Below are 106,743 nucleotides of genomic sequence, written 5' to 3' on the forward strand. Positions count from 1 at the left end.
AGATAAAACGTATCAGTTCTCATTGGCTATTGGACATAAACATTACACAACAAGTTGGAAATTGCACATTCAACAATGAGTGGTTTGGAGGGAATCAGTGGCTAACTGCAAGCATTGCAAAGCAATGACTAGCCTGCTATTCAGTGGAGTGGGTGTGTGGTCCAAGTCTGGGTTTAAGGGTCTCTTTTCCAAGCTTAAAGGATAAACATTCAACATTGGCATAATTGTCAATCATAGAAAACCATTGGTTGATTCTAAACTTGTCATCAGATAACATATAATGCATGAAGAAGTACTAAGAACTTTTACAATGATGTTTTAAAAGTGATCATTGCACTATTGTGTTTCATGTTGAACAATGTAAAAAATTGTGAACTTTGTTCTGAAGACATACTGATACAAGTTAGCTTTTGAAATCACAGGGCTGGGTGTTATAGCGATCTGGTGCCTGATGGCACAGTCAATGACATGGCACCCAACCATTGGTTGATGCATGCAATGTCTGAGCAGGGGAACAGGACCAAAGTTAACCCGGTACCTCGGTTGAACCGGGAACACAGACAAATAAGGTCATCCAATTACAGAGCTGCCTATCAGAACAGCGGACAAATTTCATTCAAAATCAAGCGGGAAGCCAAAGACACGTGTAGACAATTCAAACTCTCAAATCCAATGTAGGTTGGCTAGGGTACAGGACTTACCTTGGTCGTGTTCCTCTGCCCAGACATTGCTGATCCAGGTCAGATCTTACAACGCCTGGATAGGTATTTTACATATCAGCTAACATCATTATGTTATAGCAATGTTGTGCCTGTATGCACAGTCGATGACGTGGCACACAACCATTGGTTGCGCAACCTTTATCTGTTGAAAGGTTCTTCAGTGTGTGTCCATCGGCGATCAACCTTTTTGCCTTGTCTTGCAGTCAGCAAAAAGAAGGCGTAATAAAATAAATATTGAAACTATGTTTCCAAAACATGAGTCACGAATATTCGAGAAGGGTGCAATTGCAGCCTGCATTCCGGGGCATTCCTGCATCTGCAGGAACCCCTCTTTATACTTCTATTGGTCTAGGACTCCCGTTCACAGGTGGGAGGCAGGGGCGCTCCAGTACAGTAGGTGGCGGTAATGCACCTTATCGTTGGATGCCAACTGGCGATAAACCCCACAGAAGAAGAGGCGGAGGTTGACACGGTAGCTAGCTAGCTAGGACAACGGTATACAAAGGAATCTCAATTGCATACTATTCGCATCCTCTCTCCTCTGTCCTCGCCTCCTCAAAATCCATTGGAGGAGAAGGTCAGAGGGGAGGGACCTCTGGCTTTCTCATCCAATGGGAAAGGAGTATGTAATGGAGAGTCTCCCAGTGTCCTTCACCCCCACCTGTCAGGAACAGTTTTTCTGAAGTTCTGGTAACTACAGCGAAGGTTCGGCAGGCGTAATAGCGAAGGGAGCTGGCCTACTGACAGTGAGTCATGTGGCCGTATAAAGCAGGCATCGAGGCATTTAGTTACTGTTCAATTGAACGTTAGAATGTGCAAAACGAGTGACCTTAGCGACTTTGAGCACGTTATAATCGTTGGTGCCAGGCACGCCGGATCCAGTATCTCAGAAACGTCCGCCATCCTGAGCTTTTCACGCGTGACAGTGACTAGGGTTTACTGAGAATGGCGCGACAACCAAAAAACATCCAGTAGGCAGCAGTCCTGTTTGCGAAAACAGCTTGTTGATGAGAGGTCGCAGGAGAATGGCAAGAATCGTGCAAGCTAATAGGCGGGCCACAAACTGCAAAGTACGTCATCTCGGATCTCAGAACTTGTCAATCTTTGTCACATATGGGCTATTGCAGCAGACGACCACACCGGGTTCCACTCCAATCAGCTAAAAACAAGAAGAAGCGGCTCCAGCGGGCACACGATCACCAAAACAGGACAATTGAAGAGTGGAAAAATATTGCTTGGAACAATACGTTCGTTGAATACTGATAGGTTTCCACTAGATGGCACAGCCACAATCAAAATTTTCTGTCTTAAAAATTATGTTAAGCAAATGTGCTTTTGGTCTTAATTTAAGTTTAGGCATAAAGTTAGCAGTGCGGTTAGGTTTAAAATCAAATTTTAAGAAATTGTGGTGTTGCGATGTGTTAGATACGTGACTTATTATAAGTTAGAAATCTGTTTCCTACTATAGGCAGTTGGCTGCCTAGTGATTGCAACATTAAACTCGCCGATGTGAATAGTTGCCAATGATGTTTCGTTTCCAGGTCTTACTGAATTAGCAAGTTCAGCTAAAATGCACCAGCTGTGCATGATACACATCCTTATTCTAGTCTATTCACCCATTTGAAATCTTTATCTGCCATACTATAGATGACACAGATGGCATGTGTTGATCTTGCCTAGAATGGCATAACTGGGCACACTCATAAAACTGTTTTATAAAAATGTTGACTGTCATGGTTTGTCCTTGTACAGTGCCTTCAGAAGCAATTTGTAAGTCGCTCTGGATAAGAGCGTCTGCTAAATGACTTAAATGTAATGTAAATGTAATACAGCAAGTTTAGTTTACTTGCGTGGCCTGCACAGTCCCCAGACCTCAACCCAATAGAGGATCTTAGGGATGAGATGGAACGGGCTGTTCGCAGCATGAATGTACCTCCGTCCAATCGGCAGTAACTGCATGATGCCATCGCGTCGGCATGGACCAACATCCCTGTGGAACATTTCCAACACCTTGTAGAATCCCCCTAAGAATTTAGACTGTTCTGAAGGCAAAGGGGGGTCCGATCCGGTACTATACTGAACAAAAATATAAACGCAACATGCAACAATTTCAAAGATTTTGCTGAGTTACAATCCGTCGCCCCCACCTGTCAGGCACAGTTTTCCTGAAGTTCTGTTACCGGTGGCGAGAGCAGGTGTTCGGCAGGCGTAATAGGGAAGGAAGCTGGCCTACAGACAGTGAGTCTCGTGGCCGTATAAAGCAGGCATCGAGGCATTTAGTTACTGTTCGATTGAACATTAGAATGTGCAAAACGAGTGACCTAAGTAACTCGCCCTCCTGAGCTTTTCATTCATGACAGTGTCTAGTGTTTATTAAAATGGTGTGACAACCAAAAAACATCCAGGCTGTTCTGGAGGCAAAGGAGGGTCCGATCCGGGTACTATATAAACGCAGCATGCAACAATTTCAAAGATTTTGCTGAGTTACAGTTCATATAAGGGAATCAGTCAATTTAAATAAATAAATTCTGCCCTAATCTATGGATTTCCCATGACTGGCCATGGGCGCAGCCATCGGTGGGCCTAGGAGGGCATAGGTCCACCCATTTCGGAGCCAGGCCGACCCAATGGGGAGCCAGACCCAGCCAATCAGAATGGGTTTTTCCCCACAAAAGGGCTTTACTACAGACAGAAATACTCATTACAGACATAGTCCATCGTCCCATTGTGACATAGGTACCAGCTCTTAGACCACCATCTTTGGGGGACGCACAGCCCGAACACCCACCTCCCCCCAATTAGCCTACCAACCAACAAATCTACCGGTACACATCTATTCATTTGAATGTGTTGACAGTTGGAGAAATTAAATGAGCTGCGCTGACAATTTGGAAGTGTGAATGCCAACGGTCCAATATTCTAGAAGACTGCTGTGCGTACACACCTTTGTTACTCTGATAGACCCTTAAAGCTGATCCACACTGCCAAAAGCAACACGTACGTCACTGTGGGGGCTTGAGTCTGGCTACTGAATGTCTTTCTGTATATGTTTCTCATGATTTCCATGTGATTGTGACCTTGGTCAATTGTGACCATTGTCAATTGCCTCTGTAGTAGTTTGGCTTCAAAATCCAGACAAGATGGCAGGTATTCATTTGTGTTTTTACTATGCAAAAAGTAGGATTAAAGAATAGACACACTAAATCAGGACTTTTCAAAAAGCAACAATAACTTGGCATATGTGGCTGTTCCCATGTGCAATGACTAAAAGGGCCACAAGGAGACTCAAGGGAGTAGAAACATGTAAGCTTAGAGGAAAAACGTATAAACAACTATATCATTACATTTTTGCCTTTGACTCATTCGCTATGACGCAATGCTGAATTGCAGCTCATAATAATCATCCTCGCAGTGGCAGACCACGTGTGACAACACCTGCACAGGATCGGTACATCCGAACATCACATCTGCGGGACAGGTACAGGATGGCAACAACAACTGCCCGAGTTACACCAAGAACGCACAATCCCTCCATCAGTGCTCAGACTGTCCGCAATAGGCTGAGAGGGGCTGGACTGAGGGCTTGTAGGCCTGTTGTAAGGCAGGTCCTCACCAGACAACACCGGCAACATGGTGGCCTATGGGCACAAACCCACCGTGCTCTTCACTGACGAGTCACGGTTTTGTCTCACCAGGGTTGATGGTCGGATTCGTGTTTATCGTTGAAGGAATGAGCGTTACACCGAGGCCTGTACTCTGGAGCTGAATCGATTTGGAGGTGGAGGGTCCGACATGGTCTGGGGCAGTGTGTCACAGCATCATCAGACTGAGCTTGTTGTCATTGCAGGCAATCTCAACTCTGTGCGTTACAGGGAAGACATCCTCCTCCCTCATGTGGTACCCTTCCTGCAGGCTCATCCTTACATGACCCTCCAGTATGACAATGCCACCAGTCATACTGCTCGTTCTGTGCTTGATTTCCTGCGAGACAGGAATGTCAGTGTTCTGCCATGGCCAGCGAAGAGCCCGGATCTCAATCCCATCTGGGACCTGTTGGATTGGAGGGTGAGGGCCATTCCCCCCAGAAATGTTGGGAACTTGCAGTTGCCTTGGTGGAAGAGTGGGGTAACATCTCACTGCAAGAACTGGCAAATCTGGTGCAGTCCATGAGGAGGAGATGCACTGCAGTACTTGATGCAGCTGGTGGCCACACCAGATACTGACTGTTACTTTTGACCCCCCCCCCCCCCCTTTTGTTCAGGGACACATTATTCCATTTCTATTAGTCACATGTCTGTGGAACTTGTTCAGTTTATGTCTCAGTTGTTGAATCTTGTTTTAATCATACAAACATTTACACATGTTAAGTCTGCTGAAAATAAACGCAGTTGACAGTGAGAGGACATTTCTTTTTTTGCTGAGTTTATAAGAAGGAAAAGAGAGCCAGAATCTTCATGTCTGCATACCATATAGCTTCAGGCATAGATTGTTTCCCAGCTCAATCCTTGGCCTGCAAACTTGGCCACAGGTACTAAACACCTGGCAGTTCTTATGGGTGTGCTTGCTTGGCTTTAGCTGATAACAGATACTGCCTGGGGTTCATTTTCTATCTATTTATCCTGTATTTCGTTTGGAAGAAAGTTCCACAAGGCCTACTGTTTAGATATATAAATACAATCAAGACCTAATAATGTTCTTGATGAAAGGAAATCTGATGACAGACACTTGATGACAAAACATACACAATAAAATCCATCCCCTTGTAGTTTTATAAAGTTTTATAAATTTACAATTACATTACATTTAAGTCATTTAGCAGACGCTCTTATCCAGAGCGACTTACAAATTGTCGCCCTCACACAGGGCGACAATTTGTAAGTCGCTCTGGATAAGAGTTATAAATAGTTATAAATAGTTGTATAAATGATTCTCTAATGTGACAAAAATTCTGTGCAAGAAAACATTTCCACAGTTGTGAATTATTATCATAGTTATTCAAGAGCCAGGAAGGATAGGTCAACATCTGGAATTGGGAGTGGGCAATATGTAGCTGTAGAGTAGTTGCATGATTGGGCCAGGGGAATACAATATGGCAGTGATTAAGGAACTGTAATGACCCTGATGAGAGTGCTGAATGAAAATAAAGACGAAGAACAAAGTTCCTCTCGAAATAGATCCCAGGGATTAACCTCTATGGGATCAGTCTAAAACTTTGCACATACACTACTTCCATCTAGTTGCCAAAATCTAAATTGTGCCTATGCTGGAATAATACATTATGGCCTTTCTCTTGCATTTCAAAGATGAAGGTACAATTATTTATTTTTTTAAACCTGTTGGGGATACGGATTGGTTGGACAACAACCAGTGAGATAACACAGCGCGAAATTAAAAAAGAAATATCTCAAAATTAATATTCAAGTATTAAACGGCATTTTAAAGATACTCTACTCGTTAATCCAATCACATTGTCCGATTTCAAAAAGGCTTTATGTTGAAAGCAAAACATTAGATTATTTTAGCATAGCACCTCAGCAAAAAAAAAAAAAAGAAGCACGATAGCCATCACAAAATCAGATATACAGCTAAAATTAAGGACTAACCTTTGACAGTCTTCATCAGATGACACTCCTAGGGCATCATGTTAGACAATACATGCATTTTTTGATCAATCAAGTTTATATTTATATCCAAAAACCCAATTTTTACATTGGCGCGTTACGTTCAGAAAATGTTCTCCCCGATAACCTCCGGTGAATAGGCACATTTAATTTACAGAAGAACTCATAACGTTTAAAAAAAATTACAACAATTATTTAAAGAATTAGAGATAATCTACGCCTTTATGCAGCCACTTTGTCAGATTTCAAAATAACTGTATGGAAAAAGCACATTGTTCAATATTCTGAGTACAGAACTTAGCCTTCAATGCTAAGCTATACAGTTAGCCTACAACCCCGACGTCAACAAATCTCTAAAAATATGTTCGAAATATTTACTTACCTTTGCTGATCTTCGGCGGAATGCACTCGGATGGGCACCCACTTCCACAAGAAATTTTCATTTGTTCTGCAAAGCCCATCATTTATTTCCAAATACATCCATTTTGTTGACCCATCCAGAACACTTTACAATGCCATGTGGCGTGGACGCAAATCCGTAGACGAAATGGCCAAAAGTTCCATTACCGTTTGTAGAAACACGTCAAACGATGTTTACAATCAATCCTTTAGCGTAATTTTTTACGTAAAATTGCGATAATTTTACAACCGGGCAATAGGTATTCGTCATACAAGAAAAATAAAACAACAGCTAAGTCACGTGGATGCGCGTCATAAGACACCTGTTCTCAGACTGGCCAGGGATTGAACAAGCCAGAATTTTCTGCCCGGTTACAGATGACGGATGAAAGGAGTTCCTAAGGGATTGTTGACAGCCAATGGAAGAGTTAGGAGGTGCAACGTAAATCCTATGTCATTGTAGTTTTTCAAGGGATTCAAAAGAAAACTACATTTCGAATTTTTCCCACTTCCTGACTCAATATTTCTCAGGTTTTTTGCCTGCAATATGAGTTCTGTTATACTCACAGACACCATTCAAACAGTTTTAGAAACTTCAGAGTGTTTTCTATCCAAATCTACTAATAATATGCATATTCTATTTTCTGGGCCAGAGTAGTAACCTGTTTAAATTGGGTACGTTTTTCATCCGGCCGTGAAAATACTGCCCCCTAGCCCCAACAGTGTTTTTTTCTTTGTATTATCTTTTACCCAATGTAATGTGTTATATTCTGCTACATTCATTTCACATTTCCACAAACTTCAAAGTGTTTACTTTCAAATGGTATTAAGAATATGCATATCCTTGCTTCAGGTCCTGAGCAACAGGCGGTGAAATTTGGGTATGTCATTTTCGGGGAACATTGAAAAAAAGGGTCCGATCGTTAAGAGGTTTTAAACAGGAACAGTCAAGCTACCAGGACTGATGTTTTGATTGTTTGCAGGGGCGGACTTAGTGATTTGGAGGCTCCAGTCAGAGGCCAGTCTGATCCCCCCCCCCACCCCCCACCCCATCCCTCCTATTGCTGCTCATACAATATATGGGTTCCCAAACAATATATGGGTTTTATAGTGAAGACATGTACAATGTATTACCTTTTAATGTGTCATGAACACAACCAGTCATTATGTTTTCATCTGACTGTCAAACAAATCCCTTCAAGAAGTAGGTTACCTTAGCAAGTTCATCCAAATAATTCCAGCATCCGAACAGTGCACTGTGCACCCGACAACTTTCCTTCAATTCACAAGTGGCTGAAACTGTCGTACTGGAGAAAGCATACGAGCGAGCGAAACAGCGTCTTTCTGTCTTACTAGGACTATATGTAACCCATGTATATTTACATTTTAGTCATTTAACAGACACTCTTATCTAGAGCAACTTACAGTTAGTGATATGCCATACTCTCTTTGGCAAGACAGCATCCAATACATGGGTGACACATACATGTCTCTTACCTTAACGACGATGGCAGTATTATCAGCAGCAACGGTCTTTTTACTAGAGAAATGCGTATCGCATCCCCTTAGAGTCTAAGGGCCCGGGGCTGGGTTTCTACTAAGCTAACATACAGTGAGGGAAAAAAGTATTTGATCCCCTGCTGATTTTGTACGTTTGCCCACTGACAAAGAAATTATCAGTCTATAATTTTAATGGTAGGTTTATTTGAACAGTGAGAGACAGAATAACAACAAAAAAATCCAGAAAAACGCATGTCAAAAATGTTATAAAATTATTAGCATTTTAATGAGGGAAATAAGTATTTGACCCCTCTGCAAAACATGACTTAGTACTTGGTGGCAAAACCCTTGTTGGCAATCACAGAGGTCAGATGTTTCTTGTAGTTGGCCACCAGGTTTGCACACATCTCAGGAGGGATTTTGTCCCACTCCTCTTTGAAGATCTTCTCCAAGTCATTAAGGTTTCGAGGCTGACGTTTGGCAGCAAGAACCTTCAGCTCCCTCCACAGATTTTCTATGGGATTAAGGTCTGGAGACTGGCTAGGCCACTCCAGGACCTTAATGTGCTTCTTCTTGAGCCACTCCTTTGTTGCCTTGGCCATGTGTTTTGGGTCATTGTCATGCTGGAATACCCATCCACGACCCATTTTCAATGCCCTGGCTGAGGGAAGGAGGTTCTCACCCAAGATTTGACGGTACATGGCCCCGTCCATCGTCCCTTTGATGCGGTGAAGTTGTCCTGTCACCTTAGCAGAAAAACAAAGCATAATGTTTCCACCTCCATGTTTGACGGTGGGGATGGTGTTCTTGGGGTCATAGGCAGCATTCCTCCTCCTCCAAACACGGCGAGTTGAGTTGATGCCTAAGAGCTCCATTTTGGTCTCATCTGACCACAACACTTTCACCCAGTTGTCCTCTGAATCATTCAGATGTTCATTGGCAAACTTCAGATGGGCATGTATGTGTGCTTTCTTGAGCAGGGGGACCTTGCAGGCGCTGCAGGATTTCAACCCTTCACGGCGTAGTGTGTTACCAATTGTTTTCTTGGTGACTATGGTCCTAGCTGACTTGAGATCATTGACAAGATCCTCCCGTGTAGTTCTGGGCTGATTCCTCACCGTTCTCATGATCATTGCAACTCCACGAGGTGAGATCTTGCATGGAGCCCCAGGCCGAGGGAGATTGACAGTTCTTTTGTGTTTCTTCCATTTGCGAATAATCGCACCAACTGTTGTCACCTTCTCACCAAGCTGCTTGGCGATGGTCTTGAAGCCCATTCCAGCCTTGTGTAGGTCTACAATCTTGTCCCTGACATCCTTGGAGAGCTCTTTGGTGTTGGCCATGGTGGAGTGTTTGGAATCTGATTGATTGATTGCTTCTGTGGACAGGTGTCTTTTATACAGGTAACAAGCTGAGATGAGGAGCACTCCCTTTAAGAGTGTGCTCCTAATCTCAGCTCGTTACCTGTATAAAAGACACCTGGGAGCCAGAAATCTTTCTGATTGAGAGGGGGTCAAATACTTATTTCCCTCATTAAAATGCAAATCAATTTATAACATTTTTGACATGCGTTTTTCTGGATTTTTTTGTTGTTAGTCTGTCTCTCACTGTTCAAATAAACCTACCATTAAAATGATAGACTGATCATTTCTTTGTCAGTGTGCAAACGTACAAAATCAGCAGGGGATCAAATACTTTTTTCCCTCATTGTATGGAATAGTTTTAAGATGGTCATTTGAAGAATCATTTAGCTATTTCATTTTGAACTCCTGTAGGTATATAAATAAATATATATATTAAAAAAACGATTTGATAAAACATTGATTTTGGCCTTACTGATATTAGCCCATAGAAACGCATTGAATAACAGATTAATACATGGAAAAACAGAAATTTGTCAGAAATCAAATCAAAAGGAACTATGTTTTGAAGTGTCTGTCCTATATCTGAGAGATAAGAAAAATCTGGAAAATAAAATAAACAATTCAGTGGAATTACCTGTATACCTTTTACGTGGGAATGCCCGGTACCGGATACCTTCAGACTAGAGGTAACCCGGTATATGTACACACAGCACAAATATACACACAGTGCAAATCTTTTTAAAGGTGACCAGGGTTACGCAATAAAGTCAGGGACTTATTTCCATTGTGGTCCCTCAAACGGAGAACACCATCGTGTTCCTGAGAGTTTCACCTTTCCATAGAGTAGAGAAGACCAATTTTCGGAATGTCACTCTGTCTGACAAGCCGGTTGTCACTAGTTACCACAGCCACAAAATATATTGACTTTGGCCATATTGTAAAAATGTATTCTCAAGCAGAGAATATACATATATATATTTTTTTTTTTCTTCCCCCAGCTCAGGAGGCTCCTTGATGATGTGAGGCCTGAGGCAGGCACTTTTGCCTAATGGTAAATCCGCCAGTGGTTGTTTGACTGGGAAGTTTACCAATGTCTTCCATCCTGAAGAATAAATATTTTCTTAATAAAGAAAAATAAATTAAATACAAGAAATATGGTTGAATACAAAATAACTTTCTTGCTTGCATTTTATTTTGGTCAAATCCAACCAAAACACATTTGATAAGGAGCAAGGTGACCAGTCAAAGTAATTTTTTCTAACATAAACAAATGAAAGTGGTGATTGAACAGTGAAAGAGGCTGGACTGGGTTCAAACCCAAAACCATGCAGAACAGCAGTAAAATAACAGGTAGCCTATTAAGTTGTTGTGTGAGAGTAAGTAGTCCAAATATGAGAAAGAATGAATCGCCCTTTGATTCTTTATGCAATGAGGTTTTCTGTATAGCACAAACAGTGTCTTTGTGTCCCATTCAGACCTGGGCAGCTTCAATGGAGCCTGTGTGGGTACACCCTAACCAGACTCTAACATCCACATGGAAACTGTTGTCCACTCAGCAATATGTATTATAGTAGTACTAGATGTCAGCAATTCTCCCAAGAACCTCTTGCAAAGTAATTTTAAAAAGCATACAATGTCCATTAAAAAGAGGGTAACCAATAAGGGATATAGACTGAACATGACCCTAAAAGGAAACACATCACAAACCCATCCATACATGACAAATGTATCTGATAAGAAGAGCTATTCCAGTGTTAGCTTTGGTAGAACTTTCATTATTCTCGTACATGTCATAATGTTCACTGTAATAGAATATGGGCGTATCTTAAACTCATGACGTCATATGGAATTTCCTGTGGAGGCGGAGCTTAGCTTCAGAGGAGAATACTGCGGACTAATTTTGAAAATAAAAATAAATTCACGCGGCCTGGGGAATATGCTAAATATATATATATATATATATATATATATTACATACGCCAACACTTTTTTACAACTAAATAGTAGACTGCATTTTTCCCTTTCGCAATGAAGTAACTAAGTAAGGAGTGACCCGCGGGGGAGTGAATTGACCGTGACTTTTCGCAGAGGAGAAAGCTGTTACCAACAAAGCAATTGCTGCTGTGTCTACGGTGTGTAGCGGATCACGACGGGGATTTTTAAGAGCATACATTTACGTATGTTGCCTCGGAAATAAGTCACGCCGATAAGGTAAATATTTATATTTTGATAATTGTATGAATCCTGTTTTTCATCCGGTCTTGATTACTCTCCAATAAGTCTATGATTTTTCCACATGAGTGAAGGACTTTTATGATGGATATTCTTAATAAGGACAGTTCGACATTTACTGGGGGGGTGGTGGTGTCGAAAAAAACACCCCTATCTAGAGGTCTTCATGGATCCACCTGTACCCGGATACCCGGGACATGAGCGGGTCCGGATCCAGAATTATAAATATTGTCACAGGTCTGGATCGGATCTGATATGATTGTCATGGGTCTTGGGTATATATAATTTTAACTGACTTGTCTGAAAACACATTGGAATGTGACTGCCACAGAAGAGAGTGGGTAGTGATCGGTGGCTCTTTTTGAAAGGATCTTTTTGGTGAACGTCTTCACCGAATTGCATTCCCTTTGGCTCTCAGACTTGCATACTCCTACTACTGCTTTTTAGGCTCAAAAGTTTTTTTCTGCAGATAAATTACAAAATAATGTGATATTTACAGTGCGTAAAATTAATTTGCATGCCATCTAATCATTTGGCCAGGTAAAAATGTACATTGGAGATTTACATTTTTTTCATGGTTCTATGTAGATTTTTAAGCATTTGAACAAAGAGGTGTTTGGGATCCAAATGAGCCAGGTCTTCTACGCGAACGAAGCCAAATGTTTCGGATCACCGAAAAGACTCAGAACACCCATTGCTAAGAGAGAGAGAGAAAGAAATTGTACATTTAGGCTACTGCTCTTGCTTTTCAGGAAGTGGCGCATGTACAGTTGAAGTCGGAAGTTTACATACACCTTAGCCAAATACATTTACACTCAGTTTTTCACAATTCCTGACATTTAATCTGAGTAAAAATTCCCTGTTTTAGGTCAGTTAGGATCACCACTTATATTTTCAGAATGCGAAATGTCAGAATAATAGCAGAGAGAATGATTTATTTCAGCTTTTATTTCTTTCATCACATTCCCAGTGGGTCAGAAGTTTACATACACTCAATTAGTATTTGGTAGCATTGCCTTTAAATTATTTAACTTGGGTCAAACATTTCGGTAGCCTTCCACAAGCCTCCCACAATCAGTTGGGTGAATTTTGGCCCATCCCTCCTGACAGAGCTGGTGTAACTGAGTCAGGTTTGTAGGCCTCCTTGCTCGCACACACTTTTCCATTTCTGCCGACAAATTCTCTATAGGATTGAGGTCAGGGCTTTGTGATGGCCACTCCAATACCTTGATTTTGTTGTCCTTAAGCCATTTTGCCACAACTTTGGAAGTATGCTTGGGGTCATTGTCCATTTGGAAGACCCATTTGTGACCAAGCTTTAACTTCCTGACTGATGTCTTGAGATGTTGCTTCAATGTATCTACATCATTTTCCTCCTCATGATGCCATCTATTTTGTGAAGTGCACCAGTCCTTCCTGCAGCAAAGCACCCCCACAACATGTTGCTACCACCCCTGTTCTTCACGGTTGGGATGGTGTTCTTCGGCTTGGAAGCCTCCCCTTTTTTCCTCCAAACATAACGATGGTCATTATGGCCAAACAGTTCTATTTTTGTTTCATCAGACCAGAGGATATTTCGCCAAAAAGTACGATCTTTGTCCCCATGTGCTGTTGCAAACCATAGTCTGGCTTTTTTATGGCAGTTTTGGAGCACTGGCTTCTTTCCTTCTGAGTGGCTTTTCAGGTTATGTCAATATAGGACTTTTTTTACTGTGGATATAGATACTTTTGTACCTGTTTCCTCCAGCATCTTCACAAGGTCCTTTACTGTTGTTCTGGGATTGATTTGCACTTTTCGCACCAAAGTACGTTCATCTCTAGGAGACACAACGCTTCTCCTTCCTGAGGGGTATGACGGCTGCATTGTCCCATGGTGCTTATACTTGCGTACTTGTCACGTTCCTCGTATTCTCCCTCATCGGAAGATATGTCGAAATCACTCGATGACCAATACGCAGCAGGTTGACTGTTCCACATCATATTTATTTTAGATGGAAACGACAAAACAAAATAAACACGCAGAGGAGAAAGGTGACAGTTTCACAGGTGAAACGAAACACAGTGCAAAATTACAATTACCCACAAAAATCAAACACAAACACACCCCACTATATGGGACTCTCAATCAAAGGCAGATAGACAACACCTGCCTTCAACTGAGAGTCCCAACCCCAATTAACCCAACAGACATACACTCACCAAACTCCACATAGAAATACCTAACCTAGAACCTACCCCAACACTCACAACCCCACTATACCATAACCAAACATAACTGCCACGTCCTGACCAAATATAATACAAAAAAAACCTAAGTATATGGTCAGGACGTGACATTACCCCCCCCTAAAGGTGCATACACTGAATGCACAAAACCAACAGAAAAAAACAAAACAAAAAAAAACAACACACAATTAACCTCCTAACTAAAGGGAGGGAAGGGAGGGTGGCTGCCGTCAACGACGGCACAGTGCTACACCCCCCCTCCCCAACCCACCTATATTGGAGGTGGCTCCGGTTCTGGCCTACTGTCCAACAGACCGTAGACAGACCTGTTGGGCTTAGGACAGTAGGCAGACTTCTTTGGTTCTGGTTCGTGGGCCGACTCCGTCGGTCCCAGGCTGTAAGCAGACTCCTTCGGTTCTGGGTTGTAGGCAGAATCATCACAGTCATAGTTAATCAACTTTATTTTAGAATTGTGACCAGACTCACCCGGTTCTGGGTCACAGGCAGCTCCCCTCAGTCCCGGGTCGCAAGAGGTTGTCGGATACTCTGGTCCGCACCCCGGTGTCGGATCCTCTGGGCCGCACCCCGGTGTCGGATCCTCCGACGGCCCTGACCCAGGATTCACCAGGCTGGGGAGACATGATGGATGCCTGGCCCTGGGCACAGGCACAGGACTCACCAGGCTGGGGAGACCCACTGAAGGCCTGGTCCTGGGAGGTGGCACAGGATGAACCAGGATGGGGAGACCCACTGGAGGCCTGGTCCGAGGAGGTGGCACAGGACGGACCAGGATGGGGAGACCCACTGGAGGCCTGGTCCTGGGAGGTGGCACAGGATGAACCAGGATGGGGAGACCCACTGAAGGCCTGGTCCTGGGAGGTGGCACAGGACTCACCAGGCTGGGGAGACCCACTGAAGGCCTGGTCCTGGGAGGTGGCACAGGACGGACCAGGATGGGGAGACCCACTGGAGGCCTGGTCCTGGGAGGTGGCACAGGATGAACCAGGATGGGGAGACCCACTGAAGGCCTGGTCCTGGGAGGAGGCACAGGATAAACCGGGCTGTGGGGGAGCACTGGAGTTCTGGTACGGACACTCTTTACCCACACTCCAGGCTGAATGCCCACTTTGGCCCGGCACGGGCGGAGAGCAGGCATTGGGCGAACTGGACCCTCCCAGCGCTCTGGAGACACAGTGCGCAACGCCGGCGCAGGATAACCTGGACCGAGGAGGCGCACTGGAGACCAGACGCGCTGAGCTGGCACCATCCGCCCTGGCTCGATGCCTGCACTCGCATGGCACTTGCGGGGGGCTGGTATGTAGCGCACCGGGCTTTGAACGCGCACTGGGGACACCGTGCGCTCCACAGCATAACACGGTGTCTTACCAGTACCACGCTGCTTCCGGTAAGCACGGGGAGTTGGCTTAGGTCTACCACCTGACTCCGCCAATCTCCCCGTGTGCCCCCCCAAAAAAATTGTGGGGCTGCCTCCCGTGTCCGTTGCGCTCCCTCTCCTCATACCAGCGCCTCTCAGCTCTCGCCGCCTCGATCTCCCACTGTGGGCGGCGATAATCGCCAGCTTGAGTCCATGGTCCTTTCCCGTCCAGGATTTCCTCCCAAGTCCATGACTCCAGATAGCTTTTCTCCTGGTGCCTCTCCTTGTGCTGCTCCTTCCTCTGCTGCTTGGTCCGTTGTTGGTGGGTAATTCTGTCACGTTCCTCGTATTCTCCCTCATCGGAAGATATGTCGAAATCACTCGATGACCAATACGCAGCAGGTTGACTGTTCCACATCATATTTATTTTAGATGGAAACGACAAAACAAAATAAACACGCAGAGGAGAAAGGTGACAGTTTCACAGGTGAAACGAAACACAGTGCAAAATTACAATTACCCACAAAAATCAAACACAAACACACCCCACTATATGGGACTCTCAATCAAAGGCAGATAGACAACACCTGCCTTCAACTGAGAGTCCCAACCCCAATTAACCCAACAGACATACACTCACCAAACTCCACATAGAAATACCTAACCTAGAACCTACCCCAACACTCACAACCCCACTATACCATAACCAAACATAACTGCCACGTCCTGACCAAATATAATACAAAAAAAACCTAAGTATATGGTCAGGACGTGACAGTACTATTGTTTGTACAGATGAACGTGGTACTTTCAGGCATTTGGAAATTGCTCCCAAGGATGAACCAGACTTGTGGAGGTCAACAATTTTTTTTCTGAGGTCTTGACTGATTTCTTTTAATTTTCCCATGATGTCAAGCAAAGAGGCACTGAGTTTGAAGGTAGGCCTTGAAATACATCACAGGTACACCTCCAATTGACTCAAATTATGTAAATTAGCCTATCAGAAGCTTCTAAAGCCATGACATCATTTTCTGGAATTTTCCAAGCTGTTTAAAGGCACAGTCAACTTAGTGTATGTAAACTTCTGACCCACTGGAATTGTGATACAGTGAATTATAAGTGAAATAATCTGTCTGTAAACAATTGTTGAAAATTGCTTGTGTCATGCACAAAGTAGATGTCCTAACCGACTTTCCAAAACTATAGTTTGTTAATAAGAAATGTGTGGAGTGGTTAATTATGCAACGAGTTTTAATGATTCCAACCTAAGTGTATGTAAACCTCCGACTTCAACTGTAGCTTGTTGTTGGCCAGTCATAAGTCATCAGAGTGGCAGTAGGCTACATCTGTGTGTGGCAAAAGATAGGAGATATCTAATCAATGGAAGATGGAATTAAAATGATATTATTAAAAGTTAAAGGAGCAGCATAGGTTACAACGAACAAGAGCCAACCGGTAGGCTTCTACTTAATATTCTGAATGGAGTTGTTGTTTGTAAATGTGTACCACGAGAAAGCGCATGAGGCCTCAATTAGCCTAGCAAGCTAGCTTAACTAGCTTCTCTCAGTTTGATGCAGTCAAGACAGGTACTACGTAATCATATTGGATGATAAATAACCTAGCTATGGCAGCTATTATTCTACTATAGTGCGAGTCGGCTTGGTTGTTTGCTGTCTCTCCCTCCCTTCTCCATGTCACTTATTCACAGTAGTAGCTGAAAACACAATATTTTTGGTTATGGGAAATATAATTCACAGCGGTTTAGATGGTACAATGATTCTCTACACCAGTGGTTCCCAAACTTTTTATAGTCCCATATCCCTTCAAACATTCAACCTCCAGCTGCGTATCCCCTATAGCACCAGGGTCAGCGCATTCTCAAATGTTGTTTTTTGCCATCATTGTAAGCCTGCCACACACACACTATACGATACATTTATTAAACATAAGAATGAGTGTGAGTTTTTGTCACAACCCGGCTCGTGGGAAGTAATAAAGAGCTCTTACAGGACCAGGGCACAAATAATAATATAATAATAATCAATATGTTTGCTCTTTATTTAACCATCTTACATATAAAACCTTATTTGTTCATCGAAAATGGTGAATATCTCACCACACGTTAATGAGAAGGGTGTGCTTGAAAGGATGCTCATAACTCTGCAATGTTGGGTTGTATTGGAGAGTCTCAGTCTTAAATCATTTTCCACACACAGTCTGTACCTGTATTTAGTTTTCATGCTAGTGGGGGCCGAGAATCCACTCTCACATTGGTAAGTGGTTGCAAAGGGCATCCGTGTCTTAACAGCATGATTTGCCAAGGCAGGATACTCCGAGCGCAGCCCAATCCAGAAATCTGGCAGTGGCTTCTGATTAAATTCTATTTTCTCAGAACCGCTTGTTGCAACTTCGATGAGGCTCTCTTGTTCAGATATCGGTAAGTGGACTGGAGGCAGGGCATGAAAGGGATAACGAATCCAGTTGTTTGTGTCATCCGTTTTAGGAAGGTACCTGCGTAATTGCTTCGCTATATCACATTTGACATTGTCCGTAAGCTTGAGTTCATTTGCACACAAAAAAATCAAACCCATGTGTTGTCCTTGTTAATGCAGACAGAGAAGAGCTCCAACTTCTTAATCATAGCCTCAATTTTGTCCCGCACATTGAATATAGTTGTGGAGAGTCCCTGTAATCCTAGATTCAGATTCAGGCGAGAAAAAACATCACCCAGATAGGCCAGTCGTGTGAGAAACTCGTCATCATGCAAGCAGTCAGACAAGTGAAAAACTTTAAGCTCGTCTCAATTTTAAAAAAAATGTGTCAATACTTTGCCCCTTGATAACCAGCTCAGTTCTGTATGTTGTAAAAGCTTTACATGGTCGCTGCCCATATCATTGCATAGTGCAGAAAATACACGAGTTCAGGGGCCTTGCTTTAACAAAGTTAACAATTTTCACTGTTGTGTCCAAAATGTCTTTCAAGTTGTTGGCAGCAAGAGCCTCTCGGTGGATGCTGCAGTGTACCGAAGTGGAGTCGGGAGCAACTGCTTGCATGCGCGTTACCACTCCACTATGCCTCCCTGTCATGGCTTTGTACCATCAGTACAGATACCAACACATCTTGACCACCAAAGTCCATTTGACGTCACAAAGCTGACCAGTACTTTAAAAATATCCTCTCATGTTGTCCTGGTTTCCAGTGGTTTGCACAAGAGGATGTCTTCCTTAATTGACCCCCTATAAACATAACTGACATATACCAGGAGCTGTGCCAGGCCCGCCACATCTGTTGACTCATCCAGCTGTAACGCATAGAATTCACTGGCCTGTATGCAAGCAGTAATTGTTTCAAAACATCTCCTGCTATGTCACTGATGCGTCATGAAACAGTGTTGTTTGATGAAGTCATTGTCTGTATAGTTTTTTTCAATCAGTAAAAACAAATACATATTCACACAGCACAAAGATTTTTTAAAGTGACTGGGATTACACAATAAAGCCGGGGACTTATTTCCATTGTGGTCCCTATTTTTCTTTTCTTTTTCTTTACATAAATACACAAAACAATAACACAGATACAGACACATTATGGAGATACAGACAAAAAAAGGTTCTTCTGTTCACACATTAGCCAGCTTTTGACATTCTTTTTAAAAGTAGTTATGGTTGGTTTGGCTTTGAGTTGCTGTGGTAGTTTGTTCCACTCAACAGCGCCGGGATATAAAAATGTGTTCTTACCAGATAGATTCTTATATTTAAAACAGACAATATTAGAAGCTCTGGCTCTGGTGTTATGCTGGTGGATATCTTTAACAAATGAAAACTAGTTGGATAGGTACCTCGGGGCTGAGTCCGGGATAATTCTGTGGACCAAACCAAGTTGAATTAATGCTATCCTTTTTTTCCACAGATAGCCAGCCTAGCTGATTAAAACGCTCAACCTCCAGATGAGTATGAGGGGGAAGTTTAAGTACAATTGTTACAAGCTTGTTTTGGCTGGTCTGTAGCTTATTCTTTAGACATTTGGGGCTGCTGGTGAACCGTGATGTGCAGGCATAATCAAAGTGACACTGGACTAGCACACTTGCCAGAGTCTTTAGGGTGTCTTTAGCTATTGGAGACAGATTTTCATGCGAATATTCCAAAGATATGCCAAAAGAAAAAAATATATATATATATATATATATATATATATATATATATATATATATATATATATATATATATATAGTTGTGTTTCCATCTTAAGTCTGTGCATAAATACATAGTAGACATATATTTTTGAAATAAGTTCAATGGGTTTCCATCGCATTTTCAAGTCTAGGCCTACTAGTTGTTTTGTCACTAAAAAATGTTGCGTCGGTATAGCGAATGTGCTCACTCTGGTATTGGCACGTGCCCTCTAGCCAACAGCTCACAGATACATCATCATGTCACCAGAATAAGACCCTCGATATTTATTGAAAGGAACGTCATCACCATGTACTTTCACCACCCTGTGAAGTTCATCATAACACAACATATCATCGTGTGACTCCAAGTTTACTTCCATATGATGGTTATTATAGCAATATTTGAGCATAAAAGCGCTTCCACCACTATTTCTCGCATAATTAATTTTACAGACACAAAAATAGCCCACCTTGTTCAGCGTATTTAGTTTTGTCTACATTGGGGGGGGGGGTCAGATTTGTACTTTACTCTCATATAAAGGTTGGATGAAAATCTGGTTAATGTCAAGCCATTTTGAGGATGCTGGAATGATATTTTGGACAAATGTGCGCATGCCTACAGGATATTTCTGATGTACCTTAATCAGATTAAAACATTGACTGGTTGTGTTTATACACATATAGAAGGTAATACATTTTAAAAGTTAAATGACAAATATTTAGGCAATATTAAAGATGCGCAAGGAATAGCCTCTCGGATTGGAGAGGACTCAGAACGCGCGTTAAGCTTTCCTGAATAACTGGGCCTGCTGGGAGCATATATGGCCACATTATTATAGGACAACTTGGGAGAATGATGATCCACAACAGACAGCGTATCTCAGTATCTGAAGTTAAAATACAGCCAGACTGGGCCTGCTACTCTGCCTTTCTAGAACTAATAAACTGTCGAGAGTAGACACACAACTGATCCAAATGGAATGATACTTTCAAATCACAGGGCTTTTGCATCATCATTCAAATGACATTTTCACTGCAGCCTAGAGTAGAAATCTGTACTCACTTGAAAACAATAATGCAATTATTCATTGCATTGTGGTGTTGTAGGCTAGTCTAGGTAGGATTATTCTATTGTCCCTAAACGAGAGCAATAGTGGGAGCTTTTTGAGCTGCGTGTCTCATATGTTTACTGTTCTTTCATGCGCAGTGACGCACCAGCCTCTCTGCTGCCTATGAGCTATTCCTATTTGTTATTGTGGATTCATATAGAAAATGTATGCAGCTTTGAATGCTTTTATGTGTGGTATCATTTGTTACCCTGTTGCGGATCTGGACAAATGATCCACCTACCACTATTGTGGTAGGATGGCAGGTAGCCTAGCGGTTAGAGCGTTAGGTGAAAAAATCTGTCTGTGCCCTTGAGCAAGGCACCTAACCCTAATTGCCCGTCTACGTCACTCTGAGTAAGAGTGTCTGCTAAATGACAATACATATAAATGTAAATATAAATGTATTGTCACTATGACTAGTGGATAGAGGGCAAGATAGAGAGTTAGACTGGTAGATTGCGGTATAGTAAAAGTTAGCACACGGAAAAGCGTAGTGCATAAGGGACCTTGATATAGGGGGAGACACATTCAAGCAGATGAGGAAATTTGGTTAAGATGGAATACATTTTTATAGTAAAACCTGCAAAAAGGGCAAATGTAAACCAGGGAAAAAACACACTGCCCAATGAAAAAAAAACACACAACCCTCCTCAAATTTAAAAAAAAAAGTTTGACAAATTAAATGTATTTATAAAGCCCTTTTTACATCAGCCGATGTCACAAAGTGCTATACAGAAACCCAGCCTAAAACCCCAAACAGCAAGCAATGCAGATGTAGAAGACAACCCTCCCTTATTTTAGACACGCCCACCCCGGTAAATTTCTAACTGTACCTTATACAGATTTCTAGTTTTTCACAGACAGAGACAGTAGGATCTTGGCAGTCTTCGAACTTGGACCAGAATAAATATTTTGAGTGGAGAGGAGAGGGAATAATTGTTCCAGATGGATCTCAATCTGTCTTCTTTTTGAGCGATGATGGAAAGGTTGAATTTTCATAATCGCTAGTACAGATAAATATGTTTTGGGGCAAGATATTATTTTTTAAATAGTGTTCCAAACTTCATTTTATCTGACGATTTTGCTTTATTTTTCCTATTCAACAACAAACATGTAATTGTCATGTTTCCTGTAATGTTGATGTTGGACGTTTTTGTAGATGCGTTGCCTAGGTTACCTTGCTTGAGACCCTACAGTGGGCTCAACTCTAGGACCACAGGCCTATAATAGATAATATACACTATAGTTGGTCATGGTTGAGGGATGAAGAAATCAGCTCCTTGGAATCTTATACAAGTTGGTCTGTGTCAAATTGACAATAAGGATGCTATGGACTAAAGACATGCAGCTGCACCTCTCTGATTCAGAGGTTGGGTTAAATGCGGAAGACACATTTCAGTTTAAGTCATTCAGTTGTACAACTGACTAGGTATCCCCCCCTTTCCCTTTCTGTTTATGGTCATCATCACTTTAATGTTTGGTGGTGTTGATCCTTGAAAGAGAGGTTTGTGTGTGCTGAATAGATGTGTGGTTTGTGTGTGAGATTCTATTCTCCAGGGAGAATAGAGATGTACACAGCAGAAGTCGTCGCCCAGAAGAAGTCATTCATTTATTCTCTGGGATGTCTCAGGGAAGATACAATGTGTGTGTGGTTTCAATAACCTTGTAAATACGGGCGTCCGAGTCGAGCTGACTTCTCAGTGTTGCTAGAGTTTAATTAAGGGGATAGAGTTGTGGGAGGGATGGAGGGAGAGTGGAAGGAGGGATGAGGAGAAGGGGGGGTAGGGCTAATTGAGGGAGAAGAGGAGACGGGTGTGTGTGTGTGATGAGGTAGGAGACGGTAGGTCGGATACGCTATGTTGGGGAGTTACCAGCTGAATGGATGTGACCTCCAACCCCAGATAACAGCTGTTGAAGAGCTGGCTTCTCATCTGATTCACAGGAGACCCCACCCTGCCGTTCTGGGGGACCTGTCTGTCTGTCTGTCTGTCTGTCTGTCTGTCTGTCTGTCTGTCTGTCTGTCTGTCTGTCTGTCTGTCTGTCTGTCTGTCTGTCTGTCTGTCTGTCTGTCTGTCTGTCTGTCTGTCTGTCTGTCTGTCTGTCTGTCTGTCTGTCTGTCTGTCTGTCACAGACTATATGTGTTCTCCTGTCCCTCTGTGGCGGAAGTGATGAATCAGCTGTTACTCAAACACATTGTTTGTACTGAACGGGGCGATTTGTGTAGACAAAAAAGTAGTACAATGACTGCCTGTTACAACCATTATGTTACCCTGACACACAACAAGGAGTAGTATGAGCCCGTAACAAAGAGAGGCCACAGATGATCACAGTGTGTTCATCAGGTTTTGTTTGTCTGTAAATCACTGTCTGCTCTAACTAACACATCATGGAATTCCCTAAGGACTTTCCTCAACTGTGTGAGAGTGGAAAAATAAGAGCTCATAATTAGACCTCATCCTGATTATCACAAGATTATTCCAGTCTAATGGAAATCATTTTGTGCTGATGTTAGGAATAAAATGTGCAGTATTGCAATGTACAGTACCAGTCAAAAGTTTGGATACACTTACTCATTCCAGGTTTTTCTTTATTTTGACAATTTTCTACGTGGTAGAATAATAGTGAAGACAACAAACCCTGTGGTGGTCCTCATGAGAGCCAGTTTCACTATTTCATAGTGTTGATGTCTTCACTATTATTCCACAGTGAGTGGGTGTGTCCAAACGTTTGACTGGTACTGCATATGAATGAGATAAAGCAATGTAAACATTATAGTCATTGATTACTGTGTTAAGCACATAGGATTACATGTAGTCTTGAATTATAGGATCTCTATGGTCAAGCCTATATCAGATTCAGTTTCAGTCTTTCAAAAGTCTCTGTTGTCGGGGATGGAATTGTCATTCTTTAAGTTCAAATTGCTTTGGGTTTTGGTTAGACCTGCTCAGTAGTTTATATAGAGGTTTGCCCTCCCACTCCCCTCTCCCCTCAGACTCAGAGGCACTTTGTTATTTCATGGCAACTCCACGTCCAGGACTAAAAACAGCATCAAAACCACACACAGGAATGGGGTGGTTTAGGCTGTTCAAATTGTGCCCTATTCCCTATGTAGTGCACTGCTTTTGACCGGAGCTGATAGGAGTGCCATTTGGGATGCAACCTTAGTTTAGGTGACCTCTGCAATGCTACAAGATGTTGGTGTTGAAAACGGGACAAACTCCTTATATTGTTGGTAAATAGTAGATTGGGATCATCTGAGGAGGCTGACAATGAAGAGCGTTTTTTGGGCCCAGAGTGAGGCTTTTATTAGCAACTGTGAAGACAGCCGGCAAACTGTGTTTACAAAAGAAAGTAACGAATTGGTCGTTGCAACAAACGGACATACACTACCGGTCAAAAGTCTGGACACACCTACTCATTCAAGGGTTTTTCTTTATTTTTACTATGTTCTACATTGTAGAATAATAGTGAAGACATCAAAACTATGAAATAACACATATGGAATCATGTAGTAACCCCAAAAGTGTTAAACAAATTCAAATATACTTTATATTTGAGATTCTTCAAAGTAGCCACCCTTTGCCTTGGTGACAGCTTTGCACACTCTTGACATTTTCTCAACCAGCTTCATAAGCTAGTCACCTGGAATGCATTTCAATTAACATGTGTGCCTTGTTAAACGTTATTGTGAACCCAACTGTGGTTTGTAACTACTATGATTTCCTATTGTAGCCAATTCAATTGCAGACATTTTGTTACCACATTTCAAGTTTGAATCACTTAATAATTCATAAAAAAAATTGATATCAGTAAAACACTAACTATTTGATAGGTCTACCTTTACTTGTTACTTATGTGAACTTTCATTATCCTCCCTCATGAAAATAGAAAATATCTAAAAGATACTTTGTTGGTTTTTGGTAATGGAATTTCAAGGCACAAGGCAATGTTTGTTAAACTTACAGAAGGCAGAAAAAATTATCCTAAACTAAATATAAGTGTTGATGTTAGTTGGCAGAGGTATTTATTTCAATATTATTGTGTTTTTGATGTATTTCTAATTCACTTTTAAGACTTTTTCTGGTAGATGTTGTTTAAGACCCCTTTTCCATCTGTTTAACCAGGAACCAAAGTCTTTGCTTATTCCACATTTTTGCGATGGAAAATGGTTGAACAATTTATATATGCCTTAATTTCTCAAAGAATATAGACTCTTAGCTTCATTTGACACCCAATTTGACATGCTCCTATAAACTTCACATTGGTGCTCATGGGTCCTTTTACATGGAAATGACCTTATTTCCCCAACGATCCCTGGAGAAAGTAGTGTAGTAATGACTGCTTACTGTTTTCTGCCTGCAGAGATTTCACCCTGCTGTTGGAGGCAGAAATGGAGGCCCTCTTGTTCAAGTGTTGAGCCTGCAACCTAATGCCAATTTTACAGCGTTAACCGGCCTAAAGGTGTCCACAGCTGACCCTAACAAGCTGATGACTGTAGTATTACAAGTCTGATTAGAACACTACTTTGACTTGGCTGTCAGGAGAAAGCCAAGCAGTAAGTCCTCAACCTAGAGTGAGTTGAGTTTTCACATGGGCTGTGTTCTGTAGGCCTAACACTTGTGGCATGTTAGCTTCTGTTGAACAGCTTGACTGTTTTGTACTCTGTTCATTTGTTTGTGCACTCAATGTAGACGTCACAATGCCCTTGCCCTTAGTGAAAGTATCTTTGCCCTCAAAGGCTCACGTATCACAGAACTTCTGTTATTACTGGTAATAGACAGCTTTAGTAAATGAGTCCGTAGCTCAACTGGGAGCACGGTAGTGGGCAGTTAGCAGACTTTCCTACAGCAGGCTGAGGGACCTCATTAAAGCCCTGAGCGTCTGTGTTGATCCTACTCTAACACCAAGGCTCTGAGAGCCTGATCAATCACTTCTCACTGTAAATATTGACTTGTTTTAATGGTTGTCTTTTTTGCTGTGATGTTTCTACTAGCTATCCAAGTTATTATCTACTAGCTATCCAAGTTATTATCTACTAGCTATCCAAGTTATCTACTAGCTATCCAAATGATGTACTCTTACTGGAGAGCCTTCTCTTACATGAAGTTTTGCCTCTATTACCCAATAAGGATAATGTCACGCTCGTCGTAAAGATGGGACCAAGGTGCAGCGGGAATGTGAATACTCATCTTCTTTATTAACATGAAAAACCAAAACAAACACTTAAACAAAACAACGACGAGAAAACAGTCCTGTGAGACATACAGCTACACATGGAACAACTACCCACAAAAACCCATGAAAAAACACCCCTACTAAATAGGACCTTCAATTAGAGGCAACGAGGAACAGCTGCCTCCAATTGAAGGTCAACCCAATAAACTACACATAGAAATAGAAAGACTAGAACGAACATAGAAAAGACTAACATAGAACATTGCCCAACAAACCTCGAAACACAGTAAACAAACACCCCCTGCCACATCCTGACCAAACTACAATAACAAATAACCTCTTTTACTGGTCAAGACGTAACAGATAAGCAATGTTTGGTTGTGGTATCTCTGAATCTGCTTGTTGCGGTGTTGCTGTGTTTTCCCAGACCTTAAATGATTGGGGATGGATAGATTTAAAGGAGCAGGTCAGACACAGACAATCCACATAGACAATCATGTGGCTTTACTGGCTCCCCTGGCCTCCCTTCCTCCGAAGGCTCTCTCTCCTGTAACCCTAATACATAGCTGTTAACTCTTATGGTGTTGATTACCATAGGAGTTACCATGAATCAGTCATCTCCCCTCCAGTCTCCATGCAGCTTCCACAGAGGCTGTTGGCTGTGTCTGCTACTCAGCCACTACTGAGGCTTTCTCCTCTCCACCCTAAAGCTTCTTGTGTGTACGTGTGCGTGTGCGTGTGCGCGGGAGTGCGTATATATACTAGCTTCCCTGAACTGCTACTCTCCTCTCCAGCGTCCACAGAGGCTGGCCTCCCTGCAGTTGTATCTCCACGTTATGCGCCGGCCTTAAAGGGGGATTTGGCCCATTGCCAGGCAGCACGACGGCCGGCTTCCTGTGTGATTGAGATGAGCTTCCTGTGTTCCAACAAAGGAAGGGCCAACTCAGCAAACCAACGCTTAGGGATACGACTTACTGTACTCCTGCCAGACCTGGGTTCAAATACTATATGAAATCATTTTTAATATGCTTGACTGAGCTTGCCTGGCTTAATTAACCAATAGAATAGTATTTAATTCATTTCAAGTAGTATTTGAACCCAGGTCTGACTACCACTGCTGCTGCTGCCTGTCTGAACTCCAGCTCAGAGAGCAAGCCCCCAGGCTTATAGTATTCATCTCCTCTATTTTATCTCTCAGTGCAGCTGAACTCATTAATATCATAGCTCAGCTGTTCATCGGGGGAATCTGGGGTCATGTGCAAAAGGAAATATTTTGTCTGGAAGTGATTGGTGGCCGTTAGCTAAGATTCATATTAAATGTCCCTCTCTTCCCCCTTGCCTGAATAATGCTCATAGGCCTAGTCTGTGAGACTGTTGATTATTATCTGAGTGTTAACCATGTGGGTGAGTCAGAAATAGTTAACACTGCCCTGCTATTTTCAACACAGTGACAGCTGTGTTTCACACACACACCCTATTTGAGTTTATATGATATATGATATCATGGTTGTGGTTTAAACCTGGCTCATGGGGGGGGGGGGGCTTTGACTATGTACAGAGCATAGCCTTGCTATTGAGAAAGGCCGCCATAGGCAGACTTGGCTCTCAAGAGAAGACCGGCTATGTGCACACGGCCCACAAAATGAGATGGAAATTGAGCTGCACTTCCTAACCTCCTACCAAATGTATGACCATATTAGAGACACATATTTCCCTCAGATTACACAGATCCACAAAGAATTAGAAAACAAACCCAATTTTGATAAACTCTCATATCTACTGGGTGAAATATCAAAGTGTGCCATCACAGCAGCAATATTTGTGACCTGTTACCACAAGAAAATGGCAACCGGGGAAGAACAAACACCATTGTAAATACAACCTATATTTGTTTATTTATTTTCCCTTTTGTACTTTAACTATTTGCACATCATTACAACACTGTACATATACATAATGACATTTGAAATGTCTTTATTCTTTTGGTACTTTTGTAAGTGTAATGTTTACAGTAGAGATGTTATTGTTTATTATCTATTTCACTTCCTTTGACAATGTAAACATATGTTTCCCATGCCAATAATGCCCTTAAATTGAATTGAAATTGAATTGAAATTGAATTGAGAGAGTGAGTCATAAAGAGAGCAAGAAAGGGGAGGGAGAGAGATAAAGAGAGCAAGAACGGGGAGGGAGAGAGGGTGAGAGATGACTTATCTTGCAACTGATTAATATTTCAGCATCATTTCAGTTGAGATGTATTTCCTGTTTGTCAGGGGTCTGCGACTGTAGTAAACCAGTGTTTTTCCTTTTCCATTCTCTATTTTCACAACAGGAGAATGAAGAAAGCACAACGCAAATCTCTAGAAGCTTCCTAAATTGCACTCTATTCCCTATATAGTGCACTACTTTTGACCAGAGCGCTGGTCAAAAGTAGTGCACTATATAGGGAATAGGGTGCCATTTGGGACATAATCTCTCTGTCTCTCTGGAGCACTGTCATAGTGGAGTACTGCCAAGGTCTCTCTCTGTTTTACCCAGAAAAGCAGCGAGCTTAGCGTTTGTGATTGAAATATCACTGTTGTTGTTGCTGCTAGGATGTATTCGCTGACATGTAGATATTTCTAAAGGAAGGAAGCCTCTAAATAAATAAAGCCACTCACTCATTTGTGACGAAGACCTGCGAGTGCAATTCAATCTGAATCCGATGCTCAGCCGTTTTAACAATCTACACTAGACAGGAAGAGATTTGTTTAACCCATCTGACTTTATACACAGGTGGTCTGCATTTTTATTTATTTAACCTTTATGTATTCAGTAAGTCCTATTGAGGTCAGAAGACCTCTTTTATAATGGAGATCGGGCCAAGAGGGCAGCTCAATAAAAAAAAAACAGGGAGAGTGGTCAGAGTGGGCTGTGTATTTTTAGAAGGAAATGGGTGGTTATCATGGGAAATTATAAGGTATGGGGTAAGGCTGGGTATTGACAGGGACCTCACGATACGAGATTATCACGATACTCAGGTGCCGATATGACAGGGGTACTCAAGAACTATTTGAGAAGGTCCGGTCACACAAATTGTTCACACCCCTCTTGTTGACAGAGATTAAATGTTGCAGTTTCGGAGCAATTTTCCTGCAATTCTATGCATTCTTTCATGTCTTGTGTGTTTATATGATATTTTGTATTTTTGGCGGGGGGGGGGACTGCGGTCCGCGGTCCGTCAGTTGAGTATGGAGGCGATATGATATGTATGTATTACGATTCAATACTGTGATTTTATTGCTCTTCGATGTTCCAAACAAGTTGCTCACAATATGTCTGCTGCAGAGAAACAAGAGAGCATGACAAGCAAAACGAGTTTTGGTCAGTCTTGGAGTTTTGATGCTTGTAAAGCCAACTAGCTCAAAAACAATATTGTGATGTTGGCAAAACAATATGATATATCGTCAAAAATAATATCCCGAAATGTAACTGTATCGATTTTTTTTTCTTCTCTCCCATCACTAGTGGGGTGGGGAGGGAGGTTGTGGTAGGAGAGAGGGGGTATGAAAGCTGGTGTCTGTCCAAATATGGCAGCTCTACTCAGCTCAGGAACATGGCTGTAAAATAAAATAGACAAACTACGATCACGTATATCCTACCAACGGGACATTAAAAACTGTATTATCTTATGTTTCACCGGGTCGTTGCTTAATGACTACATGAATAGCATACAGCTGGCGGGTTAAACCTTTTCGGCAGGATAGAACAGCAGCCTCTGGTAAGACAAGGAGTGGCGGTCTATGTATATTTGTAAACAACAGCTGGTGAACAAAATCTAAGGAAGTCTTGAGGTTTTGCTCGCCTGAGGTAAAGTATCTCATGATAAGCTGTAGACAACACTATTTACATAAGCAAACAAGAAAACGCTCATCCAGAGGTGGCACTCCTAGTCCCCGGGGACATTAATGCAGGGAAACTCAAATCCGTTTGACCTCATTTCTACCAACATGTTAAATGTGCAACCAGAGGGACAAAAAGTCTGGACCACCTTTACTCCACACACAGAGACACGTACAAAGCTCTCCCTCGCCCTCCATTTCTCAAATCATTACAAGCAAAAACTAAAGCAGGAAGCACCAGCGACTTGGTCAATAAGAAAGTGGTCAGATGAAGCAGATGCTAAGCTACAGGACTGTTTTGCTAGCACAGACTGGAATATGTTCCAGGATTCTTCCGATGGCATTGAGAAGTGCACCACATCTGTCACTGGCTTCATCAATAAGTGCATCGATGACATCATCCCCACAGTGACTGTACGTACATACCCGAAGCCATGGATTACAGGCAACATCCGCACTGAGCTAAAGGCTAGAGCTGCCGATTTCATGGAGCGGGATGCCCTCCGACGAACCATCAAACAGGCAAAGCGTCAATACAGGATTAAGATTGAATCGTACTACACAAGGTCCGGCGCTCGTCGGATGTGGAAGGGCTTGTAAAACTATTATAGCCACGAACTGCCCAGTGACATGAGCCTACCAGACAAATTAGTTATATGCTAGCTTCGAGGCAAGTAACACTGAAGCATGCATGAGAGCATCAGCTGTTCCGAATGACTGTTTGATCATGCGCTCCGTAGCCGATGTGAGTAAGACCTTTAAACAGGCCACAGGGCCAGATGGATTACCAGGACGTGTACTCCGAGCATGCGCTCACCAACTGGCAAGGGTCTTCACTGACATTTTCAACCTGTCCCTGACTGAGTCTCCAATACCAGCATGTTTCAAGCAGACCACCATAGTCCCTGTGCCCAAGAACACTAAGGTAACCTGCCTAAATGACTACCGACCCGAAGCACTCACGTCTGTAGCCATGAAGTGCTTTGAAAGGCTGGTCATGGCTCACATCAACACCATTATCCCAGAAACCCTAGACCCACTCCAATTTGCCTACTGCCCCAACAGATCCACAGATAATGCATTCTCTATTGCACTGAACACTGCCCTTTTCCAGCTGGACAAAAGGAACACCTATGTGAGAATGTTATTCATTGGCTACAGCTCAGCATTCAACACCATAGTGCCCTCAAAGCTCATCACTAAGCTAAGGACCCTGGGACTAAGCACCTCCCTCTGCAACTGGATCCTGGACTTCCTGACGGGCCGCCCCCAGGTGGTAAGGGTAGGTAACAACACATTCGCCATGCTGATCCTCAACACGGGGACCCCTCAGGGGAGCGTGCTTAGTCCCCTCCTGTACTCCCTGTTCACTCATAACTGTATGGCCAGGCACGACTCCAACACCATCATTAAGTTTGCCGATGACACAACAGTGGTAGGCCTGATCACCGACAACAACGAGACAGCCTATAGGGAGAAGGTAAGAGACCTGGCAGTGTGTTGCCAGGACAACAACCTCTCCCTCAATGTGATCAAGACAAAGGAGATGATTGTGGACTACAGGAAAAAGAGGACCGAACACACCCCCATTCTCATCGACGGGGCTGCAGTGGAGCAGGTTGAGAGCTTCAAGTTCCTTGGTGTCCACATCACCAACAAACTATCATGGTCCAAACACACTAAAACAGTTGTGAAGAGGGCACGACAAAGCCTATTCCCCCTCAGGAGACTGAAAAGATTTGGTATGGGTCCTCAGATCCTCAAAAGTTTCTACAGCTGCACCATCGAGAGCATCCTGACTGGTTGCATCACTGCCTGGTATGGCAACTGATGGCAACGTGGGGGGTTCAGAGTGTGTGGGGGGGGGGTTCAGGGTGCGTGTGTGGGTTCAGGGTGTGTGTGTGGGGCGGGGGGGTTCAGGGTGTGTGTGTGTGTGTGGGGGAGGGGGTTCAGGGTGTGTGGGGAGTTTCAGGGTGTGTGTCTGTGTGTGAGGGGGTTCAGGGTGTGTGTGTGTGGGGGGAGGGGGAGGGGGTTCAGGGTGTGTGGGGGGTTTCAGGGTGTGTGTCTGTGTGTGAGGGGGAGGGGGTTCAGGGTGTGTGTGGGGGGGAGGGGGTTCAGGGTGTGTGTTTGGGGGAGAGGGAGGGGTTCAGGGTGTGTGGGGGGTTCAGGGTGTGTGTGTATGGGGGGAGGGATTTCAGGGTGTGGGGGGGTTCAGGGTGGGTGTGTGTGGTTGTGGGGGAGGGGGTTCAGGTTGTGGGGGTTCATGGTGTGTGTGTGTGTGTGTGTGGGGGGGTTCATGGTTTGTGTGGTTGACAGTATATCCTATCACCTGGATGGATTTAAGGAATCTGCACTGTGCTGTCTACAGACCAGTGAACTATGTCTAATTTTGGATATGGTGTAGGTTTACTGAAGATCTCAGATTTGTGTTGCCCTCCCAAAGGGGAAATACTTGAGCAATTTGGTTGTTTAGTCAAGTTACCATATTAGTCTCAGTCCCTCCCTCCAGCCCATTGGCCCCTGTGTTGAAAATGTGCCCAGTGAAAGATCTGGCCAGAAGATACTAATTCTTAAGTTATGTGTACGGTTCTCATCTTCAATAAGGGGTAGGACAGTACCAGTGTGTTGGTCTACATATCGTTCTGTCCACTAGTCCCTTTCCCTCTGACAGTGGAGGACTTGAAGAGCATTCCTGTCACCAGCTGCTAAACTTCATAGAATAGAAGCAGCCCTTTTGTTTTTCTAACTTGACCCCTCGCTGGCATTCTAAAGGCATAGTTTCACACATAATGGTTCCCTGGAACTCTGTGCTGGACCAACAGAGGCTGTGGTTTTGGTTCTGTCCAGAGATCACAGATGTTTATTCTATCTGGTACAAAGGGTTTTCAGGGCCGTTTGTACACATTGTTGTTGTGTGGAGTTCAACTACTTTGCAGAAGCTTTTAGCTAAAGCAAAAGGCTGCCTTAATCTCTTTCTCTAAGACATTTGTTTCGTCAACAACTCATCAATAACTGAATTATAGTCAGCCAGTCAGTCAGTCAGAGGCCCTAGTCCATCTGATCTAATCTGGGGGTTGAAGACAGGCTGTCTGTCCTGCTAGGCTCTATATAGAACATGATGGGACACACACACACACACACACAAGGTGCCAAGGAATGCTTCACTCAACACCATACAGTACTGACTGCCAGAACTTATTTCTCACCACGTACAGTGCTGAGAATGCAGCAGCAATCTTTTGCAAGATTTAATTACATGTATTGTTTTACAAAACATACACATACAAACGACAACATACAGACGCGCACAGCACCCTCAGTGCAGTAACTGTGTAGTGTTAGCTGTCATTGACAGGCCAGGGGTATATATTTTGGTCATTTGACAGCTTCCCACCACTGTAAAATGGGGGAGAATTCCTCTTGAGCTTCCTCATCACTAGCCCTCCTATCCTTAATGTAAACCATGTGCATTGATGTTAGGACAGCATGCTGGTGATTAGCAGTTCTGTGTTGGATGGATGGCCTCAGTAGAGAGACAATGCAGAGGATTGTCCTGTAGCCTACCAGCTGAAGTCTGCATCCCAAAGGAATAGGATGCATGCCTACTAAACTCGCTAGGGTTGGTCTGTTGTACTGAGACAGGAAGTTTCTGGTAAATTCTCCACATTGGTGCACTCTCAACCCCCTTCTCCACCTTAGGGGATTGTGTCATGGATGTATCTTCTCCATCAGCATAATAGCATTGTCCACTCACCCATTTCAATCAATCAATCAATAAAATGTATTTATAAAGCCCAATGTCACAAAGTGCTATACAGAAACCCAGCCTAAAACCCCAAACAGCAAGCAATGCAGATGTAGAAGCACGGTGGCTAGGAAAAACTCCCTAGAAAGGCAGAAACCTAGAGAGGAACCAGGCTCTGAGAGGTGGCTGTGCCGGGTTGAGATTATAACAGAACATAGCCAAGATGTTAAAATGTTCATAGATGACCTGCAAAGTCAAATAATAATCACAGTGGTTGTAGAGGGTGCAACAGGTCAGCACCTCAGGAGTAAATGTCAGTTGGCTTTTCATAGCAGAGCATTCAGAGTTAGAGACAGCAGGTGCGGTAGAGAGAGAGTCGAAAACAGCAGGTCCGGGACAAGGTAGCACGTCCGGTGAACAGGTCAGGGTTCCATAGCCGCAGGCAGAACAGTTGAAACTGGAGCAGCAGCACGACCAGGTGGACTGGGGACAGCAAGGAGTCATCAGGCCAGGTAGTCTTGAAGCATGGTCCCAGGGCTCAGGTCTTCCGGGAGGGGAGAGGGAGAGAATTAAAGGGAGCATACTTAAATTCACACAGGACAAGACAGGAGAAATACTCCAGATTTAACAGACTGACCCTAGCCCCCTGACACAAACTATTGCAGCATAAATACTGGAGACTGAGACAGGAGGGGTTGGGAGACACTGTGGCCCTGTCCGACGATGCCCCGAGACGGGGCCAACCAGGCAGGCCATAACCCCACCCACTTTGCCAAAGCACAGCCCCCACACCATTAGAGGGATATCTTCAAACCACCAACTTACTACCCTGAGATAACAGCTTCTGTTAAAGCTGTACTACTAAATAGAGTTGAAACATTGAGGCTGATTTCTCTCGGCTATCTGTAAAAGGCCTGGTTATAATGGGAGGTAATAAACTATCTGATGGCAGGGAGGCAGAGGTCTGCTATTCTCAGTGTGTCACAGGATAACAGTCAGGAGTTAATTCAATAAAACAACCTCCTCTCACATGGCATTCTTCTTCCTTCACTAGCCTGCAGTCTCCCCTCCCTCTCCATCGCCCTCCTTCCCGCCATCTATCCTTCCCTCCCGTAAATAGCCCAGCTAGGCTCCATAGGGTCAAAAGTCTTCCTGCAATGTATATCGATCCCAATCCGGTACACACACGTGCGCACACACACACACACACACACTTTGACGACTCAGGTCAATGAATCATTCTCCATAAATACACTCTGGCTTCCCTGGCTAAACGGACCATTAGAGAACCACAGCTTACATGGGACCATAAGGAGAGTAATGGCCCACGTCATGAGTTAATACAGTTACTGATTATATCTATAATATATAGGCCTCCAGACCATGTGACCACCTGACCAGGAAGAACTCTTGGCCCAAAGGCTATATCTGTGACGTGGTAAGGTTGGACCCAGGTGCAGAGAAGAGACCAGACGGTTAAGGATAAACATAATACTTTACTGAGATACGGTAGCCGTATGATCACAGTATTCTTGAAAAAACAACTAACACTAAGTCTGGAAAACTCACTCAGGAAATGAACACTCACGGTAAGCAATTCAAGCTTCTGCAAAGGACCACAAAAAACACACCTCTTTTAACAGGGACACAGTCATGAAATAATAAGACACACCTGAGTCCATTATAAGTCTCTAGGGTGGCCAGGATAAACCATGACAGTCCCCCCCAGGAGCAGCTCCAACCCCAAGGTCCCAAGGTTTTAATATGACCAATCATATCGAGTGGTTCCAATGACGAATTTTGACACGAGCCACCCTTGCCTTGCAGAGTTCAACAAAGATGGCTGACAAAACATTACGGTGGAACCAGATGTAAGTTATGTCATAAAGAGTCAAGCAAAAAATGTACAATTGAGAAATATGTTAGTTAATATAGAGACAAACGTTAATCCATATTTTTTTGTCATAAAGTTAATTTACGAAAATCGCTATTTAGCAAGTTCTGACTAGCTAACATTAGCCAGCTTGCTTGTGTTAGAATGCATTTGTAATTCGTGTTTGTTTTAGGGACTCCTGAGAAACCAGGCTGTCGTCTTGTGAAACAGTGGATGTAAAGAATCTTGCTAGCTAAAGCATTTACTGCAAATTTAATGTACAATTGTGTAAGCTTGCCTTGCAATACAGTTGAAGTAACACCGCTAGCTAACTAGTTACTTGCTTATTGTGTAGTGGAGGATAAAACTGTATGCCTATCGATGTGTAACTATCTACAGTATGTAGCCGATTTGTGTATGGACCCTAAAACATTTGGTATGAATATTAGTACAGAACCTATCAATTAGCCTCAATTATCATAGTTGTATCAACGTCAAGTCTGAATGATATTAATGAAGCCTATGGATAGAGTAGAATATAACTTTGTGCCAAGGATGCAAGTCCTATATGTACTGTAGTTATTACCACGCATGAGATTCCCACATTGTAGCCTATACAGTCGTGGCCAAAAGTTTTGAGTGACAAAAATGTTAATTTCCACAAAGTTTGCTGCTTCAGTGTCTTTAGATATTTTTGTCAGATGTTACTATGGAATACTGAGGTATAATTACAAGCATTTCATAAGTGTCAAAGGCTTTTATTGACAATTACATGAAGTTGATGCAAAGAGTCAATATTTGCAGTGTTGACCCTTCTTTTTCAAGACCTCTACAATCCGCCCTGTCATGCTGTCAATTAAGTTCTGGGCCACATCCTGACTGATGGCAGCCCAGTCTTGCATAATCAATGCTTGGAGTTTGTCAGAATTGGTGGGTTTTTGTTTGTCCACCCGCCTCTTGAGGTTTGACCACAAGTTCTCGATGGGATTAAGGTCTGGGGAGTTTCCTGGCCATGGACCCAAAATATTGATGTTTTGTTCCCCGAGCCACTTAGTTATCACTTTTGCCTTATGGCAAGGTGCTCCATCATGCTGGAAAAGGCATTGTTCGTCACCAAACTGGTTGGGAGAAGTTGCTCTCGGAGGATGTGTTGGGACCATTCTTTATTCATGGCTGTGTTCTTAGGCAAAATTGTGAGTGAGCCCACTCCCTTGGCTGAGAAGCAACCCTACACATGAATGGTCTCAGGATGCTTTACTGTTGGCATGACACAGGACTGATGGTAGCGCTCACCTTGTCTTCTCCGGACAAGCTTTTTTCCGGATGCCCCAAACAATTGGAAAGGGGATTCATCAGAGAAAATGACTTTACCCCAGTCTTCAGCAGTCCATTCCCTGTACCTTTTACAGAATATCAGTCTGTCCCTGATGTTTTTCCTGGAGAGAAGTGGCTTCTTTGCTGCCCTTCTTGACACCAGGCCATCCTCCAAAAGTCTTCGCCTCACTGTGCATGCAGATGCACTCACACCTGCCTGCTGCCATTCCTGAGCAAGCTCTGTACTGGTGGTGCCCCGATCCCGCAGCTGAATCAACTTTAGGAGACGGTCCTGGCGCTTGCTGGACTTTCTTGGGCGCCCTGAAGCCGTCTTCACAACAATTGAACCGCTCTCCTTGAAGTTCTTGATGATCCGATAAATGGTTGATTTAGATGCAATCTTACTGGCAGCAATACAATATCCTTGCCTGTGAACCCCTTTTTGTGCAAAGAAATGATGACGGCACGTGTTTCCTTGCAGGTAACCATGTTTGACAGAGGAAGAACAATGATTCCAAGCACCACCCTCCTTTTGAAGCTTCCAGTCTGTTATTTGAACTCAGTCAGCATGACAGAGTGATCTCCAGCCTTGTCCTCGTCAACACTCACACCTGTGTTAACGAGAGAATCACTAACATGATGTCAGCTGGTCCTTTTGTGGCAGGGCTGAAATGCAGTAGAAATGTTTTTGGGGATTCAGTTCATTTGCATGGCAAAGAGGGACTTTGCAATTAATTGCAATTCATCTGATCACTCTTCATAACATTCTGGCGTATATGCAAATTACCATCATTCAAACTGAGGCAGCAGACTTTGGGAAAATTAATATTTGTGTCATTCTCAAAACTTTTGGCCACGACTGTACATTGAATATATTCACTGATCATGTACTCTTCCTTGGCAAATAAAGGTGCGGTTCAGGTATGAATCTCTGAGACATTCTTTTTCAGTCATCAAACTCCATTATTTGAATGACGCTATGTCTACATGTATGCATTACAATTATACAGTGTTTATCGCTCCTGGGACGTCAATGATTACACATTGTAACTATGCAATAGACTAGAAACATGATTGATTTGTAATTCATATATACAGAAAAAAACTATGCATATCTAACTCCATCTGTATTAATCTGAGGACACAGGATAGTATTACAATGAGATACTTAATTTCAACCAGTGGCGAATGTGAAACGCTTTATTGAAAAAGTTCATTATCCAGGTGTTATAAATACAGAAATGCATTATAATTATGATAATTGTAATATTATAAATACAAGTTCAATCTGTACTTCAATGCACATATGTTGTGCATTATAAAACGAGGAAGAAAGACGAGGTGGGGAGAGAGGTGTAGAAGACAGAAAGGGAAAGAGGTAAGAACAGCGGCAGACAGCTTATGATTCATGAATTACAGTGCTACCCTAATATTCTCTCAGTTCATCACAATTGTGGTGTCTCCTAACCAGCCTTGGGCCCCCAGTTGGCCCGAAGGTTATCTTAAGAGCGGGTGACGTGGCGATGACGGGACTGGCTTCCTCTCTCACATCAAAACATACCTGCAGACGAGTGACAGAGAGAGCATGATTAAGCCTTGTTTCTTTTATTCTAATTTATTTTTATTTCAATGTAAAGCATCTTTAATAATACCTCCTGTTGACCCGACCAAGTGACATCTCACCTATGATCATGATGTGCCCTCTGTCAGCCTGTTCAGATGCGGGAGGGGTTCACCAAAACAGCTGATATAACCTAGAGGATTTAGGGAGAAGGGGGAGAGGGATGAAGTGAAGAAGAGAGGCTGTTATTGTGTGTGTGTGGTCTCGCCTGGTGTCCACAATAAGTGGCTACAGAGTACCATATGCTGAAAAACAGACACATGAGGACAAACAATAGAAGATACTGTATGTGACGCAGACACCTATCGGAGTGTACCTGAAACATTTAAATATAGAGGGCTTGTGTCTCACCACTTGGTTATTGCAAGGCTAACCCCCAGGGAAATCATGACTTGGCAGCAACAGAGTCCAGTGAAAATGGCTGTGTTCATGGTGTAAATCTGAAAATTAGCAGCTGACATCTTAAGGGTTTTTTAATGAATGCATGTGAGACAGGTTCCATGTACAACAATATAGGCATAGATGGAGAAAATAACACAGAACAGTTTAATTACCTCTGGTTATGGACACTTTTGCCAGCAATAAAGCTTCCACGGCCTGTTCCTCGGACAGTGAACATCTGGCAATATCTACATTTTCCACCCCTTGGTCAGCTCACTCTCTGAAAGTAAAGGAAACAGCTTATTTTTTATAGCTATGAAAACAATAACTGAGATATGACCGTTCAATCTAAAGCAGCAGATGTCATTTTTAGGATATGTCAATACAGCCCAGTGCTGCTTACCTGAGATGCCATCTTCGTCGGTGTCTGCTTTGACTTCCTTTGTCGGAAAAAAATTGCTTTCAGAACAATTTGTTTTTAATTGAAAATAGAAAAAGGTTTTGCTCTCGACAAAAAGACACAAATGTACCTCCATAGCATATAACAATTTACCTGTGAATAACCACACCTTCATACAAACGTGCTACTGTATGCAGAATTCTTGACGCACAACCGAAGATGCTGCCATATCCTGCCAGCACGCCCACAAGCGAGCCACTCAGGAGCAGAATGATGAGGGCTAATAGCTGAACAATAGACTATTCAACCTTTACTAAAGAATAGTCTAATAGCCGAGCTAGGTGTGAAAACCCCCCCTCCTATCACAGACCAGATTTGCCCTATGACCAATGGGTAGCTTGCTACTCAATGTAATAAAGTAATGACTTTTCAAATAAGTTACCTTACACGTTATGTTGGCTGACAATTTGTTAGCTACGCTGTCCTTACCAACCACATAGCATATCATTACACCAGTATGTACCGGTATGTTAGCTATCTACCTAACGTTAGTAGTTATACATCAAACTTGCCAGTATATTAACTATAGGCTAACTACCCAACATTTATTGACTTGATTATTCTCGTCATTCTTAGCTTAGCTAAATGGTATAGTCATTTTGCTTTCTCAATAGACATTCAAGTGCTTTCGTAAATTCGCTCTGGCTATCTATACGCTGGACAATAGAACGAGTCAAAATTCACCCAAGGCTGAAAAACGGCTTAAGAACGTTGGCTAAACTGGAACACTAGCGCGAGCCCATAGCAAATGAATGGAATCGAAGGTTCGCAGAGCCTGTTTTGACTGGAGTGATGCTTCGAATTCCATAAAAAAATGTATCCCTTTTTATTTTACCACTACAATCTGTTCGTCGGACGAAACTGGAAACAAACTTGTGTAGAAAGTAAACATCCGCACCTCGATGGTGTCAACTGTGCTTATGTCTGCGTAATTAAAAAGTATGGGGAAAAAATCAAAACTTTGGACTATTTCTGGTCTAGCGATCGATGACAAACGAGCTCGCTGCCCAGACATACATAATTACAAAGAGGAGATTCTCCTGATTGAAATGGTGCCAGTGTAAGAGTTTTGCTTCCGTCCCTCTCCTTGCCCCTACCTGGGCTCGAACCAGCCACCCTCAAGGCATCGTTACCCATCGCTCCACAAAAGCCGCGGCCCTTGCAGAGCAAGGGGAACAACTACTTGAAGGTCTCAGAGCGCGTGACGTCACCGATTGAAACACTATTAGCGCGCACCCCGCTAACAAGCTAGCCATTTCACCCCGGTTACACCCAACTTGAAAAAAAATCTAAATATACACATTGCGAGATATTTGGCGAAATAGACACACATGCCTATATTTCCCCCATAGGAAACAATGGGAAGACCGCAGAATTCCAATATTATTTTTGTTGTTTACATTTTAACTATAAAACAACGTGGGCAGGTCTCATTGCCAACAATAGCAAAGCAGGATTTGTGACGTTGAACAAAAAACTGGGAATAGAACGTTCGGAAGGGGAGTTGGTGCCACGGTGCTCAATAGAACTAAGAGGAGCTGGCAGGGTAAAAAATGCACTAAAATAAGGCCTGTTTTTTCACGATTACTTCAAAACCACAGCAAGCAGCTCTTTTTTTATCAGAAATTTCATGTGTCCAGCCTACTATCTACATGGATTTGAGAGCACTCTCGTCTGAGTGTACCAGAGCGCAGAATAATTACTTTACGAGCGCTCAACACCTGTTGAATATGGCCGGTGTCAGTAAACGTCAGGAAAAAAGCCTAATTAAATTGTTTCCAGCAGCACATTTACAGTCACCAACGCTCTGGTTAACACGAAAACTGCCTTACCAGCACTGCAAGGGCGAGTAAAATGGTCAGAGTGGTCTCATTTGTGTCTGGAAGTAGTTTGCTTGGGTGCTTGACTGCCGTTGTAAGGCCAGAACGCTCAAATCAACTCTACTGCACTCCAAGAGCGAAACGGTCTGAATTTACAAACTGACAATTTTATAATATTGTCAGTTTGTAATATTAATCAAATGAATTAAGCCAAATTTCTTTCAAATCAATCCCATATACTATGTTATTGCAAAAAAAGGTTTTCCATTCTATGGTAATGCCAATACGGAATAATATCAAATGCTTCTCAAAGATACCCTCTGGTGGTCAAACTAGCAATAATGTCACGACTTCCACTGAAGTCGGCTCCTCTCCTCGTTCGTTCGGCGATCAACGTCACCGGCTTTCTAGCCATCGCCGCTCCATTTCTCATATATCCATTTGTTTTGTCTTGTTCCATTACACACCTGGTTTTCATTCCATAATCACTGCATATATTTATTCCTCTGTTCCCCTCCATGTAGGATAATGGGGTTCTCGGGAGCAGTGATCAACAGAAAACTTAGAGTCTCAGAGTGGTTCACCCCAACCTGCAGTAGAATGGACTTGGTCGGATATTCCACCTGACCAGAGACAATGGGGCGTCCATCGAGGGCTTGAATCTGCAGAGGGATGGGACATTTCACACAGGGAATCTGAAACTCTGGCGAAGTCTTGATCAATGAATTTATCCGCGGCCCCGGAGTCCACAAAGGCTTGAATCTCATGCTGATGGTTGTCCTAGTGGAGGGTTGCGGACGGTAGTAACAGACGGTGACTGGGTATCTGGGGGGTAACAGCACAGCTCGTCAGGGTCTCCCCCTGCCCTGGTGTTTCCCGTCAGCTCTGGGCAGGTAGCACGAAGATGGCAGAGACCTCTGCCGTAGAGGCAGCGGCCTTCGCTCATTTGACTGGGACGCTCCTGTGGGCTCACGTGTGCGACCCAGCTGCATGGGATCCTCCATGCTGGGCTGGGTGGGCTTTGGGAGCTCAGGAAACCGGAATGCTGGAGTGGTGTCAAAAGGGCGCTGTCTCACCCGTTCCCGGATGCGGTTGTCAAACCTGATTACCAGCGTTATCAGGAACTCCAGGTTCTCTCCCAGTTCCCGAGTGGCCAGTTCATCTTTGATGGAGTTAGATTGGTGGAAAGCAGTAACCAGTGCCTCCGTATTCCACCCACTCTCGCCGGCGAGGGTGCGGAACTCAATGACGAAGTCAGCCACTGGTCTGGTCCATTAGCGGAGTTTGAACAGTCAGCTGGCCGCTTCTTGTCTGCCGACTTGGTGGTCGAAGACTCGTCACAGCTTGGCAGTGAAGGCTCCTAATGGATCTGCAAGATGGTGGCTGCTGTTCCCACGCTGCCGTTGCCCACGCCAAGGCCTTGCCCGAGAATAGAGAGATGATGTAGGCGATCATGGCCCGATTGGTTTGGAACGAGGAGGCCTGTAGCTCGAACACCAGAGTACACTGAGTGATGAACCCCTTGCATCCTTCCGGGTGGCCGTCATATTGCTCGGGGTCTGGGATCTTGGGTTCCCGGTGCAGGTTCCCTGGAGTAACCACGGCAACATCTGTAGCACTGGGCGATGAGACCTGGGCATTGGCCCCTCCTGGGTTGGGGGTGTGCCGTGGTTGGAGGGACTCGGCAAGTGCCCGACGTGTCCCGGAGATTTGGGAGAGCTGTTCTTGCTGCCGTCCTGACAGTGCTCCTTGGTGGGCTACCACATTCCAGATCTGGGTGATCTCTGCTAGGTCCATGTTGTGGCAGAAGCTTGCTGTGACATGGTAAGGTTGGACCTAGGTGCAGAGAAGAGACCAGATGAAGAATCAGTGGTTAAGGTTTAACATAATATTTTACTGAGATACGGTAGCCACAGGATCACAGTACACTTGAAAAACAACAAACGCTAAGTCTCAAACTCACTCAGAAAACGAACACACACGGCAAACAATTCAAGTTTCTACACAGGACCGGAGAAAACACACCTCTCTTAAAGTTTCACAATAATGAAATTATAAGACACTGAGTCCAATAAAAGTCTCAAGGGCGGCCTCTGCTGCACTCTGTTGCCAGGAGGAACCATGACAATATCAGTTAACTGGTCCTTTTTGTCAAGGGAAGGAAGAATGTATGCATTAGGTCACCAAGCCTAATGCCTTCTATGGTACTGAAATGTAAACAAAAACACAGTATTCACCTCCACCTTTACTGTATCCTCACACATTTAATTTTTTTCAGATGGACCTGAAACTACTTCTGATTTCAACGTTGTTAGGATTCATTTGTTACAGCAGTGCTCAGCAAGGTAAGATTATTTTCCATCCTATCTCAAGTTTCTGCTTTACTTACTGTAACTTCCACCTTGTTAGACAAAACAACAGTAACACCAGTATTCTGTTTGTGTACACTGACTACACAGTACATCATCTAATCATAATATATTTCTACTAAACCGCATCATAAATATACAGTACAGAATAGTGATTAACTGCCTGATGTCCCGTAAGGGTGAGCCGACCCCAACTGAGAATGTTGCTGTATTGTAATGATGTCATTTGCCAAAAGAAGAAGCAGCTCCACCTACACTGTAAACCCCAAGACATTTTTTACTCAAATACTTCAAGTAAGTTGATCTCAAAGTCAATGAAAAGTCATTATTTCTTAAAATGTTTAAGTTGTCCTGACTCAACTAAACAAGGCAACAGTAAATGTGTCATCCCCCATGAATGATACAGCACCCCACTTTGAGCAAATTGAGATTGTGTGTGACTAACACATTTCTGTTAATTACTATAGCTCCCGCCTTGAGCCAATCGGTGTAATTTTGTAAATGCCATATTTCTATGGCAAGACACATCATTCACCCAAGTTTCGTCTCCAGTGCTGTCTGAGATATCGCATATGACGTACGAACGAACAGACGCAGACAGATCCACAGTTCCCTCCCCGATTTCATCGTGGGGGACAATGGGAAGTCACATCAACTAAATTTGTTAAAGTTATGATAACAAATGTACTTTTTTCCCGGCATGCTCTACTGCAGGTAGATACAAAAAAAGATGTAATATCTGTGTTTTTGCATGTACATTGAGGGATTGATTGATTAATGTTATGCTGCACAAAGATAAATAATAGAGAGATATAGAGTGCCTTTCGAAAGTATTCAGACCCCTTGACTTTTTCCACATTTTGTAGGTTACAGCCTTATTCTCAAATTGATTAAATAGTTTTTTCCCTCATTTATCTACACACAATACCCCATAATGACAAAGCAAAAACAGGTTTTTATACATTTTTGCTAATTTATTCAAAGTTAAAAAAAGACATATTTACATAAGTATTTATTTACATATTGCTCTGACATGCACTCTCAACTGTGGGACCTTTATATAGACAAGTGTGTTCCTTTCCAAATCATGTCCAATCAATTGAATTTACCACAGATGGACTCCAATCAAGTTGTAGAAACATCACAAGGATGTTCAATGGAAACAGGATGCACCTGAGCTCAATTTCGAGTCTCATAGCAAAGGGTCTGAATACTTATGTAAATAAGGTATCTGTTTTTTATTTGTAATACATTTGCTAACATTTCTACAAACCTGTTTTCACTTTGTCATTATAGGGTATTGTGTGTAGACTGCTGATTTTCTTTTTTTAATCCATTTTAGAATAAGGCTGTAACGTAACAATGTTGAAGAAGTCAAGGGGTCTGAATACTTTCCAAAGGCACTGTATGTAATCGTATACAAATGTAAGCAAGGTTTGAAAGTATTATGTTTTAGTAAAATATTATATCAGTTTTGGCTTCTTGAAGTCAATTTGCAGTCTAAAATTTTTTTAAAAATATGTTCCAGCCCTCTGATCATCCTCTCAAAAATAAAATCGGTCCAATGCTAAATTATTTGATGAACCCTGCCTTCAAATCAAATGTTATTTGTCATATTCACCGAATACAACAGATGTAGACCTTGCTGTGAAATGCTTACTTACAAGCCCTTAACAAACAATGCAGTTCAAGAAAGCGTTCAGAAGATATTTACCAAATAAACTAAAGTAAAAAATAATAAAATGTAACACAATAAAATATCAATAACGAGGCTATATACAAGGGATACCGGTACCGAGTCAATGTGGGGAGGTACAGGTTAGTCGAGGTCATTTGTAAGGGTAAGGGTAAGGTAAGGGTAAAGTGACTATGCATAGATAATACTTAGCGAGTAGTAACAGTGTAAAAACTAATGGGGGGGTGTCAATGTAAATAGTCCGGGTGGCCATTTGATTAATTGTTCAGCGGTCTTATGGCTTGGGGGTAGAAGCTGTTAAGGAGCCTTTTGGTCCTAGACTTGGCGCTCCGGTACCGCTTGCTGTGCGGTAGCAGAGAGAACACTTTATGACTTAGATGACTGGAATCTTTGACAATTTTTTGGGCTTTCCACTGACACCACGTAGCATATTCAGTGGGAAGAAATAGTATGTGAACCCTTTAGAATTACCTGGATTTCTGCATAAATTGGTCATAAAATTGTACCTGATCTTCATTTAAGTCACAACTATAGACAAACACAGTCTGCTTAAACTAATAACACACAAACAATTCACATTTTTCATCTTTATTGAACACACCGTGTTAACATTCACATTGCAGGTTGGAAAAAGTATGTGAACCCTTGGATTTAATAACAGGTTGACCCTCCTTTGGCAGCAATAACCTCAACCAAACATTTTCTATAGTTGCGGATCAGACCTCCACAACGGTTAGGAGGAATTTTGGACGATTCCTCTTTATAAAACTGTTTCAGTTCCACAATATTCTTGGGATGTCTGGTGTGAACCACTCTCTTGATGTCATGCCACAGCATCTCAATCGGGTTGAGGTCAGAAATGACTGGGCCACTACAGAAGGCATATTTTCTTCTGTTCAAGCCATTCTGTTGTTGATTTACTTCTGTCTTTTGGGTTGTTGTCCTGTTGCATCACCTAACTTCTGTTGAGCTTCAATGCAAAATGTATTGATAAACTTGGGAATTCATTTTTCTGTCCAGGTCCTGAGGCAGCAAAGCCACTCCAAACCATGATGCTCCCTCTACCATAGTTTACAGTTGGGATGTGGTTTTGATGTTGGTGTGCTGTGCCTTTTTTTCCCCACACATAGTGTTGTGGGTTCCTTCCAAACAACACAACTTTAGTTTAATCTTGCCAGTAGCTCTGTGGAACATCCAGGTGCTCTTTTGCGAACTTCAGACGTGCAGCAATTTATTTGGACAACAGTGGCTTCTTCCATGGTGTCCTCCCATGAACACCATTCTTGTTTAGTGTTTTACATATTGTAGACTCGTCAACAGAGATGTTAGCATCTTCCAGAGATTTCTGTAAGTCTTTATCTGACACTCTAGGATTCTTCTTAACCTCATTGAGCATTCTGCACTGTACTCTTGCAGTCATCTTTACAGGACGGCCACTCCTAGGGAGAGTAGCAACAGTGCTGAAATTTCTCCATCTATAGACAATTTGTCTTACCGTAGACTGACTTTTAAAGATACCTTTCCAACTTTATGCAAGGCAACAATTTTTAATCTTAATCTTAGGCCTTCTGCGATCTCTTTTGTTCGATGCATGGTTCACATCAGGCAATGCTTCTTGTGTATAGCAAACTCAAATTTTGTGAGTGTTTTTTATGGGCCAGCGCAGCTCTAACCAAAATCTCCAATCTCGTGTCATTCGAGAGCCAGAACAGCTGGTGCTCTCATTTATGCTTTAGTGTTGCTTGCCCCGAAGCAAGCATAACAGGCATTTAGCTCGTCTGGTAGGCTCACGTCTGTAATAGTTTTCAAGCCCCGCCACATCCGATGAGTGTTAGAGCCGGTGTAGTAGGATTGAATCTTGATCCTGTATTGATGCTTTGCCTGTTTGATGGTTCGTCTGAGGGCATAGCGGGATTTCTTATAAGCGTACGGATTAATGTCCCGCTCCTTGAAAGCGGCAGCTCTAGCCTTTAGCTCGATGCGAATGTTGCCTGTAATCCATGGCTTCTGGTTGGGATATGTACGTACGGTCACTGTGGGGCCGACGTCGTCGATGCACTTATTGATGAAGCCGATGACTGAGGTGGTATACTCCTCAATGCCATTGGATGAATCCCGGAACATATTCCAGTCTGTGCTATCAAAACAGTCCAGTAGCGTAGCATCCACGTCATCTGACTACCTCCGTATTGAGAAAGTCACTGGTACTTCCTGCTTTAGTTTTTGCTTGTAAGCAGGAATAAGAAGGATATAATTATGGTCAGATTTGACAAATGGAGGGCGAGGGAGAGCGTTATATGCTTCTCTGTGTGTGGAGTAAATGTGGTCTAGAGTTATTTTTCCTCTGGTTGCACATGTGAGATGCTGGTAGACATGAGGTAAAACGGATTTAAGTTTGCCTGCATTAAAGTCCGCTGCCACTAGGAGCGCTGCTTCTGGGTGAGCATTTTCTTGTTTGCTTATGGCCTTTTACAGCTGGTTGAGTGCGGTCTTAGTGCCAGCATCGGTTTATGGTGGTAAATAGATGGCTACGAATAATATAGATGAGAACTCTCTTGGTAGATAGTGTGGTCTACAGCTTGTCATAAAGTATTTTACCTAAGGCGAGCAATACCTCGAGACTTCTTTAATATTAGACATCGCGCACCAGCTGTTATTGACAAATAGACACGCACCCCCGCTCCTCGTCTTCCCAGACATAGCTTCTCTGTCCTGCTGATGCATGGAAAAATCTGCCAGCTCTATATTATCCGTGTCGTCGTTCAGCCACGACTCGGTGAAACATAAGATAATACAGTTTTTCATGTCCCGTTGGTAGGACAGTCTTGATCGTATATCATTCATTTTGTTTTCCAAAATGATGTTGGCCAATAGAACGGATGGTAGTGGAGGTTTACTCACTCGCCTACGAATTCTCAGAAGGCAGGCTGACCGACGCACTTTTTCTCCGTCTTTTCTTCACGTTCCGGAGAAAGCAGTATATCCTTCGCGTCAGACTTGTTAAAGGAAAAACTCTTTGTCCAGTTCGAGGTGAGTAATCGCTGTTCTGATGCCCAGAAGTTATTTTCAGTCATAAGAGACGGTAGCAGCAACATTATGTACAAAATAGGTTAAAAAAAAAGTTACAAACAACGCAGAAAAACTAACAAAATAGCACAGTTGGTTAGAAGCACGTAAAACGGCAGCCATCCCCTCCGGCGCCATTCTATAAAATCTGAGATATGTATTGTCATAAAGAGTTTAATTATAATGATAACATTCACCTAGGAATTCACTTGGTGAAGGCCACAGGACTCACTCGAAAAGGCAAGACACACTGGGAAATTATATTGGAGGCGTGGCTTAGTGGGGGCATTGCAATTTTTTTTTAAAGCTGATACAACTCAAATCTGAACCCCCTACAGGGTAACAGTTACTCTATTGGTTTGAGTAATGACTACAAATCACTTTAAGTAACTGTACTCAGATATATTAAGTGCAACAAGTTTCCTCAAAAGATGAGTAATGACATCACACTGGGGTTTACAGTGTATGTTTCTTTGAGCATTTCTTTGAGCATAGCAGTGAAGACATCATGGAACAGCGGAATATTCCATTCTGTCTCTGGCTCCATTTACTGTTATCTCTGAGCCACACAGTTTTCCAAATTACACAATGTGTACACTTATTTCCTGGTCAGGTTTTAGGAGTCTATGATGAGTTTGCTTCTTTTCAACCTTTGTTTTTCCATTCCATTCCAGATGGGAACGAGTGCATCAAGGCTAATGCCAAATCCTGTGGGGAGTGTATTCAAGTGGGAGCAAAATGTGGCTGGTGCATGGACCCAGTACGTGGATATGAATTTGCCAATAACATTGTTACTGCGTTGATGCTACACAACCTTAATATCAACTGACTCAGCGTTACAACTTGAAGAATCTAAACTGTTCCTTGGAATTAAACACTAGTATGTCGGGCAATATTGTTTGTAACCTTTATAACCTGCTTGGGAGTGTAGGAAATACATTTTCAGAAAATAAGGACCTTACATTTTGGGTGGATTTCCTCTGAGTGCCATAATGCAATGTGTCATGATACTTACACCTCCTCTCTCCCAGGAGTTCCTGAAGCAGGGTGAGGCCACATCGACCCGCTGTGACGAGCTGGAGTCCCTGAGGAAGAGAGGTTGCAGCTCCGCCAAGGTAGAGAACCCCCGAGGCAGCCAGCGGGTCCTGAAGGACAAGGTTGTGACCAACCGCAACAAGGGAGAAGGGAATCTCCGACCAGAGGACATCACACAGATCCAGCCACAGAAACTCACCCTCAGCCTCAGATCTGGTAAAAACTTACATGGAACTGTTACGTTTGATTGGGTAGCGTCCCAAATGGAACCCTTTTCCCTATTTAGTGCACTACTTTTAGCTCTAGTCAAAAGTAGTGCCTTATGTTAGGAATCGGGTGCCATTAGGGATGCAGTCTTAGTTAACTTTGCTTCAGCCAAAACATATTGCTTGACAACCATTGTTGACGCAGCTTTGCTGAAGGTCTTTTTTATTTCTCCTGCTGTTCCTCCGCGGTCTTTCACTGTTATGTTGATTAGTTACAGTAGCCTCCATTTTCTTTGAGTGTTTTAGCTATTATGATTTGGAAGGAGTGTTCCTTATACTCTTTCATGTGAAGGCCAGCACCTTATTTGACAGGGAAGGTGCACACGAATCAAGATTTCAGTGTTCACATCAATGTAAATATGCCAGAGTTAGCAAGTCAGTAGTCCCCGGCTTAACCTTGCCCATTTGTCTGTGTACTGCAGGTGAACCCCAGTCTTTTAACCTGAAGTTCAAACGGGCCGAGGATTACCCCATTGACCTCTACTACCTGATGGACCTGTCCTACTCCATGAAGGACGATCTGGAAAACGTCAAGAACCTGGGAACACATCTGATGCTAGAGATGTCAAAGATCACGACTGATTTTAAAATCGGTGAGATTGAGAATCAGCCTGGTTGTATGAGGCTTGGGGATGTTTATATTTCTTTGAACCTCTTCTCCATTTTAAATTGATCTCTTCTGCTTTCAGTTCAGGTTGGGTGCATATTGCATAGTTACACTGTACTACAATACCCATAATGACATGTGTAAGATAACCGGTTTGATCTTAGTATAGATGTTTTGAAGCTAAGAAATTGGTATCCCGTCTCCCTAACAATACAGTTTATATATTGGATGGATCTCTTCTTCTTCTAGGTTTTGGTTCCTTTGTAGAGAAGACGGTGATGCCTTACATTAGCACCACCCCAGCCAAGCTGCTGAACCCCTGTACTGGGGACCAGAACTGCACCAGTCCCTTCAGCTACAAGAACGTCCTGAAGCTGACCAGCAATGGACAGGAGTTCAACACCCTGGTGGGACAACAGCAGATCTCTGGAAACCTGGACTCACCAGAGGGAGGCTTCGATGCCATCATGCAAGTGGCTGTGTGTGGTGTAAGTAATATGTTTTTATTATCATATTTAGGAACAGTTTCCCGGACATAGATCAAGCCTAGTCCTGGACTGAAAAGCTTTCTCCATTGAGCTTACTTTTTACTCCAGGACAAGGCTTGATATCTGTCCAGGAAACCAGCCCATAAAGTTCCAATAATACTTTTATCAGGGCTTTATATTGACTGTCTCATGGTACCAGACCTTAACACCCTATTCTCATTTGAGAATGGCTGGAGTCAAGGCTTATTGTGTATATGTTTTATAAAATGTTTGAGAGTTCATTCACTCTAGGGTGCTTAAAACCTGTTAGGGCTAGGGGGCAGTATTGACACGGCTGGATAAAAAACATACCCGATTTAATCTGGTTACCACTCCTACCCAGTAACTAGAATATGCATATACTTATTACATATGGATAGAAAACACCCTAAATTTTCTAAAACTGTTTGAATGGTGTCTGTGAGTATAACAGAACTCAAATGGCAGGTCAAAACCTGAGAGATTCCTTTACAGGAAGTGGCCTGTCTGACCATTTCTTGAACTTCTTTTCCATCTCTATCATTTACTAAGGATCTCTGCTCTAACGTGACACTTCCCACGTCGTCCATAGGCGCTCAGAGCCCGGGAAAAAAACAGAATGTCGTCATTCCAGCCCCAGGCTGAAACACATTATCGCCTTTCTCAAGTGGCCGATCAAGGGACACTGGCCTTATGCGCGTGACCCCGACCGCCCCCGCCTTTGGGATTTTTTCCTCTGTTTGCCGAAAAGGAGATTCCCTGTCGGAATATTATCGCTTTTCTACGAGAAAAGTGTCGTAAAAATTGATTTTAAACAGCGGTTGACATGCTTCGAAGTACGGTAATGGAATATTTCGAATTTTATTGTCACGAATTGCGCCATGCGCGCGACACTTCTTTACTATTTCGGATAGTGTCTGGAACGCATCGAACAAAACGCCGCTATTCGGATATAACGATGGATTATTTTGGACCAAACCAACATTTGTTATTGAAGTAGAAGTCCTGGGTGTGCATTCTGACGAAGACAACAAAAGGTAATCGACATTTTTATAATAGTAAATATGATTATGGTGAGTGCTAAACTTGCCGGGTGTCTAAATAGCGAGCCCGTGATGCCTGGGCTATGTACTTAGAATATTGCAAAATGTGCTTTCACCAAAAAGCTATTTTAAAATCGGACATATCGAGTGCATAGAGGAGGTCTGTATCTATAATTCTTAAAATAATTGTTATGCTTTTTGTGAACGTTTATCGTGAGTAATTTAGTAAAATGTTAGCGAATTCCCCGGAAGTTTGCGGGGGTATGCTAGTTCTGAACGTCACATGCTAATGTAAAAAGCTGGTTTTTGATATAAATATGAACTTGATTGAACAAAACATGCATGTATTGTATAACATAATGTCCTAGGGTTGTCATCTGATGAAGATCATCAAAGGTGAGTGCTGCATTTAGCTGTCTTCTGGGTTTTGGTGACATTATATGCTGGCTTGAAAAATGGGTGTCTGATTATTTCTGGCTTGGTACTCTGCTGACATAATCTAATGTTTTGCTTTCGTTGTAAAGCCTTTTTGAAATCGGACAGTGTGGTTAGATTAACGAGAGTCTTGTCTTTAAATGGCTGTAAAATAGTCATATGTTTGAGAAATTGAAGTAATAGGATTTTTAAGGTTTTGAAAATCGCGCCACAGGCTGGCAGTGGCTGTTACGTAGGTGGGACGCAAGCGAGGTTTTAACTGCTATTTTAAGAGGGTAAACTCTCACATAGTTGTTCATAGTTTTTGATATATACTTCCTGAATTTTTTATAAGTCTTGTAATTTTGTTCTCTGGTATTTCTGTAGGCTGTGTCCTTTTTCTGTATGTGGTTAATTTTTTAATAGGCCTCCTCCCTCTCCCTCCCTCCCTCCCTCCCTCCCTCCCTCCCTTCCCCAGGAGCACATTGGCTGGAGGAATGTCACCCGTCTGCTGGTGTTCTCCACTGATGCTGGCTTCCACTTTGCTGGAGACGGGAAACTGGGAGGGATAGTTCTGCCCAACGATGGGAAATGTCACCTGGAGAACGACATGTACACAATGAGCCACTACTATGTATGTATGGTAATACACTATGTAGTATAATAATGCACTATGTAGTATAATAATGTACTATGTAGTATAATAATGCACTATGTAGTATAGTAATGCACTATGCATTATAGTAATGCCCTATGTAGTATAATAATGCACTATGTATTATAGTAATGTACTATGTAGTATAATAATGCACTATGCATTATAGTAATGCACTATGTAGTATAATAATGCACTATGCATTATAGTAATGCACTATGTAGTAAAATAATGCACTATGTAGTATAATAATGCACTATGTATTATGGTAATGCACTATGCATTTTAGTAATGCACTATGTAGTATAATAATGCACTATGTAGTATAATAATGCATTATAGTAATGCACTATGTAGTATAATAATGCACTATGCATTATAGTGCATTATTATGTATTGTGACTTTATGTATTGTGACTTTTCTTTCTAGCCTTCTGTGTGGTCTGTATTTTCAATATGACAATATTTAAAGGGAATGGGCTACTTGCCCTTAGTGATGTCATCGAAGGGCTTACCTGGTACCTGTACTTCCTCATTGTCTCCCTGTAACAGGACTACCCCTCCATCGCTCACCTGGTTCAGAAACTGAGCGACAACAACATCCAGACGATCTTTGCCATCACAGAGGAGTTCCAGCCTGTTTACATGGTCAGTCAGTTGTTCCATTACACTGTGTGTGGGTGTGTGTCTGTGCGTGTTTGTACTTGGGTGTGTGTGTGGATGTGTGTGTGGAATTCTTTTCAATTTTCTGTGCTTGTCTGTTAGAAGAAGCCCAACTCTTTGAAAGCAGCATCTGCTCCTTGTTACCAGTAGCATCTCTTTAGAGCTCTGCTTGTTCCCCAAATGGCACCATGTTCCCTAAAAAGTGAACTACTTTTGACGAGAGCCCTATGGGCCCAGGTCAATAGTACTGCACTTTGTGGGGAATAGGTTTCCATTTGGGCAGCATCCTTTCAATGTTCCCTGCTGCCCTCTAGTGCTTTTCAAGCCAATTAGAAGTCTGTCTGGAGTTCCGTAATGACCTTTTATCATATCCCCATCAGTCCAATGTTTGGACAATATTTGCAATCTGTCAACCTCGGTAGAATGGCGTTCTCATTTAGTTGATTCCACGATGCATCCCAAATGGCACCCTATTCCCGATATTAGTAGTGGACTATGTAGGGATTGAGTGCCATTTAGGACGCATCCTTGGATCTCTGAATTTAGAACCTCACAACACTGCAAAAAGTTGTAACTTTAGATTGACCTTACCACTATGTGATGCAGACCACAATCAAACTACTCCGCAATCTAAATGGGTCAGGCAAAACATGACAAAACTGTTTTGCTCTAGACTTTTCTGGTGAGTATTTAGAGATTGACATTCTAGTACATGATCATTTAGTGTATTGTGTTTTCTCTCTCAGGAGTTAAAGAATCTCATTCCTAAATCTGCGGTGGGGACACTCTCTGCCAACTCCAGCAATGTTATCAACCTCATTATTGATGCCTACAATGTAAGTATAGATTGGATTGGTTTAGTTACTGGAGAAGATGCACTTCTGCACACTAACTAACTTTCATCCTCAAAATAGTTGGCAAAACCATGCTGCTGCTACTGTTAAGTCATCACATCTCTCTTTCTGAACTTATCTTTCTATGGGAATAGTCAAAAATATGCACTTCTGCTTTTGTAAAACTGAAGTCTACTGAAAATGTTGTATATGTTGTATATCCTGTACAAAGGGCTAATTATTGTTCTTTATGTGCTAGTCTCTTTCCTCAGAGGTGATTCTGGAGAACAGCAAGCTACCAGAGGGAGTGACCATAATGTACCAGTCACGCTGCAAGAACGGAGTGACTGGTGAGGGAGAGATGGGAAGAAAATGCTCCAATATCTCCATCGGTGACGAGGTGAGAAACCAAAACAACACGCCATTGAATGTTTTCTATTCTAAATATGTTTTTTTTTCTTAAGCTTTTTGGTACAATTATTTTAGCTTTCTGATCAGGTAAATATAATGTTTTCCATATCTGTAGGTGTCTGAGTTGTCAAGGTCATTGTTTTTATTACAAAATGTCATCCCTGATCTGTAGGTGTTTTTCATCATAAGCATCACAGCTAAGCAGTGTCCTAAAATGGGCAAACCAGAGACCATCAAGATCAAACCCCTAGGGTTCAATGAGGAGGTGGAGATCACTCTGAACTTCATCTGCGAGTGTGACTGTCACAAACATGGCATTGAGAACAGTGAGATCTGCCACAACGGCAACGGGACATATGAATGTGGAGCCTGCAGGTAAGGCACTTATGTTTCACTAGCAGAAGATTTAAACCCTTATTCTCCTTCCATATTGTAATCATTTCCATGGCATAGAGATACATTATGATATTAGATACTGTATATATAATGTGTTGTAAATCTATTTCTATGGGCCATTAGCATGTGACTGTTTGCATGTGAATATTTTTACATAGGCAGTCTTTTATGCAGTCCTCCCTTGTTGTTGTTAATAACATTACATTTCCTTTACTATCTGTCAGGTGCAATGAGGGCCGTATTGGTAGACAGTGTGAGTGCAGCACCAACGAGGTGACCAGCGAAGACCTGGATAAGAGCTGCCGTAAAGACAACGGTACAGACATCTGCAGCAACAACGGAGACTGTGTGTGTGGAACCTGTGAGTGTAAGAAGAGAGAGAACCCAGAGGAACGCTACAGTGGGAAGTTCTGCGAGTGTGACAACTTCAACTGTGACCGCTCCAACAACAAACTCTGTGGAGGTACGTGAGTTCAGTTCATTGGATGATCAATAAAGATTGTGTTTGCTGTGAAATGATGGTCAAGACCTGTGTTACATCTGAAGACAAGTGTAACATCTTCCTCAGAGCACAAACTACCTCTGTGTTTGTGGTGTAATGGGTCATTTCCCAATGAAATTAGAGATCAGTTGATCAAATCAGACATCGCCTTTTTACGAAGTGAGATTTACCGTGTTCAATTTAGCTTCATTTCATCTCTAATCTAGAATATTATCTATAATATCAAATGATGTTTGAACTTTAGAGGATCATCTCTGACCCTGTGTGTTGTGTTGTGGCAGGACATGGTCACTGTGAGTGTAGGGTGTGTATATGTGATGCCAACTGGACAGGCAGTGCCTGTGACTGTTCTCTGGACACCACGACCTGCCTGGCTTCCAACAAGCAGATCTGTAACGGACGAGGCACCTGTGAGTGTGGCACCTGCAAGTGTACTGACCCAAAGTTCCAGGGCCCCAGCTGTGAGATCTGTCCTACCTGTCCAGGGGTCTGCACAGAACACAAGTGAGTTGAATAAAGGAATGAATGAATGAATTGTATTTGTTTATTTTATTCTGTTTTAACTATGCAGAAAACAATAATATACAACGAGTTTATTTCCAAAACGCTATATTGAAAAAAATTCACTTTTCTGTTTTTACATCAGAAATGATTCCTTATGGGTACCTTCGTGTGTGTGTAAAATATTACTGTTCTCAGATGTTTTTATTCATAGATTTTAGATGAAATATGTTATTTTTTGTGAACCACAATGCAAAATGTATGCTTTAGTCTCAGGTCCTGTCTGTCCATTGTTTAGCTGGAATGGAATGTTCGTATCCTATATATTTGACTGTGATATGTGGTTGTCTCAACTAGCGATCTTAAGATGAATGCACTTACTCTCATCCAAAGTGACTAACAGTATCTGCTAAATGACTAAAATATCAAATGTAAATTTTTTACAGACATCTCATATTACGTATAGATTTTTTTATGTCACAAATGTATCATTTGTACAGTTTAAAAAAAACATGATTATTTGTTTCTCTGAAATGAAACCATCAAGTGATAGATTTTAAACAAATGTCTGTCATTGATCAACCCTGTGCCATGATTAGATAGTGAAAAAACACACCAATCTCTTTCAGAATATCTTTAAACAATAAAAGCTAACGTTTCTGAAAATGTATACCGGTATGTAGAATTTTTAATTGAACCGCTTTATATGCTGTATTTCCCTCTGGGAAAGTTGTGTGTGGATTACATAAAGGTTTGTTGTGATGGTTGAAATGAATTCTGCTTTTTTTTTTAAATGTATTATTATTTGAGGGACTGGTTCCTTCTCTCTTTCCTCAGCCTGAGTTTAATGCCTCTTAAAAGGTTAAGTAGGCATAAAGAGATGTCTTCCTTTATCCGTCTTAACCTCAATTATTATTGTGACCTTTGTTTACTTTCTTCTGATAATTCCAAGAAAGGGGACCAATGAACAGTCTAGACACAACTGTGATATCTAAAACCAGTAGTGGTGGCAAGGGTACAGCATTGTCCACTACAAACACCTGCATGTGGAGTGGAACCTCAATATCCAGCTTTCTTGCATTCCAGTAGACTAGTGAATATGTCACAAGTTTATCAAGCATCACAATGCGAGACTACCTGCGTGTGTTACTCCATCTGTACAGAGTTACATGTCAATGTCCTGTCTTCCACAGGGAGTGTGTTCAGTGCAGGGCCTTTGGGACGGGGGAGAAGAAGGACACGTGTGAGAGAGACTGTAGCTACTTCAACCTGATCAAGGTGAAGGACAGGGGCAAGCTGCCTCAGCCAGGACAGGCTTTCCCCCTGATGCACTGTAAGGAGAGGGATGCCAACGACTGCTGGTTCTACTACACCTACGCTGTCAACAACAAGACAGAGAAGGAGGTCCATGTGGTGGAAACACTAGGTGAGAGCATATTACATACAGCCTACTATATCATTGTGATGAAGGATATTACAGTGAAAAAGGAGGTTATTTGTTTGTCTATGGAGTCATTTTGTGATTAGAGCCAGGCATTTTTGACCTGACTAGGAAAAATTCTTGGCTCTAATGGTACTAGGACCTAGTACTCAGGCCTGAAGTTCTTCCTGGTCAGCATACAGGGTCAGGTAGAGTTCCTGGGCCTAGATATAATGCAAATCAGGAAGGACTTTATTGTAAATCAGCATTTGCTCTTACAGTAACTGACTTGCCTGGTTAAATAAATAAATACATGTTGGTATAACTGAATGTTCCTGACTGTGTGTTTCCTGCCTGTGTTCCAGACTGCCCTGCGGGCCCTGACATCATCCCCATCGTAGCTGGCGTGGTGGCGGGCATTGTGCTGATAGGCCTGGCTTTGCTTCTCATCTGGAAGCTGCTGATGATCATCCACGACAGGAGAGAGTTCGCCAAGTTTGAGAAGGAGAAGATGAATGCTAAATGGGACACGGTAAGAGAGTGGAGATGGTAGATACAGGATGCAGGAAGCCATCTTGGAGAAATGTTTGCTCTGGCCCATAATGGGGATGATGATGATGATGCTGATGTACTTTTGCAGGTCCTAGTTTGTATTCTCCCTGACTGTAATTTCAGTAGGTTGATTGACATGTGGAAAACTGGTGTTATAGATATGGCCACTGTGTGAATTTCTTACACAGAAAACAAACTTCTAAAGGAACACAGAATTTGAAATATTTTACTCCCTCTCAACCTTTGATGACTATGACAGACCTGTTGCTTTTGATGATGACTTCATAAGATGTCACACATTTTTCCACAGTCCTACCCAACAGTTTGTTTAAAATGTTCTTAAAACCCTGTAGTTTTAAGTAATCTCTGTGCAAAATGCGGCTATGAAAAAAGGAAGCCTTTTTGGAATGCAAAGGTCTGGACACACATCTGTCTTTTCATGGGAGTGGCTACAGCAGCTTAGTTTGTTCTGTGTTATACTTCAACCTAGTGGCATGTCATCTACACTGCAGGAGAGGTTAAATTCCAGACAGCAGGCAGGGTTTGAAATCCTTAATGATTCAGCTCATCCTGATTACTCCCAGTCAGACCAGCCACATGTGATAGCCTCTCTGGTCTGGTGACATGGGCAGGGCACTGAGGCTTCTGGACCCTCTCATTATGGTACATGGAGAAGACACCAGACCTAAATGACTGTATGAGAAAGCAGACTTGACTTGATACAGTACCAGTCAAAAGTGTGGACACACCTACTCATTCAAGGGTTTTTCTTTATTTTTACGATTTTCAAAGTTGTAGAATAATAGTGAAGACATCAAAACTATAAAATAGCACATATGGAATCATGTAGTTACCAAAAAAGTGTTTAACAAATCAAAATATATTTGAGATTCTTCAAAGTAGCCACCCTTTGCCTTGATGACAGCTTTGCACACTCTTGGCATTCTCTCAACCAGTTTCATTAGGTAGTCACCTGGAATACCTTTCAATTAACAGGTGTGCATTGTTAAGTTAATTTGTTGAATTGATTTCCTTCTTAATGCATTTGAGCCAAGGAAGACCCAGTTACCTCTGCTGCAGAGGACAAGTTCATTAGTTACCAGTCTCAGAAATTGCAGCCCAAATAAATGCTTCAGAGTTCAAGTAAGACACATCTCAACATCAACTGTTCAGAGGAGACTGTGTGAATCAGGCCTTCATGGTCTAATTGCTGCAAAGAAACCACTACTAAAGGAGACAAATAAGAAGAAGAGACTTGTTTGGGCCAAGAAACATGAGTAATGGACATTAAACCGGTGGAAATCTGTCCTTTGGTTTAAAGAGTCCAAATTTGAGGTTTTTGGTTCCAATTGCTGTGTCTTTGTGAGATGCAGAGTAGGTGAACGGATGATCTCCACATGTTTGGTTCCCTCTGTGAAGCATGGAGAAGGTGGTGTGATGATGCTTCGCTGGTGACACTGTGGGTGATTTATTTAGAATGCAAGGCACACTTAACCAGCATGGCTACCACAGCACTCTGCAGCGATACGCCATCCCATCTGGTTTGCGCTTAGTGGGACTATCATTTGTTTTTCAACAGGACAATGACCCAACACACCTCCAGGCTGTGTAAGGGCTATTTGACCAAGGAGAGTGATGGAGTGCTACATCAGTTAACCTGGCCTCCACAATCACCTAACCTCAACCCAATTGAGATGGTTTGGGATGAGTTGGACCGCAGAGTGAAGGAAAAGCAGCCAACAAGTGCTCAGCATATGTGGGAACTCCTTCAAGACTGTTGGAAAAGCATTCCAGGTGAAGCTGGTTGAGAGAATGCGTAAAGCTGTCATTAAGGCAAAGGGTGGCTACTTTGAAGAATCTCAAATATTTTTTGATTTGTTTATCACATTTTTTGTTACTACATGATTCCATATGTGTTATTTCATAGTTTTGATGTCTTCACTATTATTCTACAATGTAGAAAATCAGAAAAAATAAAGAAAAAACGTTGAATGAGTAGGTGTGTCCAAACTTTTGACTGGTACTGTATAAAAGGGGCATATACCCAGCACTGTAAGATGATTTTCAAAGGGAGATGATCAACCTGGGGCGGCAGGTAGCCTAGTGGTTAGGGCATTGGACTAGTAACCGGAAGGTTGCAAGATTAAATCCCTGAGCTGACAAGGTAAACATCTATCTTTCTGCCCCTGAAAAGGCAGTTAACCCACTGTTCCTAGGCTGTAATTGAAAATAAGAATTTGTTCTTAAATGACTCGCCTAGATAAATAAAGGTTTAAAAAAATAAAAAAAATAAATGAGTCTTGGATCCTGATGTAGAAATACCCCTTTTTCAGGGGATTCATTTTTTCACTTCTTTGTCGTTTCATTCCTTCTCATTTGTCTTCACCCATGCTTTTCATTTCATTCTCTGTTTCCTGTTCTTAATTTTCTGTCCCACTCTCTCAACCCATAGCAAGAGAATCCCATTTACAAGAGCCCTATTAATAAGTTCCAGAATCCGAACTATGGACATAAAGCTGTGGTTCTATAAGTTTGTATTTACTTTCCCTCTCCTCTGTTTTCCTGCATGGGTTTCCTGTTTGTTTGTTTGTTTATATGTTTGTGTCTGTCGACATACTGTAAACTGTCACTTTTTCATCCATCTCAATATTTCTGGCATTCATTTGGTCTCTTTGGGCCAAATAAGACAGTTGATGAAACTGTGCAGAAAGATCCATATGAGGGGATATTAAAACCCACAACAATATCTATTGTTTTGTTGGTCAACACAAGCTGTCCCATCTGTTAGTAGTTTAAATGGAGGTAAGTATTAACAGGTGGTTACATGTAGGCCAGTACACTTCAGTTTAAGTCTAATATTTATATTGTATTTAATGCTACAGTATGATGGAAATGGCATGTTTTGACTGTGACGTTTGTTGATATTTCTTCTAAAAGTGTTGGAAAGATCTGTCCAAAGAATGCTTCATAATCGTTTGATATTCTAAATGGATGGCTCGGATTTTGCTGTGGTGTTCTTTTCCTAATAAATTTGTTGCAGCTGTTGTCGCACGACTGACATGTTATGTGACAGATATAATATGACTGACTGTACATTACAATTCTAATGTTTTCTCCTTGTTTCTCTTGTGCCTTCCAGGGCGAAAACCCTATCTACAAGAGTGCTGTTACGACAGTGGTCAACCCCAAATATGAAGGCAAATGATGGAGCTTGAAAAACACTGTATGCAAATATACTTATAGCGGATCGAGGGTGAGAGGGATAGCGGCATGGGGGGATTCATTGTATGTATTTTGTCATTTCTTCTTTTTGTTGCTTCAGTATCATAACATTACATTTAGCCAATACATTTGGTATGGTTACTAACATTTTATTTTCTATGCATTTTCTTAAAAAAAAAAATGTACAGTTATGTGTATATACTTTTAAGATTATTTCATTTCTTGAATCACTGTTTGAAATTAAGGTTTTTGCCACAGGACTGGTATGGGCAAAGGGTTTTACCTTTCAAAGACAATATTTGTACTCCAAATGGCACCCTATTCCCTTTATAGTGCACTACTTTTGACAAGGGCCGATGGGACTCTGGTAAAAGTAACACTATAAATATAATAGGATGCCATTAGGGAAGCAGAAATAGACAATACCCATATGGACACAGAGAGCTCTCATTCTCTACACGGACTTGATGTTATTGTGTTATTGACTGTGTCTAAATGACACCCTATTCCCTTTTTATAGTGCACTACTTTTGACGATGGCCAATGGGCTCTGATCAAAAGTAGTTAACTACTGTATATTGGGAATGGAGTGCCATTTGGAATGAAGAAATCAAGTATTTGATACACTGCTGATTTTGCAGGTTTTCCTACTTACAAAGCATGTAGAGGTCTGTCATTTTTATCATAGGTACACTTCAACTGTGAGAGACGGAATCTAAAACAAAAATCCAGAAAATCACATTGTATGATCTTTAAGTAATTAATTTGCATTTTATTGCATGACATAAGTATTTGATAGATCAGAAAAGCAGAACTTAATATCTGGTGCATAAACCTTTGTTTGCAATTACAGAGATCATACATTTCCTGTAGTTCTTGACCAGGTTTGCACACACTGCAGCAGCGATTTTGGCCCACTCCTCCATACAGACCTTCTCCAGATCCTTCAGATTTCGGGGCTGTCGCTGGGCAATACGGACTTTCAGCTCTCTCCAAAGATTTTCTATTGGGTTCAGGTCTGGAGACTGGCTAGGCCACTCCAGGACCTTGAGATGCTTCTTACGGAGCCACTCCTTAGTTGCCCTGGCTGTGTGTTTCGGGTCGTTGTCATGCTGGAAGACCCAGCCACGACCCATCTTCAATGCTCTTACTGAGGGAAGGAGGTTGTTGGCCAAGATCTCGCGATACATGGCCCCATCCATCCTCCCCTCAATACGGTGCAGTCGTCCTGTCCCCTTTGCAGAAAAGCATCCCCAAAGAATGATGTTTCCACCTCCATGCTTCACGGTTGGGATGGTGTTCTTGGGGTTGTACTCATCCTTCTTCTTCCTCCAAACACGGCGAGTGGAGTTTAGACCAAAAAGCTCTATTTTTGTCTCATCAGACCACATGACCTTCTCCCATTCCTCCTCTAGAGCATCCAGATGGTCATTGGCAAACTTCAGACGGGCCTGGACATGCGCTGGCTTGAGCAGGGGGACCTTGTGTGCGCTGCAGGATTTTAATCCATGATGGCGTAGTGTTACTGATGGTTTTCTTTGAGACTGTGGTCCCAGCTCTCTTCAGGTCATTGACCAGGTCATGCCGTGTAGTTCTGGGCTGATCCCTCACCTTCCTCATGATCATTAATGCCCCACGAGGTGAGACGAGGTTTTAGATTTCGTCTCTCACAGTTGGAGTGTACCTATGATAAAAATGACAGTCCTCTACATGCTTTGTAAGTAGGAAAACCTGTAAAATCGGCAGTGTATCAAATACTTGTTCTCCCCACTGTATGTAGTATACACATTGATTTGTGTATAAAAGTAATCCATTAAGCAGGATTACAATGATCTGGATTTATCATTGAGAGCAGTTTTTAAAGATGAATTTATCACATCAATCACATAATTGTCAATCATAGAAAACCATTGGTTGACTCTAACCTTGTCATCAGATATAATTTAATGCGTGAAGAAGTGCTATTACATTGATGTTTTAAAAGTGATCATTGCACTATTGATGAGTACAAATTTGCATTGCGAAAGGATTGAATAGACTAAGAATAGATAATGTCATAAGACTGTCATCAACAGTCTATATTAAAGGGATTGAAAACCACTTGTATTAATGGGATAAAAATGATCCAAATCAATGAATTACACAATCAATTGACATGTCTTTGGGACAAAATTTAAAGTTTAATTTATTTTTAGTATAATATATAGTTATATTCTATAAGATTTCAGTATTCAACGGTCCTTTTCTGTGCTCATTCCAAGCAAAGCCAAATATGCCTTCATTGCAAAGCCTTCCCGTTGGGCACAGACGTCAATTCAACATCTATTCCACATTGGTTCTATGTAATTTTGATGAAACGACGTGAAAACAACGTTGATTCAACCAATGTGTTTCATGTTGATCAATGTTAAAAATTGTGACCTTTGTTCTGAAATCACAGGGCCTTTCATCTGTAACAGTGTTTGTGTGAAATCAGTATTAAAGTAAAAGGCCTCTTGGAATGTGTTTTTAAAATACTAAAATCTCTCAAAATACCACATCTTGTTTTTAAAGTGCCTTTTTAAACTGGAAGTGTGCGAAAGTCTCCAGTGTTATTCCAGAATTGTAAAAGGTTTGTACACACATGTCAAGTGTGTGCAGGATGAAGAAAAATGTTGAAGAGTCGGAGGGTATACAATGCTGCAATTGTGGTGGGAATCACATTCCTGAGTCCCCCAGATTGCCCTGTCAGGGTGAAGGAGGTCGAGGTAGCTGTCAAGCGGGTCTCCTATGCGGAGGCATTGGAAATTGTTGGAGGAAATGGAGATGAGGATGACATGGTAGTGGATGCCCCGCAGCTTGCTGAGAAAGTCGTTCATCAGTTAAAGGATCCTGAAACACTGATTGTTAAGTAGTGGATTTTGTTGCGTTTATTGCGCTGGTGATTCATTGTACTGGCCAAACAACCAAGAAACTGGACATTGTGAAACCTAAAAGGTTTTTGGATCTCCAGGACTTCACAGCCAAGACATTGCAGGGAATATTATCTGAAGATGTTCCCCCCTCTCAGGCCCCAGAGGCTGTGTAGAGATCTGAGTAGGAAGACAGACTATTTTGTTTTATTTTTGGTTTTGTTGACGCTTTTTCCTCTTTTTCGGAGTTAAAGCCTCCCAGTTTTCACCCCACTCAGTAGGTGGCGGCAATACACCATAATAGGATGTAGTCCGCCGTAAAACCCTACAGAAGAAGTAGTATTATTCTCCAGCCCCGTGTAGGATCAGATAGGGCCAAGTAGCGGAATAGTGGTGAGGTTTTTAATGGGTGGAGGGTTAGTTGGTAGGGCAAATTTCTTCAGTTTTCTGTCCCCTTTTTGTGTTACAAAGTCTAATGAATTCACACTCCATAATAGTAGGCGGAAACACAGGTCTAGATAAAACAACATTTACTAATAGAGCCCCACAGTGGCCCTCTCATAATACCCCAAAAACCTAGCGGTCAGACAGGGAAATAGTTCTAATAATATTTTCCACCATTTATTCTTCCTATAGGGACTTCCTATAGAAACGCTTAAAATAAGGACGGTGTTGCGTGTAGGCTTACCCTGGTGTGACGTTTTGATAACTGTGTAAATCTGTTTCGGACAAGGTGACTTATCAATATATTCGGCAATATTTAATTGATGCTAATTATTATCAAGTAGACTACAAATCCCTGCAAGCGCCAGCACACAAACTCTAGCTTTCACCTTTGCGAACAGGTATTGTTTAAATTTCAAACTTGCCCAAAACAGTTAACAGAATTGTCAATTTAAAGAAATGTAGCCAATTTATTCATTACTACATTTAGCTAACATTAGATAGTTAATCCAGAGATTCTTACCTTTTGCCTCGATTTGCCAGTCTCGCCCAGATCATCATGGAATTTGTAGTTCTGTATGATAGCCACATAAGTAGGTAATTAGCATTTCATCGGGGGTGAATACAGGCAATTAAATTGATAAAGGGCATGTTGTCTGAGAGAGATTTACAGTTATCAAAACGTCACACCAGGTTAAGCATACATGAAACACAGCCCTAATTTTAAGTGTTTCTAAAATACCTGTGGGAAAAATCTATGGTGGAAAAACGATTGGAACCATTTCCCTGTTTGACCGTTAGGTTGTATGGGTATTATGACTCATACTGTGGTGCTCTATATAGGGAGACCGTGACCTGCCTCCAGTACAGTAGGTGGCGGTCCATGGACCTTTCAATTTTTTGCGATCCGCCAATACAAATTTAAAGAAGAAGTCTCATTAGCTAGCTGACAACTCTTCTAGGGTGTATTTTTACAACTCTCAGTTGAAGTACAAGTATAGTCTATAGATCGCATAGGAAGATGGAAGACGACGTTTTAACAACACTGAAAATATTAATAATTGGAGAAAGTGGCGTTGGGAAGTCCAGGTAAGAAATTTGGTAGCTAACAGTAGCTGGAACGATTAGCTAGGAGCCCTGTTGTCTCGTTAAAAAATGACCATGTTTTCGTGCCGTGTCTGTTAACCAGATAACTTGAGTGTTAACTCAGCAAAAAACAACATATGTTGTTAGATCATAGTAAACTGGCTAATGTAACACAGTCGTTTGCTATGCCACATCAGCTAGCTAGCGTTAGCTAGCTTACTATGTGGAACGGGTGACGTAATCGATGTGATGAGTTGGAGGTGTTGCAACAACAACAAGGATAGTTGCAACGAGTTATTTTCACACAGCTAACGTCTTAATATGCCTTTTATTAGTCACTTCAGTAGGAGTGAGTTTTGTATGATTAAATCAAAAACAATAATTTTGATTGTACTATACAAATAACTAGGTTAATGCTTTAATAGCAGGTAGCCTAGTGGTTAGAGCGTTGGGCCAGGAACATAAAGGTTGCTAGATTGAATCCCCGAGTTGACAAGGTAAAAATCTGTCGTTCTGCCCCAGAACAAGGCAGTTAACCCACTGTTCCTAGGCCTTCATTGTAAAGAAGAATTTGTTCATAACTGACTTGCCGTGTTAAATAGAAATAAGTGAAGTGATCAATTTAAGTGTAATTCAATTCAGGGGTTTAGTTGTGCTAGATTAATCTAATCAAGACTGGACTGGACATTTGACGCCTTCAATATGACAGCAAGGTTTATCTAGGCCTATGCCCTGAGTGAGACCCAGTGAGTCTAAAAGGCCTATGTCAAGACCAATGCCTTAGCAATAGCTAAAGAGTTTGGCCAACTCAGCTGAGAGGGTTAGAATCTTAATGGGTGCCATGATGGCAAGAAGTTCCAAGAAGAAATTCTAGAAATAATGCAAAGTAGGATGTTATTGTCATGGAATGTTACCACGCTGTGTATATCTCTGGCTTTAGTCTCTAGACTGCTAGAAAGAATGCTGGTATGTCTGAGTGAGCCTTGAACCATGAAATAGTAGGGCTATGTTATATTACTAAAGCATGAGGACTAGTGCACCTGCACTGCTCGACCCAGCAGTCAGATGTAATTTTCATTTAAGGCCTTTGGTTCAGACCAGACAGCATTCAGTTTCTCAAAATAATCAAATGTGTTTTTAATTGAAGAAAGACCGACAGACTCACTGCAACTCCCGAGTGGCGCAGCGGTCTAAGGCACTGCATCTCAGTGCAAAGGTACTGGTTTCGAATCTAGGCTGTGTGCAAGAGTCCACTACAGTCCACGGTTCAAATCCAGGCTGTATCACATCCGGATGTGATTGGGAGTCCTATAGGGCGGCGCACAATTGGCCCAGCGTCGTCCGGGGTAGGCCGTCATTGTAAATAAGAATTTGTTCTTAACTGGCTTGCCTAGTTAAATAAAGGTTACATTTTTAAAACATTTTTAAAAAAACTGGATATTCCTTCCACCTGACTGGCCAGAGACACTCCCAAAATGCATCTGTATCAAGGGACAAATAGTTATTTTTCTAAGATTTTAAGCCTTTTCAAGCCTTTTTTTTGTATTTTAGCGAGATTAGCAATGAGATGCGAAGGGTCTTTTTTAATTTTTTTTAACCTTTACCCAGGCGACTCAATTTAAGAACAAATTCTTATTTGCAAGGACGGCCAGGAATTTCTTCTTGGAACTTATGGTTCCATCATGGCACGCATTTAAGATTCTAACTCTCTCAGCTGAGTTGGCTAAACTCTTTAGCTATAGCTAAGGCATTGGTCTTGGCATAGGCCTAAGATATATCAGACTCAGGACACAAATGCTTAGCTAAACCCTGCTGTCATATTGGATGTGTCAAATGTTTAATTTTGATCAAATTCATCTAACACCTGAATTGACTGAATCAGACACTTTTCCAAATAAAACAGTGTCTTAAATATTTGTATACTATCAGCAAAATGATTGTTCTGATTTCTTATTACAAAACTCACTTATACTGAAGTGACTAAAGGCACATAAAGACGTTAGCTGTGTGAAAATAACTCTATGCAGTCATCCTTGTTGTTGCAACACCTCCAACTCATCACTAACGTTAGCTATTGGTATGAATAATGTGGGCCAAGGCTAGTGTTTCATCTGCCCATTTTGGGTTATTGCCTAAACCTTGAATTTAAGTATTGTTAAAATGTAATGGCATACGATTACTCAATCTTCATTACTGACATTATGTATATATATATATTTTTTTTTATCATTTATTGATTAAATAAATGCATGATCTCATTCTCAAATATCCCCCCCTTTCTTCCTAGGTCTTCAAATCATTAGAAATCTCTCTGGCAGAGAATAGTGGTTTTATTTTTCCAGGCAAATTGGTCTGTTGCACTGCGATTGTGCTATTATGTAGGCTAAGTAACAACATTGCTACTGAGGTATCAGGATACTGACATAAAACTATGATCAGTCATTCTTCTGACATTCCATCTGATAAATCATTTCCATGTGGATGAAGAAAATGAGTGTATGGTTGAATAAAAAAATTTGTGTCGGGCTATTATCTGTGCTGGAGTTGACTGGAAATAAGGATTCGCTAGCTACATCATTAGCCCTGTGATTCAGTTCTTAGCACTTGATTAGTGACTCAACTGAACCCTGACCCTCTGAACACCAACCGATGATGTCATCTGGTTGTTAGTGTAATATAATATGTAGGCCTATGTGCTCATGGCTATTTGCCTTTGTGGAAGTTGCCCTCATTTCAAATGTGTTATAGAGTACTGTAAAAACGACATAGTTCTAAATGTAATTGTGCTAGGCTAAAATGGAAACGATACAAATTATAAAAGTATTTGTCCTTTTCTCTTTTGCAGTCTTCTCTTGAGATTCACAGATGACACGTTTGATCCAGAACTAGCAGCAACAATAGGTAAGACCTTCTGAAGGCAGTGTCCCTAGCCCTCTATAACCCACACACATAATAGTATCATTAGTTCTTGTTTTAGTGACTGTTCCCCTGATGAATCCTGGATCAGCTAGGACTAGGAGCCCTTGTTGTCTTGTTAAAACGTGCCCAATAATTTAATGGGCATGTTTTCGTGCTGTGTCTGTTAACCAGATAACAATGTAGCTAACAGCTCTTTGCCTATTTTCTATGAGGTCACTCAGATAAACCGTGAGCACACACAGACAGTACTGGACAGGACCCCTCTTATCTGAGCTAAGAGCAGAGTAGGGCCACAGGGCCTTCCCTGTGGCTCAGTTGGTAGAACATGGTGTTTGCAACGCCAGCATGGTGTGTGCAACGCCAGGGTTATGGGTTCGATTCCCACGGGGGGCCAGTACAAAAAATCGCATGAAATGAAATGTATGCATTCACTACTGTAAGTCGCTCTGGATAAGAGCGTCTGCGAAATGACTAAAATGTCAATGTAGCTTGACCTGGTCAGTCCTGTACTGGGCTCATATGGGTATCAACAGTATGAACAGACCAGGTAACAGTAACTCACTGACTGGTTTTCTGAATGAAAAGTATAGATAATATCCCAACTATTTCAATAACCTACTTTCTAAATTTAACAGAATGAATTTGAGATACAGCCGGTCTACAGTGAGTGAGTTAATTCAACTGGTGGTGAAATGCATGGTTTGGGAAATGGAGAATTCCCTTTTCTTCCAGGATCTGCAAATGATATCAAATTCCAAACTGTATTAAACATTAGACTCTTCAAGGACACCCCTATTATTTCTTTCAGGTAGCCTTGAGACAGTTAACATTCAGGAGTCTTAGTGAAAGACAGGCTCAAGATTCATAGCGCTATTGATTACTTAGAGTGGGAGACACAAACGGAATAGTGTTTTTTTTTTTTCTACAATAAGAAGTTCTTCTAGCTGACTGCACAATGTAGTCTTTGTTAAAACAGCCATACGTGCCTGTGGATTCCCAGAGAGAAAGTTCGACGTAATAAAATAATTTTTCTGGTAGTCATGCCTCACTCCTATTTTACTTGGCCAACTCAATATCTTTGCCAAACAGATGTCCCCATAGAAGTTTAACTATACTCCCCACATTGACACAAGTCCCTTGTGATTTGTGGTCTGAAAACCACTGGTATCCCTCAATTCCTGCTTGCTCCTTTCTTGCTTTGTATGAAGTAAAAGTTCAATCTACACTTGTCAATATCTGTCATATTAGCATAAGCATACTGTGGTCTCTTATTTGAGTCTTGCTGTAATTCTGTGCCAGCATGTTAAAAATCTGTATCGGAACATGTGGTTTGTAGCACCCCTTTGACATTTAAACAGAGCCATCCAAATAAAACTACCTCCCTATCATCCAACTACTTTCTGTCTTAAATACGGTGATAACAAACTTCGGTTCAGGTGTACCGGTATTCATTAATAAATACAGAGACTCAGATTTGAGGTAGAAGTCTTATGATTATGATTTTTCAACGCCAATACCGATTATTGGAGGACCAAAAAACTATACCGATTAATCGTCCGATTGATTATTATGATTTTTCTTTTATGTGTGTGTATGTATGTACACTGCTCAAAAAAATAAAGGGAACCCTTAAACAACACAATGTAACTCCAAGTCAATCACACTTCTGTGAAATCAAACTGTCCACTTAGGAAGCAACACTGATTGACAATAAATTTCACATGCTGTTGTGCAAATGGAATAGACAACAGGTGGAAATTATAGGCAATTAGCAAGACACCCCCAATAAAGGAGTGGTTCTGCAGGTGGGGACCACAGATCAGTTCCTATGCTTCCTGGCTGATGTTTTGGTCACTTTTGAATGCTGGCGGTGCTTTCACTCTAGTGGTAGCATGAGACGGAGTCTACAACCCACACAAGTGGCTCAGGTAGTGCAGCTCATCCAGGATGGCACATCAATGCGAGCTGTGGCAAGAAGGTTTGCTGTGTCTGTCAGCGTAGTGTCCAGAGCATGGAGGCGCTACCAGGAGACAGGCCAGTACATCAGGAGACGTGGAGGAGGCCGTAGGAGGGCAACAACCCAGCAGCAGGACCGCTACCTCCGCCTTTGTGCAAGGAGGAGCAGGAGAAGCACTGCCAGAGCCCTGCAAAATGACCTCCAGCAGGCCACGAATGTGCATGTGTCTGCTCAAACGGTCAGAAACAGACTCCATGAGGGTGGTATGAGGGCCCGACGTCCACAGGTGGGGGTTGTGCTTACAGCCCAACACCGTGCAGGACGTTTGGCATTTGCCAGAGAACACCAAGATTGGCAAATTCGCCACTGGCGCCCTGTGCTCTTCACAGATGAAAGCAGGTTCACACTGAGCACGTGACAGAGTCTGGAGACGCCGTGGAGAACGTTCTGCTGCCTGCAACATCATCCAGCATGACCGGTTTGGCGGTGGGTCAGTCATGGTGTGGTGTGGCATTTCTTTGGGGGGCCGCACAGCCCTCCATGTGCTCGCCAGAGGTAGCCTGACTGCCGTTGCGTATTTTATCAAACGGGTGGCATCCATAAGTCTAAATATTCCTGTTACATCGCACAACCTACAATGTTATTTCATAGTTCCGTAAAATTCTGGAAAATTAGTTCGCAACGAGCCAGATTCTGTATACCCTGATTCTGCGTGCAACAAACGCAAGAGAACTGACACAATTTCACCTGGTTAATATTGCCTGCTAACCTGGATTTCTTTTAGCTAAATATGCAGGTTTAAAAATATATACTTCTGTGTATTGATTTTAAGAAAGGCATTGATGTTTATGGTTAGGTACAGTCGTGCAACGATTGTGCTTTTTTTCGCAAATGCGCTTTTGTTAAATCATCACCCGTTTGGCGAAGTCTGCTGTCTGTTAGGAAGAAATAGTCTTCACAGTTCGCAACAAGCCAGGCGGCCCAAACTGCTGCATATACCCTGACTCTGTTTGCAAGAGAAGTGACACATTTTCCCTAGTTAAAATAAATTCATGTTAGCAGGCAATATTAACTAAATATGCAGGTTTAAAAAATATATATACTTGTGTATTGATTTTAAGAAAGACATTGATGTTTATGGTTAGGTACACGTCGGAGCAAAGACGGTCCTTTTTCGCGAATGCGCACCACATCGATTATATGCAAAGCAGGACAGGCTAGATAAACTAGTAATATCATCAACCATGTGTAGTTAACTAGTGTTTATGATTGATTGATTGTTTTTTTTATAAGATAAGTTTAACGCTAGCTAGCAACTTACCATGACAACGTAAAGCAGGTGGTTAGAGCGTTGGGCTAGTTATCGTAAGGTTGCATCCCCAAGCTGACAAGGTAAAAATTTGTCGTTCTGCCCCTGAACAAGGCAGTTAACCCACCGTTCCTAGGCCGTCATTGAAAATAAGAATGTGATCTTTAACTGACTTGCCTAGTTAAATAAAGGTGTAAAATTGTTTATTTTTTTTAAATTAAAAGGCTAATCGGCTAACCGAATTTTTTTTGTTATGAAACCTTGAAATCGGCCCTAATTAATCGACCATTCCGATTAATCGGTCGACCTCTAATTTGAGGACACGGGTTGTCTGTGATCAGTTAAAATACTTTGACACTACTACTGTTTTGGTGCATGTGGTTGTTGTACTTCGTGTGCTGTCTGTGTGAGTTATCAAGTGTTACTCAGCGGGTGGCTCTAATGCGCATTGGTTAAAACCGTATTCCAGTCGGTGTATATTACACAAGTTACCATATACGGCTAAATCTATTATATTAAAATGACTATTTACTCTGTTCCATCTGACTGCGCAATCCACTGTCTCATCAGCCCCCGCCAAGCACTTTTAAACTTGATCTCCACTATAAAAAGCATCTAGACGTTATCTCACATTTATTTAAACTAACCTTTAGTTTTCAACAGCGGCTATTTGTATAAACATTGCTGTCTGCCTCTCGGACATTTGCAACATTTTCAACGTTGTTTCGATCTTCAGCTGTCCCATTAAAACCTCTCTGGGGTATGTGGGACGGTAGCGTCCCACCTCGCCAACAGCCAGTGAAATAGCAGAGCGCCAAATTCAAAACAACAAAAATCTCAAAATTCAGATTTCTCACACATACAAGTATTATACACCATTTTTAAAGATAATCTCCTCGTTAATCCAACCACAGTGTCCGATTTCAAAAAGGCTTTATGGTGAAAGCATAGCATTAGATTATGTTAGGACAGCACCTAGACAAGAAAAACCACACAGCCATTTTCCAAGCAAGGAGAGTCATCACAAAAACCAGCTTAAATTAATCACTAACCTTTGATCTTCATCAGATGGCACTCATAGGACTTCATGTTACACAATACATCTATGTTTCGCTCGATAAAGTTCATATATCCAAAAAAACCATTTTACATTGGCGTGTAATGTTCAGAAATGTTTTGCCTCCAAAACGGCCGGTGAATGAGCACATCAATTTACAGAAATACTCATCATAAACTTTGATAAAAGATACAAGTGTTATGCACAGAATTATAGATAAACTTCTCCTTAATGCAACCGCTGTGTCAGATTTCAAAAAAGCTTTTCGGCGAAAGCACACTTTGCAATAATCTGAGTACAGCGCTCAGCAACAACAACAACCAATATAGAAACCCGCCATATTGCGGAGCCAACAAAAGACAGAAATAGCATTATAAATATTCACTTACCTTTGATCTTCATCGGAATGCACTCCCAGGGATCCCAGTTCCACAATGAAATGTTTGTTTTGTTTCGATAAAGTCCATATTTATGTCCAAATGCCTCCTTTTTGTTTGCGCGTTCAGTCGAGTAATCCAAATGCACTGTGCTCGCGCAGTAAGTTCAGACGTAAAGTCAAAAAAGTTATATTACAGTTCGTAGAAACATGTCAAACAATGTATAGAATAAATCTTTAAGATGTTTTTATCATAAAACTTAAATAATATTCCAACCGGACAATTCTATTGTCTTCAGAAATGAAAAGGAACACAGCTAACTCTCACGGGCGCTTGCCAGACTGAGCTCATGTCATTTTCTCAGTCATCTGATTCCAAGAGCTCTTATTCTCTCCCCATTCATAGTATAATCATGAAACAACGTTCTAAAGACTGTTGACATCTAGTGGAAGCCTTAGGAAGTGCAAAATGACCCCACAGACACTGTATATTAGATAGGCAACCACTTGAAAAAGTACAAACCTCAGATTTCCCACTTCCTGGTTGGATTTCTTTCTCAGGTTTCTGCCTGCCATATGAGTTGTGTTGTACTCACAGACATCATTCAAACAGTTTGTGTTTGAGTGTTTTCTATCCAAATCTACTAATAATATGCATATCCTACCTTCTGGGCCTGAGTAGCAGGCAGTTTACTACGGGCACACTTTTCATCCGGAGGTCAAAATAATGCCCTCTACCCAAGAGAGGTTAATGGACATGTCGGGACGAGACAGACACAGGAAGGCAGCGTTTCTCAGCCAGTCGAAATCATTAATCTGGCATCATTTTTATTTATATATATATCACACACACACACAAATAGATTTGTGTCTGGACTAGATCTTATTTTGGATCTTGTCTGGGGCCTGGTCCAGACATAAAAACAACACTATCTTAAGCATACGTTTTTCCTGATACATCTTTCAGTGTGTGCTAAAACTATGGCCAATCCGTCCAGCCAAACCCTTCATGCTATTTGCGCTGAAAGAAGCCATAGAGATTAAGTGTGACGAGCACGACGCTGTTATTTTTTTATGCATTTTCGACCGAAGAAGAGGGGATTTCAAAGAATGAATCATAGCACTTCTGAGCGACGTCACGTGGAGTTTTTTTATTGGAATTTGCTATATTTTTATCTTTACATATTCAACCACATATTCCCCACAGTTTTAAATCAGGACTCTCATCATAATTTAAGTCCGCCCCTCTGACTAGTGAAAGGTTCCGTTTTAGTTCAGACATGCATTGTGTGGTATATGTAGGCCTAAGTTATGTATTTTTTGACCATTCATTTTTAAATTAGTCAAGTTCATTTGTCTTCTTGATTCATATTCTTGGCGTATATGACAGGTGTGATGACTCAAATCCCCAGGTACAATTTTATGATGAAGACATTGTCTGTGATTGGGGGTGCGTTCGTAAATTCACTCTGGAGTGCCGAAGAGCGCTCAGAATGCGCTCTGGGTATTCGTAAATTCAGAGCGTTGTCGGATTGTCCAGTTTGTAAATGCTTTCAGAGTGCACACTGGACGCTCTGACACAGGAATAGGGTTGATCCGAGCGTACTGACCTCACAATGGCAGTCAAGCACCCAAGCAAACTGGCTAACGTTGGCTAGTTTGCTAGCTACTTCCAGAAACAAATGAGAACACCTCACTCTGACCATTTTACTCACCCTAGCAGAGCTGGTTAGGCTGTTCATGTTAACCAGAGCTTTGGTGACTGTAACTGTGCTGCTGGCAACAATTTAATTTCGCTTTTTGCCAACGTTTACCAACACCGGCCATATTCAACGGGTGTTGAGCATTCGTAAATTTGTCACTTATTCTGCACTCTTGCACACTCAGACGAGAGTGCTCTGAAATCGGAGAAGATAGCCAGAGTGAATTTACAAACGCACCCTGAATGTGTGTGTTTCTTTCTGTTTCTTACGCAGGCGTTGATTTCAAAGTGAAGACCATCTCAGTGGATGGGAACAAGGCAAAGTTGGCAATATGGGTAAGTTGTCCTCTACACACACACACACACACACACTGTCCCTTTCAAATCTGACTTGAAAATGCTGGAAAAGAGTTAGTATGAGGTGTAGGCCTACGTTATTGTTGTCGACAACTTCTAGGGATGGCTAGTAAAAAACTATCTAATTGCTTAACTTCAGATGCACAACAATCCCTGCCACTTAACAAATGATTCACTTAACCTCCACAAGATGGTGCTGATGTACATCATTCTGAGCACCAATGACAAATGGCAGTCAAATCTCTCTTTATGCTTTAGTCCTTGTCCTCCATCACTTTTTATGGTTCTGTCTTAGTCACACCAGCATATTTTCCTCCCCATGTGTCCAGAGCCTGATAGCTGAGAGGGTTATGGCTGTGTTATGTGTCCAGAGCTGTTATGTTTTGATGTGCCCAGGGCTTTAATGGTTACGGTTGTGTTTTGCAGGACACGGCTGGCCAGGAGCGTTTCCGAACCCTGACACCTAGTTATTACCGCGGCGCGCAGGGAGTCATCCTGGGTGAGCAAACAACTTCATCATTCAGACCTCTACCCCTTTAGACACATTCAGCCACTGCAGGTCCGGACAGCCACCATAAAGACTGATGGCTTTTCATCCTGTCCCGTCCTCTTCCTTACTCTCTGGATCTGACGTTACTGCTCTTAACGCTAGAGCAGACATCCTCCAAAGCCTACAGTATAGGAGGCTATGATAGTGTGGCTAACACCATGGATGCAGTAGAACTGGCTTTCTAAACAAAAGTGTTTTATTTCCTCACCAGTTCTAGTCCAGAGGCTAAGTGTCTGATTTTGGGTGAATTGTGGCTTTTGTCATATAGAGATGGCACATTTCACACGCATTCCTAGTAGTAGCAGAACCAGTGTTGTTACGCTCCACTTTGTGTTGATACACAACTCAGGACTACTTTATGATATAACACTAACACATTCTTGTGATGCGTCGGGGGGGGTTGAAACATGGTTTGAAAGGTCAAAGGTCCCGCCCTCAGTTACAGTATGTCCCGCAGTCATCTGCTGACAGAGATGCAATGTTTTTGACCGAGCACCTCACCTCTTGTCTTTTCCTCAGTGTATGATGTAACGCGACGGGATACTTTCACCAAGCTGGACAACTGGCTCAATGAGCTGGAGACGTACTGCACAAGGAATGACCTTGTCAAGATGCTGGTCGGGAACAAAATTGATAAGGTGAGTCCGTTTGTTTCTATACAGTGTGTCATTTAGGCTAGAATTGTGCTATAATCAGTGGTTAATGTTGGTTGATACTTTATAGGTAACAAGGCTTTTCCCCCCTCATAGAATCAACACATTCTATATACAGGGAATTTCCTGTTTTTCAGTTATCCTCTATTCATTGTATTGACTTACCCCAAACCAATATCCCCTTTTTCTTGATTTTCTATGTTTAGATCATACCCCAGTATTTCCCCTGTATTATTTTATTCAAAATGTATTCTATTGTGTATATACTTTTTTTTAAAAATTTAATTATTTTTTTTTATATATAAACTCGTAGTAATGCGTCTAACTGACTGCACAATGTAGTCTTTGTTAAAACAACCATGCCTACCTGTGGATCCCCCACCCCTCCTGCTACCCTTGCCACCACTGCTGAAAGAATCCTCGGGGAACCACTGCGCTGGTGTATATTTGAAACATTCTTCAGTACTTGGTATAGTATGTTCCAGGTTTACAGATTGAGCTGGAATGTAATGTGAATAATATTGCCTTCCTAACCTGGTTGGGCTGAGAGAAGAGGGCTTATAGATGTAAGCCCTCATCACATTTTAACAAATCCTGAGCCCATGTGGCCCACAGAAGTGTTTTTAAAACACTCGCATGTTCAACCAAATGTTATCTCTGGGTTTAGTTCCCTGAGTCTGTGTTTAAAAAAAACACAAAACATTGTAATTACATTGAAATGTATCCTGCCGCCTCAGTATCCGCCATAGTAGGTCCTTTGTTTGTTGTTTCTTAACCATGTAGTAGAATATAACATTAGTGGACATCATGTACATTACTGGTCTTTAGCTGTGGTACTGACTGGACTCTCCTACATTATATATACAAAAGTATGTGGACACCCCTTCAAATTAGTGGATTCGGCTATTTCAGACACACCCATTGCTGACAGGTGTTAATAAAAAAAACATTTACATTTTTTTTAAACATGCACACAGCCATGCAATCTCCATAGACAAACATTGGCAGTAGAATGGCCTTACTGAAGAGCTTAGTGACTTTCAACGTGGCACCGTCATAGGATGCCACCTTTCCAACAAGTCAATTTGTAACATTTCTGCCCTGCTAGAGCTGCCCCAGGCAACTGCAAATGCTGTTATTGTGTAGCAGAAACGTCTAGGAGCACACAGCATGTAAAAATCGTCTTTCCTTGGTTGCAACACCCACTACCAAGTTCTAAACTGCCTCTGGAATCAATTTCAACACAAGAACTGTTCAACAGGAGCTTCATGAAATGGGTTTCCATGGCCGAGCAGCCGCACACAAGCCTAAGATCACCATGCGCAATGCCAAGCGTCAGCTGGAGTGATGTAAAGCTCACTGTCATTGGACTCTGGAGCAGTGGAAACGCGTTCTCTGGAGTGATGAATCACGCTTCACCATCTGGCAGTCCGACGGACGAATCTGGGTTTGGTGGATGCCAGGAGAACACTACCTGCCTTAATGTATAGTGCCAACTCTAAGGTTTGGAGGAATAATGGTCTGGGGCTGTTTTTCATGACTCGGGCTGGGCCCCTTAGTGAAGGGAAATCTTAACGCTACAGCATACATTGACATTCTAGACGATTCTGTGCTTCCAACTTTGTGGCAACAGTTTGGGAAAGGCCCTTTTCTGTTTCAGCATGACAATGCTCCTGTGCACAAATCGAGGTCCATACAAAAATGGTTTGATGAGATCAATGTGGAAGAACTTGACTGGCCTGCACAGAGCCCTGACCTCAACCCCATCAAACACCTTTGGGATGGATTGGAAAGCCGACTGCGAGCCAGGCCTAATTGCCCAACATCAGTGCCCGACCTCTCTAATGCTCTTGTGGCTGAATGGAAGCAAGGCCTGCAGCAATGTTCCAACATCTAGTGGAAAGCCTTCCCAGAAGAGTGGAGGCTGTTATAGCAGCAAAGGGGGGACCAAGTCCATATTAATGCCCATGATTTTGGAATGAGATGTTCGACGAGCATGTCCACATACACTACATGACCAAACGTATGTTTCCCGTGAACCCAGCCCAGTCACATTCACAGTAGCTGACAGGTATACTGAACAGACCTCATAAAAGATTACTCTTCTTTGTTTTAGGAAAACCATGAACTAGACAGGAACGAAGGCCTGAAGTTTGCAAGAAAACATTCCATGCTGTTTATAGGTAAGTCGGGAGCTGGGAGGATTCCCCTCTCGGATGTGACTCGGGGCATGAGTTATGGCCCACCATTATGCAGGGGAAACAGCTTTTTAAATACCTGTCATACCTGGACTGGAATGTTCTATTTTTAGCCTTCTCTTTTTAATATCCTCTAACATCTTTCACTTTATGTCTAACCACCCACTTATGTGGACAAAGTTGTCTGATTTTGTTGGAAATCAGCAATTTAATGAAAAAATAAATAAATAATTGTGTATAGTTACCGTGTGTTTGCCTGTATTTAGTATAAGATATTTTAGATCATTTGAATGATAACCACGTGGTAAATATACACTGTGTTAAAGAGCAGTGGGACCAACACTCATACATAATTGACTCAGAACAGAAGTTTATTCTGCCATTCCAGAGACACCACTGTTTTAGGAACCGCGTCAAACTTCTTTATTTTCTCTCCAATTTAAGAAACAACCATTTTTACATTTGCGTCATTTAGCAGACACTCTTATCCAGAGCGACTAAGAGCAATTAGGCTAAGTGCCTTGCTCAAGGGCACGTCAACAGATTTTTCATCTAGTCAGGGATTCGAACCAGCGACCTTTCGTTTACTGGCACAACGCTTTTAACCGCTAGGCTATCTGCCGCCTTCATAAGACAAACTTAGTGTATGAAATCTTTGTCCGTGTCTTTGTTATTCCAATCAGCAATCAGAACAGAAATAACTTCTACCAATCAATAGATACAGCTATTTTGAGCAACTTGTTCGAATTCTAGCACTCGGAGAGCACATTCTAACTAAGCGATAACGCACAAGAGGCTGTGATAAACATAGTCCCAGGTAAATGACGTTGTTCGGTCCGACACACAGCGGAGGCACACGGTGTTCAGGAAAATGACCCTGTCTAGTTTCAGAGAAATGCAGCTGTGGAGGTCAGAAGCTAGATGACACGGAGCAGCCAGTCACTGACAGTTGTTATGTCTGCATCCCTTCTTCCTCCTCTCCCCCTGTCTTTCTCTCCTACTTTCTCCCTCCCCCCCACCCCTTTCTCTGGGCCAGAGGCCAGTGCTAAGACGCGTGATGGGGTCCAGTGTGCGTTTGAGGAGCTGGTTGAGAAGATCATCCAGACCCCTGGACTGTGGGAGAGCGAGACGCAGGGCCGAGGGGTCCAGCTGGGCCGGCAGGACCAGGCTGCAGGGGGTGGCTGTGGGGGTTACTGCTCCCTGGTATAGATTCACACGCAACGCGCGCACATACAAAGCATAGACACTCATACACACATACGAAACACACCCCACACACACTCACTTGAAAGACACACCCAACCAAACACTCACACTGATGGCTGATGTCCTGCGATGAGGACTGTGAAGGCTATAGTTTTCAGACTATTTCCCACATCAGCCCCTGAGGTGTGGAGTGAGGCAGGGCTGCTCCTGACCAGCACCCTCCGCTCACTGGCGGCGATCATTCATAAGGACATTGCTGTTTGCACACTTCCTGTTATCATGGCTATAAGTCTTTCTGAAAATGAAATTAGTGTATGACTTGGTGGAATAGTGGGGGGGAAACACAATAGGATAGCAGATGGGGTATTATTTTCATTTAGAAAATTATTTTCTATCACCTGTTCTCAATTACGGTTGTAATGAGTTTTGTTTGTCCTCCCCCTCTCAACACTTTTTTTCTTTGTAGAATTATTCCCCCCCCCCCTCCTCTTAGCAAGGCAAGCTAGTGCATGTTAGCTGCAGGGATGATTCTCCAGCGTGTGCATCTACCCTGTGTGATCATGCAGCCTTGTCCTCTAGTGCTCGCCCTCCTAACAGCGCCGCAGTTGATTTTCTTATCAGCCCAAGCCGTCATGTATTCTCTCTCTCTCTGTCTCTCTTCCACAAGCTGCCTCTTTTGTTCTAAACATTATACAGTCACAAAGTTTTACAACTTTTCCTGACTTGGACTCGAAACTTTCAGCATTTTCTTGAAGGGTTTATAAATCAAACAGATTGGCACAGGAGGGTTGGCTATCCATTGTGTGTATGTGTTATGAAAAAGAAAGTAAACGAACCAACGCTGCATGTTTTGTTGGTTGTTCTAATGGGCTGTGACCAGCCTGGTTATCTGCCACTCGGACAGTTAAATATTAATATCAGTATCAGCGCTAGCATCAGTCTTGCTTCAGCTTTTCATAATGCATCCCTATATGGGGAAAAAAGACAAAAAGAAAAGTTTTCTATATTAAATAATATATTGCATTATATGGGTGTTAGTATTGAAATCAAAGAAGGTGTAAGACACTCTGTAAAAAAAAATTTTTTTTTTTAAATAGTTTTTTGCAATGCTCTGTTTCCATGTTCCATGTCCTTAGACCTTGCCTGTAGTTCTTGAGAGCCAGGAATAATGTGTTGGGAAATGTAGTTTTGGGTGACCGTACCTATGACCTACGGTATATTTGTCAGGAGTGACACGGATGCCTTTACAGTATATCTAATCAGAATATAATTATTTCTTATCCTTTTTTTTTTCATTGCATGGAGAATTCTTTTACTTTTTCATGTTTGTTCTATAAATGCCTTGCAGAGACAGTTGCATTGTGTCTGAAATGGCACTCTATTTCCTATATAGTGGACTACTTTCAACCACCCTGGTCTAAAGTAGTGCACTATATAGAGAATTAGGGTGCCATTTCAGACACAAACTTGGACTGTATGAACCACACATACACAACAATTGAGTTAAATGTACCTTCATCCAGAACCTTGCACACAGGTTTAGAGTAGACTGCATTGGGATTTTCTATTTGTCCTGAATGAACTAGACGTCTGCTTTTTGATTGAAATGAATGAGACTTTAACTGTTGAACTTGTTATTTTCTGTTTATATGCGACAACATATAAACACATTGTAAATTAATGTGTGTGTTTAGGAATACTTATGAAAATATGTATAATTCCTGTATGGATTGTAAAATTTGAATGTATACATACTGCAATTATAAAACAGCCCTATGTATTAAAGTGAATAAAGTAATTTTTAAAGGATTCTGAAGTTGATTCTTATTCCTGCCCGAGCTAAGGAGCCCTCGCCTATTGTAAAACAAAGCGCCAGACCCTATTAACTTAGTATAAATCTTCACACAGTACTTGTACTTCACCTCATCTGAGAAGTCTTCACAGAAAACGACCTAGACTACTTCCCATGTTGGAAATGTTATCCTTTGGTGAGAACTGAGAAAGGGTTTCTCTTAAAGCCTGTTTTTGAATTCCACACGTTTACAGATCGAGAATAGAGAAGTAGATATGTGTTTGGTTTAAACACTGTCCAAGGACTCCTGTCAGCTCCCTGTGATTTCTAAATAATCCTATGGGCAGCTGGTCAGGAAACCCCCACTAGTATTTTGCCCTGGTGCGGTGGCTTTGACTGGGATGTGCATCAGTCCTGTGTCATTATGAAAGGGCTGGCAAAGCCGACCGAGCCCACTACCCTCGGTCTTTCCTCACCGCTCAGAGAAGGCTGTTAATCTGAAAACGCAGACCTACAACATAACTGAATGTCTGTAGCATCAGCAGACCTAACCACTACATTGTTAGATCGAGAATCTGCTTTATTACGCAGACCAGAGGTTTGTCAATGCAGAAAGTACATTAGAATGAGCATTTTCCCAGAGGATTCTCAACCACCACCAACCCCAAACTCAGACTTGGGTTCAAATACTTTAACTACATTTGATTGAGCCTGCCTGGCGCAATGGAACTAATCGAATAGCTCAAGGTGCAAACTCTGCTCATCTAACACTCAGTTATCTGAAACAAAATGAATACAAATAAATAGTATTTGAACCCAAGTCTGACAATTGACCACCAGTGGGATATACAGTGCATTTGGAAAGTATTCAGACCCCTTGACATTTTGTACAATTTGATTCGTTACAGCCTTATCCTAAAATGGATTAAATCGTTTTTTCCCCCTCATCAATCTACACACAATACACCATAATAACAAAGCAAAAACAGGAATATCACATTTACATAAGTATTCAGACCCTTTACTGAGCGATTACAGCCTCAAGTATTTTTGGGTATGACACTACAAGCTTGACACCTGTATTTGGGGATTTTCTCCCATTCTCTGCAGATCCTATCAAGCTCTGTCAGGTTGGATGAGGAGCGTCACTGCACAGCTATTTTCATGTCTCTCCAGAGTTAAAGTCCGGGCTCTGGCTGGGCCACTCAAGGACATTCAGAGACTTGTCTCGAAGCCACTCCTGCGTTGTCTTGGTTGTGTGCTTAGGGTCGTTGTTCTGTTGGAAGGGGAACCTTTGCCCCAGTCTGAGGTCCTGAGCGCTTTGGACCAGGTTTTCATCAAGGATCTCTCTGTACTTTGCTCTGTTAATCTTTCCCTCGATCTTGACTAGTCTCCCAGTCCCTGCCACTGAAAAACATCCCCATAGCATGATGCTGCCACCACCGTGCTTCACTGTAGGGATGGTGCCAGGTTCCCTCCAGACGTGCCATGGTCTGAGAGTTCTTTAGGTGCCTTTTGGCAAATTTCAGGTGGGCTGTCATGTGCCTTTTACTGAGGAGTGGCTTCTGTCTGGCCACTCTACCATAAAGGCCTGATTGGTGGAGTGCTGCAGAGATGGTTGTCCTTCTGGAAGTTTCTCCCATTTCCACAGAGAAACTCTGGAGCTCTGTCAGAGTGAAAATTGGGTTCTTGGTCACCTCCCTGACCAAGTCCCTTCTCCCCCGATTGCTCAGTTTGGCCAGGCGGCCAACTCTAGGAAGAGTCTTGGTGGTTCCAAACTTCTTCCATTTAAGAATGATGGAGGCCACTGTGTTCTTGGAAACCTTCAGTGCTGCAGACATTTTTTGGTACCCTTCCCCAGACTTGTGCCTCGAAGCAATCTTGTCTCGGAGCTCTACGGACAATTCCTTCAACCTCATAACTTGTTTTTTGCTCCGACATGCACTGTCAACTGTGGGACCTTATATATGTATATATATATATGTATATATATGACAGGTGTGTGCCTTTCCAAATCATGTCCAATCAATTGAATTTACCACAAGTGGACTCCAATCAAGTTGTAGAAACATCTCAGGGATTATCAATGGAAACAGAATGTGAATCTGACAATTAACCTGTAAGTCTAACCTGTCGTTGTTTTTTGTTTGAATTGTTTACGTGTTCGCTATGCGGGGGAAATGATAAGACAAGCGGAACTACGTGGCTAATAACTGTTGTAACGGGGATCATAATCGTAGCAACACACCTTTGGAGTGAAGGCATTCCCGCGCTGTGTTAGCTAAATGTTCATGTCTTCGGGTGTAGTTCGTAAAGGTTGAAGTGTGTATGTTAGGATGGTAACGTTATAATAATTAAGGATGAAGCGTGAATTCATGCCAGGAATATAAGTGTGAAGTTTTGATTTCCTCCCTTCTGTAATAAGCAGCCAAATAGGTATTTTTCCTTTATTCATGTGTTTAATGTGATACTGTTACAGCGCCGGCTAAACTGTTTTTGTATGTAAGCACTTCAGAGTTATACCAAGCTAATAAGTCACTCGTAAGACAAGAAGGTTGTAAGAGTGTGCTTAACTGTATTTTCATTTACTTTATAGTTCTCACGGAAGGTGATAATTCTGACTAAAACTACAGAATAAAGCCGCCAGTTAGAAATCAAGGAACGGTTGTGGTTACGGGAGGGAGCTACAGAATGCACCTGAGCTCAATCTCATAGCAAAGGGTCTGAATACTTTTGTCAAATTATTTGTTTTCATGTTTTATAAATTTGTGAAAAAATATTTTTTTCGTTTTTAGAATAAGGCTGTAACGTAACAAAATGTGGAAAAAGTCAAGGAGTCTGAATACTTTACGAATGCACTGTATGCCACTGCCTGCCACCTTATGGCTACGTCCCATTGCATTCTCTATCCACTTAACACTAGTCAAATTCGTACTAGCAATAGTATAGTATTATAACAGTATTCTGAGTCCCAAATGGCACCCTATTCCCTATATAGTGCACCATTTTGACCAGGGGCGGCAGGTAGCCTAGTGGTTAGAGCGTTGGGCCAGGAACAGAAAGGTTGCTAGATTGAATCCCTGAGCTGGCAAGGTAAAAATCTGTTCTGCCCCAGAACAAGGCAGTTAACCCACCGTTCCTAGGCCTTCATTGTAAAGAAGAATTTGTTCATAACTGACTTACCTAGTTAAATAAAGGTTACATTAAAAAATATGGGTTGCAGAAAATGTATAGTCAGTCAGGTTTTTAAGGGACTGGAGTGAGCCAGTCTGAGCGGCCAGCCGGGCTAAGCTAACAGAGTGGGTCTGTGTCTCATTAGCACGGGTTCCTCTCCGCCAGGCCGTATGGGTTTTGGGTTAGCGCTAGCTCAGACGAGCCTCTCAGGAGAGCAGTCATGCTGTCATGTGTAAAAATGTTACGAGACGTCGGGCATCGTTTCATAAGGTGTCGGGTTGCCAGACGTCACTCAGTTTGTCATGCTCATTGTCGGTCTACTATCAGTTAATTGTTTTGCCATGCTGACCAGAAGAAAGAATGGGGAGAGAACAATTGAATGGATCACGCTCTCTGTTACTGATGCTGGGAGAGATGTGAGTTATCGGGGGCCTTAAGGCTAATAGGTTAACCATAAGGATAGCCGCCTCTCCGCTCTGCGCCCAGAAAGTGTTGTGTGTGAAAGTGATGGGGAGCACTGGTGAGTCGACAACGCAACAGGCCTTGTCTAAAAAGCTACTCCTTCCATACTATTGTGCCAATTTGAATCAAACCGTATGTACCGTGCTGGCTCTGATTCACATTATGCCTTGCAACACAGTTCCAGTAGTTGGGTGTGTAACAGTACGGCTTGGTTAGGCTCAGCTCAGTAGTGTGAAAAGGGTGGTCTATAAGCAGGGCTGGGGAGTAACTGATTACATGTAATCTGATTAAAAACGTCTTTTTTTACTGTAATTGGTTATGTTACCAGCAACAATATTGTAATCAGATTACAGATACTTTGAAGAACTAGATGATTACTTATTGGATTACTTTTAAGTGTTTGCGAGAAAAAAAAGACATTATGACACCTTTGTGCACAAGTTTAAGTTTGTTCCACCTGAGCAAGTCTGACCACAGTTCAGAGACCACTATGATGACACACCAAACGAGTTTGATGGATCCTTTTTGTCATCTAATGCTGCTTAAGGGAAAAATACTCCAAAAGTAAGTAATTAGATTAAGTAATCAACAAGTTATGTTACTAATTACAATTTTGGACTGATAACGTAAACGGATTACATTTAGAAAGTAACCTACCCAACCATGCCTGTAGGGCACCTGTGCGTCTGCAAACTTTTCAAGTGTTAACGTTCTGAAGTGAGGTAGAGGAAAATGCCCCTCCATCCTCCTTCCCTACCCTCTGAAGTCAGTAAACTCCAGCTTCAGCCAAGCTCCCTGGCCTTCTCCTCTCTTAGGTTACCCTGTGTACGTCCCAAATGGCACCCTATTCCCGATATATTACAGTACGTTTGACCAGATCCCTATGGGTCATGGTCAAATGAAATGCACTATTAAGGAAATAGGGTGCGATTTGGGAAGCAACCGCTCTCTGTACCAGAAGCCTCTGAGGTAATGCAACCAACAGCCCCAGGACTGATGAGACTGTCAATGCAGGTGGAAACACACTAATTAGGTTGAATCTCCTGTTTAGATTGTCGTTTTACACTCTGTCACCTGTTATTTCATCAGGAGCTTCTTGTTTCACAATTTCAGTGGTCCCTCGGAGATGTATGGCCCTCCTTTTGTCCTATAATACTACTCCTTCACTCCCTCTCACGCTCTTTCTCTACCTCCCTCTCACTCTCTTTCTCTACCTCCCTCTCTCTTTCTTTACCTCACTCTCTTTCTCTACCTCTCACTCTTTATCTACCTCTCACTCTCTTTCTCTACCTCCCTCTCTCTTTACCTCTGTCTCTACCTCCCTCTCTCTTTCTCTACCTCCCTCACTCTCTTTCTCTACCTCCCTCTCTCTTTACCTCTGTCTCTACCTCCCTCTCTCTTTCTCTACCCCCCTCACTCTCTTTCTCTACCTCACTCTCTTTCTCTACCTCCCTCTCTCTACCTCTCTCACTCTCTTTCTCTACCTCTCACTCTCTTTCTCTACCTCCCTCTCTCTTTACCTCTCTGTCTCTACCTCCCTCTCTCTTTACCTCTCTGTCTCTACCTCCCTCTCTCTTTCTCTACCTCCCTCACTCTCTTTCTCTACCTCCCTCTCTCTATCTCCCTCACTCTCTTTCTCTACCTCTCACTCTCTTTCTCTACCTCCCTCTTTCTTTCTCTACCTCTCACTCTTTCTTTTTCTCTACCTCCCTCTTTCTTTCTCTTCCTCACTCTCACTCTTTCTCTACCTCTCTCCCTCTTTCTCTACCTTGCTCTCTCTTTCTCTACCTCTCACTCTCTTTCTCTACCTCTCACTCTCTTTCTCTACCTCTCACTCTCTTTCTCTACCTCTCACTATCTTTCTCTACCTCCCTCTCTCTTTCTCTACCTCCCTCTTTCTCTACCTCCCTCTCTCTTTCTCTACCTCCCTCTCTCTTTCTCTACCTTCCTCTCTCTTTCTCTACCTTCCTCTCTCTTTCTCTACCTTCCTCTCTCTATCTCCCTCTCTCTTTCTCTACCTCCCTCACTCTTTCTCTACCTCCCTCACTTTCTTTCTCTACCTCCATCTCTCTTTCTCTACCTCTCTCTCACTCTCTTTCTCTACCTCCCTCTCTATCTCTTTGTATCTTTCACTCTCTTTCTCTACCTCCCTCATTCTATATCGCAGTCACCTGTTTTTTGAAATTGTATCCTGAAAGAGTATGAACAGAGATAGTGTTGGTGTTGACATAATGTTAAGACAGGGTTAGAGTAGTGTAGGGCCCACTGAAGTTAGATTCTGTCCTCCTCAGAAAGGTGTGATCATATCCTCTGAGATACCAGGCCTACAAGGTCACCGATCAATCAGACTGGAGCAGCCCCATAACTGAATAATCCCTGACCTTGGGTGAGTAGGAAACCTCTACCCATGCTTGGTGCGAACCCTTGGCCTAATTCCATGTATTCATTTTGACTTGTAATTCAGTTGTAATTGAGTTTCCTCAGGATTTGAAACTAAGTGATTGTATTGTAACCTATATTTGTTATTTGGGAAAACACAGACTCCTATGTAAAGGTCCCTAAAGAAAGCAAGGGAGAGGGACTCAAGTGAATCCACACCCATACAGCGGAAGCTCCTTTCTCTACAGGGCAGTCTTTCATCTTGGCCTCAGGTTACTGTGTTAATAAGCACAGGGCTCAGAGAGGGACAGACCAGGGGCACGCGCGCACACACACACACGTACCACCCCACCTTCCTGTGGAAACCAAATGAAAGGATGAGTACCACCATTCATCATCCATCTACCCATAATTCCCCTGTTTATTGCGCTCCCCGCTTCACTCCTGTGGCATATTTCTGGCATACTCCGGCTCTCCCCAGAATTCTTTAGCTGTGCTGTCATTCACCCACACCGCCCGACCGCTTGTCACAAAAAGCCCTTCGGTCAGATCTGGACTCGTGCTACTACAACATGGAAGCAAATATCCATACAGGCCCAAGCTTATTGGATTCTATAATAAACTAATCACATTGTGTCAACATGGGCAGGGTGTAAGCTTTCCACATGCCTGAAACACTTTCATCCATGAAAAAGGCCGCATGTTTTACTGCTACGCTACTATCTCGACCCGCCTTGAAAAAAATATATATTATTAAACTCCCTTTGGGCTACATGATTGGCATGTATAGAAACAAATTCATTATTTTGTATAAATAATCCTGCTCTGTGTTATAATTGCGCTGCTTATTTTCCTTTGCCAGGATGATCTGGTTTTCAGGGCTGTACTAGTGAATTCATTACAAACCACAAAGACCAGAAGTCCCTGCAGTTTGAGGCGTGTAGGTCTGTCAGAGTGGGGAAGATACAGGGTTACTTTTCCTCAAACGTTGAACAGGCGTGCCACCAAGGACAGAATAGGGGGTGTTTAAGACAAGCAGTACAAAAGTATTGACCTGACAAGTAATTTAATGGTAGTAAACTCTTGCCAATTAATTTGAGTTGGTAGCTTTGCACCTTTTGTTGGTTGCTTTGCCATTTTTGCAGGGTGTTTGCACAGCATAGTACCTTTGCCCTGCAGCTTACCTCTTACTTAATGTATGTTTTTCCAACATGTCTGTTCCATTGTGCTCAGGATGTAACCTGAGGTTACATTTATTACCCTGAACCACAGGAAGCTCAGGTTCTTTAAGATGTACGGCGGACAATTGAAATTGAAAACACAGACAGGCCCCGACCTCAACCTCTACCTCTTTCTCGACTCCCACCCTCCCACTGGCCAAGTAGAATATCTCTCTCTCTCTCTTTCCCTCTCCTTCTAAGTAGAATACAGCTGTTGCTCTATAAAGAAACTATAGATGACTTTCACATAGACAGACACATCAAAATTACTGTACATGAGTTTTGCTTGATCTAATCCCAGTCAATATCTTGTATCCACTTCTTTTGGGTAATTCATTTCAATCAGATTCAAAAGGAAAACAATAGTCTATATGACTAATCTTGTAACCCAGAACCAAATCTCTGTGTTACATCTATGTTAACAGTCACGCGAAACTCTGAAAAACATTGCTGAGTTCCAAATGGAACACTATTTACCTTTACAGTGCACTATCATTTGGGCTCTCGTCAAAGGTAGTGTACTATAATGGAAATAGGGTGCCATTTGGCACGCAAGCCATAGTGAAGTGTATGCGATCTACATGTTTCATTTAGTTCAGGTCATGCTACCACTAAGTCACTCTCTGGTGCTGAGAAGGTTCTAGCGTTGATGTCTTGTTAGTTAAAGCTCCTTGAAGATCGAGATATGACCTTGAAGATCGAGTTCACCTCACCCACTACACTACTATACTGTTGAATGATGGCATCTGAAATCCATTCAGAGATTGCCATAAGAAGCTATCATCCAACATTAGAAATGTATGCAACTTTCTAAGTGACCACAAACTTTTGAAAGGTAGTGTACAGTTGAAGTCGGAATTTTACATACACTTAGGTTGTAGTCATTAAAACTTGTTTTTCAACCACTCCACAAATTTCTTGTTAACAAACTATAGTTTTGGCAAGTTGGTTAGGGCATCTACTTTGTGCATGACACAAGTCATTTTTCCAACAATTGTTTACAGACAGATTATTTCACTTATAATTCACTGTATCACAATTCCAGTGGGTCAGAAGTTTACATACACTAAGTTGACTGTTTTTAAACAGCTTGGAAAATTCCGGAAAATGATGTCATGGCTTTAGAAGCTTCTGATAGGCTAATTGACATCATTTGAGTCAATTGGAGGTGTACCTGTGGATGTATTTCAAGGCCTACCTTCAAACTCGGTGCCTCTTTGCTTGACATCATGGGAAAATCAAAAGAAATCAGCCAAGTCCTCAGAAAAAAAATTGTAGACCTCCACAAATCTGGTTCATCCTTGGGGGCAATTTCCAAACGGCTGAAGGTACCACGTTCATCGGTACAAACAATAGCATGCAAGTATAAACACCATGGGACCACGCAGCCTCTAGGAGACGCGCTCTGTCTCCTAGAGATGAAGGTACTTTGGTGTGAGAAATGCAAATCAATCCCAGAACAAGAAGGAAAGGCAATTGTGAAGATGCTGGAGGAAACAGGTACAACAGTATCTATATCCACAGTAAAACGAGTCCTATATCAACATAACCTGAAAGGCCGCTCAGCAAGGAAGAAGTCACTGCTCCAAAACCATCATAAAAAGCCAGACTACGGTTTGCAACTGCACATGGGGACAAAAATCATAGTTTTTTGAGAAATGTTCTCTGGTCTGATGAAACAAAAATAAAACTGGCCATAATGACCATCGTTATGTTTGGAGGAAAAAGGGGGAGGCTAGGAAGCCGAAGAACATCATCCCAACCGTGAAGCACGGGGGTGGCAGCATCATGTTGTGGGGTTGCTGTGCTGCAGGAGGGACTGGTGCACTTCACAAAATTGATGGCATCATGAGGGAGGAAAATTATGTGGATATATTGAAGCAACATCTCAAGACATCAGTCAGGAAGTTAAAGCTTGGTCGCAAATGGGTCTTCCAAATGGATAATGACCCCAAGCATCAAAGTCAAGGTATTGGAGTGGCCATCACAAAGCACTGATCTCAATCCTATAGAAAATTTGTTGGCAGAACTGAAAAAGTGTGTGCGAGCAAGGAGGCCTACAAACCTGACTCAGTTACACCAGCTCTGTCAGGAGGAATGGGCCAAAATTCACCCAACTTATTGTGGGAAGCTTGTGGAAGGCTACCCGAAACATTTGACCCAAGTTAAACAATTTTAAGTCAATGCTACCAAATACTAATTGAGTATATGTAAACGTCTTACCCACTGGGAATGTGATGAAAGAAATAAAAGCTGAAATAAATCATTCTTTCAACTATTATTCTGACATTTCACATTCTTAAAATGAAGTGGTGATCCTAACTGACCTAAGACAGGGAATTTTTACTAGGATTAAATGTCAGGAATTGTGAAAATCTGAGTTTAAATGTATTTGGCTGAGGTGTATGTAAACTTCCAACTTCAACTGTATGTGGACACCCCTTCAATCACCCCTCTCTCTTTCTCTACCTCCCTCTCTCTAGAGAGAGGGAGGTAGACACGTGTATAAAATTTAGTAAACAGCCATGCAATCTCCATAGACAAACATTTGCAGTAGAATGGCCTTACTGAAGAGCTCAGTAACTTTCAACGTGGCACCGTCATAGGATGCCACCTTTCCAACAAGTCAGTTCGTCAAATTTCTGCCCTGCTAAAGCTACCCCGGTCAGCTGTAAGTGATATTATTGTGAAGTGGAAATATCTAAGAGCAACAACCGCTCAGCCGCGAAGTGATAGGCCACACAAGCTCATAGAATGGGACCGCCGAGTGCTGAAGTTTGTAACGCGTAAAAATCGCCCGTCCTTGGTTGCAACACTCACTACCGAGTTCCAAACTGCCTCTGGAAGCAACGTAAGCACAGAAACAGTTTGTTGGGAGCTTCATGAAATGGGTTTCCATGGCCGAGGAGCAGCACACAAGCCTAAGATCACCATTTGCAATGCCAAGCGTTGGCTGGAGTGGTGTAAAGCTCACCGGCATTGGACTCTGGAGCAGTGGAAATGTGTTCTCTGGAGTGATGGCGGACGAATCTGGGTTTGCCGGATGCCAGAACGCTCCCTGCCGAATGCAAAGAGCTGTGTGGAAGAACTTGACTAACCTGAACAGAGTCCTAACCTCAACCCCATCAAACACCTTTGGGATGAATTGGAATGCTGACTGCGTGCCAGGCCTAATCGCCCAACATCAGTGCCCGACCTCCCTAATGCTCTTGTGGCTGAATGGATGCAAGTCCCGGCAGCAATGTTCCAACATCTAGTGGAAATCCTTCCCAGAAGAGTGGAGGCTGTAATAGCAGCAAAGGGGGGACCAACTCCATATTAATGCCCATGATTTTGGAATGAGATGTTCAACAAGCAGGTTTCCACATACTTTTGGTCATGTAGTTTATGTTACGTTTTGTGTGATATGTTGGATGACCATCACCTTTTTCGTATTACGAATTACAATTTGTATTATATGTAAATGTACAACATGTTATGAATTTGCAAAACATATAATATTTTTCTAATTTGCTAAATGTATGATATGTTACGAATTCTAGCTAGGTGGCTTGGTTACTAACGTTAGCTAGCTGGCTAACGTTTAGTGTTAAGTTTAGGACTTAGGTTAAAGGGTTAGGGGAAGGGTTAGCTTAAAGGGTTAAAGTTAGGGGAAGAGTTAGCTAACATGTTGCTAAGTAGTAAGTACAACTTCTGGCGCCGACAGAGATGGCCGCCTCGCTTCGCGTTCCTTTTTACAACAACCACCCGAGCCGCTGCCTGTTCACCCCGCTATCATCCAGAAGGCGAGGTCAGTACAGGTGCATCAAAGCGGGGACCGAGAGACTGAAAAACAGCATCTATCTCAAGGCCATCAGACTGTTAAACAGCCATCACTAACATTGAGTGGCTGCTGCCAACATACTGACTCATCTCTAGCCACTTTAATAATGAAAAATGTATGTAATAAATGTAGCACTAGCCACTTTAAACAATGCCACTTTATATAATGTTTACATACCCTACATTACTCATTTCATATGTATATACTGTACTCTATACCATCTACTGCATCTTGCCTATGCCGTTCGGCCATCGCTCATTCATATATTTTTATGTACATATTCTTATTCATTCCTTTACACTTGTGTGTATAAGGTAGTTGTTGTGAAATTGTTAGGTTAGATTACTTGTTAGATATTACTGCACTGTCGGAACTAGAAGCACAAGCATTTCGCTACACTCGCATTAACATCTGCTAACCATGTGTATGTGACAAATAAGATTTGAGTTGAAAAGTTGCTAATTAGCTCAAATGCTAAAGTTGTCCATGATGAGATTCAAACTTGTGTTGGTAGACGTTTGCGTTATACGCCCACCCAACCACCTCCATTTTTGCCTTAAGTAACCATCTGTGTTATGTAACCATGCCAAACGTAACATATACTAATTTGAGTGTCCCAGATTTACATTTACTATGTTACCTCTAGTCTATGAAACCAGGCTGTTTGTTTAGGTTATATTTATGACTGGTATTTTCGTATTCTGTCTAAGAATTTTATATAGGCGAATGGAAAAATAATAATTTCATGAATTCCTTGTCATCACATATTTAATATTTAGAAAAATATCACCATATCGGAAAGACTTCAAAGATTTATGACTCAAAAATACAAAAATGGTTGGAAAATGTTTTCATTGCACAGATGTTTATCACTTTTTAGACTAATATTGAATACAAGACGATAGATTTGGGTCCAAAAAGTACATTTTATAGATGTTGTTATACTTTTATAATATTTTGGAAATCAATATATTTTGGATGTGGAATACTTTATTGATACAGTGGTATAATTTACAATAGCGGGACAGTTTACTGTGGTACTGGAGAAAAGAGACCCTGTACTTTATAGATTTGTTCCAAATGGCACCCTATTCCATTTATAGTTCACTACTTTTGACCAGGACAAAATGGAATAATAGGGTGCTATTTGGAATGCAGACTGTTAGTTAGTGGCAGATGTAGAAGCTGGAAAACTGTGTGTGTGTGTGTGCATGTGTGTGTGTATGCATGTGTGTGTGTATGCATGTGTGCGTGTGTTGTTTGTGTGGGAGTGTGTGTGTGTTGTAATGGTAGCAGTCTCGCCCGGGCTGGGGGCCTTTAGGCTTGGCTGTTTTGTCTACTCCTCACCCACCTCAAGGCCGTAATGTGGAGGACGTTAGTAACCTGCTGGGCCTGAGCCTGGCTTAACATAGACTGGCACCGGCTCTAAAAACTCTCCACGTCTAATTTTACATCAGCTTTCACAAACAATATGTTCAGACACACACACACACACACTCCTGCCCCTCCTAGGTAAGCAGATACAGTAACAATGGTGTAGGTTCCCCACAGTGCCGGGTTGGGGCTTGGGGCCCGCCTTGGCTCCTGGCTACCAACATCAAGGTGTCTGTCTGTGTGTGTCTGTGTGTGTGTGTCTGTGCATTGGCTCCTGGCTCCTCACCGTACAGACCCTGAGTGGCTTCGAACTCATTTATGGTGTTGGATAGCAGCAGGCACATTTCCAAGAGTTCAAATATTTACATTCGTCCAATCAAGCGGCAGACAGTAGCGCATATATTTCAGTGAGGTCATCAGTGTGCCCACTCCCACTGCAGAGCTTAGGGGATCCAGGGTACTGTAGCTCATAGTATTCTCCCGGACACAGCCGAATCACAGAGTATAACACACACACACACAGTGGACAGTTATTGATGTTGTCCCCTCCTCCTCTGTCTGTCTCCTTCCGAGCTTCAAATATTTTGAGGTAGTTTATCTTCATCTAGGTTTTAGAACTTGATCTTATCTTTTTTGGAAAATGTCAGTGGTCTCTCTGTTTTCTCCTTGATTTATTTTCTCTGTCTCTCTGTGTAAAGAACTGCAACTGAAATGACAGCCATTCAGGGGTCAGAACCAGGATACGATCATATATTTATCTGAGAACATATGACCGGATGAGGTGCTAAAACGTTCTCTGAAACCTAATTTCCCCCACAATGTTAGTTTTATTAGGTCCTTTCTAATAACAAATACCAGGCATGTATTATAACAGTATAACATATGGACTATATTCTCAAAAGGTACATAAAAGACTGTTAGAGATCATTGGTTAGATTGGTTAGATTAGGTTTGTGGGATTCTGTGTATGGGTGTCATATATAATAAACCTACCTACAGTAGAACTTTATATCTATAACTGAGGACTTCTCTGAAGGAGATGAGCAGTATATGATGATTAAATAGCAGTCATTTAAATAGGACCCAGTGACGCAAAACTCAACACTGACAAACGCCAGAGCATCTGGGTCTGGGATGACATGCAGTACATGTGATGTGATGTCCCAAATGGCACCCTATTCCCAATGAGGAGCCATACTTTTGACCAGAGCCCTACAGGCCGTGGACTAAAGTGCACTTTACAGGAAATAGAGTGCCACTTGGGACGCAACCATTGCTGTCCAACCGTCTGGGCATAAGTCCTAAGTAGATCACTCTCAGGCCTTTTATAGATTTGGCCTGCAGACAAACACACAGACAGACACACAGACAGACAAAGCAGTAGCCACTGGAATACGACGAAAACTTGTAAAGAGATCAATTCAATGTTGATTCAATGAAGCGGATTAATCAATCACACTCTGTAATACAATTGAAGCCCTCGAGACTCTTATAAACTCAGCAAAAAAGAAGTGTCCCTTTTTCAGGACCCTGTCTTTCAAAGATCATTCGTAAAAATCAAAATATCTTCACAGATCTTCATTGTAAAGGGTTTAAACACTGTTTCCCATGCTGGTTCAATGAACCATAAACAATTAATGAACATGCACCTGTGTAACGGTTTTTAAGACACTAACAGTTTACAGACGGTCGACAATTAAGGTCACAGTTCTGAAAACTTAGCACACTAAAGAGGCCTTTCTACTGACTCTGAAAAACACCAAAAGAAAGATTCCCAGGGTCCCTGCTCATCTGCGTGATCGTGCCTTAGGCATGCTGCAAGGAGGGATGAGGACTGCAGATGTGGCCAGGGCAATAAATTGCAATGTCCGTACTGTGAGACGCCTAAGACAGCGCTACAGGGAGACAGGATGGACAGCTGATCGTCCTCGCAGTGGCAGACCACGTGTAACAACACCTCTACAGGATCGGTACATCCGAACATCACACCTGCGGGACAGGTCAACAGGATGGCAACAACAATAACCGGGCCTGCTAGCTATCTAGAACTACTTGGAACCCTACAAATCCATGACTGCTCTATCGACGTCACTGCACGAAGAGGCAGAAACAGACTTGCCGCCATCGCGATGTCCACCAAAGGCCCTTCTGCTAACTTGCTATCCCCGGTCTGCTAACTGCTAGCTTGCTTGCCCCGGTCTGCTAACTGCTAGCTTGCTTGCCCCGGTCTGCTAACTGCTTGCTTGCTAACCCGGTCTGCTAACTGCTAGCTTGTTTAGCCCCGGCCTACTAACTGTTAGCTTGTTATCACCGGCCTGCTAACTGTCTGAATCGCCGTGTCCCCAGCAAGCCCAACCACTCACTGGACCCATATGTTCACTTGGCTACGCATGCCTCTCTCTAATATCAATATGCCTCGTCCATTACTGTCGTGGTTAGTGATTACTGTCTTATTTCACTGTAGTGCCTCTAGCCCTGCTCAATATGCCTTAACCAACCATGTTGTTCCACCTCCTACATATGCCATGACATCACCTGGTTTAAATGTCTCTAGAGACATTCAATCGAAATGGCTAATTAGGGCCGATTTCAAGTTTTCATAACAATCGGTAATCGGTATTTTTGGCCACCGATTTGCCATTTTTTTTTTTTTAAATGTATTATTATTTCATTTTTATTTATTTTTTTATTTTTTTACACCTTTATTTAACTCGGCAAGTCAGATTAAAAACACAATCTTATTTTCAATGACGGCCTAGGAACGGGGGTTAACTGCCTTGTTCAGGGGGGATTCGGGGATTTGTTTTTGCAACCTTCCGGTTACTAGTCCAAAGCTCTAACCACCTGCCTTACATTGCACTCCACGAGGAACCTGCATGGCAGGCTGACTACCTGTTACGCGAGGGCAGCAAGAAGCCAAGGTAAGTTGCTAGCTAGCATTAAACTTATCTTATAAAAAACTATCAATCTTAACATAATCACTAGTTAACTACACATGGTTGATGATATTACTAGTTTATCTAACGTGTCCTGCGTTGCATATAATCGATGCGGTGCCTGTTAATTTTTCATCGAATCACAGCCTACTTCGACAAACGGGTCTTGATTTATTAACAAGCGCATTTGCGAAAAAAGCACTGTCGTTGCACCAATGTACCTAACCATAAACATCAATGCCTTTCTTTAAAATCAATACACAAGTATATATTTTTAAACCTGCATATTTAGTTAATATTGCCTGCTAACATGAATTTGTGTCACTTCTCTTGCGTTCCGTGCAAGCAGTCAGGGTATATACAGCCGTTTGGGCCGCCTGGCTCATTGCGAACTGTGTGAAGTTCATTTATTCCTAACAAAGGCTGTAATTAATTTGCCAGAATTGTACAGAATTATGACATAACATTGAAGTTTGTGCAATGTAACAGGAATATTTAGACTTAGGGATGCCACCCGTTAGATAAAATACAGAACGGTTCCGTATTTCACAGAAATAATAAACGTTTAGTTTTCGAAATGATAGTTTCGGGATTCGACCATATTAATGACCAAAGGCTCATATTTCTGTTTGTTATTATGTTATAATTAAGTCTATGATTTGATATTTGATAGAGCAGTCTGAGCGATGGTAGGCAGCAGCAGGCTCGTAAGCATTCATTCAAACAGCACCTTAGTGCGTTTTGCCAGCAGCTCTTCACAATTCTTCAACCATTGCGCTGTTTATGATTTCAAGCACAGGATCGGTACATCCGAACATCACATCTGCGGGACAGGTACAGGATGGCAACGACAACTGCCCGAGTTACACCAAGAACGCACAATCCCTCCATCAGTGCTCAGACTGTCCGCAATAGGCTGAGAGGCGCTGGACTGAGGGCTTGTAGGCCTGTTGTAAGGCAGGTCCTCACCAGACAACACCGGCAACATGGTGGCCTATGGGCACAAACCCACCGTGCTCTTCACTGACACGTCACGGTTTTGCCTAACCATGGGTGATGGTCGGATTCGCGTTTATCGTCGAAGGAATGAGCGTTACACCAAGGCCTGTACTCTGGAGCTGGATCAATTTGGAGGTGGAGGGTCCGTCATGGTCTGGGGTGGTGTGTCACAGCATCATCGGACTGAGCTTGTTGTCATTGCAGGCAATCTCATCTCTGTGCGTTACAGGGAAGACATCCTCCTCCCTCATGTGGTACCCTTCCTGCAGGCTCATCCTGACATGACCCTCCAGCATGACAATGCCACCAGCCATACTGCTCGTTCTGTGCGTGATTTCCTGCAAGACAGGAATGTCAGTGTTCTGCCATGGCCAGCAAAGAGCCCGGATCTCAACCCCATACAAAACGTCTCGGGCCTGTTGGATCAGAGGATGAGAGCTAGGGCCATTCCCCCCGGAAATGTCCGGGAACTTGCAGGTTCTTTGGTGGAAGAGTGGGATAACATCTCACAGCAAGAACTGGCAAATCTGGTGCAGTCCATGAGGAAGAGACGCACTGCAGTACTTAATGCAGCTGGTGGCCACACCAGACTGTTACTTTTGATTTTGACCCTCCCTTTGTTCAGGGACACATTATTCCATTTCTGTTAGTCACATGTCTGTGGAACTTGTTCCGTTTATCTCTCAGTTGATGAATCTTGTTATGTTCATACAAATATTTACACATGTTAAGTTTGCTGAAAATTAACGCAGTTGACAGTGAGAGAACATTTCTTTTTTTGCTGAGTTTATATGTCCAGCTGCTCTATACAGTACTTGTTTATTGGTTCATTTGCACGTATATCCTTTATTTTCTGCTGACCCAACCTGACCTGGGTTTTCATTCAATGTCTCCATTATCAAATGAGCTTATAAAGTGGTTGATGAGCTATGAGTCTTGAAAGGTAAGCTCTCTGTGAACACACTCCTAAGTTGGGTAATATTGAATATATCGTCGGCTGGATGATACATTTCAGGGCAGTAAATAAGAATGGCCGTGCAGAGTGCATCGTAACTTCCGCTTTATTAACCCGAATCTCCAGCAGTGAGACCATGAATCCAGACATCAGAATCCAGACATAATCGCGTGTGTGTGCGTGCGTGCGTGCTTGTGTTTGTGTGTGTCCAGTGCCATAATAGTAGATCTACTCACTCTCAGTATTGCTAATAGTATTTCATAGAAAACTACCCTGGGCGTATGGTCTGGACACATGGAAGCCTTTGTGTATAATTTGTTCATGCGCCAGTCAATGAGATGTGATACCCTGTACATGCAGATATGTGATTCAAGCAGGGAGAGTCAAACTCCGTCCATCAACAATGTATCTTTGTGTTTCCAAACACAAAGTGTTAACGTGAGAGGACCTTACATGCCCCGTCCCAAATAGCACCCTATTCCCTATATAGTGCACTACTTTGACCAGGGCTCTGGTCAAAAGTAGTGCATTGTAGTGAACAGGGTGTTGTTTGGGACGGGGCCATAGTCTCCCCGGGCCATCCTCGTCCCTGCCAAGCCACATTCCTACGGCAGCTGCGATTTTTTTTTTACATCTGCTGCATTGACGTGGTTTCACTTGACTGTAGTCAGGAATTTATGAAACTTTTCTCTCAAGAAATATTACAGACAGAACAGAAACATAGGCCCAAACTTTTTCCTCTTCTTTTCCTTATTTGTGATCCCACAGCTGTCATTATATTATGAGGGGTTATGCTACTGCTACTGCTGGACTGGTGTATGAGGGACATGGACAATGTTTCTGACCTAACCCGACTTTCACTGTCTGTGGACATGGAATGGAACATATTATTTGAAACTGTAGCAGAGAAGCATTATAGTGACTTCCTCTATACCATGGATACAAGGCAGAATACCTCATCCAGAATAACAGACAGAGAATATTTATATGAGTATATGGGCAATACCTATCTGCTGCCTTTGATACTGTGAACCATCAGATCCTCCTCTCCACCCTCTCCGAGTTGGGCATCTCCGGCGCGGCCCACGCTTGGATTGCGTCCTACCTGACAGGTCGCTCCTACCAGGTGGCGTGGCGAGAATCTGTCTCCGCACCACGCGCTCTCACCACTGGTGTCCCCCAGGGCTCTGTTCTAGGCCCTCTCCTATTCTCGCTATACACCAAGTCACTTGGCTCTGTCATATCCTCACATGGTCTCTCCTATCATTGCTATGCAGATGACACACAATTAATCTTCTCCTTTCCCCCTTCTGATAACCAGGCGGCGAATCGCATCTCTGCATGTCTGTCAGACATATCAGTGTGGATGACGGATCACCACCTCAAGCTGAACCTCGGCAAGACGGAGCTGCTCTTCCTCCCGGGGAAGGACTGCCCATTCCATGATCTCGCCATCACGGTTGACAACTCCCTTGTGTCCTCCTCCCAGAGTGCTAAGAACCTTGGCGTGATCCTGGACAACACCCTGTCGTTCTCCACTAACATCAAGGCGGTGACCCGATCCTGTAGGTTCATGCTCTACAACATTCGCAGAGTACGACCCTGCCTCACACAGGAAGCGGCGCAGGCACTTGTCATCTCCCGTCTGGATTACTGCAACTCGCTGTTGGCTGGGCTCACTGCCTGTGCCATTAAACCCCTACAACTCATCCAGAACGCCGCAGCCCGTCTGGTGTTCAACCTTCCCAAGTTCTCTCACGTCACCCCGCTCCTCCGCTCTCTCCACTGGCTTCCAGTTGAAGCTCGCATCCGCTACAAGACCATGGTGATTGCCTACGGAGCTGTGAAGGGAACGGCACCTCCATACCTTCAGGCCCTACACCCAAACAAGGGCACTGCGTTCATCCACCTCTGGCCTGCTGGCCCCCCTACCTCTGAGGAAGCACAGTTCCCGCCCAGCCCAGTCAAAACTGTTCGCTGCTCTGGCACCCCAATGGTGGAACAAGCTCCCTCACGACGCCAGGACAGCGGAGTCAATCACCACCTTCCGGAGACACCTGAAACCCCACCTCTTTAAGGAATACCTAGGATAGGATAAAGTAATCCTTCTAACCCCCCCTTAAAAGATTTAGATGCACTATTGTAAAGTGGTTGTTCCACTGGATATCATAAGGTGAATGCACCAATTTGTAAGTCGCTCTGGGTAAGAGCGTCTGCTAAATGACTTAAATGTAAATGTAAATATTTAATCCTGAAGAATAGACAGAACCGGGAATTCCTAATAGCACCCTATTCCCTATATAGTGCACTACTTTGACCAGGTCAGTTAAGAACAAATTCTTATTTACAATGACAGCCTAGGAACAGTGGGTTAACGGCCTTGTTCAGGAGCAGAACGACAGGTTTTTACATTGTCAACTCAGGGATTCAATCTTGCAACCTTTTGGTTACTAGTCCAACGCTCTAACCACTAGGCTACCTGCCGCCCCATCAGCATGACACAACAGGAACTGGGATTCATCGGACCACGCAATGTTTTTCCACTCCTCAGTTGTCCAGTGTTGTTCGCATTTCCACTGGGGCCACTTCTTCTTGTTTTTAGCTGATAGGAGTTGAACCCGGTGTGGTCGTCTGCTATAATAGCCCATCCATGACAAAGATCGATGAGTTGTGTGTTTCTGAGATGTCGTTCTGCACCCCACTGTTGTACTGCGCTGTTATTTGTCTGTTTGTGGCCTGCCTGTTAGCTTGTATGATTCTTGCCATTCTCCTTCGACCTCTGTCATCAACCAGCTGTTTTCACCCACAGGACTGACACTGACTTGAGGTTTTTAGTTTGTCTCACCATTCCCGGGAAACCTTATAGACACTGTTGTCCGTGAAAAGCCCAGGAGGGCAGCCATTTCTGAGATACTGGATCCGGTGTGCCTGGTACGAACAATTACACAACGCTCAAAGTTGCTTACATCACTCATTTGCCTATTCTAACGTTCAGTTGAACAGTAACTGAATGCCTCGATGCCTGTCTACCTGCTTTATATAGCAAGCCACGTGACTCACTGTCTGTAGGAGCGATCCATTTTTGTGAAGGGGGTAGTGTACCTAATAAACTGGCCGCTGAGTATACATAGTCTTAGGACCTTGGGCCAGCTTGGTGAGGTGAAGACAATAATTGGGCCAAAGTGATCATCGTTTATGAAAGGAGATACTGTAAGAGCAGCCAAACCATGTTGGTAAGAGTCTTAGGAAGTCAAATTATCAATAATGTGGGTTTGGCCATCTGCTGTTTGTTGGCAAGATGTGTATGTGTGTGTGTGTTCCTGTTTGCGTGCCTATGTGTGTGTGTTCATGCATGTGTGCTTGCGTGCATAATCCCATTAGAAGTTGGGTTTGTTTGTAGCAGCTGTTTCGCCAGGTCCGTCTCAGGAGAACAACAGCAGGTTAGTTATAAAGAGGGGATTATGGAGGTTAGGAAACAGCTGAGGCGAGACTAAGCTAATCCTGCCCTTTTCTTGCAATGTTACAGACCTGTGTGTGTGTGTGTGTGTGTGTGTGTGTGTGTGTGTGTGTGTGTGTGTGTGTGTGTGTGTGTGTGTGTGTGTGTGTGTGTGTGTGTGTGTGTGTGTGTGTGTGTGTGTGTGTGTGTGTGTGTGTGTGTGTGAGAGAGAGAGACTGTGGACATGTTTATCTGTACGTGTGGGGACCAGAAGTCCAGAATAGTAAACTAACAAAGGTTTGACCAACTGGGGACATATTCTTAGTCCCCACAAGGCTAAATGCTATTTCTAGAGGGTAGGAGCTAGGGTTAGTTTTGGGATTAGTGTTAAAATGGCTAGCTTCAGTCAGCTGATTCTAGCCATCCTTTATGGTTAGTTCTGGTCGTGAGGCGTCTGTTATATAATGATCCTCTCAAAGAGTTCAGTGGGGCATTGAGGGCAAATAAAGGCCATTTGCATTACAACGCTTTATAGTCTTTATAGTGGAAAATAAACTGTCAGAGATATTATGTATTATATCTACAGTAGATGCTGATATTTAGTCATGAATGGTTTGAGGTAAAGTATGCCGGGTATGCTGGGTATGCTTGGGTGTCAAGAATGGGTAAATATGGTCCCTGTATTTAGGAATAAGGATATGAGAAACCTGTTGAGGTACAGGAGTAGAATATTGCCCGCTTCAGTTGTCCAGGTTGACAATGGTGACTATCAACAGCAATGGTTCCACCAGCTCTTGTTCCATTTCATGTGAAGGTTCTCTCTCTCTCTCTGTCTCTCTCTCTTATCTCTCTTCTTTCTTTCTCGTGTGACTGGTGTGTTGCTCGTTCTTGATCTCCTCACTTGTGACCATTTCCCAATTCTCATGTCGAAACAACACGCAACTCTCCACAGCATGTACTTACAAGTGCACTCAACCTTTTTCTTTTAACTTGACATGATGTATCATTTTTACTCCTTTGTTTAAGACCAAGGCGTTCAAAAGACTCAGACATTCTAACAAAACAAAACAGTGAACACGTCCACCTGAAAAAACATCTGAAACGCCGCTGTTTGGCCGAAAATAGCATTTTCGCGTTGTTTCTTATAAATCTAATTTTTTTTCTCAATATTTCTCGTGGTTTTTGAAGTTTATTATGAAAAATAAAGACAGGAAATGTTGTTACTGCCTTAGGTTAGCTTACTGAGCAGCAGATTAAGAAACTAGTTACCGCCTCACATCAGCGTTGGAACCAGGAGAAGAGTTGAACATCTGTGGCTTTAAAACAATAATAAAATGATGGAGACAAACCAATTCCAGTTTTCATCCCTCATACTCAGACCAATAGAAAATACCTTAGGGGAATAATCCATTAAGCAATATAATATAACAAAATAAACCTTTTCAGTGTTTTACTCTTAACAGTCATCCTGTCCCATTAGTTTAAGAAATGAATAAAAATCAATGTAACTTTTCTCATTCCTATAGATAAGCTCGGAAGTGAAGTATCACACTGAGATAACAATTCATATATTACATAATTCCTTTATGATTCTAAATTAACTCTTCATTTATTATAGAAAGGAGTCTTTGGTTCTGTGTGATTCACTTGATGTGATTCGGTAATTCTGTGATTCGGTGCGATGTGGCTCGCATACATCGCACCAAATGTGGATCTGCTGATCGTTCAGCACGCTGTGTTTTAGGGACCACCCGCTGTACGAAGCAGATTTGCCAGTGTTAAAATCTCTGTGTTGAGGTTAAAAGTGATTCTAGTGGGGTTAACACCAGTGGTATTGAAATTGACGCCACCAGCGGTGAATAAATGTGTTATCCAGGTGGTGGTGTTGTTACACAACTGTGTTGAGTTCATTTCCGTTAACTCTCTCAGAGTGAAAAAGACATGGAAGGGGCTTCATTATCATATTTCCCAGCGTGCTTTGTTGCAGGTTGCTTTTTAGATTAGTTCGTTTTAATATCTATGTTTCTGCATGCGCATTGATTGATTAATTGATCTTATACTACACAAAGATAAATACATTTTTCTAAACAAATCAACTTTTTTCACCCTTTATTGAAATGGTCGTGCCAGTTTAGATGGCTAAGGTAGTCTCTTATTTCTCTTCCCTACCTTGGCATGTCATTCTAACATCAGGTTGCAGGTGATTAAAAGTTCTAATTGTTGGCCTCCAGGGTGGCGCAGTGGTCTAAGGCATTGAATCGCAGTGCTAGCTGTGCCACCAGAGATTCCTCCACCGGGAGGCCCATGGGACGGCGCACAATTGGCCCAGCGTCGTCTGGGTTAGGGAGGGTTTGGCCGGCAGGGATATCCTTTTCTCATCGCGCACTAGCGCTACTCCTGTGGCGGGCCAGGCACAGTGCACGCTGACCAGGTCGCCAGGTGTACGGTGTTTCCCAGGGGCGAAAATCTGATATCAACTTTGGAGGGGACAATTACATGAAATTTTCTCAAGAGCAATTCCTGAGGGGGACACCAAAAGTAGTGCTGTAACACATAGCCTACATTGTAATATGGTAAATGTATATTGAGGAACCAAATAAATAAGGTGTTTGCCGTACTCCTAACTACCGGTACCCAAAACTACACAACTAATCACAACAGCAATACCATTGCCTTTAACAAATCTTAGTTCAGTCACCAGTTTAAGTTGAGAGTGGGGGTATACATGGCATTTTCCAATTATGTTCCTATTTTACAAGTCAAAAAATTGAGAACCTTTCATAATGTTGCCAAACAAAGACTCAACAAAATTACCTGAGACTCCCTGTCTCTGCCAGTCTGTCCCTGCATATCTGTCCCCAACTCTGCTGTCTGTGTGCCATCTGTTGCCTGCTCTGCCTAATGACATCATTGTGAAACATTTCCATTAGAATGTCATTTCTTTCTTATGAACATTTTATCAACTAGTCTTTGAGATATTAGGCTACTAGGGTTCTTACTTTGCGTTTTGGTGTATTGAAAAATACTCTGATGTCCGTCTTTTATTTTTCTGCCATTTTTCTACCTGGCTGGCTGGCTGGCTGGCTACACACACACACAGTGTGTAGGTTATTTACAGTAGGAGATGGGCTTCTATCATCTTCAATCATTCTATTTGGGCTTCGATCTAAAAGGTAGCTAGCAAATGTGAAACGGATTAAAATGACAAGAGTTGACAGCTGTATGAGTTCACCATTTACACAACATATGCTGCAACCTTTTGTAATTTTAATAGTTTGTTTCATATTGGCTGGCTTCCAACAATAGCTGAATTTGCAAAGCTAGCGAGCACCAATTCCGTTTCAGTGGTGTTTGCTATAATCTTTGCTACCCGGGTTAAATAAAGGTGAAATAAAATAAATAAATAAATAAAAGTTCCCTTGCGACAATTTAGCTTTTGCAACAAGGCCATTAAATATATTTAAGACAATGGTAGAAGAGAGTGTAGTTCTGTTCAGTTTGGACTTCAGTTTATTGCTAACCTTATCACAGGGACTTTGAAGCACTAACTTACATCATCTGCATGCTGATCTTGGAATAAATTGACGATAGCAAAGATTCCATCTTTGACGACGCCGCATAAATGGAATAGGTACTAGCTAGCTTAATAGTTAATATTTGCGCGCTAGCTCTGCATATTCAGCTAGTGTATGTGCGCAATTGACTGGATGAACCTCACGTCAGTTACGTGCATTGAGTGCCTTTCAGACAATAGACACGACCCCTCTGTTACCTTGCCAACTAAGGAACTGGCAGTGGATCAAACCATTGTGAGGCAAAGGGTGGGGGGGGTCGCAATCTTTTGATACTTAAAAACGCGCTATTAAGTGTCTATAATCAGCACAATTGCTTTCATTGCGTATTATTAATATTATTTAAGTTACATAGTTATGTTTCAGTGATATATTGGGGGGACAAATCATATTTTTCCCAGGATGGGGGGGTCGTGTGTCCCCCCGTCCCCCCCGGGATTTCCGCCCCTGGTGTTTCCTACGACACATTGGTGCGGCTGGCTTCTGGGTTGGATGTGCATTGTGTCAAGAAGCTGTGCGGCTTGGTTGGGTTGTGTTTTGGAGGACTCATGGCTCTCGACCTTCGCCTCTCCCGAGTCCGTACGGCAGTTGCAGCGATGAGACAAGACTGAAATTCCCAATTGGATACCACGACATTGGGGAGAAAAAAGGGGTTAAAAAAAAGTTCCAATTGTTGGATATCCTAACTCTGGCTGGATTCCAATATGAATTATGTAACACTTTGCAAGCTCGCATAATATGATTTGCCAATGTGGCCTGCAAACCAGGAG

The 106,743-nt window shown here is 42.4% G+C and overlaps 2 protein-coding genes across 4 annotated transcripts; both read left to right on the forward strand.

The window, feature by feature from the left end:
- The first annotated feature begins 11,572 nt into the window (after positions 1 to 11,572).
- LOC106583976 (integrin beta-1) lies at positions 11,573 to 61,880 on the forward strand. 3 transcript variants are annotated; one of them, XM_045702138.1, is made up of 17 exons: positions 11,573 to 11,817; positions 43,268 to 43,334; positions 48,795 to 48,880; positions 49,152 to 49,371; positions 49,844 to 50,014; positions 50,278 to 50,516; positions 52,470 to 52,625; positions 53,199 to 53,294; positions 54,056 to 54,145; positions 54,402 to 54,542; positions 54,726 to 54,928; positions 55,174 to 55,412; positions 55,733 to 55,955; positions 57,146 to 57,378; positions 57,738 to 57,904; positions 60,377 to 60,454; positions 61,064 to 61,880. In XM_045702138.1, the coding sequence occupies exons 2-16, from the start codon at positions 43,268 to 43,270 to the stop codon at positions 60,452 to 60,454; spliced, it is 2,409 nt and encodes an 802-aa protein (XP_045558094.1). In that variant the 5' UTR covers positions 11,573 to 11,817; the 3' UTR covers positions 61,064 to 61,880. The 3 variants fall into 3 exon arrangements, with proteins under 3 accessions (XP_045558094.1, XP_045558095.1, XP_045558096.1); XM_045702139.1 differs by lacking the exon at positions 60,377 to 60,454 and having other exon boundaries at positions 61,064 to 61,879; XM_045702140.1 differs by lacking the exons at positions 11,573 to 11,817; positions 48,795 to 48,880 and having other exon boundaries at positions 61,064 to 61,877.
- Positions 61,881 to 65,312: 3,432 nt separating this feature from the next.
- rab18a (RAB18A, member RAS oncogene family) lies at positions 65,313 to 81,660 on the forward strand. Its single transcript, XM_014157491.2, has 7 exons — positions 65,313 to 65,570; positions 68,413 to 68,468; positions 75,162 to 75,223; positions 75,671 to 75,743; positions 76,314 to 76,432; positions 78,564 to 78,630; positions 79,682 to 81,660. The coding sequence occupies exons 1-7, from the start codon at positions 65,503 to 65,505 to the stop codon at positions 79,852 to 79,854; spliced, it is 618 nt and encodes a 205-aa protein (XP_014012966.1). The 5' UTR covers positions 65,313 to 65,502; the 3' UTR covers positions 79,855 to 81,660.
- The last annotated feature ends 25,083 nt before the right edge of the window (positions 81,661 to 106,743 follow it).

Source organism: Salmo salar, chromosome ssa19, assembly GCF_905237065.1.
Source record: "Salmo salar chromosome ssa19, Ssal_v3.1, whole genome shotgun sequence".
Taxonomy (NCBI): domain Eukaryota; kingdom Metazoa; phylum Chordata; class Actinopteri; order Salmoniformes; family Salmonidae; genus Salmo; species Salmo salar.

Bases quoted from the DNA above. Each gene is read 5' to 3' on its own strand.
- rab18a (XM_014157491.2), top strand. From the start codon at position 65,503: ATGGAAGACGACGTTTTAACAACACTGAAAATATTAATAATTGGAGAA. The intron at 65,571-68,412 runs GTAAGAAATTTG...TCTCTTTTGCAG, and splicing joins AGTGGCGTTGGGAAGTCCAG to TCTTCTCTTGAGATTCACAG. The intron at 76,433-78,563 runs GTGAGTCCGTTT...TCTTTGTTTTAG, and splicing joins TCGGGAACAAAATTGATAAG to GAAAACCATGAACTAGACAG.
- LOC106583976 (XM_045702138.1), top strand. From the start codon at position 43,268: ATGGACCTGAAACTACTTCTGATTTCAACGTTGTTAGGATTCATTTGT. The intron at 43,335-48,794 runs GTAAGATTATTT...ATTCCATTCCAG, and splicing joins TTACAGCAGTGCTCAGCAAG to ATGGGAACGAGTGCATCAAG. The intron at 53,295-54,055 runs GTCAGTCAGTTG...TTTCTCTCTCAG, and splicing joins AGTTCCAGCCTGTTTACATG to GAGTTAAAGAATCTCATTCC.